The sequence below is a fragment of the Sphaeramia orbicularis genome, chromosome 10 (assembly GCF_902148855.1).
Source record: "Sphaeramia orbicularis chromosome 10, fSphaOr1.1, whole genome shotgun sequence".
NCBI lineage: Eukaryota > Metazoa > Chordata > Actinopteri > Kurtiformes > Apogonidae > Sphaeramia > Sphaeramia orbicularis.
Genome location: NC_043966.1, coordinates 32,386,568 through 32,530,746, shown reverse-complemented (window position 1 = coordinate 32,530,746; position 144,179 = coordinate 32,386,568). Strand labels below are relative to the sequence as shown.

Here is a 144,179-nt window from a genome sequence, read left to right as displayed (position 1 = left end):
TTGGTGTGGTCTCTCCAGAATGCATGAGTCTGTGAATGTCCACAGTTCAAAGGCAAGGCAAGTAATCTTTTCTAGCGCTCACAGTGGGATGAGCAGGATCAATTGGATGTAATCTCAGAAATGTCAACGTCCTATTTTGTTTTTCGACAACAAAGGCTAAACAGAGGAAAGAGGAATCATCGCTGTTAATTATAAAGCCCATTAAGTTTTGATCCGTGTGAAAGCCTCGTCAATAGAAAGGTGCTATTATCACCCACCCGTAGCCTGTTTTCTTGGATTTAATTTCTTGAAATCTGTTGTCAAATATTATTATACTGTGTGAATAACAACGAGGAGGATTTGCACATTGCTAGGCTGTCACAGCACATATGGCAGAAAAGCAAACAAATATTAAAGGACATTCAGCAGACACTTTGGACTATTGTCATTGATTGCTGTGCTGATAACAGAATAGAAATAGCTTCTTGTCAAGATGCGTGATTGCAGTGAACTGGCAGAATATTTCTAGAGGACACATTTCAGGCATGTTTCATGTTTGATTTCAACAGTAAATCATCATTTAGTGGTAAGCAGCAACACTGGTACTATATGGTTTTCTTCAGTTGTGCTGAAGGATGAAATATGTGGCAAAAAATAGAACAGAAAAGAAATTATTCATAGAAAATGGAAATCAACTGTTAATGTGATAATATTTCTCTGCCTCTCACAACTAAAAGACATAGTGATACATCATTCTCATCTGCACTGCACCTTGAATCCTCTGCTGGGGTGAAACATACAAAAGACAGAGACAATTTTCTTTATGAGCCACGTTCTCTTAAAACATGTTTAACCTTAGATTTTTTATGAGTGATGTCAACTGCTTTCATCATCACTGATGAACGATAAATAAATTAACACATTTGGGCTCTGAAGAACTGAAAGGACTGGCCAAGTGTGAAGTGGTCAAGGTATTATCAGTCTTATTCTACTGATGTTCAGGCATTAGGGGAGTCACTGGACAATAGTCACATATGTACCAGCCCCCGACCAGTCATCACCAATGATAGGTTCTTCTGCATTTGTTTGCTTGTAGCTCAATATATTTGAGAGATCATCACAAGTGGAAGGAAACAGACTGCATAGATTGGAAAATACAGTCACGGAAAAAATTATTTCCCCTTGTTTTCTTCAGTTTCTTGTTCATTTTAATGCCTGGTACAATTAAAGATAGATTTGTTTGGACAAATATAATGATAGAGATAAGAGTTTAATTTAAGAGCTGATATCTAGCCATTTTCCATGAGTTCTTACATCAATATCTATGGCATTGCACCGCCAAAAAGTGTTTTTAGGCATTCCATGTTCTCTATTCTGTCTGTTTTAGTCACATGATACACACAGGAGTTAGTACTTGATTACATAACCATTGTTTTTGATGACTTTTGATGGTCTCAATAATTTTTTCTGCAACTATATCATGCAGAAAATCAGTAGCCTTAATATGTACACATACACGCATGACTGTGTCCAGCATACATTCTGGACACTATATACTGCTGCTTCTTTCTATACTGATATACAGCCTCATGGACACAATTACCTAGCAGCTGTTACACTGTATTACATTTACGTTATTTACATATGGAAAAATCTCTGCAAAATAATTACATGTGAGATTGCTCATATGAGTTGCTGGTGTCAGTTGATAACGAGTGTCAATTTGTTTATTTGCTCATTTCAGTGTTTCAAACTGCAGAGGGATATTTGCCACAAATCATCATTTGCATGAAAATGTGTCATAGCAAATAATACCAAACTAGTTTTTTTGTACTTACACATGTAGTCAATTATATCTCTGGTAGCAAATAACCTTTTTTTTTTTTTTATTTCCTGAGCTCTATATCTAGTTCTGGTTCTCCTCTGTACAGGGGTTTCCAAAGTGGGGGTTGCGACTCCCCAGGGGGTCACATGACGCCAGCAGGGGGTCAGAAGATGAATTTCAGAAACCTCTTGATGTGATCGCTGAGGTGGTTATGACTGATTAAGGGAAGTATTGTTGCACCTGTACTTTGAAGGAAAGATATTGATATTGTGAATTTCAGAGTTTCAAGGTGCGTAGGAAGTGCTTTCACTTTGAAATAGTACAGGTTCCATTAATGCGGCATGAACAACAGCCTGACAGCAACAAACAGGTAAGGCATTGTTGGGCCTACAGGTTTGACTAATGGCGTCACATTAATAAAAAATGAAATGAACATAAAAAGGCTATTAACACATTAATGTAAATAAACATTAACATAAGCCCCCCCCCCAAAAAAAACAAAACGAACCCCTGCACATAAACAATGAGTAAAATGTCAAGTACCTACAATGCAATGCGGTAAATATATCACAATATCCAGCGTTTCCCTGGTAAGGTTCCTTGCCACCATACCATACATTTGATACAAAAAAATCATCACTGTCGCATTAGACTTATTATACACATGTAGAATATATAATACGATCTTCAGTAAGAAGCCATGCGTCCTCCCTGCCACTGAACAATTTTTAGCCCGGTATTTTTTTTACCCCCTTAGAATTATGCGCATGCTCCAAACTGTCAGGCATGCGCAACCTTTTCTTTTCGATGTAAATATCCAGTAGTGAAACCTGTCATACTGAATTTACCCCGTTTATTTATCATTTATTACTGTAAATTTCACTTTATTTGGATATTCAAAACTACACTGTTAATGGGGGTAAAAATAATACAGGTGTAGAACCAGCACACTGCGCACTGTACCAAATTTAGCCATGTAGTGCGCATGTGAACAAAAACAATACAGGGGTAAAAATTATATGTGACTCTGCACCTTTCTGAAGTAATCAAAAGATCAGCACACAAAGGGATTTTGTTCTACACTGAGTAGGCCTACTTATTGAATAAGTAGGACAGAAACGTAGGGTTACTTGCGTAATCCCTGGTTCTTTGATAACAGAGTGAGGTGTTTCACTATGGGAATCGCTTTAGGCGTGACCATCAACTACGGAAGCTCCAATGACATCACGTCTGTCAATGACAGACAGGTCGAGCCGTGCTTGGGGACCCGCCCCCTTCTATTACCACGGTCGACCCTTCCCTCCTAAATCATTTAAGCCGGTTTCTTCCGTGCCAGCAAGGAGGGAAATGTTGGTGAAACACCTCACTCTGTTATCAAAGAACCAGGGATTACGCAAGTAACCCTACGTTCTTTTTCTAACTTCGCTCGGTGTTTCACTATGGGAGATATAGCCCACTCCCGAATTGCAACCGCTCCCTGACACCGTGACCCTACACGACTTCATGAGAGACCTTTACGCTAGACCGTCAGTACCTGCCTCCAGCACTGCATGAGACAGTGACGGATGAACGACATCAAGTCTATAAAAGCGCACAAACGTGTGAGGCGTAGCCCAACTTGCCGCTGTGCAAATGTCCTGAACTGACACTCCTCTAAATAAGGCCCACGATGAGGCCATGCTTCTGGTAGAGTGGGCTCTCACTCCCAGAGGTGGCTGAGAGCCCTTACACCTGTAAGCAATAGAAATGGCTTCCACAATCCAGTGTGACAGCCTTTGACAAGATAGTGGCCTGCCCTTATGAGGGGTGGCCCAGGAAACAAACAACTGATTGGTTCTCCTGAACCCCGCAGTTCTATCAACATACACCCCCAGAGCCCGCACAGGGCATAGGGTGTGAAGGCGTTCATCCTCCTCTGAGGAGAATGGTGGAGGGTGAAAAGCTAACAGCTCTAAAGTAGGACATCTATATGATGGCTCCATTACTTTTGGTACAAATGCTGGATTAGGCCGAAAGCATGCTTTAGCACGCCCAGGAGCCAACTGCAAACAGGAGGGGTGGACCGACAAAGCCTGTAGGTCACTCACCCGCTTCGCAGTGGTCAGAGACAGAAGCAAAGCAGTTTTCACTGAAAGAAATCTTAACCCCACCACCTCAATGGGTTCAAATGGGTGGTGTGAAAGGGCGTCCAGAACCAACAACAGGTCCCACAAAGGCACCAGCGGCCTGGACACTGGGAGCTTACGGCGGGCCCCCTTCATGAAGCGACATACCAACGGATGTTGCCCCGCCGACTTCTCACCAAAACCTACATGACAAGCTGAAATTGCTGCCAAATAGACCTTAATTGTGGAAAAAGCTCTTCCTTTATCCAACAACTCCTGCAGAAAACAAAGCACCTCCGCCACAGAACACTGGAAAGGGATAGTGCCCCTATTATTGCACCACTCCTCAAAAACCCGCCACTTACCACTGTAAAGTGAGCGGGTGGAGGAGGCTCTGGCATTCTGAATAGTGTCAACTACTTCAGGGGGCAGGCCTGCAGCATTCAAGTTCCACCTCTCACGGGCCAGGCCCACAGAGAGAGGCGGTCTGGGTGAGGATGAAAAATCTCGCCCCGCGCCTGGGAAAGAAGATCCCTGCGTATGGGGAGCGGCCATGGCTCGTCCACCAGAAGCTGCATTATCTCTGCTATCCAGTGTTTGGATGGCCACCGAGGAGCAACCAAAATTAGTGACAGCCTCTGCTCCCGCACTCTGGCCAGAGTCGGAGAGATCAGGCTGAGTGGCGGAAAAGCATAAAGAAGGACATTCGGCCAGGGGTGGGCCAGAGCGTCCACGCCTAGCGGTGCGCTCACATCTGACAGGGAGAAGAACAGTGGGCAGTGAGTGTCTTCTTGAGAGGCGAAGAGATCTACGTCTGCCTGGCCGTATCTCTGCCAAATCTGTTGCACCACCTGTGGGTGAAGCCTCCACTCCCTGTACAGTGGGTTCCCCCTGGACAATATGTCCGCTCCCCTGTTCAGAATCCCTGCTACATGGGTCGCTCGGAGGGACAGGAACCGTGTACTGCCCCACACAATTATCCTCTGAGCCAGCTTGTGCAGCTGCAGAGAGCGAGTGCCCCCCTGACGGTTGATATAAGCTACCACAGTGGTGTTGTCTGTTTTCACCAACACATGACGCCCCTGTAGATGAGGCAAAAAATGCCTGAGTGCTAAAAACACTGCCTGCATTTCCAACACATTTATGTGGAGCCGAGCCATCCGTCGGGACCACATGCCATTGGCCGTTCTGCCCAACAGCGTCGCGCCCCATCCCGACAGGGAAGCGTCCGTTGTCATGGTTACCCTGGACGACACCGTTCCCAGAGGTACGCCTGACGTCAGCACTTCCGGGTCTCTCCACGCCCGGAGAGCCGCGACACAGTGCGCCGTTATTTTCACTCTGCGGTACAGATGACGCTGAGAGCAGAGGCGCAGAGACGCCGTCCATCTCTGAAAATCCCTCATCATAAGCAGCCCTAATTGCACCACAGATATAACCGACGCCATGAGTCCGAGAAGTCGGAGGCACAGTCTGAATGTCACCACTTTCCCTAGTTGAAAAAGTGTGAGACACTGTCTGAAAGCCGTCTCCCTCCCCTCTGACAGCCTGACGCGGTAAGTGAGGGAGTTTATCCTGAGCCCCAGGTACTCCGTACTCTGTGCCGGCTCCAGGCGACTCTTTACCTCGTTTATACTGAACCCGAGGTCCCTGAGGTGATTTAACACCGTAACAGAATCTTTGACCGCCTGCTCCCGTGAGTGGGAGCATATGAGATAATCGTCTATGTATGAAAATATTCTGATGCTGCTGTTCCTTAATGGAAACAGCGCTGCCTCCACACACTTGCTGAACACCCTCGGAGCTAAAGAAAGACCGAATGGGATTGTCTGGAACTCGTAGGCTGCTCCTCGATAGGCAAACCTGAGATATTTCCTGTGTGCTGGATAAATGGCAATGTGAAAATACGCGTCTGCTAAATCGTTCGTCACGAACCAATCGTTTTGACGGATCGAACTGCAGAGCACTTTGTGTGTCAGCATTCTGAACTTGTATTTCCGTAAGTGTTTGTTTAACATACGGAGGTCTAAAATGGGCCTCAGGGATGAGCCGCCCTTCTTTGGAATGAGGAAGTAACGGGAATAAAAACCCTGATGACTTTCCTCGCTCGGGACTGGACTGATTGCGTGTTTGTTTAATAACGACACAATCTCCTTGTCCAAGACCCGAGCTGAAGCTCCGTTTGCTACAGAAGTTAACACGCCGCCGAATTTGGGTGGCCTTGTAGCAAACTGCAGTCTGTAACCCCTGGCAACAGTTGACAACACCCATGGAGGAGCTACGCATGCCCGCCACCGTTCCACTCGTGGAGCCAGCGGACCCAAAACGTCGCACGTGAGTGACGTCATCCATCCGCGACGAATAGGGTTGTTGCCCGTCGGAGGAGTTTTGGCTCCCCCTATCGTGAACGGCCGGCCACCGCACTGTTCTCTTTTCTCTTTTATGAACATTTTTTTGTTTATTAATTGAGGGGAGCATTCTGCCCTTGGCAACGTGCCTGGATGCAGGGATGCATTCTTTAATTTTTCTTTTTCCCCTGAGAGAGAACAAAGAGACTGATGGTACTGTAAAGTGTTTGGCGGCACAAACAGAAACCCTGGAACCATGTGGTGACACTTCGTAAGTGCTTGGTGACACTGTGTAACCTGCCCCTGCGTCTCCACTCCCTGAATCTGTGGGGAGAGAGACTGAAGGAGAGCTCCTGAAGAACAGGGAACTATAGGAGCCTCCAAACTTAGTATTAAGGGGCTGAATCCCTCCCGCCATCTTTTTAACGGTTGAGAGAAAGGCTGTGCTAGGTTGCACGCTTCTTCTTCCCCTCGCCGGGGTGAGAAGATGGCCTATTCCTCGCTGCCACGGCTGCAAAGGACTGTTTTCGCCATGGCTTTGGGTTCTCAGTCTTAGACTGGTAGCCTGTCTGCTGTGCTGGCCCCGGCTTATGCCCCCTGGGGCCGCTATGTTTTCCCCTCATAGCTGCTGCTGCAAAGCCAGCACTGGGGGGCTGAGATGGACGTGGTTGGGGTTTACGTGGCAAGCAGAGGTCAAAAGCTTCTCCCTCCTGTTTCCTGCGGGTGCTTGTTTCCCTCATCTTCTCCAATGCAGGGCCAAAGAGACCCTTGGTGGGGTCATATGCTGCATCCATGATCTCAGCTTTCTGAGAATCACCCAGACCAGACAGATTCAGCCACAGGGCTCTCTCACCTGTGACTGCTAGCCCCATAACACGGCCACAACCCTGAACTGCTCCCCTAGAGGAGCGTAGGAGAAGGTCATTCACCACACATATCTCATCCCAGAGGATGGGGTTCGGAGCCTGAGAATCCAGCTGACGACCCATCTCCTCCAGTATCTCAGCCTGGTATGCAGACAGCAGTGTGACAGCGTTGAGGGAGCACACTGACTGCGCTGCGTATTTGTACATCCTCTTGTAAATCGATGCGGTGAGGCGATCTGATTTACTGGGCAGAGAAATACTAGAAGATGCTGAGAGTGATTTCCGATTGGGGTGGAGGTGGTGAGCCACTGAAGGCTCCACAGCTGGGGGTTCGGCCAGCCCCAGCTCACTCATCCCCTGGACCTCCAGCTTAGAACAGCCCTTGGTAGGCAGTTTGCTCTTGAAGGGGCTGGGCCAGTACCGACTCATTTCTTTCATACAAGCAGGTACTGCTGGAAGAAGCTGTTTGGGTGGAGGCTGGGCTGGCGGGAGCCTCTTACCATCATACAGGTCCCGCTCCATCCCCTCAGCACCCTGGGCTGCTGGCCAGGGAATTCCCAGCTTGGCTGCAGCCCTTTTGCAGACCTCGTACAAGTTGCCGTCCATGGGTGAAACCACCTCAGTAGCACTTGAAGGTCTGGACTGCTGGGGTGGGAAAGGAGAGTCATCCTCCTCTTCTTCCTCCATATCCCCCATGTCGAGGAGGTCAGAGTTAGCATCACACTCTGCGTCCTCATCACCCAGTAGCCCTTGATCTAAACCTTCGAACAGCGGGGTCATAACTGGGGATTCTGCGTCCATCATGTCCGCCCAGCTCAGCGGAGCTCGCGCCTGATGGACGTCAGCCTGAGAAGTCGGGGCCGCCAGACAGGGGTCCTGACTGTTGGCTACCGCTACTCTCAGCCTCCTTTCCAAAATTTTCTCCGGCATTGAAGCGCAGTGAGAACAGCATAGTGGGTCTGCTAGCGAAGCTTGGGCGTGCTTAGGGCCCATGCACGCTATGCACATTGGATGAGGGTCCCTGCCCGAGATGGTGGCACCGCATGACGCGGGACACGGGCGGGATACAGCCTCTTTAGCCTTCGGCTCCGACCCTTTGGCGGGGGTAGCGGCCGTAGACATACTTTGGAAAGGGGGGTAAATATAAGACTCGGCTCGTAAAGACACGTAGCACCTGTCCAAGCTAGAGCTAATAGCGCAGCTATAGCCTAGCAATAGCAATGTTATGAGTTAGCTCGTCGTAACACGTTAGCTAAGCTCAGAGTAATAAGTTCGGATAACAACCTAATGTTACCCAAACCGGTAAAATTCAACTCGCCTTGACGCGTTAGTCTGGTACCTCGTGTGAAGTACTTACTCAGCACGATCCGGACTAAAATGGAAACTGCGTTCGGCAACGTACTCCTTGACGGAACGTTTGAGAACTGTTAAGCAGCTAGCCAAAAGCCTGGAACGTGTTGAGGGAGCAATGTAGTTTCTCACGGAAGAAAGCGAGAATGATTTAGGAGGGAAGGGTCGACCGTGGTAATAGAAGGGGGCGGGTCCCCAAGCACGGCTCGACCTGTCTGTCATTGACAGACGTGATGTCATTGGAGCTTCCGTAGTTGATGGTCACGCCTAAAGCGCTTCCCATAGTGAAACACCGAGCGAAGTTAGAAAAAGAACCACACACACATGCACACGGATGACACACCGCCACTCCAAGACATCAATTCCACAGGAAACACTGGTATCATTACATGACTCCTGTGCTCACGTTTTTTTTTTAATATTTCAGTCACTTTGGGGATAGTGGGGGTCACCAGTCTTTGGCACTGTTGTTTTGGGGGTCATGAGTTTAAAAGTTTGGGAACCCCCGCTCTACTACACTGTTGACCATTGAGCTGGAATAAAAAATTTCTACCTCTTCACTTTAAATGACTGTGACACTTTGGTTTATACTTAATAGACGAAGTGTAACTGGAATTCAGTATGTAATCATTGCACCAATAGTCAAAGATGATTACTGATGTGTGGAAACAGGAATTAAAAAATGACTGTGTCTGAAAACAAAATTATGCCAACTTCATGGACAACAGTGTATATTAAATAGTTATTACTCACCTTAAATAGTAATTGTGAGCTGCCACAAAGCAAAAATAGGATCCCTGAAGTCATTAAAATGCATTGTGGGATACTCTACAGCCAAGGATGTAGATAAGACACCTGAATGTGGTCAAAAAGGACCAAACTAAAGAGGGATGATTGTATCTGGTTAATTTCAGTATTAATTTCAGTATTGGCTAACTAGTTTAAACTTAGGTCAGAGTGTATCATCATTCTCTGATGTCTCCTAGCATTCACCTATAGTTAGTCTTGTAGTAGATACTGCAGAGCAAATATCTCAGTCACTGCTGTAGTGATTACCCTCTGGGTTGTCTCTTTTGGTCTCCTTTAGTTTCAAAGATATAAGAAAAAAAGAGACATAGAAGTGCATGTGTTTGTGTACATGACATACTTCAGAGCCACTGCTACCTGATCCCACCCGCTGCAACAAGTAAAAACTGACTTTCCTCTTACAAAATAATCATTTGGTTACACTGTAGATCTTTCCTGGTATCTTCATGATTTACCATTCTATGGATAATATGTTAAAGATCACAGAAGTTGTTATGAAACCAGCTGTTTTAGCCGATAAAGATTCACAAAGCTGCCAGTAACCAAAATCATCTACTCACCTCTAATGTTTAATACCTGCTGATCCACTAATTCTATCAATCCATGTAAATAATTGGTGTAACATGCAGTTTTTCATCTTTTTATGGTCATCAGATATGACCCATTTGTACCTTCAGAGGTTCCATAGTTACCATGGAAACACCATCATCTTCTACAAACATTGATTCACCAGTAAAACCCGTGGAGTTTGACAAGTGACAGTGGATGGAGACACTTGATTTATGTTCAGTTTATGACATATTTTACTGAAAAAGTCACATTTTCTTCAGTTTTCCGTTTTTCTGACATAATTACCCTCAACTTTAATCTGATCTTTTATGAACATCTACATGATCAGTAAATTACATATTGGAAAATACCTGATTTTCACTTAAAAATGCTAAACACACAGTATAATAGAGATGGTGATAAATGACTTAGGAAAAGTTATATATATTAAAAAATGTATATATTTTGGAATTGCCACAAAAGTAGCGCTGGGTCTTTATGGGTTAATAAAATACGTTTGCAGTTTATTCAGTGAACTGAGTGTCTTCTCTCATAGGAATTCACTCAAGGAGAACAGCCTCATGGTCTCTGTTTGACACACCCATGGCCGTGATGCGTTTACACCCAGAATATAGAATCTTTTGTCATTAGTTACATCATCTTTGATGCATTTCCACCACTGTGAACTGTTACCAACTACTCTTGTAGCCACTTGTGGAACTGCAATGAAAAAAAAATCCCCTGTGGCCTACAAAGCATTTTCCCTATAGACAACAACTTTTCCAAATTGATTACAATACCCCTTTGGTCAGAAGTTGGCCGAGGGGTAATAAAACTGCTGACAGGATACCTACATCTGCAAAGCAGGTCAGAAATTAGAGAGGCGAGGCAAGGGGTATTGTTTTTGGTTCGTTTTTTTTTGTTTTTTTTTAACACTAGCAGCAAAACTATTTGTTGAATTCATACCAAATTGGGATTATAGATTGCCAGTGATGCAGAGTAAATCTGATTATATTTTGGGAACAGTAGGTCAAAGTTCAATTTTTTTGTGAATTTTTAAAATCTTTTTTTTCCCCATTTACTTATAATGCGTGAAATTTCAAATGTCTTCAGCAGCAAAACTACTGGTTGAATTCATACTAAATTGGGTTTATGCATTGCCAGTGACCCAGAATAGATGTCATCACATTTTGGGAAACATAGGTCAAAGTTTAAATTTTTTATGAATTTTTTTAAATCTTTCTTTTTTTTTTGTTTCATTTACTTATAATGTGCGACATTTCAAATGTCTATAAAAACATCAATTTTGTTTCAATTTACTCCAAACTTGGTACATATATAGAGGAAATTGATATGCTGACATCACCAAACGCATGGACATGATGACATCAGCTGGATTGATGCCAAAATAAACTACAATATGTGCGAGGGGTGGGGTTTGTTGTGCCTGGAACCACTTTTTCTCTTTATCATCAGATTTTATAGGATTGTGTTTTATATGTGCTAAATCTTCTCAACACCTAAAAAAGTGTATCTTAAAATTGGTTTGTGATGACAGTGTACAGTCTGAGTGTCCATTGATCTGAGTGTGAAGGTGTGGATAAGATCAGTAGGTGTAATGCTGGTGCACATGCACAGTGGGTCTAATCTGCATGTTTTATGCATAATGGACATCTTAACACAGAGGTGACATGAAAGGCATTCATCAGTAACACAGAGAACTGATTACTTTACTTTCCGAACTAACTTATACCAATAGGTTTCAATTTGGATATCTCCATGTTGGCTTTTAGGAGGTGGAAGTCACCATATTTGGACAAAAGGGGTGGAGCTAAAGGACTGCAAGGGGGTCAAAGCTGACCCAGTGCTAAATGCTAGAACTGTAAACTTCCTCAAACGCTGTGTAACAGAGTCCTTTTACAGTTTTGTTGGTTTAATGTATTAACCACAACTGTATTAGAGCTGTGTGTCAAGAACAGCAAACTCTAAAAGTCCAATAAGGCAGGTGAGTGAGTTGATATAGACCTGTCAATCAAAGTCTAACATGGCGGACCTCAAGCCCTTCTATTAAACTTGACATTATTATTAATGGTGAAAAAGATATAGAGGAAACACCAAAACACTCACTAAACGTTCCAAATAAAATGAATCAGACTGCAATGACTACTGGAAACAATTTTTTGACTTAGCATATTTTGAGAGAAGTCCGATATAGAGGGTATGCACATGACATCACCGCTAGTGAAAGTCACTGCGGTTACGCCCACTGAGTGGCAGAAAGAGGGAGATGAGTGGTAGCATTGGCTTCAATACTATCTAAACTTAAGAACAGTATTCAAAGAAAAATGGGGAAGAGCTGTTGTGCGATTGATTGTATGAACAGGTTTGAAAAGCAGTCGGAGCTATTGTTTTACAGACACCGAAAGACGAAGTAAAGAGACGTAGATGGATCCACAAATCCAGGAAACCAAACCTAGATTTGTGGATCACGTTTCGTGTCAGGTAACATTAATTTATGCTGTATTTTTGGGTAAAATCATACCTTAAATTACGTATTGTTTTGGCTAACATTACTTCTTAATAAAGCTCTTGGTTTCATGATCAGATCTTTCATGGTTTTTGTCTTCATTTTGTGATTATGAACCTTGTGCTCCCACATGATTAGTAAACTAACTTAAACTGAGGCTAACCTAGTTTTTCAACTCCAGAATAAAGCTACGATGGTGCATTAGGGCCACATAAGAAAATAAAAACGTTTGTCACTATGAGTTTAAAGTCATAAAATATCGATATAAAACCTGTAATTTTATGATAATAAAGTTGAATACAAAAAGAATCACAATGTTATGAGAATAAAGTTGTAGTTATAAAAAAAAAAAACTCATAATTTAACAAAAATGTCATTCATTTATGAGATTAAAGTCATTATATTCTGACAATAAAGCCATAATATTGCGAGAATAATGTCGTAATTTAAAAACAGATGGGAAAAATATCATAATTTACCAGAATAAAGTCGTACCCTGCTGGTCCACAGCAGTAGTATCTGAGTTGTATAAAGTACTTGATATTATTTAGACGTAAATCTCCTCAGTACCAGTAGATCATGCATATATTCACTGGGGTCAGTATATGGTCTACTGTAAATGCACTTTAGATCAGTTGGTTCTCTGCCTAGTTTTGGACCCTGGTTGTCAGTAATGATGAAACCATGTATATTTGTTTCAGATAAAAATAGCGATGATCCCCTACACCCTGGATGTCTGGATATGCGATTTCAGGCTGTTGTGCTGAATTCTACTCCCTGCTGGAAACTGCTCCCCCTTCCTAAATCAGCCATGAAGAGGACAATGTGCACCAAATTCACCCTGTCACAACTTTTTCTCCTTTCTGACTGTAGAGTATGGAATTAATTGTGAATTATTTAACCTCTTAACACCATCATAGTTGTGTAGCAATTAAGTAACAAACAATATTGTAAGATATTGCAGTCATGTTTTTTTTATCTGGTTAATATTAAAGAATGTGCAAACTGTAAGGTATATAAAACTTTGTAAAGTTAAATCTTAGATACACAACACACATAATATCATAACACTAAAAACAGATACCACGGTTGGGGATGCAGTTTTTGGCAGGGAGCAGAATTCGGCAGCAGATATTGCCGAAAACTGCATCCCCCATTACAATAAGCTTGCGAAGCTGCAGGAGAGAAATGACTTTAGCAGCTCACATTTGGAGCTATTCTGGTGTGAAAGGGTGAATTTGGTGCACTTTGTCCTTATCATGGCTGATTTAGGAAGGGCGAGCTGTTTTCGGCAGCTGCTGTGTGATGCAGTTTTCGGCAGGGAGTAGAATTCGGCACAACACAGGTCACGTGTCAATGTTCATGGACCACTTGTTCTTTGGTAGCTCGTACGGATCCATGTCAAGTCCAATTGTCTTTAATTTAATTTCATATTTCACATTTTCCAGGTCTCACTGTGTTTACTGCTATACTCTGTCATGTTGAGCAGGTTGGTTTTTGCCCCTCAGTCTGGCTTAGAGGGGCGTGGCTCAGGGGGGAGTGACGTATGTGCATACCCTCTATAGGTCTAAGCAGAGCCGTCGTAGATGACGTAGGCAAGGTAGGCAGCTGCCTAGGGCCCTTTTGCTGAAGAGGGCCCCCGATGGCCGCATGGTCATTTATCTGTACAACTTATTAAAAACCATCCATTGTAAACAAACCACCACAGTGAGGCAGCGCTAACCCTCTCCTGTACTGTTTTGTGACTGGGCCCCCCCCAAACTAGAGGGATTCCCCCTATGCAATGACAAACGCTATGAGGGCCATGTAGAAGTGACCTCCACCCTCGCGCACCCCCCATCACACCCCCCACTTGCTGTCAGTGGAACAAACGGTCTGTCCACACTGAGCACGGCGGCGGCCATTTTAAAAGAACAACAATGATGAAGCGCTCCTACCCTTCAGGGTTTGCAAAAAGACAAAAAAAGAAAGAAGAAGAAAAACGCCAACGCCACAGCAGTAAGTATTAAGTAAACCATTGCGTTCTCCAAATAGGCTACAACTGTGTGATATGTTTGAAAGTGTGCGAACAAAAGCCCTCACATCAGTGACCAAACACACAGATAGATGTTAGCATGAGAGGGAGAGGATTCAGTTCAACAACTAATCATATACACACAACACAACTGTGTTCTGTTGGAAGAATTTAAGGAGAGAACAAACACAACTTCTCCATCGCCCTTTTCTACTGTTGTACAGCGTTTCTAAACTTCTCTGGAGCTAAATAATTTGGATGTGGAGGACTGAAGTACGACAGCACTGAAAGTATTTAGTCATGAAAAGCCCAAAGCTAAGCCTACTGAAGTGTTTTCACTTACTCTGGACGGTTGTCTGCTCCTGCTGCGGTCACCCACACAACTTTATTCCAAACAAAATCGTCTGCTCCTATGAATCCCATCCAGTTTGGACAAATAATCCATCCAGTTCAGTGGACATTTTCGGTTAGCTAGCAATTTCCGTTGGTGATCTGTCCATCCCATTTGGAGAAAAATGTCCCTTTTCCATTGCGTTTGTCCATCTCATCCATACATCTGTTCCTTGTGTGTCAGCTGGTTTAGGCACAGAAGAGGACTAGAGTAGGACTGCAGCAAAAGTTTGTATTTTCAAGCCAACATTTGTTCGAGTCCCTCACATCAGCTCTGTGCCCTCACTGCGGAACTGAGTTCTGTTCACGTTCAAGGAGGCACACGTAAACAGTACATGAGGCGTTCAGGAACAATTAGAATAATTAGGAAATTACAACACTTTTCAAAATCGTCAAATATTCAGAATATTCAAATACAACATCAAAATAAAAAATAAAAAATGAATGGCGGTGTCTGTGAACCATGTCTGTGAACCGTGTGATCACAATCCTACATTTTAAACTCTGTAATTATCTATATTTCCCACACTTGCCCATCAACACATCACAACACTTTGCACCATGTGCTCAGGTAGTTTTGCCGATGAGGTCTGATGTTACATTTTGGTGCATTATGGGAAGTGAAGTTCTTCTCCTGCAAAGTTACTATCAAATCCTCCGCACTTTAATCATATACTTCTAGAATAAGGACAAAAGTAAGCCTACTCACCAAATGCCTTTCTTTTTTTTTTCTTTTTTTTTTTCTTTTTTTTCCGCTTTTTTAGGTGCTTTGCTTAAATTTCTGTCAGCACCAGTTGATAGTGACAATGCCACCTCCTCACAAGCTAAAGGTATTTATCAGGCTACATGGAATTAGTAACATCACAGTCTAGGAAAAAAAATCTTACCATTATTAAATATATCACAATCAGTACTAATTGCATATTATTATATAATAAATAGGCCTAAAAAAAATAAAATAAATAATAATAATAATAATAATTTTATTTGTTTACCCTTTTATCACCAGTAGTATTAGTACTAAATGCACCAGAAAACAGGAAATCGCATCTGGATTTTATTTTTCGTCTTCGGTGATTCGACCACCACATCTTCGCGTATTAGGGGCCTCACTTTACTTTCTTGCCTAGGGCCCCCAGATATCTTGAAACGGCCCTGGGTCTAAGGCAGGGGCTCTCAAACTTTTTCACATCAAGGACCACTTTATCATAAAAAAAAAAAATTCATGGACCACCCAACCAGCCGGCCAGTTTCCCACTCCCACCCTTAAAAAAAAAAAAAAAAAAAAACCTTTTCAAACAGCCTATATTACAATATTACTGTATTACACAAATTAAGTCTGCAGTATTTTACAAATGGTGCTAACAGCTCGATGCTAACAGAATGTCTTTGCATCTTGTTGCTAACATTGGTCATCCTTTCTCCAGCTTTTCTCTACAGTCACTGATCCATTGTCGTATTTTAGAACTGTTCAGGTCATGTTTTGTTTCGTTTCACTTTTCGTTTCTGATTAGTTAACTATTCTACTTCATTTCCACCATAATTCACAAGTAATGAGAGGCTTTAATATGACAATAGGCCACCTAGGTAACCTAATTGTAAAGATACGGTGACGCAAAAGGTGGGTTTGCATAGACAAATACAATAAAAGTCTACTCTTATGCTTATTTAGGCTACATTTGATTCGCTTTTAATTTAGAAAACAATTATCTGTACTCGTAGCTTTGCTTTGGAAGTCAGGTAAGGGTGATTTGAGAAACAGTGATATAAATTTGACTTTTTTGTTACATCCTGTCACGGACCACTTGAGGGTGCTCAACTACACTTTGAGTATCATTGATCTAAGGGAGCAAGGGCCTGTTGTAGCTACATCCAGTGGCTGTCAATGGTATTACAATTATAAGCCACAACTTCCAACTTCTACATTAGCTTCACTTTGCAGCCAATGTCCTTGCACCCTTGGACTTGGGCTTTTTATACCTTTATTAATAGTTAATAGTGAAGAGAGACAGGACATGTGGGGAGAGAGTGTGGAAGTGACATGCAATAAGGTCTCAGCCTATATAGCAGAAATTGTGCGAGGTGACCTACTGGGGCGCCCATGGAGTCCAGTTCTAATAATGCACCTGAAAGTATATCACACAGATAGGTCAAGTGACATCTACATACTGAAAAATGTGGCCAGTGTAAGTATATATACCACTATCTTTAGAACACTGAAGGTCTGTCACATACAACAAACTACTCATAACTTAAGGTGAGAATCAGTTTGCCATTTTGAACAAATACTTTACCTGTATTTTTCTTGTTTATGCCCACATAATAATAAATAAACTGAACAAAACTGTTGTCAGTGGGAGGGTTTCTTTCTTATTTTCAACTGGAAGGGCTACTATTACTACATATAACAGCCAACACACTTAATGTATACTGAGAAACTTAATTCTAGATCACACACCAGTGTTGTTTTGGATAATGACAGCTTTAAAGCTGCACTTTATGTCCATCATACAATAACCCATAAACACCCAGTGCTACTTTTGTGACAGTTCCAGAATGAATTTTTCTCTCTATTTAAGAATTCTTAAGCGATTTATCACCATTTCTTATAATATTATCCTCTGTATTTTGCATTTTTCAGTGTAAATCATTTATTTTCTTATATTTAAGTCACTGATCATGTCGATTTTCATTAAGTAAATTCAAAGGTTGTTAGATCAGAAAAAGAAAAAACTGAAGAAAAAGTGACTTTATCTGCAAATATATCAATAATTGAACACAAAAACAAGTGTCTCCATCCACTGTCACTGATCCAACTCCATGGGTTTTACTGGTGAATCAATGTTGTAGAAGATGATGATGTTTCCACGTTCACTACGGAGCCTCTGAACGTCCAAATTGTTTATACTGATTCCCATTAGCTTCCACCATAGTGGTTGCTACTCTTCCTGGGGTCCATTAAAATACAGATACAGTTACATACAGTTACATATCTGATGACCAAACAAAGATGATAAACTGCATTTTACACCAATTATTTACATGTATTCATAAGATTAGTGGATCAAAAGGAATTAAACATTTTAGACCCATAGATGGGTTTGGTCACCGTTGGATGTTTGGGATTTTATGGGTTAAATTATCTTCCATCAGCTTTAAGGAGTGTTTACTGAGTCTTTCAACTCAATAATGATTTTTCATCTAACATTAAATACTAGTGCTGTCAAGCGATTACAATTTTTAATCAGATTAATCACAGGGTTGCTGTGGATTAATTTTGATTTATCTCAATAAAATATCATTCATTTTTAATCTATATTAATTTTGTTTCATTTTGCATGAGCAAAGAAGGGATTAAATATGCACTTAACATGTTTGTCGCAAGCTGGGCCAAAGTGCTAGCAGAATCCCCAGGTAACATATGCTTCGCGTTAATGTGTTGTTTTAAGATGGAAGTGCTTTGGTGAAAAGAAAACTTCTTCCTGCTGAGTGTGTATAATACTTTGTCGGTCAACTGTTCCATCTTGGTATTTTTGTCCTCATATTTCCATCTAGAGGGACAACGTGCTGTTTAGCGTCTTCCGTCTTTATGGGTTGGTTGTGCTGCCTGTCACTACCAGACCAACTGCCCAACTGTGGATGCGCAGTAGTAACTCTACGTGGACAAACTGCCCCAAAAACATTGGTAGAGATGTTTAGAGTCATTCCTTGCTGCAAATGGGTTAACTGCATTAAAATTTTTCATTAGATTAATCCTGATGATAGATTAATCTGAGTTAATGCTTTTATTTTGACAGCCCTATTAAATACACATTGCAACTTTCATTCTTGTTCCTTCTTTCAATAAATTGTGGACGATCTTAGTATGTCTTATATGGTGTTAATTATCCAAAACACACTATGAAATATCTACAGTATATGGTGTGTCTGTGTGAACATCTGTAACTTAATATAGCAGAAAAATGGCAGTACACTACTTAGACAAAGCCCAGACACAACTTCACTACCAATTGTTGCCTATTGTTAAAAAGCTGTAAACCCATAAGCATGTAACAACACTTGGCAGAGCCTTCTCTTCATTTACATCCTGTTGTTGAAGTCCTCGCTCACACCTGACTGCTCAGTTTCATCCCAAATGAGCAGACGATAACATCTGGAGTCTTACGGCAAGGAAAGCTCTGAGGACAAAGAGAGATAGGCAGAACAAACCCTCCTCCACATGCACACATGAGCCCACATACATGAGGAAAACAAGCCTGAGGTCATTAAAAGGTAAAGCCCTCTCTGTTCGAAGTAATGCACACGTCACAACACATCGCTGTCACTGTCCAACAAGAAAGTTTTCTGCTCCAGTATTAAACTGATGATCAGCACTTTGAACAAAATATGAAATCCCCTAAAAAGACTCACTATCAGGCGGGAAGGATATTACACTACACGAGGGAGAGGCAAAGGGTCGGAATGACACATTTTTCTTTTTAGTCAGAGCAAACCTATGAGGAACAAAAATATTGTTTACGGTTCAAAGCACAGGCAAATAGAAAAGGAGAGCGTTCTTTGTCTTTTAAGTGCTTTTTGTTCATTTTGTTCAAACTCAAGGGTCTTTAGGTTATCTGATTTTTCTTGCTATATACGAAGAGACAAATTGTATCTACTGTATCTACCTGCACATTCCTTTATGGGCTCCATCTCAACAGATGATGAGAACACGAACAGTATGTAGAAAAGACCTGTTTAATCTTTGTAGGGAAGAAAGACTATTTATATTCTTCAGTTTAGAGTGAGCAAACAGAATCACAAATGTTAAACCTATAGAACTGTCAAACACACAACACCCTGTATATAAGAATAGAACAGAACAGAATAGAACAAAACAGAATGCAATACAGTACAATACAAAAAAATAGAATAGAATAGAATAGAATAGAATAGAATAGAATAGAATACGATGTGATACGATATGATACAATACAATAGAAAACAGAACTGAACAGAATAGAATAGAATAGAATAGAATAGAATAGAATAGAATAGAATAGAATAGAATAGAATAGAATAGGCTTTATTGTCATTGCAAAATACCATTGCACAGTGCAACAAACTTTGGTTTTATGTTCTGTAAGGCACTAAGAGCTGACCTTCAAAAAATAATCCTGCTAATCCCAACAAATTAAAACTACATCTATCCGCTGTTCACATTAAAGCTCTGTTACATACACAGTAAAAGCACAAATCACTTCCGTATTCTGTAGGGTTTTATTGTCGATAGCTTTACTAAAGTTCTGCTTTGAGTTCTTCAAATAATGTCAAGAACCATCACCATTTAGTCTGAATCATGGATCAACACATACCTGTAAACATAATAACATAGAATAGTGACTTCACACCTTCATAAGTTTCAGCTCAACTCTTTTACTTTAGAGCTATGTCCAGTTATGAAAACACAGCAAAGCTTATATTTTCATTTTCACTTTCTATGACTCTAAAAGTTGTTTCTCACAAGTTCTCATCCTCATGTCGCCACATTCTGTTGCTTTGGTTAAAGACACTTTTGGTTTTTGGTACACTGGCTGACGGCCAGACTCAAGGCTACAGGCTGTCTCTGTGTGTGAATGTAGTGTAGTCTCACATAGCCAGACTTATCTCCACACTTAGCACTGGGCCAGCACTGGTGATAGGTCTGGCACCCTCCAGTTCCTTACTGAGACAGGGATAAAAACTCTCTAGATTGTTTGGCTAGGTCTTTAAGGGAATCAAGCTCGTGTTGGGCAGCGCTGAGCACAGGATGCACTGATGATGCCTTTGAAAAATAGTGCCTTTGAAAAATAGTGCCAGAAGAAGTTGTTTTGGTGGAACATGTGCACATGATGAATCACACTGTCGTATTAAAGCAGCATATGACTTTCATCACTAATTTTTCTTCAAATATGTAACACCCCAGTAATAGCCTAATTATCACTAATCCATTAGTCTTTCCGTGCTTATGCACCTAAATCACTTCTCTCACAGTGAACAACTTCGAAGATGACTCCATCACAAGCTGTTCGTTTGTTTACATACTAAAGTGATACGTCACTCTGGCCTTTTCGGAAATTTTGTCATGAAGTGCATTGTGGGAATGGGAATTTCACGCAGCTGCAGCAGCAACAAACACAGAGACAACAAGCAATGAAACTGTGTCCACTACCGGGTCAGAAGAAATGGAAGGAATCACTGTAAGTCAATTGTCATCATCATGTGACAGTGAAAAACAATACTTATACATCAGTTTCATGGTATTTTTGGAATACAGTCACGGAAAAAATCACCCCTTGTTTTCTTCCATTTCTTGTTCATTTTAATGCCTGATACAACTAAAGGTATATTTGTTTGAACAAATATAATGATAACAAAAATAGTTCATGAGAGTTTAATTTCAGAGCTTATATCTAACCATTTTCCATGTTTTCTTGATAATAACCAAAATCACTTCAGTTCTTACATCAATAGTTATGGCATTGTACTGACAAAAACAGTGCTTTTTGGCATTCCATGTTTTCTTTTCTGTCTGTTTAAGTCACATGATACACACAGGAGTTAGTACTGGATTGCATAACCATTGTTTTTGATGACTTTTGATGGTCTAATAATTTTTTCCCCAACTGTACGTCATTGTGTAGGCTTATCATACACACCTCACAAGCATACAGGGTATGGCCAGGCCTTCACCGCTCACTTGCTCCTTACAGTACATGTATGGTAAGCCTACACAATGACAACTGACTCACACTGATTCCTTCCATTTCTTCTGACCTAGTAGTGGACACGGTGTCTCTGTGCTTGTTGCTGCTGCGGCTGTGTGGAATTCCCATTCCCACAATGCACTTTGTGACAAAATTTCTAAAAAGGCCCAAGTGACATATTGGTTTGGTATGTAAACAAACTGACTGCTTGTGATGGCGTCATCTTCAAAATTGTTCACTGTGAAGGAAGTGATTTAGGCGCATAACCACGGAAAGACTAATGGATTAGTGATAATTAGGCTATCACTGGGGTTTTACAAATTTGAAGAAAAATTAGTGATGAAAGTCATATGCTGCTTTAAAATGACTGAATCCATACAAAACAGAATGGTTCTTTAAATAATGTGTGTCTTTGTCAGTGCATGTATTTGCAGATAATGTTTTTTTCACATCATAAGGCTGATTAAAACTCCTGAAGATCTATAAATATTTCAGAAAGTTGAACTTAGGTATTTGAGACTCCATGGTTTTCTCTACATTTCACTTTTCCTCAGCGATTTAATACCATCTATTGTAATATAATCTTATGTATTCAACAAAGGAGGAGTTTTCTTATATTTAATTCACTGACCATTCATAAAGTTCACAGTAAATTCAAAGATTATTACAACATAAAACGCTGAAGCACACATGGCTTTTTCAGCAAAATATATTATTAACTGAGAATAAAAACAAGCGTCTCCAACAACTACCATTCACGGATCAGAATCAGTGTTTCCACAAGGACCACGAAGTCTCTGAACATCCACATGACCGCAAGATGGGAATATTAACCTTTATTCAGGTAGAATACATTCGATGAGCTAGACGAAATTCAATGTACATCTCTGCAATCCAGCACACAGACATATTTGGGATACCATCAGAAACCTTAATTCTAAACACCCCAATAGTTATTGATTTGTAAGGTAGAGTTACAAAAATCTAAATAAAGTTTGACAGCAGGGGCAGATCTACAGGTAGGCATGATGTCTACCTGTAGAGACTTTTTTTTAGAAGTCTGGATTAAGAATCATCACCGTTTCCACAAGCATGAAAACAAACAGTAAATTGACCAAAAGTATTTTAAATGCTGTTTTATTCTTTGTCTACTCCACTACATCTTAGAGGCAATTACTGTCATTATTTATGAAGCAGAACTTTTACTCGGAATGAAAAATGTTCATTTTTCTGTTAAAACAGCATGTTTCGAAGGCTGGTCTTGTTCCTGTTGTGCTTTAAAAACATTTGGGTAATGTACTGATGTAGTGCATAATGTTACAATAAAGACTTTCAAAGTATTTTTGGATTGTTTTTTGTTTGTTTAATGTATTTATGATGTATTTACAGCACTGTGCCAAAATGTTTAGACCACAAGTAGTTTTGTTTGTGTTTTTTTTTTTTTTAAAGAATCTCATTATATACAGGGTGGGGAAGCAAAATTTACAATATTTTGAGGCAGGGATTGAAAGACAGTGTATGACCAATTAGTTTATTGAAAGTCATGAGAATTTATTTGCCACAAGAAAATTTACATAATAGAAATTGTTTTTATTCTATGTGTCCTCCTTCTTTCTCAATAACTGCCTTCACACGCTTCCTGAAACTTGCGCAAGTGTTCCTCAAATATTCGGGTGACAACTTCTCCCATTCTTCTTTAATAGTATCTTCCAGACTTTCTCGTAATAGTTTTGCTCATAGTCATTCTCTTCTTTACATTATAAACAGTCTTTATGGACACTCCAACTATTTTTGAAATCTCCTTTGGTGTGACGAGTGCATTCAGCAAATCACACACTCTTTGACGTTTGCTTTCCTGATTACTCATATGGGCAAAAGTTTCTGAAAAGGTATGGATAATAGTGTTAGGTATGATTATGACATCAATATATGTTTGGTTTCAAAACAATTGACGTAGTCCCTGCTGAGAAAAAACAACTAAATGTTCATTGTAAATTTTGCTTCCCCACCCTGTACTATAACGTATTTGTCAGCCTGTGTAACAACATACAAATAAAGTATAGAACAGCATTAAAAAAAAAAAAATTCAGAATAAAAGAGACTTAAGTATCCAGTATTTAGTGTAATTATTCCTTTGTACTTATCATGTCTTGAGCTGTTCTGCACAGACATTATGACTGGACTAATGTTCTACTGTTTTACACCAGGCTTCATTAATCATATGTCCAATGTTTCTAATTGTTTGAGCTACTTTTTTATCATGGGAACAGACATCACACTAAATACTGACTGTTTCCTGTGGAAACCACATAGTTTATAATGAGTTTTTAATGTTGTTCACAATATTCCTCTCTATTGTCTTGTTGTATTTTAATAAAGACACTGTGAAAAGACATTATGCTCATTACAAAACAACAAAGCTAAGACATACACATAATATTATATGTGGAGAATCCCCTCTTCCATCCTGTGATGACCTCTTGCTTCCTTTCTGCATATAAAATCTTCTAGAACCACCACTGATAGATTTGTTGATTTGTTTTGGCAAGTTTAATAAGTCTGCACACTGTGTACTTCTGTATTTGATTCCACTTTTTACAGTTACTAGAATAGTCTAATTTTGCTAATGTTAACACAGCTGTTTCTCCTAAAAAAACATTGTAATAAAACACTAATTTGCAAAAGTAATTACTTGTTGGTAAGTTAATGCCAAAGCTGACCTTTAGAAGTCATTATCTCAGTTAATTGCACAAACAATTCTGTAAAGATAGCAGTGTGTGGTAACATATATTTTTGGTAGACAACTGTGAAAATCTGTGTAAAATCTCCCATTTTAAATTGCTTATTTTCTTAATGGATTAAACTAACACAACACAATCATTTAGCTGGGGAGATGCTGGAGAGAAGGTTAGTTGTTTCTGTGTGCCTCCAGTCTTTATGCTAAGCTAAGCTATTCACCCCCAGACTCCTCCACGCTTAACACATTGATCTATTTCTAACTCCTGGCAAGATTAACTGTATTTTTCAGAGTGTTTACAGTAAATATGAGCCATCTATGCAACCACTTGGCAGTTCTGGTGATGTGCATTTCAGGGTCCAAATGCTTTATGGGATTTCCAAAGTAAGAGATGGTCATTGAACGCTGCACACAGTGTTTATGGTTGCATGTCACTTAAATGCCAGGTTGACACAGTTTATTTATATCTTGATCATTGCATGCTTGTGTGTGTGTGTGCGTCAGTGTGTGAGAATGAGGGCTACCATGATGACAGCCAATTAATTCAGCTCTTGGGGACTCAGCTAGAAGAAACAGTGACTTGCGGGCTGCATTAGTCATGCAGTGTGGCAGCGTTGGCATCAGGGAGCTCTTATACACTTTAAAGGTGACTGTATGTGTGTATGAATGTGTGTGCTCACATTTGTTGTTTGCCTCTACAGCTATCCTGTCATCCCTCCCTCACCCATGGGGGCTCAGCATGAAACAGCCTCATGACTTAAGGATACTGTCGGCAGCGTCGGGTGCAGGCTGAGAAGCTGAGTGTCAAACTTCCAACAAAGCATTTAACAAGCACAACAGTGCACAGTGCTAACAGCTCGTTCAAAGACTATCGCAGAGTTTACCCCCTACAAGCACACAAACAAACAACTTTATTATGGTTGATATAATGCTGAGTCCAAAGGGATGCAAGGGGAGTTTTTCAGAAGAAGAGGTGCTCAGCTGAAAGCAACAGTGCAATGGTATAATGATCACTGTGAAGTGGGTCACAGAGCTGTGTACAAGTAATTAAAAGCTAAAATGTAGATTTGTTGTTAAATGTGGCCACTGTTGGACAATGAAGAAAAACAAGGACAATCATGGAAGGAATCTGAAGTGAGGTAACACACTGAACGGTGAACACGTGAAGGACACACAGATACTACTTTGCTCATTGGCTACATTTTATTCTCATTATCCATCAACGCTGACCATGAACAGCCTGCATAACAGCTTGAAATACTCTACTTTATTACCACAACCAATCAAAAGCTAATATAGTACATAAGCCGTACGGTTAATTTTTGAAAACCTCTTTGTGATAGTCATACAACTGCAAGGATGCTTTACCTTTAAAAGGCAATGGCAGAGTTTTGCAAAGACACCCTGTAAAACACTCCTATAAAACTCTTCTCCACACAAAATTAGTGCATCTGCTCATGAATAAAAATGCACTGTATGTCTTTACGTGCAGTGTTTCGTGTTTAAATGTGTTGCTGTGTTCAGAAGGTGATGATTAAAACTCCCCTAAGCACAAAACTATGATTTACTTATATTTTTCATTCGTTCCTTGACCTTCACTGTGAATAGTGGTAGATGTGCAGCATTTGATACTGTCAGAGATCATCTGCTGAATATGCTCCTTTGCTCTAACTTAAATCTCAAAATGTAAGAAAAACTATTTAAAAAATATCTTTTTCATTGGAAGAAGTCTGGTACACACAGATAATTTTGAAAATATATGTGCAAAACTTTGAGATGTAGAAAAATGTATGAATTAAGTTTACATTCAAGTTAAGATACTGGCTTTAGGTTAAACATTTAGTGACTAAATACATAAGGCATAAATATGTGGGCGCCTTTCTAATTTGAAAGAAATTACATAAATACATAATAATTTAATAACATTATATAAAAGATAATTTGGTCTTAATAATGCCTACCTGTAGGTTATCAAGTAATGACAACAATTTTACATAACCATAACTAAAATAGATTATTTTCTGTCATTTACATTCAGATATAATGGCTCACTAGAAGTAAATTATTAATAAAGATGTAAGTTTCAATTAAGTAGGAAGACACCAGGTTATCTGTAAAATAAAAAAGGCCTCTTACAACATAATAATGCATATGCATACTTAGATGTAAAAAGTTAATTTTCCATTTGAAGAATTTGTCTAATATTTTGAAAGCTATAAGAGTACATACGCCTACTATAATGATTATTACACGACTTATCACTTAAACTTTTTAACCATTAGAGGTAACTTTTAAAACTTATAATGTATTCTTCACACTGACATTTTATCAAGTGGTGTGTGTTATGGGTTTTGCGAGTAATGACTTTTAGTGGTCTAATCCTGGGGTCTGCATGCCTGTGGTTTGATGATTCTGGATTCTGTGAGTTGGAGGCAGATTGTCTCCATGAGAAACAAATGATGAGGAGGGCCAGTAGGTGGCTGGTGTGACGCCTCAGCCAGTGCGCTGCTTACAAAGGGCCATTAGCCAAGGTCTGCAGCTGACAGATGAAGGCCCCCTAATGGAGCCGGATCATGCTGTGATTTACAATCTTTATATTTAACCAGGGAGAGATTAATTATTGCCGGCAAATTGACAGGTTCAAGGAGGTGAGGGAGGTTTCTGACTGACATTGCCATTCCTCACAGCGCTTCCTGCCAGAGGGCATTGCTTCTGACCTTGGAATGCCAGGCTTGTGGTGCACCCCGTCTCTCTTCAGCAGTACCTCCATGGTCTTTTCTTTAATAACTATCCTTTATTCTTGGCAGGGATGCCACTCAACCTTCACAAGCTCATAGCCTCACAATGGCTGTCAAAGGAAAGTGAAAATTTGCTGTCAAACAGCATTCTCTTATGTTTTTGATCGTAGATACTTTATTGTTGACTTGTGTGCAAGCTTGTGTGCGAGAATGAGTGAGTGAGGGAAAACAAGCCTCGCCCAAAGCCAAAAAACACAAGAGCTATGATTCCACTCTGTGTTTCCACCCTCCTGCTTTAGTGATGCCCTGCAGATGTCCTCAGCCACTTTTTATGTCTAAACTATTGTATCACGTGTAAGGTTTTTTGTCTTGTTCCGTGATGTGTTTGGGTTACTATCCAGCTTGCGATACCTCATGTCGCTGACAGGCCTCAGCCCAGGACGCAAAATCAATTTTCCGCTGTGAGGACAATAAAAAGCCATAATATGATACTTAGGCTGTAAAATAATAAAATCTCTAACAGCCAGTGTCATGGGATCTCAGTCAAGCCCAACAACAGATAATTGAGACTGTAAAAGCTCTCGTGTTGCTGCTTTCACTGGTGCAATTACATTTATTCTCATTTCCATTTTGTGTGATTTAACTTTAACTGGAAATTATACACGTTATTCACATTAAAATAGCTGATGTTGTGTTTACTTACAGGCTGATTTACAGACAAATAAATCTGCAACTGTTCAGGACAAGACATGTTGTTGCAAGATTGAATATTAAGTGCACATGTACAGGTTTTGATACTTAACATATGGTTTAGCTGAGAGCAAAATATTCAAGGAATTAGGTTCAGTCCATGGGCTTGTTAGTCAGCTCTTAATAGCATTGTTGGCGGTCTGTCAGTTTACTTTAAATCTCCAACAGACTAAATCATACAAACATAATTTAGTTTGCTATCTGTCATGATTTCTTAATGCAGCAGGACAGAACACTCTCTTTTGAAGGTAAGCAAAGAAAAAAGTGCACAATACAGCACACAATTTGGAAGTCTTTTCAGGGGAGGATTTTTTGATTTGAGCTTCAGACAGAAAGTTGTTTTTGTTGGCAAATAATTGAGGTATCACAGGAATAGCATATCTTTTATACCTGTTGTTCCTATACAGCAGCTGTCACCTCACACCCACACTCCAGCTCCTACTGGTCCTATATTTCTCACCTCTCAACTTTGGCTCACCAGTGTCATCCACCTCCATTTACTGCTTCCTACAGCAAAAACCTCACCTATGGCATTCTCAGCTGGCAGCCACATGTACACCTTACAGACTGAGAATCACAATAAAGGACTTGTTAATGATTTCCATTCAGTTTAGCCCCAGGCAAAGGAATATACATATACATCCCATCTCAGTAGATATTTGACGTCGACATTTTATTTCCTTCTAAGCTCAGGGTGGTGAGAAGGGGGACAGCAGGCAGTACCTGATCCACGGCTACTTCTACAATTAGATGCAGCATGTGAGCATTTGGCACCCTTAGCAGCCTGCATTACAGATGGAAATCAGTGAAGGATTATAACAGTGAATCTGCTCCGCTCAGTCAAAGATGCATCTCACCATGAAACATCTCACCCCTACCCTTCCCCCTTCTTCCATTTCTCTCTCCTTACCACCCTAATATCACACTCCCTTTATTTCAAGTTAGTGCTTTAAAAGGAGAGATCACACCAATTCAAAGTGTCAGCAGGGGAACAATTAGCAGGCAGGTGCAGAAAATTGCTCTTTTCATAATGAAGGTTATTTATACCTGACCCTTCATAGCGTGGGACATGCTGGCACATTGTTGACCACTAAATTCTTGTTTCTAGCCACACAAGCACTCATGTACAGGACCGAAATTCATCGCTAAAAGCCAAAAGAGCAATGATAAAGCCTGTTGCTGACATCAGCTCAGATGTCAGTTCAGACTGAGACATTGGTGAATCCAATTACATTAATCGACCATAGAAAATCCATACTGAAGGATGATGAGCGATCTTTGCAGCCAAATTATGGGGATCAGATGATTATAATTGAAGTTGGTTGTGGCTGTCACCACTCATCTAATGAAATAATCTTGCTGGACTTACACTCTGACTGTGATCATGATAGTCATAATCATTTCTAAAATGCTGTCCTTTCCTTCCATCACAGCACTCCATAAAGTCATGAAGCACACTTCAAAACCTTTCTGAGGAAAGTAGACAGGTGGGGAGATCAAGTCGACGTGAGTGACATGAGGACGATGCAAGTTGTCCACTATCCATTCGGTTCAGTTCACTGACTTCACAGGCACTAAAGGCATTGAAGGTCATGCACTTTCAAAGGTTCACTTATTGAAAACATCCTTGCATAATTCGATGATGTCCACATGACTTCATAACAGCTTCCACTTTGTGTAGCAGGCTTAATTCAGTCTGCAAGGTCAGAGAGGTCAGCGGACAGTGTTGCTCATTTTAACTGACTAACAGCTACATGCTGCTCTGCATGTGTCTGGCATTAACTCACAGAACACTACTGCTCTCTACTGGTCAATTTAGTTCACAGAAGGCTGAGCTGAGACGTGGTCTACCCCAGTTTACTTTAGCCCTGGTGATGTATATGATAATAAAAGGTAAGTCAGATATACATCCATCCAATATTTGAGACAGCTCAGAATAGAGAAAGTTTTTGGGGGTATCTTTTTTCAATTGAGCGGGGTTAAGAATAGTAGCTGATAGGCTGAGGATACAATCGCATCACGTTGTTGCCTGTATCGTGTGGGATGTAATCCCCAATGAACTGAGTAAGGCCTTATTATGATAAGATACACATCTTTATCCTCACAGTAAATGGCTTTCTGATTGTCGACCATGGCAGAAACCTCCAGAGATATCCCCCTCTCAGACAAATGTCCGTCCCCTGCAGGATTTGTCTGGTAAATAAACCTGTCAGTTCTTAAGGGATCATTTAGATTGTTTGAGTGTCTCTGTGTATTTTGTAATCATTATGTTTCATTTGATTCTTCGACTGAAAAGCAACCTCTAATATTTGTTCCATTAGTGGTGAGTGTGCTGTATGCTGTTGCCATCTAGTGGCTTCTATTGAAACTGAAATGTTTGCTGGCAGGTGTATCCTCATCCCTGATTTATTTATTTTATCTTCAAATATGGTGTGTTTCGGCTCAGCTGATCACATTAACAGCTTACATCACCCAGTCTGCTGTACACCTTCAGATTCACATGAAATTTTGAAAAACATATCTCTCCAATCGCATAAATAAACAAACAAGCTAGGGACAATCTGTCATCTTGAAGGTCATTATCTTTTAAAATATTATGCTTAATTATAAGAACCCGATGCAAAATTTACATTCATGGGTGAACAGAAATACAAATAATACCCACATGATGTAGTGAACAATGGAGCTGTAAGGAAGCTATGCAAGGTCTTTATCAAAATAAGGAATGATGGTGTTTTTTTTTTTGTTTGTTTTTTTGTAAATGTAACATTTTATTGTAATTATAATTTTAATAGGACACTGTGACACTGTGAAGCAACATTTTATAAAGGTTTTATTAATTCATTTACTGAAAGCTCAAAGATATAAATTAACACATTCAACTCCTGGAAATATGTCCATATAGGTTTAATACACGTGTGTGCTTTTCTGTGTCTCAAAGCATTACATGAAGCCATTATTACAAGCACAATAGCCTGAGCATCTATTACACAGTGTAAGTGTTTATCATCTGCTGTCAACTCTCAGAGTCCCTGATGCTGGAGTGTCTGGGAGTCTTTCTTGTTCTCTGGATGGACTGGCTGTTTGGAGCCCACTCCACATTTGCCTATCTGCCATATGGTGTGCTGGTGCAAGCAAAGAGCTCAGTCAAAATGGAATTTTTAGCCTGCCATTCATGAGGGAAAAAGCAGCCAATTAAAAGAATGCTCTTCTCCTTTGACATCAATTAATCATCTAGACAATTAAAGGAAGAAGACCTATCCAACCATTCAGAGTAAATGGTAACCATGTTAATATTAGCCTCATTATTATTATTATATGATAATATAAGTATTAATTTGCCACCACCTATAAGTTAACCATATTTAACTCAGATAAGAATTAGGAACAGCTTCAAAAAAAAAAGAATTACGAAAATAAGTAAAAGACAGCTGTTATTAAGAAAGAAATCCATTTAGGCTACATATCATGTTTCTAATAAGTTAACATGCTGAACCAGTCTAACAGAACCAAGTATCAGTTACATATTTTCACTGAAGTTGTTGTTAGGCTTGTATTGACTTGTGAGTCAACTGTATAGTTCACTCTAATGTTAGTTTATTTATTATTGGTTGCTGTCAATAATGAAATGTGTGAATATCTTCTTCAGTTTCTTTTTTATATCAGTTACTGTGTGACATAAATTTGGCACATATTTTTAATATTGTTTTCTTAGTTGTGGTCAATAATGTAAATAATAATAATAATAATAATAATAATAATAATAATAGGAAGAAGAAGAAGAAGAAGAAGAAGAAGAAGAAGAAGAAGAAGAAGAAGAATTAAGACAACAAATAATTTTTTTTAAAAATGCAGTAATTCATTTCATACTGAAATCCCTTTTAGTAAGTTTAAAGTCTTTTTTTTTTTTTAAGCTAACCTAGCGTGATTAATGTCTCCATTTTTGCATATCTATGTACTTAACATGGAAGTGTTTTATTACATAGACACGTGTCTTACAAAGTTAGTCTCTTTTAACTCCATCGTTCAAAGGGGTGCTTTGTTGTACCCGTCATGCACCACTAAATTCACTGCTGACCCCGGGGTCGCCCCCTGTCCCCCGGGGAGGTTAGTTTAACCGAAGACCCACCCTCCCCTCAACCATCCAGACGTATGGCATCGCGACATTTCCCTCCACTTTAACCTGACCCCCTCAACTCTCGCGATAACACATAAGCTAGTTTTTAACTTAACTGTTGTAAGCTAATTTTAAAAAGTTGTTCGTTTCGGGTGTTTTAACTCTTCTAACCAAGAAGTAGGCTAATCTCCTCTTATTGTCCTCCGCTTACAGGGTTCATCAATTAGCCTTTTAAGATAGGACCTACTTAATAAACCGTTACTTCGACAAGAATATTAGGCTACTTCCCAAATTAATGAGGCCGCTAATTGTGCTAATTTGCGTCTGAAACCCCGGCATTAGGATTTTTTTCTGCTCACTCGAACCACCTCCGTAGCTCCGGGTGTGTGAGGGATAATTACAGACCAGAGACTGCTCCCGACATCAAGAGGTTCCCTGTTCCCGGTGCACTGTCCTAAAGTCTATTGTGTGAAAAATGGAAACGCTCTATTGTCTCGAAATTAAGAGGTCTTTAATTAAAACACAGGAGACAACCGGGCCGAAGCGTGGCTCGTACGTTACAGTCTGAGTTAGCAAGGAAGCTAAGTATGCCTTTAAGCACACAAACAAGACTTCATCTATTATTTTATGTAATGTAAACCTGTTATTTTCTGTAATTCACTGAAATTTGTAAATCAAACTACACAGGTTTTTTTGTTGTTTTTTGGAGCTGTACTAACAGGGAGCTTCTTACCTTAATATCTGAGGTTTGTATGAATATAAGGTGTAGTGTCTTGAAAAGGTGGACAAAGAAACAGATATAACTCAGGCCTGGAAAATAGACTTGAATTAATTATAGATTGCTCGGGGCCACAGTTCTCCAACTACTTCCCCAGGGATAATTGAAGAGGTTTTAAGGCGTCCCCAGTGAAATGAGGACAGGTTTAATTTCACTATTAGGCCTGCTTCATTTACTAGAAATTAGAACAATGAGAACATGTAGAATTATTAATGGAGCTATACTCACAGTCTCTATTAAAGGCCCATGAGTTGAATCAGAGAATCCCTGCAGTTTTCAGTGGGGACCTAACAGTGGGATTCGTCATTTGCAACCACAGACGGTAGGAGGTGTGTAAACCTAATCTGTTAATAGCAGTGAAATTGCAGCCAAACCACAATCGTGCATGTGTCAAGAGAAGCTGTGGTTGAGTTGGTTTAGAAGAGTCGAGAATCACTATAAACTTCTGTTATATTTGCTCGACTGTTGACCCCAAAATAGCCACAGTAACCATCTTATTTTTAATCATCACTAATTTCACGGTGTGAACTTCACAAGTTGCAATTAAAAGGGCATAATGGCAAGCATATTGGATCAGAGGCTTTCTTTCAATAGTGTTTATATTCTGTTTGGATCTGGGAACCAGTCAAATCTAACCTTGTTATTGTGGGGATTCTGGGTTTTACACTGTATTATCGAGATAACTCTCTTGGAAGGATGCCCAAGTAAATACTATACTGCTTACACAAACGTTGAGATGAGGAACTCCTTGTTCCTGTGTAGGCTTAAGCAACATCTAATGGCAGAAGATTAAAAGTGAATTGTTGGCTCTATAGGTAGTTTTATCAACGTGTGGTTTTAGGTAGTGATGTGCAGATGTTTACAGGGGACTTGCACATGTCTTGAAAGTCTTAAAAAGTATGGAATTTTGAAATGCTGTTTTCCAGACCTTGAAAAGTCTGGAATTTTGTGTTAAAGTCTTCATAAAGTATGGAAAAAACGTTTCTCTCATAGTCGAATTTTAGAGTACGCTCAAAGGCACATCGTTTTATAAGATAAGAAATACACGAGGAAAGCATATTAAAAAAAACGATGTGGTTTTGCTAACCGGCTGTTACAGGAATGATTCTAGTGAGACTTGTTTGTATGATACCCATGCACTTTTGTGATTTTCAAGTTTTGAAAACATTTCTGTTAGTAAAACATAATTTATTGCAAATTATGCATTCAGCTATTGATACATTTATTAAAATGAACTTTCCTACTGCACACAGCAGGTACAATCTCAACCAAAAAAAGTAGGCATGCAAGTATAAAAGTACATAAAGTCAAGGTCTTGGGGGGAAAAAATAGCAGTTTTGAAAAAGTATGGAATTTGTATTTGGATAAAGAGCCAGCACCCTGTGTTTATTAATTTACAAATGATGCTGACGCTGAAATTGTTCAATCTTTTACAGGGTGGTTCCAGTTTCCTCAGAAAGACCAACTGTAGCACTAAGTTAATTAGTTCCCAGTAGAGCTCCCACCAGTCCCAAAAGTTGCCATAAGAGCATCAGTTGTTGTGGCTCGTGTTGTCTACCCCCCTGCCTGCTGAGACTTGGACTCATCAGTCTCACTCTTACAGAAGGTCACTAGAAGTTGACCTTAGAAATGTTCCTCACACCTCCTCGGCCTCTACTGCCACTCCCCGCTCACGCCCCACACCAGATGGGAAGTGTAGCCGCATTTTTTAAAGCCTGCACGCAGGGTTACAGGCTGTTGCGCTGGCAGTGGGGCTGAAGGAATGAAATATTCATGTAGCCAAAAAATGAATGGACACCCCAGGATGGAGAGCGTGCCGATTTATTCAACGAAGAGCAGGCCTCATTAAACTGCTGGCGGAGAGGCAGGTCACGGTGATTTTCTTTACTAGTGCTCGACCCCGATTGTTACACACACAGACACAGACACACAAATACACACCGAGAAAAAAAAGCCAGAGACTGGACACTGAATTTGTTCATCATCACAGTCATCTGAGCTCCCCCACTGGACAGGTCCATGGTGATGCTGGACCGGGTCTTCTGTTGTAATTGATGGTGTAATGAGTGATTAGCTCTGGTGTCAGAGGGAAGTGTCAGTGTGAAAGCTGAGTTGTCACTGTCTGCAACATATGGGAGACGTGGATAACACTTCTGACAGAGGTTTGAAGCTTGTGTGAGGTGCCAAGGGACACCAGCTGAGAGGCATGGGGGCCACATAACTAACCAAAATTTGCAGCCTAGTTAATCTTACTCGATTCAGCCTCATTTAAAAATAACAGTATGAAAACTTCAATGAGAACACATGCGTGACATTTTATTTACATTAAGCCCGTATGCGTAATGTTGTCCTGGTTTTACGCTTAATGATTCATAAATTACCCTTAGACGACTTATCAGTTATCATGTCTGTGCTATAGACAGGTGTGTTGAAAGTCTTGCCTCCCACCTGTTCTTTTTATTATTCCTCTGCAAATAATCCTAGAGAGATTGTTCACCTTTTACTGTCTGTTTGAGAACAAACCTAAACACTGCCAGACCCATCAAGAATCAGAGCCAATTAAGAAGTCAGTTCCTTTGCACATGAGAAAGATGTTGAAATGTTTTATTCTGCATCGCTGGAGGAGTGTGGATAACGATAAGGGGATTTACAGTGACACACAACAAACCCAGTGAACACATTAGATATATTTTTTATTAATAATATGTGTACAGTTAAAGTAAATTATTGCAATGAATCTTTCTAAAATATATAAATTGTGTGTTGAATTCATTTTAATTTTAAATGAATGAGCCAATATCCCATCCCAGAGAACAGAACAAGTTCATCAGATCATTTTCTTCACTTGAAAGCCTTTTAAATATAAGCCAAGCTCTTAAATGATTAATACTTCACGGGGCCCATAGTGTAAGGATAATAACAAGGCTGTGGTTGAATTACAATGCACAATGGAGGGGGGACAAAAAGTGGAGCTTTGTCTAATTGTTCTTTGACAGGGTCAGGGGGGACTGTGCGATTGGCTGCTGCCTCCTGAAGCTGCAGGGCTGTCAGGGCTGTTGGAGGGCTGGGACTGACACCAAGGTGACTGAGGGGAGGATGTATAAATTGCTGGCGCAGTGCAAACACTCCAGAAACGAGGGCAAGAGCCAGAGTGTCCTGTCTGACCTTTTCCTGCAGAGAACCACCACAGGCCACCACAGTGATGACCGCAAAGGCAGAGCTTCAGAGCTGGACAGAATACCCGGAGGATTTTACCCTGTTGCAGCAGCGCAACCTGGCGCAGGCGATTCAGACGCAAATCAGCGCAATAAGTGGCATCAACTCCAAAAGTTGGATTTCTTCGAATTCTCTCCGTGCGTTTTCCGTGCGTAAGGATGCGCACGGATCTGCAGACGCGGGCCTGGCACTGGACAAACTGGTACCCAAAGTACCTGAATGCGCGTCCGAGGCCGGCATGACAGAGTCAGCCCCTGACCAGGCAGCAGAGGGGGGCAAAGCGACCCACTTTGGCCCCCAGAGGCACAGACGAGTCGCAGCCAATGCAAGGGAAAGAAGAAGGATGCACGGCCTGAATAAAGCCTTCGACGAGCTCAGGAGCGTCATCCCCTCCCTGGAAAACGAGAAGAAACTGTCCAAGTATGACACCCTCCAAATGGCGCAGATCTACATCACTGAGCTGTCCGAGCTCCTGGCCGGGGTGGTCCATCCAGACTGCCGGAGCCCCCTCCCAGGATCAGCGGACATGACATCCAGGAGGAGTCTGATCCACTCCCTCCAGCCCGCGAACCCGCTGAGCGCAGATCAGAGGGACTCCGTCGGACACTTTATCATACTGGGACCAAAATCTGAGTCGGGGTCAAATAAATCAGCGACCTCTTCTAACAGCAGTGATGGGGAATGTTCCCCTCTGAGCGACACGGAGGAAAGTCAGAATGGAAGACAGTAGCACACATACCACTGAGCTGAACTGGTTTTGTACTGCAGTGTTTATTATAGGTGTCAGGGAAGCAAAGATTACAGCTGGTAGAAATGTTAACGAGATGAGATAGTTCTGCAGAATCTCTTGTCATAGCTTAGATGTTGCACTGCCAAAAGATGACACAGGAACAACGCAAAAACAACTCTATCATCATGAATTTCTTAAGGCCATGAACAACTCCCAAAGGCCTTGTCTTGCACTTTAAACTTGGCCTAAACCATCACTAATGACACTCATTGGTGACAACTGTTTAAATGCCTCAAAACAATTATTTTGATATTTATGTATATGTTTATTTTATGATTGTTTCACTACAATAAAGATATTCTTAAGAGACGGGTGTGTATTTTTAAGTTATGTGTGTACATTTCCTATCTTAGTCAGTATTACATTGCATTTTTCTGAGTTAAATTTCAACATCTACTATGATGAAAAGTTAAGCATGCAAGTCCAAAAGTATTTAACCTCCTAAGACCCAGCTATGGGTTTTCTGTCCACATTTGTGGACAAGAGTTTCACAACTTAATACAAGAAAAAAGAAAAGAAAACTGTTCACCACAAAGGACATTCCATAAAAATTTTAAAAACTGCATCTGAAAAAACTGTTGCATCATGATGTTTCCAAAATAGGCACTTATTTAATAAAAAAAAAAAAGCTTGGACTTTGCTGACATTTCCTGGGTCTTAGGAGGTTAAAGCACAATGTTTTTTATCTGTCTGTACTCATGCCAAAAAACTTCATTCATGTTACAGAAGGCATATCTAAAAAGTGCCAAACATACAGTCCACAGAGCAAAAGTGGCCCGCAAAGGATCCAATCCAGTCTGTGGGATGAATTTGCAAAAAAAAATTACACTGTAGATATTGTCAGTCAAGGATGTCAAAATCATTTTAGTTCAGGTTCCACATACAGACCAATTTGATCTAAAGTGGATCAGACCAGTAAAACACTTTCATAATAACCTATAATTAATGACTACTACAATTTTTTCTCTTTGTTTTGGTATAAAAAAAGTAAAATTACATGAAAAAGTTTGCATTTGGAAACTATCCTTTCACAAAAAATGTGAATAATTGAACAAATATGAACAACCTGAAATGTCTTAAGAGAAGTCAGTGTAATTTTACCAATATTCTGCTTCTTACTAATGTTTTGTGTCTTTGTAGATCCACTGTGATCTCTAAGTTGTAATTTATAGGTATAAATGATGAACAGATATTCTTAAAACCGCACTTAAATTTCTAAAGACATTTCAGGTTGTTCATGTTAATCATATTTTTAATTAAACTTTGTAGTTGTAAACATTATTCTACTGTAATTATACCTTTTTCCTCTGTTATTTTTTTTACTGGTCCAGCCCACTTCAGGTCATATTGGGCTGAATGTGGCCCCTGAACTAAAATGAGTTTGATATCCCTGTTATAGACAATATGAAAGAAAAAACCATCTGACTGGTTCCTATGAGTAAATGTCTATTGCAGCTACTGTAGCCACATCTCAGCAGCCTGGTGCTTATCAAAGTCCACACATGACATTCCATCAGAGGGTGACAGCACTCACTAAATGGTCTTTTTGGGAAAATAATCCAAAAATAAAGCTGCTGAAAGTGTTCTTCATGAGAGGACATGCACAGATAAACATCTGCAAACCTCCTCTGATCCCTAACCACAGAGGTGGGAATTTAAAAGAAATAAATGAACTAATTATGCACACTGACAACCCATCATAGTTAAAATAATTCATTCTATTCTGTCGGTTAAATAATAGCCTACTGAGAAAATGTGAGACTGCCTGCTCCAGGGGGAAGGGGTGGCTGGAGCTTTGCCAGGTCCTTAGAAATGATGGCCGCCAGCCTGTGTTTAAAACTGCCAGGGGTCTCTGTGGGGGTAACATTGCAAGAGGAGCTGATGGCCTCCTCAATCTCCTTCATGTTATCCACTGCATTGTACCCTGGTCGGACGGAGTTACTCACAGGAGGCTGGAGTCGTGGTTTGGGTAGAGGATAGGAAAGGGTACAGGAAGGAGGAGGAGGGAAGGCTGAGGACGAAGGCTGCAGCGGAGGGTTTAAGGAAGACTCACCAAAGTTCAGACATGAATAGATGCACTGTGAACCCTCCAGCTCAGGTTTAAACTGATCTTTCATCCTCAGTGGCACGGCTCTTTGCAGGTTGTAATAAATGCTGTCCTCTACGGCATTATCCACATCCTCTGCCTCTAGAGACTGACACCTTTCATCTTCTCCCTCACTCTCCGCTCCCACAGCCTCCCTGCTGTTGCTGAGAGGAGCTCTGACAAGAGATGACCAATTACACTTGACAGAGTCTTCTATAGTGGAATAGTGGTTGGCAGACTCATCCTCTGACGCAGCAGAAACATCTGCAGGTGTGCAGGCTGGGGGTGTGGCTGGTTGTTTGGTTGTTTTTGGTAATGGGACAAGAGACTGGTCAGATAATGATCGCCTGTGGACATTGAGCTGCTCCATCATGGACTTCTTCTGAAGGCACTGGCTGGATATAAACTGAAAGATCTCTGGACTTTGTCTGGATAGGAAGATAAACAGTCCTTGTCCTGACTCACAGCGTCGGCCTGCTTCAATACTGAATCCCCCCTGGAATCACACCCATTTATGTGCTTGTTAAAACATGTAAATGATCAAAGCTGCAGATTTCTAATGCAAATATTTATGTAGTGAAATTAATGTGTTTTCTTTTTTTTTTTTTTTTTTTTTTTACCTCAACCTGACCAAATTTTCGTAACATCCTGTATGGCCAGCGGTAGATGATGCAACTGCTGCTGACATCCAGCAGCATCACAGCCTCACTGTCTGGAGAGATCAGAAAGTCCCCAGATAACTTGCACCTCCTTGAAGCCTCTGTGCTCTGCACAGTAACTTTGTAGATATTTGGAGGAAGGTCAGTGTCTAAACATGAGAAGACATGAAAATATTTTCCACTTAAATATTACAGCCCACTCAGGCCAGTGCAGCATTAATGCAAATGAAGGTAGACTTGAGAAGAGGTTTAAGCATTAGTTTATCAGCAGAAGGGATAAATGTACACAGAATACATTCCTATACCAATGAGGCTGATTTAAATGTGCTTGCATTCCACTAATCTCTGCATGCCTGGACTGCCAGGATGTTTTAGGTGAAGTGTGTGTAATCCTTTAGGAAATAGAAAGAAATAAATTTGTATAAGCCACATCTTGCTGACGCTAATAACATTCCAGCATTCATGTTTGAATATATTATTGGCAATAGCCCCTACTCAAAGATATTCATTTTTTTCTGCTGATGTCATGAAATTGTGCCACTAACTCCTTGCTTTTCTTTGGCCATTTTACTTATTCATAGTACATTCACCAATTTACAGCTTTGTGTGAATTAACCAAGTTCTGATGCAACAAAAACTCAGTAGAGGTGAAAGTTATTTCTGCTTGTTTAACTGATCAGCTGTCAGTTACAGGGTTATGAGTATTACCAGTTTTCCAAGATGAGTAAAGATCATTCTCCTCCATGGTCAAGCTATTTCCTCTGTTGAAATCCCCTTTGCTTGATTCTCCAGGATCCTTCTGTAAATACAGTGGCATGATAAACATTACATGGAGTGTACACCACCTTCTTATCACTGTTTTATGACTTCAAAGAGGGTCAGACTCAAGAAAGAACAAAGCTTGTGCAAGCAGATAATTTAGAGAAGTGAAGTGACAGAAGTTGCAGATACTGAGTCAACTTCCTCATTGTCCTATCTCTGATTGTGGCTGAAACTAATCCCTCTTTTTCCAAAATAACAACACAATGTCTGATCCGTAGGGAATAACTAAGCAGTGGTGTTACCTGAAAAGCTAGGAGACAGAGGGCACTTATCCAGTCCTGGCTTGTGTCGGAGGCCAGAGTGTAAGTGCATATTGTGGTGTTCAAATAAAAGGCTGTGCACTGAGATGGGCATGACTCTTTTGGGGCAGAGGTGATGCTCAGGCAGTCACTTAAACGCACCACCTTTCTCTCTGGTGGTTTGAGCCGTCCAGCCTTCTTCTGGTCGGTCATGGGACTGTCACAAATATTACACAGCTCCAAGCGACCAACCCCTGTGGAGCTGGGTTTAAAGAGAACCGTCCATACTTTCCTCCATGTTTTCTGTTGAAGACGACAGAAAAGAACGAGTGAAAAACATTGTTGTTGCTGTGATTTGTAAAGAAATGCAGTTAAGACTTGAGAGACCACTTTTTTCACTTTCCATGAGCTGCTTTACATGGTGGCATGTAATTGACTTATTAAACTCAATATAATAATCTTCTACCTGTTGAAAACTGATAAATGAAATACAATTATGTACTTTAATTACAGAAGAGCACTGCAATAATGACACTATGAGTAAAGAGGTTTCATTCGTAAAAACATTAATGCTATGGATATTAATCTTTAATTGCACTTTCGCTGCAAGGTCACATCATTCCTCTTTTACAGCAACTATGAAAACATGTTCATTGCATGCATAATATCACTATTGGCTGCATGATATACAATACAGTTTTAAGTGTAGTTTTTCAATCACTCTGCAATTGAATTTTACTAACTTTGCAACCACATTTTTCTGAGAGATAGTGAAAAAAGTACCTTTTGTGTGACTGTAGCTAATTTCTGAGGGAGTAGAACAAAGTCATAATAGAGGGATTTTCACAAGCCACATTACACTGACCCCTGTGTATTTTTAATATTTAATTTATTTACATATTCTTATTTATGTGTATGCGGTTTTATAACTATGGTGCACCTCAAAGACCTCTTCTGTGCAATGTTCAATGACAATAAAAACTCTGTTACAGAAATAACACCTGTTAGTTCACTGACCAATCTTTAAATAGTCAGCGTCTTGAATCACCTTGTAACTAAATATGAGCTCAACTGACTGAAATACTAACTAGAAAAGCACTCGGAGAGCGCAGACCTCCGCCAAGGCTGATCAGTGCCCCCCCCCCCCCCCCCCCACGCCAAGGAGGTTATGTTTTTGCCAGGGTTTGTTTGTTTGTCTGTCTGTCTGTCTGTCTTGTTTGTCTGTCCGTTAGTGTGCAACATAACTCAAAAAGTTATGGACAGATTTTGATGAAATTTTCAGGGTTTGTTGGAAATGGCCCCCCCCCCCGTGGGCCCCCCCACCCCCGATCACCACCAAAATCATTTAATCATTTCTTCCTTATCCCATTTCCAACAAACCCTGAAAAGTTCATCAAAATCTGTCCATAACTTTTTGAGTTATGTTGCACACTAACGGACAGACAAACAGACAAACAAACAAACAAACCCTGGCAAAAACATAACCTCCTTGGCGGAGGTAACTAGAAAAGCACTCGGAGAGCGCAGACCTCCGCCAAGCGCAAAAATTCCCCACATAATCGGTGATACAAATCCTACATTTATTTTTTAAAATAAAATCCGCCTCCTGGATCAGATCCGGATCAGCCATTGAAATGTGATAGAGGACCCCATTGTCAATTCCTGAGTTAAATTTCATGAGTTTTGGTCAATAATTAAGCGAGATATTGGGAAACGAAAATTTTGGCCCCATTTACCACAATGTTAACGAAAATTTCAAAGTGATCCAGAATCCAGGATCTCTTTCAGATCACCCCCAAAAGTTAATCATTTCTTCCTTATCCCATTTCCAACAAACCCTGAAAATTTCATCAAAATTTGTCCATAACTTTTTGAGTTATGTTGCACACTAACGGACAGACAAACAAACAGACAGACAAACAAACCCTGGCAAAAACATAACCTCCTTGGCGGAGGTAACAAAGAACTAAATTGGTACTCTGCTAACTTTTGCTTTTATTTTACATTACCATATGTCTTACAGGACATGAATTAGACTGGATTTAGATAATTAAAACTGACATCGGTAGATAAATCAACAGGGTTACATCTGCAACCTCTACAGCAACATAAGAGAACACTAGTTTATTCTAAATACATGCTTCAGAATAAAAATTATGTGAAAGGTGGTCAGTTTTTGGAGATCAGTACCTGCAAAATGTGTTTATGTGTTGCAGTTCAATGAAATGCACAGTTGCTGACTCGCATGGTTGTGACTTAAAGATCAACAGTCTTTCAGATATAGACTAAAAAATTGGAGAAAACATGGAAAATGTAAGACAACTTTATGAATGCTCCTCTAAATGGTGGTGGATTTAACACTAAAAAATGTGTCCAGCAAGTAGCCCTGAATTAAGCTTTATACTAAATGATTATTTTTTGGTCATACTTTTAGACTCTGATGAATTATCTGGTAAAATAAAAAAATTAAAAAAAAAACAAAAAAAACTGAGCCTACTTCACAAGTAGCTTTTTGACTTGGAAAAATATCTTAAGCCACATTACTTAAAAAAAAAAAAAAAAAACTTACTTTTCCAAACTTGGCCCCCTGGAGGTATAGCATCCCCTCTTTGACGATGACATCCATCCCTGTACACTGTGTAACACCACGACACTATAACAGCTTCTGCTCTAACCACCCAGAAGTTAAAATTAGTCTTCCTACATCGATAGACAAATAGTTTCCCTTACGTCATCAACAGGTTTCATAGTTGCCTTTAAATGTCCATCCATCAGGGGTGAAAGGAAACCTAAGTCTGATCTGCAGCTATTGCAAAACAATTCATTACTATGTGCTGCTGCTGATGTTTTCTTGAGCCAAACTTCCCTTTGCATTATTCAGCCTTCTTAGGCAATTTCCTTACACCATACAACACTGTACCACACCTTTCTGGTTCTACACATAAACATCAATGATCAAGAACAGTTAAGAGTGGCTTTATTTACAACTGGAGTAGCAAAAATACTGTATGTTACAAGGGGTCCGTATCAACAACAAGGAGAGAAATGGGTGAAAACAAACCAAAAAAAAAAAACCAAGAGGCTGTAAGTGGCCAATCATGTAATCTATCAAACCTGTAGCTCTACTGGGTAAAGATAAAAATACACTTCCTCAGTTCGGTGACATGACACGTAACTGTACAATTGCTTCAGAAGTGTTTCTCAGTTCCGTCAAACACGGGAGAAGCTTCTCCTTGATGAAAATCTCTTAGAAGTCCATTGAGCTGTGGGCCAGGTAGTCTTTCCGGCCAATGTTGGTGACCTGCTTGGTCTGCATGGCCTCCAGCTTAGGACAGTCAGTGATACGATGGCCCAGACCACCGCAAAACGTACAGCCCCTCTCTCCTGTGAAAAAAAAACAAAAAAAAAACACAAGAATGAATGAGGTTTATGGAAGTGGATGTAAGAAGAGACGGATAAACAGGTGAGCGGTGTCGGTGTGGGTCTGGACGGTAGCTCACCTCCGATGTCCAGCATCGTCTCGTCTCCCGTCTGGAGCACCTGGAGAACCGGGGGAACCTTCTGCTTGGCTTCAACCAGCAGGGCTTTCAGATCCATCAACACAGACTCATCTGAAAATCATACACTTACAGTTAAAACATCATCAGTGAACAGCTGTGATCGGGGTTCATACATGATTTTCAAGGTCAAATTCAAAATTCAAGCACTTTTAATGGTCATTTTGAAATTTTTCCAGTACAGCACCTTAAGGCTGGGGTAAAATACACATCTACAAGAATACATATACTCAGGATTATTTTTGTCATTTTTTATCCCAATGACGTACATTGTATTATGCTATAAACATCTAAAATTATGTTTCATAATAGCAAAAAGTTTAGAAATTAAAGGATAACACAAAGTTTTATCAAAAAAAGGGAAGTCACTTGGCGTTCTTCTCACACCAAGACAAAGATTAAGATAAAAATGTACCTGGAGTCGACCTGAGAGCACCTGCTAATTGTCTTTTTTTATATAATGTTTTATTTTTCAAAGTTTATCACCTCTCGATCAGTAGCTCTGGCTTTCCATTTAACCTGGCAGAGTTAATATTAAAAATAAATAAATCAATCAATCACATCACACTTCTACTTACAAGCACTTAAACTAAAATTCAAGCACTTTTAAGACCTTGAAAACACAACGTTGAAATTCAAGCATTTTCAAGTATTGCAAGCACCTGTACGAGCCCTGTGTAATTTATTCATCATTCATTAATTCATCAGTTACGTACCGCAGCCTTTATTGATGAACGTTGTGGCGATACCCGTCTTTCCCGATCGTCCAGTTCTACCAATTCTATGGACTGAGACAAGACAAATCGATCAAATCAAGGACAACCTAATGTTCGTTATCCAAACGCACCCATTCTGCAGGTGCTCTGAAACTCAAACCACGGGCAGATCCACTCACCATAATTCTCTATCTCTTCAGGCATATCATAATTTATTACATGCTGAATAGCAGGGAAATCCAGACCCTTGGAGGCGACGTCTGTGGCGACCAAGACATCTTTCTTTCCTTCTTTAAAAGCTTCTATAGCTTTGGTTCTTTCCTCCTGATCTGAAAACAAATCATATATAAGACAATAAATGGAAAATTCAATGCAGTGTCATAGCCTTTGAAACTTTGAAAGGACGACATTGTAAGCATGATGGCATCTGGTGGTAATGATGTGCAACTACAAGAAGAGAGGTATGAACGTCAACAGGAATCACAGTTGTTCAGATTAAAAGTTCAGCATACCTTTTCCTCCATGAATGGCCACAGCCTCCACACCTTTCAGGAGCAGATACTCATGGATAGCATCTACATCTGCCTTCTTCTCGGCAAATATCAGCACCTTCAAACACAAACATGTAACATTATAAGATGAGTCAAATGTTTCAGTTGCATTTTTGAAGGTATGTCAGAGTCTTTGCATGCAGAGGTACTGACAGGAGGTGGTGTTTTCTGCAGACATTCCAACAGGTACACCATCTTGGCCTCCTCCTTGACATATTCCACTTCCTGCGAAACACACAAAAAATATTTAGTTTCTATCATTTTGCCAGATGTATTCACCAAAGCCCCATTTACATAGGACTAGTATTACCACTGGACCTCTGATAGTAGTAACTACAGAGGTCATTTCTGGTTTTAAAGGGGTCATATTTTGCTAAATCCACTTTTATTAGTCTTTGGTACATTTATTTGTGTATTTGGACCCTAATAGCTCATAAAGTTTGAATTTGAGCCCTCCAGGTGCTGCAAAGCTATCTTTAAATTCATTTTGGCAAAAATCGAGTGGACTTCTACAACCCGTTTCAATTTCTTCTTAATTTGTTACGTTTTATAACTAGTTACATCACAACATTTGTACATATAAGGTCAAGACTTTCAACGAACATTTCTCCGAGTATGCCATTATTGTTTATGTGCAGCAGCGGTTGTAGTCCATGCTGAAAATACACTACAAACAAAAAGTTATGGATATTTTTTAACTTTTGGGCTATTTTTTTCAGTTGGGATTCTTTTTACTTTTTTGTGTGTGAATTCAATTGAAACACATTTTTTTTAATGACCAGACATAATTTTTTATTTACAAATGGCAAAAATGACAAAAAAAAATGGCCAAAATAAGAGAAATATCCTTAACTTTTTGTTTGTAGTGTATGTCCAAACTTTGAGCCGATTACCTAAAATGTTCAGTTGTTGGTTGTATTAATGAACACAAGTGGCTGAACAGGACAAAGCAGCACAGCCAACAATCTGGAGGGGGTGGGGCGAGAAGTGGCTCATTTGTATTTATGTTTGAAGACGGACCTGTGGAGTTGAATTAATGAAGAATTCAGACCCAAGCATGGCATTTACAGTTTATGTAGACTACAGGGAAATGTTTAAAAATACATAATTCCATTTAAAAAGGCAAAAATATCACTCCTTTAATGTGGAGTGAGTCTGTCATTAATTGTAATTTCTAAAGTATAAAAACCACTGCAAATTACCTACTCTATTTAACCCATAAAGACCCAGTGCAACATTTGTGTCAGGTCCCAAATTAATTTTTCCTTTCTATTTAACCTTTCTTAAGTGATTTATCACCATATATTGCAATATTATCTTCTTTATTACTTAAAGCATGTATTTTCCTATATTTAATTCACTGATCATGTAGATTTTCATAAAAGCTCAGATTTAAGTTGAAGGTTATTATATTAGAAAAAGAGAAAACTGAAGAAAATGTGACTTTTTAAGCGAATCTATCATTAACTGAACATAAACCCAGTGTCTCCATCCACTGTCATTGATCAAATTCCGTGGGTTTTACTGGTGAATCAATGTTGTGGAAGATGACAGTGGTTCCCCGTTCACTACGGAGCCTCTGAACGTCCAAATGGGTCATATCCGATGACCGTGAAAAGATGAAAAACTGTATTTTATACCAAATATTTACAATGAATTGATAGGATTAGTCGATCAACAGGTATTAAACATTATAGATCAGTAGATGATTCGGTCACTAGTGGATGTTTGGGTCTTTATGGGTTAAGAAAACATAGATGTGCTGTTATAATATTAGATCTGTGTGAATCGGCATCTCTGTGATTTGGAACCCCCCCCCACTGATGGATTCATTCTGTTTATTTCCTGGCTGAGGATTATGGATGTTGTGCTAGTGATGAGAAATGAAAGTTTTATGCGGAAATTCAGGAGGTTTACATCACAATATACTATGAATACTCACTGAAAAAGCAAACTTAAATATATAAATGCAGTGTACAGTAACATTTTTCTAGTTATTCTGCTAGTTCTTTGTAAGTGGTGGGTCTTGACATCAGAACATGGGAATAATGTCTGTAAATTTGTGTAAAGAACAGACTTTGTCACGTGCGAATGCAATGCAGGAAAACAAACCACTTGAAGTCCACAGTTTGTACTTGTCGAGTGAAAAAAGGGCTTAAGACTCTACATTCTTCCAGTGACAGATCAACCTACCTGGATGACGTCCAAGCTGGCGGCACCTGCCCTGCCCACGTTAATAGTGATGGGTTTAACCAGGGCGCTCTTGGCAAAGTTCTGAATCTTCTTTGGCATAGTGGCGCTGAAGAGCAGGGTTTGTCTTTGTCCCTGAATAAACATATGACATCATATAAGACTGCAACTGTGTCTCATAGTCTCACAAATTCAAGCTATGAGCGTTCACAATGAAGAAAGTACAGTGTGGACAGATTGAGCTGAGCAGCTGGAGGACGGGCCGATCAGCCAACTACGACAAGTGTTAAAATCATAAGAGAATCTGCTGCCTCTAGAATGAATGAGAATGGAAAAACAACACTTTTCTGTAACTGCATGTACTATTTTTTCCTTAATCTCTTTTCACACATTAAATTGATGAGCCAATCAGTTGGTGGATTTTTCCAATCAAAATGAACAAACAGTTTCTATTCACGTAACTGGGTTCAGGAAAGTGATTAATACAGGGTGCTTGCTCCAAATACAAATTCCATACTTTTTCAAAACTGCTATTTTTTCCCCCAAGACCTTGACTTTATGTACTTTAATACTTGTGAGCCTACTTTTTTGGTTGAGATTGTTCCTGTTGTGTGTAGTAGAAAAGTTCATTTTAATAAATGTATGTAAGAATGAATGCATAATTCACAGTAAATTATGTTTTACTGACAGAGATGTTTCCAAATCATATGAAAATCACAAAAGTTCATGCATATGACACAAACAATTTCACTAGAGCAGAGCCAGAAGAATAAAAGCATGAATGTACAGATGGATGAATGTATAGTAAAGTAACAGATTTAACCAGTTCATAATAACGTTACCATATACAGGTCTGTGTCCAAACTGCTGCTATTACACGTCATTTTTATATGCTTTCCTATTTCTTATCTCACAAAATTATGTGTCTTTGAGCACACTCTAAAATTTGACGATGAGAGAAACTTTCTTCTATACTTTATCAAGACTTTCACACAAAATTCCAGGCTATTTAAGGTCTGGAAAATAGCATTTCAGAATTCCATACTTTTTAAGACTTTCAAGACCTGCATAAGCCCCCTGTTAAAAAGCATAGTTGAAAGTATATTTTCTTGTTGAGCCTCACCTTGAAATAAGAGAAAATGGTCCTGATGTCCTCCTCAAATCCCATGTCAATCATCCTATCAGCCTCATCCAGAGCCAGGTAGCGGCAGATGTCCAGACTCACCATCTTCTTCTGCAACAAATCCATCAGTCTGCCAGGTGTGGCCACCATCATGTGGACCCCACTAAAGCCCAGAAGCAACACAGGTTTAGAGAGGAATCTGGAGCCACAGCACAGACAACTGCTTTAATTAAAATAAATTATTAAGCAGAAGTTTCAGTGTGACTTACTGTTTTACTACCTCCATCTGTTCCTTCACAGACATTCCTCCGATGCAAAGGGCAGAGCGCAGCTGAGGAGCCCCCTCCTCCTCCAGCAGCTTGCAGTAATACTCTATAATGCCATGAGTCTGCCTTGCCAACTCTCGCTGGGATTAAGGAGGAAATAATAAATAAAAATCAAATGTTCTTCGGAAAATACCAAGCTTAAGAGAATGTCTTTGGTGTTTAGATGCTTAGGAAATATTTTTTTTGTGCGATATACCATTAATGCCATTAATGTGATTTTTTTTTTTTAACCACTACTTTTAACAGAAATTAAGCTACAAAAATGTATTTTTCTGAGCCACTTGTAAATCATGCTGTGTTAAAGTTGTTGGACTTACAGAAGGACAGATGATCAGTCCATACGGTCCCTCTCGCTTGAAGAAAGGCAGCCTTTTCTCTTGCTCCAGAGAAAACATGATAATGGGGAGAGTAAAGACCAAAGTTTTTCCAGAACCAGTGAAGGCGATGCCAATCATGTCCCGACCTGAAAGACTACAGGCAAACAATCTCAGCTCATTAATATATACTCAACATACTGTACATATTCTACACACACACATACACCATATACTGTGCTTACACTGTAGGGATTCCTTGAATTTGGATTGGTGTGGGATGCACAATACCTTTCTTCTTTAAACCTTTTAATATAGCTGGAAGCACAAACAGGAGTTGTTAAGTTATTGATTATGTATCTCCACTGAAAGCCACATACAGGACAGAGGTGTGTTGTAACCTGGTGGAAACTTCATTTCTCTGAAGCTTTTGATTGGTGGTGGGATGCCATCACCATCTACCAGGATATGGAACTTCTTCCTAACACGCTCGTGTCTGGTGTCTGGCATGTTCAGGATGTAGCGAGGTGCACTCCAGCTGAAAAAAAATGACTCAAGTTATAGAAAATGTAAAAAATACACCTCCATGTGTGAGACATCTATTTAGAGTTAATATAAAGAACTCACCTTGTTTTGATCGGATCATCATATATGATACCTTTAGCCATTTCCTTCACAGACATCAGAGCTGAAAGAGAAGAACTGCAGTTAATTTAGAAATTTTAAGCAATGTTGTATTTGTTTCACCATTAGCATATTAGTTTGATTAATTCTTATTCAAAGAGCAAAGTGTTTTCATCTTACCTCTGCCCTCTGCAACACTTTCTAGAATCTTCTCTTCCTCTTTCAGCTGCTTCTCCTTGGCTGACTCCTTACGGGCTGTAGATATAACCCATAAACAAGCACCAATTAGCAACATGATAAAATATCAGAATATGTCAAATACTTTAGGACTCAAACAAATTTCTACTGATGCTCCAAAAGTAGGTTTTGCTGAAATTGGATACCTTCTGCTTTTTCCTTCAGGTGTTGATGCTGGTCAAGAAGACTGACATTTGAACGAGGACCAAGACCTTCATCCTCATCCCTTTGCTCCTCCCCACTGTCCTTTTGCTCCTCATCCACTGCCTTTCCTCTGAGACGCAGCATCTTCTGCAGCTGTGAGATAAACACATTCCAACAAATGAATTAACCACATGCAATGTAAGGAAGGATATGGAGGGAGGACAATGCTCATTAACTTACCATTTGCTGCTTTCTCATTTTGACAGGAACATATGGGACATAGTCATCATCCTCTGATCCTTCTGACCCTGAGTTTTCTTTTTCCCCATATGATCGCTGTATGAACACATAAAAGTTATCAGAGCATTGTTTTCATTTGCTTAGTCCCATGTATAAGGAGGCTGCAGCACAGCCACAGTGATCATAGACATGGTCACTTCAAGTGTATTTGAATCAGTCCAAAATAAAACACAGAAGTATGAGATTATAAAGATCACTGATTAATCATTTTACTGACTATTTGCTTTATAAACAGATAACATGCATCTCTTACATGCTATTAAATTATTTCATCTTTTATTTCAACTAAAACTAAGCTAAATACAGGTTTCATCTGGAGTAACCTGCCACAGTAAAACATATGACTACTATTTCATGTATTAGTCTAACTAAAACAGTTGATTATGTCACTTTTTGCTGATTTCTGTGCCTGATGGTTGGAATTGCTTTAGAAAAGTATGACCTTAACCCATAAAGACCCAAACAAACACTGGCAACCAAAACCTTCTTCTGATGTAAACTGTTTGATACCTGTTGATCCACTGATCCTATCAATACATATAAATAATTAGTGTAAAATACAGTTTGTTATCTTTTCATGGTCACCAGTTATGACCCATTTGGATGTTCAGAGGCTACGTGGTGAATGTGGAAACGTCACCTTCTACAACGCTGATTCACCAGTAAAACTCATAGAGTTGGATCAATGACAGTGGATGGAGACACTTTTTTTATTATTTTGTTAGTGATACGTGTAGCTGAAAAAGTCACTTTTTCTAAAATTTTCTCTGTTTTTTTTATAAAATAACCCTCAACTTTAATCTGAGCTTTTATGAACATCTACATAATCACTGAATTAAATAATGGAAAATACATGATTTCACTGAAAAAACACAAAATACAGAGGATAATATTATCATAAATAGTGATGAATTGCTTAAAAAAAGTTAAATAGAGAGAAAAAATAATTTGGGAACTGCCACAAAAGAAGCTTTGGGTCTTTATAGGTTAAAAGTAATAAGCTATTTTGGCTCCTGTACTTGTATTGCATAGAACGGAGGATAAACCACTGAGAAATATTAATATTATTTTCCTCATTAATGAGCTCACACACACTTTACTGGTATTCAGTTAGGTTAATGATTAGCAACGACCATTCTGCATTCCACGAAGGGGGACGTCAGGCTTTTATCAACAACACTAACCTGCCATCTACAGTCGCGGAAAAAATTATGAGACCATCAAAAGTCATCAAAAACAATGGTTATTCAGTCCAGTACTAACTCCTGTGTGTGTCATGTGACTAAAACAGACAGAAAAGAAAACATGAATGCCTAAAAGCATTGTTTTTGGCAGTACAATGCCATAGCTATTGATGTAAGAACTTTAGTGATTTTGATAATTATCAAGAAAACATGGAAAATGGATAGATATCAGCTCTGAAATTAAACTCCTTTGTGATAGTTTGTTGTTATTATATTTGCTCAAACAAATGTACCTTTAGTTGTAACAGGCATTAAAATAACCAAGAAATTGAAGACAACAAGGGTGGTCTAATAATTTTTTTCCGTGACTGTACAGCAAACTAGATAGAGTTTTACCTGTTCCTCATACAAAATGAATTTTAATTTGGTCTTTATGATTATACTAAACTTCATCGCCAACGTCAGTTATACGTATATGCTAAGATCGCGAATAGATGTAGTCCAATGCGCTTTAAATATAGACAATGAATCGACGCTTGTTATAGTTTGACAACATTCATAATTATTGGTTTATAAATTGACTCGTTTAATAAATAAAAGAAGCTTCATAAAATACTGTTGGATATTATACGGGTCTACATACGTAGCTTGTTAGCTACCGTTAGCCTGAATAGCCTTTCCTCAAAGGGAATGACAGCCTAACTTACCTTTCTGGGTCGATTTTCGGTCTCCATCTTATTTATACGTACTGTAGCGCCTTATATGTATTTAATACAAATAATTTCTGCACAAACGCTCGGCGCAGACTTTAATTTTTCGCACTAATCCACATGTTTACACAACACAGGAAGCTTTGACGTTACGGATCGCTGAAAGGGCCAAACCTTGTAAGGCGCTATGCCGGGTCACAGCGCCCCCACTGTTTCAGTCTAGTATTGAAGGCACAGCTCACACTAGTGGAATATCATGTAAACCAAACCAAAAGTTTACACAGAAAACAAACACCACACTGTTTTGTCAAAACTGTATTGTTTTTAATCTTTCTGTACGAAAGATTTTTCACAGTATCAAAAGTGAACTTTAAAAAAAGAAACAAGCCAACATACACTTGGCTATTATAGGTATAGTATAAATCTACATTCGGACAGTAAGATAATCTTCTCTAACTGAATATAACCTGGAAAGCATCAGATGTTATATGAAAACAGAATTCCAACAGACTCAGGAAAGAAATCATCCATCTCAAAGAAAGCCATCAGCTGAAACACGGTTACTGGTGTAAACCTCATGGTCCCCGTCCCAGGATTATCAGGACGGGGTCTTCAGAGAAGCTTGCTGAGGTGGAGGGTGCCACCAAGTCACAGTACAGGGAGAGTGGTATGGTTGAAAATATTTATCTCACACACACACACACACACCCCAGAAACTCATGACAAAGGCTCAAAAGGGCCCAAAATAATCACTCAATATGTACAAGCATAAAATGAAGTGCTTTAAACAAAGTTCGATGGTTCCAACGTTAAAAAAAGCATTGCACACCGGTGCACCTGTCACTGCTTGAATATAGAAGTTAAAACAAGTGTGAGAAAGGACTTCTACTGAACAAGAGACCGCAGAATGTTGACAAGGCATTAGACCACAGATCTACTGTATACTGGGTAACACTATCGAAGTTATAATTGCTTAAGGTTAACACCATGGGAGGACTGACATTGAAGCAAGAGACACATTAAACGTTGGCCAATACAGGACTGGGGGGACAGTATTTAGACTCTTCTGTTCTAAACATCATGCATGGGGACCTGCTTATATATTTCAAGATGCATCCTGTGAATCAAGTGTTAAACACAGTAAGTTGATATTTTCCCACAAGGTTATATTAGTGTTGTTGGTGCACAGGAAACTGTCAGACATTTATGGATTATGTTTTAAGGTTGCTTCATGATTCCACACAAAAGATAACAGTGTAAGCTGGGAGATCAAGTGTTTGCCATTTCATTTTCTATCATAGATTTCTAAATATTGTGTTGATCACATGACAGAATTGAAAAAAGTATTCCGATTTAAAAAAAAAAAAAACATCAACAAACACCAAATGCACTGCAGTCTGCTTGTGAGAAAACACTGGAAAGACAAGCGGTTAAAATAACTGCAATAATCTCCTCTGTTGTGAACCTCCTGCAGAAAAGGAGGTTACAACTGTGTGTCACTACAATCTGGTCAAATTTGGCCTGTGCTCCATGATGACAGATTACATACAGTATAAAATCAACCATTTCTAGTGTCTACTCGGACTGGTGTAGTGGGCAGTAAAGTACCGATGCAGAATCGATAATGAGCACCAAATTCAACTGGATCGGCATTCAGAAGTTTAACAACGTTAAAATGTCTCAGATTTGTGATAAAAAACATTTATTTCATGTAAGGTAATTGTTTACATACTACATACTTAAGCACATGGATGCAGTGGATTCAACAGACTTTTTTCCATTTTGCATCTCTCAGTGAACATTGCAGTAATAGCAAAGGGTAGAGTTGGCCTTGAGTGATCCCTGGCTTGTTAGCCACAAGTTGTTTCAGTCCTCTGAATGGAGTATGATTTTGAACCAGGGTCCCTTGGCTTAGTAAGGAAGAGAAGAAAACAGGGGAATGAGAGAAGGCCTCAGGCCAGATAGCGCTCTACTGAAAGAGTTTGTGGTGTGAAGTTTTTTTTCTTCTTCTGGCACTCATCCAATTTATTGAGCTGCATTGGAAGGAACCTTTTTTAGGCTAAAGTTGGACCAATTCACTGCTACCTTCTGGCGTGTTTGTTTTGCAGAATCAAGGCAAAACCTATAAGGAGCACAGACAAACAGGAAAAACCATATTAGGGATGCAATGAATATTTCTCAGTGAGACAGATCGGGTGAAGATGAAGAACGCACCTTTTGAAGTATTCCACTTCCCGATCGATCTCATCCATTTCAGTTGGATCCACATCTTTAGGGAGAAACACATCATCTGGAAAATAACAGAAATGTTAAATATTAGATATTGAACAATCACGTACACAATCATGTAAATAAAGTCTCTGTATGTTTTCTCTTTTTCAGTTGAATATTAATGTTTTGTACCGATAGCACTGCTGGATTTTTCACCCTTGTTCTTGTTCTTCTTGCTTTTGCCCTTTGGTTGCTGCAGTTGCTGTCCGTTTGCAGAAACAGAGGGATGGCCTTTGCTTTCTGATTCCTGCTCAGGTCGACTTCCACGCGTCTCTGTGTCGCTTTTCCCCTTTTGTGCATTGGAAAGGCCACCGTTAGTGCCGCTGGTTGTGTTTCTGGGAAATCTGGCCTCCTCAGCCTTCTTGGGCCCATTTCTCTGGATGTCCGCCGAGTGCTGGAGCTGTTTGTTCAAAACTTTTGAGCCATTTGAATTCACTTCAACGACCTTACACTCATTTATTTTCTGTGTTTCATTCACAGGGACTGCTTTGGTGGTTTTGTTGGAATTTTGCTCCAAAACACACTGCTCCTGTCTTTGCTGCTGCTGCTTTTTATTCTTCTTTGACTTTGCACCCCCGTTACCAGCTGTGTTGTTCTTGGAGTCGATGGAATCCTCCTTTGATTTAGCTGTTGCTTGGACTGGCACCTGCGGCAAAATCTCAGATCCAGCTGAAGTACACCTTTCTGGAGAGCGAACCCTTATGAGCTTGGAGAGACTAGGGGTAGTGTGTAACCTCTGGATGTCTTTGGACCCAGCTGTGACTCCTGATGCTGTGGTGGTGGTGGTGGTGGTGGCGGTGGTATTCGGGGATGAGACAGTGGTTGTGTCCTCCCAACCATTAACCAAATCCAGGTGGCTCTTAAAGGTTCCCAGTGAAAGAGGTGCTAGGTCAAGGTCTATTTGCTGCAGGTCTGAGGAACCGTTGAGATGGGAGAGTAAATGGTTGCTCTCCAGTGTGGCTGCCTTCTTTGGGAAGTCATTGACGTCCAGATTGAGGTCATACATGCTAAATGAGGCCCGGATTGAGTCTTTGATGGTGTTTTTAATCTCTTCGAGCCGACTGGTGAGAAAACTATTGACGCGTTCAAGTTCCAGCTGTGGCCAATCCAACAACCTGCTGGCTTCAGAACCATCAGGGATGTGCTCATCAGCAGGCTCCGATGGATTGGAGTGAGGGTCGCTGCCTGCAGCGCCCAGGTTGCCCTGCTGGGCTTTCTCCTGAAATAGACACAGACAAAATCAGAACCATATACTGTACACAGAAATCCTGTTAAAATGAAAAACAACATTCATTTGTTAATTACCTTTTTCTTCTGTTTGTGTCGCGCCCGCTTGGCGGCCTTGGCACTGTTGACAGGTTTGGGTTCAGAACTGTTGATGAAGTCTAGCAGCTCATCCACGTCCCGGTTGTCAATGGCACCAGCCACTGTCAGCTCTGAGTCCTGACGCTGAGGCAACTCCTCTTTACGCCGCGTCAGGCGCGATCGGAGTTTCTCTCGGATTTCAGCATAATTCCGGCTCGTTGGTGCAGCTGGGGGCTGTGAGCGAAAAAAAAACATATTTTAATATTGATAGCCTTTGTTTCAAGTTTTATCACATAATCACAGTTCGGCCAAGGCATATTAGTTAAGGCAGATGCTCCTCTACTTAGGTGTCTGTGGCCAATCATGGCATTTACACCTGAGGTCAAGGATGTCACAACCAACACTCATCCAAAAATTTCATTTTATAATTTTTTTCCAGATCATCTTTGCCACTAGTATAGTATAAGCCTAACAATAGTTCATTTATGCTAACTTACAGTGCATCTAATACAGAAGAGTAATTTATTAGCTTTGAATGCCAAACACATTAATAATGTGAAATGTGCATTTCTGTTCATCTTTGTAAAAAAAAAAATTGAAAGTGAAATCAAGGCAGAACTGACATCAATAACTGAAATATGCAAAGGTTATAACATAGGAATTACTGATATTGACAGCTACACCCCCCCCCCACACACACACACTTCCCAGGAGTTAACCAAGTCAAGTCTCAAACAGTTGAAAATTATATGGAAATAATGAGAGTATTGATGTTTTTTTGTGGTTTCATCCAACTGTTTCGATACAAATTACCACAGACGCTGAATTCACCATGTGAATATTTATACCTACCAAGGTGTACATAATGGCATACACAATTCTGTAATTAACCCATCTGCACATCCAGGTAAAGTAAACTACTGTAAGATTTACTGTACGATGTTTACCTTCTGGCAGAGAGGCTTATTAATACATAGCTATCGTTGTAAACAGGCCTATTTAACCCAAACCATCAACCTTTCATAAATATAGAGGAAAAAAAAAAAAATCCATCATCTTTTATGAATCAAATCTCAGTACAGTAATGAAAATCCTAGGCTTTACCAATTCCCTTGAAGAAATATACTACAAGTTACATTACATGTTTTGTACGTACTTGTTGACGTAAATAGCTGTCTCATTAGAGCATCTGTGTGGTTATTCTCACATAGATGCAAACAGACGTTGATTAAATGATAATTAAGACATACCGCATTGTGTCCAAAGAACTCGCAGTAGCAGCAGTCGCAGTACTTCCCATCCTTCTGGTTGGTGGAGGAGGAGGCACAAGAGCTCCTCTCAGAGCTACTGTCTTCATCCTCCCCCTCCTCCAGCTCTGATGAAGGATGGCACAATGTCCCATTTGTCAGTTTATGCCCCTTACATGCCTGGTCCCTTAAAAAAAAAAAAAAAGAAAAAAAAGAAGAGAGAACTGATATGAGCACTCAGAAAGCATTTGTATTCTGAAATTCTGCAACAAGGGAAATTTCTCAAACTTACTCAAGCAATGCATTCATTAGTATTCAGTACTAACCTGCAGGCTCCAGCTGTCAGATGGCCCACATTGGATGAAGCCACCGTTCCCCCACTATGCCCATTGCATGCGTGGTTACAGCCAATCATAGACGTGCCCAGTTTGCTGTGTTGAGAGTTCACAGCGGGAATGTGGGAGTTTTTGCATGGGCTTGGCTTATGGACAGATGTTGGGCTGTCTGGACTAGGAGAATTGAGTTTGGCCGTGGGGCCGTGAAGGTTTGGTACCAGCGGGGAGAACGGAGCGTGAGCTGCCACACCAGTGCCGGAGGAGGAGGTTACATGGACATGCTGCCCAGAGCTTGGCTTTTGGGGGAGAAGTGAGGAATGCTGGGAAGACAGGCCAGTAGGACTGTTGGGGGGTACCGACAAGTCTGTATGTTGATGGTGGTCATTGGGATGGAAGGCTTCACCTGGACAAAAGAAAACAAACGATGAAGATGAGCACTTAGAAAATGCTGGGAAACACTAACTATTGCAAAGGTTTTCTTATTACCTGAACAAGTGTGTGAAAGCCATCCTCCATATGTATGGGCCAATTACTAGTAATGTAATTATCACTAATGACTTACATAGGGTCTAAATGGAGTCTGATGAACGGAGCTTACTTTGAAGTCGAGTGTAAAGTAAAATCCCAACACTGGCTTTTTACTTCAATTTAAGTAAGAGAAATAACTGAGGTGATTTTTATACCAACAAAAAAAGATGTGTTTACTATTACAAGCGTTGTTTATCAGCTTTTAAGGATATAATGAATTAAGCATAAGCAATAAATAACCTCTGCATATGGAAACTAACCATGTTGTTTGAGTGACATCTGTTCAACAAACACTTCACACCTTATGCTGTGTACAAGAATAACTTTAAGCATGACATCCAAGATAAATTCCTGACCTGGTGGCGTTGGTCGACGGCACATGGTCTTGAAGTGCTTGGGAGTGGTTTTACAGAGGTCTGCTGAGGTAGACAAGGGGCTCCCAGCAGAGGATCCACTGGAATTTTGGGATGAGGGGTGACTGTACGGGCAGACTTTGGTCCCCGACACTTTAGCAGATTTTCCAGGCGCTTCATGAAGTCCTCGTTTCTCATGACAGGACGATCCTGCAGTTACACCTGGAGCTAAAACATTCATAGGGAGAGTACTTTAATACAATGCTGTAATTACAGGAAAATATTATCATTTTCAATTTTACAGATTTTAGCAACTTCAGAGCTTAGTTCATTAATTGAGTAAAGAGTAAGTGCCATGTTACATGTGATACTCTTGGCACGTTGCACTGAAAAATTCCTCCCGACACTGTGTAGAGGTGCAAACATCTGATTCAGTAATTACATTTTTTCCACCTCTTAACACAAACCTATATTGACTCTTTCCTCAACAGAATTTTGTTACAACCTAGACGGCAAATCAGCATAATAAGCTTAACAAATGTTTATAATATATAATTTCTATTATAACTTTCTCCATTCACAGATGGCACAAATCCAGTCAGTGAGCACACATTCATTAGATAAGACGAACTTAACTCACTCACACTAGTTCAAACACAATTTGGCAAGATAACGCATTTGAGAATTTGCTGAACTACAACTCCAACAACTTCCAAGTGACTACTACAAGTGATAAGAAGAAAGAACAACACCGTAAACAAGGATGAAATCAGACAAAGATCACAGATGGCATGTCAACTTCCTACTTCAGCGATAGCTGCCACAACAAATATTCTCCTGGTCATCTCTGTTCTTGCTTATAAATGTAGTTGCATTTCTTTTGAATTAATAAAATCTCAAAAGACAGAATATTAAAGGTGCGGGAGACTTTCGTGACCAATTTTTCATCAAATTTTTAAAACCTAAATCATAGCCTCAGTATCACAAATTTGTAAGTCTTTCTGTGATTACTCACCTGAATCTCTTGCATTACGGTGAACAATTTTGACGTGCCATCCATCATAAACAAACCATATGTTTACAGTCGGGAGGTAACTCGGGCATTTTCGGAATTGTGTCGCGACGTACATTGTGGGAACTGCTGGTCCATGCTGCTGTCTGGCAGCGGCAGCTGCTAAAGACACGACGTGGAAACGGCAGGAGCTCCCTTCCCTCTATGCATATTCCTCCAGCCGTTTCTGCGTTTCAGCCATTTCACATTATGTGTGTTTCATCCATATAATATTCCATGGTCACACACATGGTCTGTTATGGTGGATGGCACTTCAAAATTGTTCACCGTAATGCAAGAGATTCAGGTGAGTAATCACAGAAAGACTTACAGATTCGTGATACTTAGGCTGTGACTGAGGTTTTACAGATATGATGAAAAACTGGTCACGAAAGTCTCCCGCACCTTTAAATATCCCATAAAGACTAATTCTATGGTTTATATTTTAGCTTTAAAGTACAACAATGTTATTGCTGCATGTCATATTTTAGTGTCTATAACTGTAAAATTGAAAATAAACCAATGTGTGACTCTATCAAAAACATGAAGTAAAGCTAGAGGATTTGTCACACTTTTAACACATTAATGAAACAGGGGAACACATTAAGAATTCAGAATTTTCAAGTAATCTCAAGAGTAGTGAAGCACAAATTAACATAAGCAAACAGTTGTAAAATATTTGCCTCATGATCTGCTCAGTACAATAATGTGAGTGAAAATGATGATCATAACACACTGTCACTACTCTGATGAATGCTAAATGATTTCTTTCCCATTGCCAATTTGAAGACACATTGACAGCTGCAGAGCCATATTGATGTAACACTGTAAAATTATTTAGAATACATTTTTTCACTAGCAAGGCTGTCAGTTCTCCTCACCACCTTAGTTCACTCGACAGTTCTCATAAAACACTTGTCCTCAAACATTTTTAAGTACTACTCAACTCTTCAGACCTTAGTGTAAATTAAACCTTGCTTCTACACGCATCATCTTTTAAAGCAGCGTATGACTTTCATCACAATTTTTTTTTTTAATTTGTAAAATTTTTCTATGCACTTATTTATGTCAAATATTTTTTTGTGTATTACTGTTGCACAGTAATTGCCTCATTGGGGACAAATAAAGAGATTGATTGACTAAGAAAATCTAACACCCAAACACCTGGACCAGGCCCCACTCCCTCAGCCTTTCACACCCCTGGCCCAGCTCAACCCCACACCACTTCACAGCTTCAAGCACCCATCCACTTCCCCAGCCCACAGCCCCCCTGCCCATCCCTGTCCTTCTCATCAGTCCAGGTGAGAAGAGAGCTGAAAGGGGTCAAAGCCAGGAAGGCACCTGGACCAGACGGCATCAGCTGCAGGCTCCTTAAGTCCTGCGGAGATGAACTGTGTGGAGTAATGGAACATGTCTTCAACCTGAGCCTTGAGCTGAGAGTGGTACCACAGCTCTGGAAGACCTCCTGTGTGGTGCCAGTGTCCAAGACACCACATGCTAAAGACCTCAACAGCTTTAGGCCAGTGGCTCTCACATCCCATTTGATGAAGACACTGGAGAGACTGGTCTTGGGCCACCTCCGTTCCATGGTGGGCTCAGCGATGGACCCATTGCAGTTTGCCTACTGCGCTGGGATTGGAGTGGAGGACATGGTCACCTTCCTGCTTTACTGCACACTCTCTCACCTGGTGAAACCAGACAGCTCTGCGAGAATCTTATTCTTTGACTTCTCCAGTGCATTTAACACCAGAGAGCTGGAACTCCTGAGGGACAAGCTGAAGATGGCAGGGGTGAACTTTGACTTGGTGGAGTGGATCCTGGACTACCTCACAAACTGGTCCCTGTTTGTGAGAGCTTGGGACTGTGCATCTGACCTCTGTACCTGATGTATGGGGGCCCCCCAGGGCACCGTTCTGGCCCCCTTCCTTTTCACCCTCTACACTGCAGACTTCAGACACAACACAGACGGCTGTGTCCTGCAGAAGTTCTCAGATGACTCAGTGCTTGTCAGCCTCATCACAGATGACAACGATGTGGAGTACAGGGGACTGACACAGGACTCTGTGGACTGGTGTCAGCGGAACCACCTCCTCATCAGTGTGGGGAAGACCAAGGAGATGGTGGTCATCATTCCCACAATGCACTTTGTGACAAAATTTCTGAAAAAGGCCTGAGTGATGTTTCAGTTTGTCATGTAAACAAGCAGACTGTGTTTATAAAGGAGTCATCTTCTAAGTTGTTTACCGTGAGGGAAGTGATTCAGGTGTGTAAGCACGGAAAGACTAATGGATTAATGATAATTAGGCTATCACTGGGGTTTTACAAATTTGAAAAAAAAATTGTGGTGAAAGTCATACACTGCTTTAAGGTATAACAAGCAAACACTTGCAGAGTTGCCGAATCTAAAACAAGTACAACACATTTTTTAACAGGTAACTAAGCTAACAGTCACACTTACAGATATAATAAATCCTTCTGACTGAATTTAACTATTATGCCCATTTTACTACTAGGATTTCACTGATGTACTGTAGCTCGATTACAATGTAGTGATGTCCTGTATCTATCTGTTTCTAAATAATGATAGACCTTGCTGTGAGTGTGGAGAAGTGTTGTGGTTGCAGAGTTCCCCTCCGTTGGTGTGAGTAGAGTTCCACAATCCTGACAGTTTGTGGGCTGACAGGAAGGAACTCGGGTCCCAGTCCACTGTACTTTGCTCTGGGTAACCATTCCCACAGCTCTGGGACTTGCACGAGGATGAGTGTGATAATGGCACCTGAAAAACAAACAAACAAAAAAACAAACAAACAAACAAAAAAAACGATGGGTTATTCACAAAGCTGTATACAGAGGCTAACTCTTTGTAAGTATAGCATCAATAAACAGTGGCTTTAAATCTTAGGGTCCCATTATTGGGAGTATGGAAGCACAAGGGAAAGCAACATAAAATATGCATCACTAGTGTTGGGTTCTTTGCAAAGCCAAACATTCACAAAAATGCTGCCAAAAACCAGAATATGTCTAAGAACCATGTACACCAGCTGTCAGGCTTAAATACTGTGATAAGTAAAACATGATTTTTGTAAACAACACCACAAAATAAAAAGTAAAAGCAGCTCCTACTCTAAAACACCACAAACACAAAAATACAAAGGTTCTGAAACAATAGAGAAAACACATTCAAACTTGATTCAAAGTGATGTTTGATGGGTGACCGGGCAACCTTTTGAGTGAGAAGGAATATGCAAATGTAACAAACAAAAATAGAATTTACCCTAAATAACCTCTAAAAAAGCAGACAAAAAACAAAAAAACTGTGAAAAGGACCCCATCATGTGACCCAAATCAGTCCCCTTTTATTTACCGATGTCGGCTGCTCCTGGGTGCTCCGTCTTTCCTCTTCTTCTACACTTTTACAGCAACTCTGACAGATCCACAGAGGCACCTCTCCCAACAGGGACTGAGACAGTGAGGGAACCGCATCAGCAAGCTTACGACCTGGTGCCTCTCGCAATAAGGCCTGGGAGAGTGCAGGCACGGCATCAGCCAGCTTGGTCCCATGTCCCCCAGGGAGCCCGTTCACAGAGCTTGCTCCCCAGTCCTTAAATTCACGGTGACACAAGAGGCAGCAGGTGTGCATAGGCTAGTTGGAGGAAAAAGAGGACAATGCAGTTAGGCATTTGTCTGCAATTACACAGTCAAACTGTATAACATGATAACATGGAAGCAATGTAGAAAAAAAACAAGAGGTCTTCAAAGAGTTAGCAAAAAAATTAATTTCAAAGCTTTACAGAAATAATACACTCAAATAAAATAAACTTTCACAATAAAATAAGTATTATAACATAATACACACCAAATTCTACTAACACTTTTATTTTTAAAATATTCCGTTATGGAAGTGCATTAAAGCAGCCATCATTATTGTAAAAATAAGTAATTAATCAACCTGAGCAGCAAAATATAAACCTCACAGAAAAGATGTAAAGTTCACTTGTTGCCAAGGTGACAGGAGTTCAGCGTGCAGGATGCTATGGTCTGTTTTTAAGGGAAGCTATTATCATAAAGTTACTAAATGATAATGATAATAAGTCCGACTTAGAAAGGCATGATTAGCCGATTACTGCATGCCTTCAAACTTTTGACATCGACTTAGTTTCTGACAGACTACAATAATACAGTGCGGTAAATACAAATTAATATAAAAAGTCCATTTTGCGTGAATAAATAACCAGATTCACGTCTCCCAGTTAGCTACCCTACGTATGAATCCGTTATGTCTTTTAGCTAACTAGCTGATTAGCTAGTGGCTGGTTAGCCAATGCTCACTATGTGGTTCCTAAAGGTCCCCTTCCCACTAAGCACGTTTGCAGCACGCTAGCTAGAGATGATAACCCGGCTAGCTTTCTAGCTAACATTAGCTGGGCGGATGAAGAGCTCTAAGCGCTGGAAATGTGACGACTTGTTCAAGGCACAATGTCACCTGTCCGGGCAAAGATGTGCTGCACTGCTAGCCACAGTTCCTTGAAAGCCGCCTGTTGGGGACGATTCTGTTCACCAAGTTGTGCGCATTATTTATTTAATTACAGATCAAACGTCATGAAAGCCATATGTTCATGACTACTAGAATAAGGCAATAATAGCTTTCTACCTAACCAGTGTATATAACTTCACCTCTGCAGAGTCTAGCAACATAATATAAAAACACAATGGAGGATGCTTTGATTAGCAGAAAGGTGCTAGCTGACAGGCTAGCTAGCCTATCTGAAGGCAGCGATTGGCTTGCTGCTAGCTACCTGGTTCGCCCTGGTAGTGGCCAGCCTATCCAGCCCAGCATCTCCGCCGCCACCGCCAGCTGCATCGCCGGGAGAGACTGGGCTCTTCGGTACCGTCTGCTGTCCAGGCACAAGATCCTTCTGGGTAACCACTTGCTGCTTGCTTTTCTTCCTTGCCATAACGATGGTGTTTATAATACGCTTTGGCCAAGTTTGCACCAGTTTCGATGTTTTTGAGAGCACACTTTCGTTTCTTCTCGGACCTCAAAATGTTCTCTATCTCCTCCAGTCAAGACAACAGTCAATATGGCGGAGGACTGGCACACTCAGGAGTTCATAGGTTAAAGATACTACTGGCAAAGAGGCCTCACCCTCCTACATAGAATACAATTGCTGAATTGCTCAGGCTTTGAAGCCACACAGCGCCATATCTAGTGAGGGCAACCCGCCCACTTCTTGTCAGAATAGGTCTCCTTGGTCAAATCACCTTAAAACGATTGTTTATGATTGAGTACATTTACTGAGAGAACATTTGCTATGATTTATGCCAAACAGAGCCACAAAATGTATTTTTATTTACATCTAACGCGGTGTAATCGTGCTTTCATGAATAACAATTTGGTACAGCAGCGAAAAAGAAACTCGTCAAACGTATGCATGTTGTGCCTGGAACAAGGGGGCGTTGGTTGTAAGTGGCAGAGATATAAGAATATATTAGGTCTTTAAAATTGTGTAGTATAATGTTTTGAAATATATGTGCCGTGGGAGGGGAGAAATGACGCTTCCTCCTGATGCCTTCAAAGACCTTCGACATAGTGGGACTATGCCAAAGTAAAAGGTTATCTACTCACAAACTATGTATATATGTAGATAACATTTTTGCATGTCATTTGGTAGAATGAGATATTTTGGTATGAAGTAAACAAAAGCATGAGTTCACAGTTTACAGATATAGTAGTCTGTAGCTGTTCACACCAGTATTATTTTGGGTGTAGATGTAGTTATTGTCGTTGAACTCATGAAAACACTTTTATACATATGTAATCTTTATGAACACATTAAGTCATGACAGGGTAGTGGTGTTTGGTGTTGTTATATTTCTGTCCTACATGAAGCCGGTCTGGACGTGATGTTCATATTTCCGAGCCTATATATGGCATGTGAAGGCAGCCTCCTGTTGGGGTTCAGAGGATTGAGGACGTAGCACAGAGAGCTTCATCCACTTCAGGCTATTGACACAGTACAGGGTTGTTGACCTTGTTTATTTTATTTTTAACATATTAAAAATGGAAGGGAATATTTGCAACATCCAGGTGCTTCTTCGAGCCGCAGAGTTTGTGGAGAGAAGAGAGAGAGGTAATTATTTTATGGCAATTCTCAGACTACAAGGGAGGAAGTTGGTTATTGTTGAAACAACAAAATGCACAATGAAAGGACTGGAACCGTCTATGCAAAACATATATTTGAAGTATGACTCGAGATACATGCTTATCAGAACATCGATATCGTAGCCTAAACGTTAGCATGTACGATGTTTTTGATTTGACTCAGTGACCTACATCTCGGGCTCATCATTGTAGTCAAAGGCGCCAATCTGGTCCCATTTGAAATGAATCTGAGCGGCGCAGAGCCCTCACTGCGGTGAATGCAAGTGCAGGCCGAAAACAACTAGATAGCTGATTTTTTTTTTTTGTTAATTACACGTACTAGGCTTTTTATTCGACACTTCTATTTGTGTGGCGGTAGACATCGGCTTGAAAGCAGAGAATAGGGAGTGAGTGATGGCGCCAAAACTAAAAACAAAACGTCCAGCTGACGATGCTGATGACAGCAGTAGAGATTTGTCATTGTCATTTCAGTTAAACAATGAACAAATGATCAAATACCTGTTTAAGTATAAGGCTGTATATGTGTTTGAAACCGGAAACATTGCATTTAATGTTATAATTGTGAAAGCCGCACAGTGATTTATCCGGTAATTTTTTACCAAGCTTTTTTTTTTTTTTTTTTGGCAGAGGCAGAACATGGCTATGCTTCCGTACTGCCTCTCAGCCCAGGTCTGTCTGATAAGAGAAGCAAACAGAAGAGCAAGAAGATATCTGCTGGTGGCAATAGGTGAATGCATTACATAAGTTGCAACTGTCAGAAGGGTGTGGTTCAGATGTTTGCTCTTCAGTTATGATAAAGCACAAACTTTTTAAATGTATATCTCACAGAGCAATAGATGACATCATGAATACTTGCCTGAATTAACTAGACTTGTTCTTATATGCAGGTCTGTTCACAATGAGCTGGAGAAAAACAGGTAATGGTCATTCATTCATTCATTCATTCATTCATAACAAAGCAGTACAGTTCTATCTATAAAATACATATATGTGTTGTTTTGAAGCCAAATTAGGGAAAATTAGATCCTAATTAAGTGCATTTTATGGTGTTTGTGCATGCATTGATTAACATCATTATCTGTACTCAATGTGCTTTTTTAGACGAGCTCAGCTAAGGCACTGCCTGGAGCAGCTCAAGAAGCAAGTTCCTCTGTCATCTGACTCAATGAGAAACACCACCCTCAACCTGCTGAGACGAGCCCAGCTTCACATAAAGGTAAACGCAGAATTTGTCTTGTTGCATACTGAAAGGAGTCTTTGCAGAGAGCACGGTTCAGGGATTAACTCAGATATCAGTATTTGTTGTGACTGAGGTTTGCTCACTTGTATCACCCTCCGATTTCTCATTTCAGAAGCTGCAGGAGCAGGATGAGCGTGCGGAGCAGGTGAAGGGTCGTCTGCGCTGGGAGCAGAGGGAGCTGAGGGTGCGGCTGGAGCAGCTGCAGAGAGGAACGGAGAGGATGAGGAATGATAGTCAGGGATCTACCATGTCCTCTGAGAGATCAGACTCTGACAGAGGTAGGTCTCACACTGACACAAGTTCAACCATCACAACACTGTCAGCAGAGTTTAAACACACCTTAGTATGCTTAAACTCTGAACTGTACTGTACTGTTTTGTAATGACCTTCTGGGCGGCCGTGGCTCAGGAGGTAGAGTGGGTCAATAACCAAAGCGTTGGCAGTTCAAATCCCATTCTGTCCTAGTCATGTGCCATTGTGTCCTTGGGCAAGATACTTCACCCACCTTGCCTCCAGTGTCACTCACATTGGTGTATGAATGTTTGGTGGTGGTCGGAGGGGCTGTTAGGTGTGGATTGGCAGTCACACTTCTGTCAGTCTGCCCCAGGGCAGCTGTGGGTACAAACGTAGTTTTTTACCACCAGAGTATGAATGTGAGAGCGAATGAATAATTGATCAATAATGTAAATGGCTGCCTTGAAAAGTGCTATAGAAATCCAATCCATTATTATTATAAGGGCAGCCACAGTTCCAGGGCTAAGACTGGTTTAAGACAATAACTATGAGGCTTGTTGTACTTATATTTTTTTGAATGTAAGGTTTTAAATTTGATCAAAGACGTCTTGAAAAATGTCTTAAAGTCATAAATTTGGCTTCCTCAAACCTGCTTATACCATGTAAAAAAAGGTACTGGTACTTATTCAATCTTTATTTAACCAGGTAGGTCAATTTAGAACCAGTTCTCATTTACAATGATGAACTGACCAAGAGACAAGCTGACGCTGTTTCATTCCACTACAGAAAAGTGAACCTACATTTTCATGCTGACACGATCTTAACAGTAATGTGTCTCTAACATATGTAACCTCCTATCTGTCTGTAAAGACCAATGACCAGCCTAGACCTCCTGTCACTGTTGTAGATTCTCTTCAGCTCAAACAGAGTTCAGACCATTGAGTAGACTTCCTGTTTCCTCTCAGATCACTAAGGCATTCATTTTTGCCCAGTGATGCCAAAAGACTGTGAAGTACTGTAGATTTAAGAAAACATTTAAAAATAATCATGTCACACTTCATCACATTCGATTATTCACTTTTGTTATTTAGAAATTTTATACCAGTGATTCAAGGTCAGAATTATAGTTTATTTGCTCTGCTTTTATGCAGATGTTCTGCCTGTCAATGCCACATTGACAAACACAAAAGACAATAAAAGATATTTCTGTGAAGTAGTGGCTTTGGACACTATATGTTTTTGTTTTGTTAAACATAATATACATGATCATATTGCACAGTTCTAACAGCGGCTTAAACAAAGACACATTGCACAACTTTTTAATCATCTCTAGTTGTAGCTTTTTTTTTTTTTTTTTTTTTTTTTTTTTTCTTTTTCTTTTTTTGGTTTTACAAGCTGGTGTGGTCTCCTAAAGAAGATCATGTTCAGATCTTATCAGTATGTACACTATTCTATTTCTCATCCTTGGTATGATTTGAATCAACATCTTATATAATTTTTACTTAATTTGTGAATATATTTAGGTGAAAGCTGCATTTGCAACATAACCAAGAAAACATGAAAATAATGATGATGAATACAGTTAATTCTGGAAACGACAGAAATCATGAATGAAATTAGAACATGGGTAATCAGTGGTGATAAAAGCAAAACAAAGAAAAGATCCAATAAAACCGTTAAATCCAATAAAAACAAATGTAATTAGCTAAAACAAGAACAGTTATTACAGAGGACAGATGTTTGGTGAAATTAAAATGATCAGAATTGCCCATGAGATACAAATGATGCAGACTTCAGCTTTTTCTGAGTAAAACTAGATTTTCCAAGATCAGTGAAAACAGGTGGTACTTACAACATAGTAAAATCAGTGAGCATGTTAAACAGTAGTAATGCAATCCTGTATGAAGTAAAACACAAATAAGTGCACAATAAATGAATTAGAGCCAGTGTTTATCACAGTATCGCTCTTTAATTTCTAAAGTTTTTGCTAGTATGAAACATAATTTTACATGTTTATAGCATAATACAATGTATATCATCGTGATAAAAAGTGAGGGGGGGGGGGGGGGGGGGTCATGAAATGTATTTTACCTATATTGTATTCTGCTTGAAAAGTGCTTGAATTTTTACCTTGAAAAATGTGTATGAACCCTGAAATTTAAGACAAAATTAACAGTCCAACCAGCCTCACAGTTCTGACCAGTCTAAACCATGTTCAATCTAGCTATCGTTCCATTTCCATTTCTCTATGTTTCTGCTACTGATGTTCAAGCTGCTAAAGCTCCACCCATGAATGACTGTTGGTTCCACTCATTCCCATCTCCGTTATGATAAACACTAATTACAAATCTGTCAAATTCAGTGATTTCCAAAGCAAATATAGAAATATCATTTATTGCTTGTGTGGAATTTTTAAGACCTCTGAGCGTCAGATTTAAGGATTAATGATCAGTTTTAAGGATAATTAACCAATAAAGACCCAGACAGTCACTGGTGACCAAAATCATCTACTGATATAAAATGTTTAATAAATTCTCAACTACTAAAACCTATCAATACTTGTAAATAACTGATGTAAAATGCAGTTTGTCATCTTTTCATGGTCATCAGATATGACCCATTTGGATGTTCAGAGGCCCCGTAGCGAACATAGAAACACTGTCATCTTCTACAACATTGATTCACCAGTAAAACCCATGGAGTTGGATCAATGACAGGGGATGGACACACTTGTTTTTAGTTGAGTTAATGATATATTTTACTGAAAAAGTCACTTTTTCTTCAGTTTTCTCTGTTTCTGATGTAATAACCCTCAACTTTAATATAAGCTTTTATGAACATCTATATGAACAGTAAATTAAATACAGGAAAATACATGATTTTCATTGAAAAATATGCAAAATACAGAGGATAATATTATAATAAATAGTGATAAATTGCTTGAGAAAGAGTAAATCTAGAGAAAACTTTATTTGGGAACTGGCACAAAAGAAGCACCGGGTCTTTATGGGTTAAAGCTTTAAACTACAGACACCCTGAGAATATCACCATAATCTAAATCAGATGGTCGGTCTCATATTTAACTGCACTAATGAATTTTATTTGTGGTGGATTCTGTTACAGAGGATGTGGAGGTTGATGTCGAAAGCATCGTGTTTGACTGTGTGGACTCTGAAGGACTGAACATGACACACTCTGGTGCAGACCACTGTTACTCCAGCTTGGACAAAGCCTGGCTATGACAGGCCTGAACACACAACACGGTACCTCGGTTTATATCAGGAGGAGGAGAAAACATTCCAAAAACAAACAAATGGAGGACGAGGGAGAATGGAGGAAGAAGTTACTGTACAATTGATTTCTAATATTGACAGAAGGAACACATTTTGGTGTTTTGATTTTTTTTTTTTTTTACAATCTGACTACAAGCTAAAGGATGCTGGTGATGAATGAGCTGTGTCCATTTGCACTGAATAGCAGTTAAAATCACTGGGCTGGGTTGGATGTAACATTACAAATAGACAGTAAATTTTCTGGCATTAACTAAGCCATAAAGTCTGTTACTGATTCATCAGATTTTTACCTTCAAGGGCTTTTTATTCCAAACTTTTAACTTATTCTTTCCTACAACGTTCTGAATTCTGCCTTAAAATCAGGTCTGGTCTAATATTCTTTATACCTTTTCTTCAGCACTAAACTCATTTTTCAGTAATGTCTTGTGTAGCATGCACTTAATCAGAGCTGTGTTTTATATTCATGTCTAATAATGTAAGCTCAGACATGTTTTTTTTTTCTCTCTTCTGTTGCACAAACTGTCCATACGTTGCACTTGTTTTGTTTCATCGTGGGTTATATGCATATATCAACAGGAAAACTGAACGCAAATTAACTGGTCACATTTGCACATTTATCGATGGCAAATAAGTAAATGCCAAATATCACTTTGGTGTATTTGTAAACTGTTGAGTGTGTAATGAAGTGCAAGGATTTCGATGCCTTAAAGACATTGTGAGAGCATTATTGGGGCTACTTTCAACATAATGGGTCACGGTTTTACACACTTCTAACATGAACTCAGATGTTTGTTAGAAAACGTCAAAGGAAATAAAAATTATGCATGCAACATCACCAGGCAGGTAAAATCTACTTGTAAAGATTATGCAATGTATGCTGTATTACAAGTATGTATCTTATTCATTGCTATGTATTTAATAACTGAAGGTGTACAGTCTGCCTTCACTTGTGTATATGCAAGATGCCTTATTTACCATGTTATCGTATGTATGCATTCATCTGTCTCTCCGCCCAGTAATATTATGTAGCAATTTTGTACTGGTGTAAGCTTTTTTTTTATGAATAAATATTTTCTATATTTATGTGCTATTTACTGTGGTGTATTTTGTGTTGGTGTAAGAACAGCTGTGATGTTTTTACACTAGTATACATCTCAAAAAGGGGCCATTTCTTACCTTAATGGGTAGAAAGATGACACTGAACAAACAGGGTTCCTGCACATTTTCACAATTACATTGATTTCATGACTTTTTGAGGATCAGTATAATTTCCATGACTGACCACTACATAAGTACATGAACAAATGTGTAGTATACATACCTGCAAACTACTTACCTCTTGATGAAATTCACCGTTTTGAACTCAAAATTGGCTATCCATGTGGATTGTCTAAATATCGGTCAAATTCCAACATACATGATGTAAGATGGATTTGTTTATTGTGATCAACTTGAGATGAGTTGCGGCATACTAGTATTTGCATTACTGCAATTGAGGAGATCTATTACTATTACATGCTGAATTTACAATCTAGCTGTACTCAGATTACCCCGTGCTAATTATACTCTGTCACAATAACACTGCTGCAAAAAAGACTTTTTATACATTCATTCATTCTCTGAACCTGCTTTAACCTCACTAGGGTCATGGGGGTCGCTGGAGCCTATCCCAGATATTTATGGGCAAAGGTGGGGCACACCCTGGACATGACGCCAGTTCATCACAGGGCTGACATCGAGACAAACAGTCACTCTCACATTCACACCTATGGGCAATTTAGATTAACCTATCAGTGCATGTCTTTGGATGGTGGGAGGAGCCAGAGTACCTGGAGAGAACCCACACAGACATGTGCAGAACATGCAAACTCCACACAGAAAGGTCCCACCCCCATCGACTGGTGTTGGAATCGAACCCAGGACCTTCTTGCTGTGAGGCACAAGTGCTATCCACTGCACCACCATGTCACCCTTTTTGTATACATCTATATATAAAACATACCCCTTTAAGCTGTACTGAAGTTTTTCTTGACAATCCTGTCATTTACTTATCACTTACTATAGTATAGTATAGTAACTTTATTTGGATAATCAAAACTACAGTTTTTCTGTTTTTCACAATTTCTCCAGCACATAAGGATTTTGATTTATGCAAAAGTCACTATACAGCAATTAGCAGCTGATCAGTTTTTATAAATTCCAAGTGATTAAAATTGGTGCATTAAAAAAAAGTAATTAAAAATGTGGTGCAGTCCAAAGTGATGCCTGAAACCGGGGATTTTCATCAAACTCCAGAATCAAGGATTCTTTGGTGATCCTGTGTTTCCCTCAAGGCTCAGCTCTGGAATTAATATGAGGATTAATTTATGCATGTGGTTTCCGAGCAACAACAGAACCTCAAATTATTATTAATTGGTGGAGGTGATGCTTGGAGCACATCAATGAATGAGCAGAATGTCACTCAAAATTCATTACTCCAGTTGCACTTTAATTTTTTTCCCACCCAATTTGGGTGTTAAACACAGTGAATGTTTTTATTCAGATATGTCTAAAACAGAAAACAGATACCAACGGGCTTCAACCCAAATATGAGGGGGATCACTGTTGGTTCTAGCAACAGGAAACGATCACAACTCACAAGATTATGTGTCTGAATCAATTTTGAGCCAAACTCCGCTACTGATTCTTTATTCTATGTAAAAGAGCATGTTTTTAGCAAGACAAATAAAGTAAATAAATAATAAAAAATGCTGCCACAACATCTAAACCCTCCTGAAAATGAGGGAAAGACCTGAGGGGGTGTGACAGATTTATTCACATTTGGGGAATTTTATTATGGCCAGAATTCACGGACACAAATTCATCAGGGCTGGTCCAGAATGTTTTAGCATTTTTGCATCATAAGGAAAACCTACGACCTATTTTCACCTATGACCTATTTTCCAAGTTGCTGATTTTGCCTGTTTGTTTTATGCCATTGAAAAATGTTTTACAATTATGGAATTGCATATTTTAATACCAGGACTTTTCCATGTTGTTATAACCGTAGGAACCAGAGTAAACTGGGGAAGTTGCCAGTTCATGATCACAATAAAATTAAGACACACAAAGACGTAGAACATGAAGGCTACTTAGAAAATATGAATTTATTGACAAGCTGATTTGATACAGCATGAGCGTACTGTTGCATGGGTTGCATCATCAGACCTAAGCTGAATGTAAAAAAACAAGGCATCAAATTTACCTTGAAACATTTTTAAAGTGAGATTATTCTTTCAGTAGCACTTTCAGTCGACAATATGGACCCTTCTTTTCCATGAACTTCAAATTGAAGCGATGAGATGATCAGTCTTAGCAGGATAACTGACGTATAGTCAAATGAAGAAATATATCAGGATTAGAAAATAATCATTTGCATAATTATACTTTTCTTTTTTCTTTTGTTCAGACAAGGTATAGTTTTTAGATGTTACCTGCTACTGCACCTGTCAAACAGGTAACATCTAAAAACTATGCCTTGTCTGAACAAAAGAAAAAAGAAAAGTATAATTACATTAACAGAACACAAAATGAATGTCATTAGCCTTTAATCACTTGCATAATTAGACAGTGTTTGCTAATGTTAATTCTAGCTGTTGTGCAAAAGGTTTGGTATTAGAAACTAAAATGCCATACTCAAAGTACAGGAATCAGAGCAGACCCTGTTGCTGGGTTCAGAGGTTGAAGAAAGGTATCAGGAACAGTTGTCAAGGTTGATGATGTGCTATTAGACGTTTATGGCACCCAGAGCCATATTCAGCTACTCATTTCTAAGATCTTTATCGATGGTAAATACTGAAACAGCTCGGTGTCAAAGGTAGAAGGTATTGAGTGTGACACAGGCATAGAGAGGCTGGAACAGGCTTTGGAGAACCGGCTCAGGCCTTTTATGGTCCACCCACCACTGGAGAGGCTTCCTCACAGAGCTGTCCACCTGTGACCAGGGTCAGTTCATCTTACCCCAAATGCTGGACATGAGGACAAGATGGGGTAAAGATAAATCAGTCCCAGTGTCAGCAGCAACAGAAGCAGTTTTTTTTTAGTGCAGCTTGTCACACATATTGTTTCTTCTGGGCATGTGAGGCGAGGTCTTTGGCTTTTTCTTTAGCTGCCAGTGCCGTCTCCCGGGCCCGCTCCGTCGCCGTCTCCGCTAATGTCCTCGATGGAATTTCACCTACAGGAGTGACAAATATATATATTCATTTTGTTTTGTGAAAAATTTTAAATGCAAAATATTTATATTATACAATACATAGTATATAACAGCAATAGAACAATGTCAACATCCATTTTGTGAGTGAGTCCTTTGGTATTGCTGTAGCATGAATGAATGTAGAATGGATCAAAGGTTCAGATGAAACTCCATTGAAAATGAATGCAGGTCATTTTAACCAACCCATGGAAGCGTGGGGTAGTAATACAAAAACTACAATTTCGTAAAATCTATAAAAGGTTATTTAAAAATTTAAATGGCATGATGTCAATAACATGGTTTATGAGAAATACGAAATAATCACAACTATTCATTACAAAGACACTAGAAGAAAATAACCTCACTAGGTCTTTTTTGACCTAATTATGCATCCAAGGGTTAAGTAGGGGTGTCACAGTATGCAAAAATCACGGTTCTGTACATCCCTCGGTTTTTGGGTCATGGGTCACAGTACAGCGCAATATGGAAAAATACAACAAACAATAAAAAATCCCAAATGCAAATGCCTGGACTGGTCCCAGCTGGACACACACTGGACCACTACACACTGATCAACTGTTTACAACTAGAGCTGACTGAAGTCTCTGACAGAGGGGAACACACACTGAACGACCCAGTCAGTCACTACAACACACTGAGACATCTGTATCCAACCCCTGGCATCTCAGTTTGATTCAACAAATACAGTCACTGATGAAGAAACTCTCAATTGGACTATTATTTTATCCATATGACACAGACTAGAGTCACCATTCATTAAAATCAGCCCATCCTTTACAAATGCATTTAGCCAAGATTATATATGTACATAGAGGCCAAAGAACAGTGTGGAAATAAAAGTTACCATTTACCATCCTCTTACTTTGATGGACTGAGAGTGTAGTAAAGTTTCTTTCCTTGTAAACATCCATAAGTTTGTAAACTTCACTGTCTGCACCTGACATGTCACTGTCAACATGTAGCCTCAGACAGAAACACTTCCTCTGATTTGATTTGTATGACTTACATGGATGTGACCACTAATACGACACACTGTAAATTGTTTACTACCTACAGGATAATCTGTTGTCACCAGATACCAGGATTACTTTCTGCATAAGGTGGATCTTTTTATAAACCACTAGTGTTGTTAACTTAGTGATGCCTGGATACCATCTACATCCAGGGTGCTTTCACCATCTCCTCTCTCTTGTCTGTGTTTACCTGGTGTAAAGCAGCATTGACTTCTGCAGTAGTGGTGATATACCGCCACCCACTGGGCTGGAGTGTTGCTACACTTGACAGACAGGCTGTCGAGCCAGAGGGCCAAAACCGGACCACCAAAGGGTCCAATCTGACCCACTGGTGGAATTTGTAAATGTCAGGGGTGTCAAACTCAGGGGCCACATACAGCCCAATGTGATCTCAAGTTGGTTTGACCATTTAATTAACACCATAATAACCTATAAATGATGACAACTCCAAATTTCCTCCTTGGTTTAATATAAAAGAAGTAAAATTGTATTATGGAAATGTTTACACTTACAAACTAAAATTTCACAATAAAAATGTGAATAACCTGAACAAATATAAACACGCTTTGAAATGTCTTAAAGAAATTAAGTGGAATTTAATAATGCCTGTTACTAAATAGTTTGTGGCTTTGTAGAAATAAATATTTTTCTGGTTGTTCATGTTATTCCTATTTTATTGTGAAAGGATAGTTTGTAAATGTAAACATTTTCATCATGTAATTTTACGTTTATCACACTAACGCAAACAGAAAAATTTGGAGTTATCATTACATTTAGGTTATTATTCTATTATTTTACTGGTCTGACCAACACGAGATTAAATTGGACTGTATGTGAAGTAAAATAAATTAAAATGAGTTTGACAACCCTGCTGTACAGTGTCTGTCTCAGAGTGAATGACAAGTGTATTTGTCATACCTGTACCATTTACAGAACCATGAAGAACATCAAATACAAGAACTATGACACCAGTAACATTAAGAAATCAAAATTCAGGTAAAACAAACAAACAAACAAACAAAAAAAAAGGTAAAATTATGATGCAGGCTGATGAAAACTCACCTTGCATTTTGGCCAGCACATATTCAAAGCCTTTCATTGTTTTTGTGACACTGGCCTTGAATCGAGCCAGTCCAAACTCCTGAGAGAGAAGAAATACAGTATAACGGTCAAAAAATGTATAACTCTCTATCATCACATATTAATTGTTATTCAGAGCTCAAAAGGACAGCTCTGGTTCTACGGTGAAGGTGGGGTCTGAGATGTTTTTCTGGAGCATTTGTTACTATATTCCTTAAAATCCCCTTCACACCCCGATTACAACTAATAAATTAAATGCTCTAACACAAAAATTAAAAAAAAAAATCAGTCACCTGTGGAACAGACAGGACTGAAAAAACACCATCCAATCATTTTGAGCGCCCACTCGAAATGACTGAATGGTGATATGTCTATCAAACTCAACTGCCATTTGCCCCTCCCTCCTTCCCCCCTCTGCGCGTACCCCTCTTCGAGCATGAATCACACGTTCCCAAAGGAAGCGCTTGTACAGGAAGCGAAGCCAGAACCTGGTTATATTAGTTATATTAGAATGGAAAGTTCTAGGAAATACTAGGAAGTACTAGGAAATGTAACATTAGCCACATAGGTGTGAACTGGGGATGTTCTGTAAGAGTGGGGGTGTTAGAGGAAACTGAATGAGGTATGCATGGATACGTGAGCTGGAGGCTCAGTAAGGGCCGTAGTCGGTGTCAGAGGCTCAGCCGGGACCGTAGTCTGCAACGGAGCCTCAGCCCGTGTAGGAGATGGAGCTGTGGCCGGACCCGGTCCGGACCGCATACGGAGTGGAGCCCAACCCGGGTTCAGAGCAGCAGCCGGCGAATTGTTGTTGTGCAGCGCTCATGAACCCTTGGGAACAAGCATTACGCGTGCCACTACTCTGGAGGCGTGGCTTCAGAGGGACGTCTGAAGAAAGGGGTTCAGAAAGATCTCAGACCCCACCTTTAAAAATCAGCGAGCAGTTCAAGACCAGGTGGACTACTGCAAGTAAATGCTCTACTCTGTACATTCTGTTACCAAGTGGACAAACTACAGGAGAGATGATACACCATTCTTCCAAAAGAGATTCCAATAATTAGTTTTTTGGGGGGATGGTGGTAAGCTGGTGGTAAGATGGTGGCACCATCTTGGTCTAAAAGCTCCTGAAGGTGTTTCTACATCTGCACAATTAAATCCAGTTGAATCTACCTCTGCTTCATTTTCTGCTTTGGTGCGATCTGTGTGGGCAGGTGTGGACACAGATGACTTACAGGTGCAGACCAAAACAGTCACACCTTACTCTTTAGGGGAGGTGGGCTCCGCCTAACCCCAAATAACCTCTAGAGTGGGACATTTGTGGTGGGAATGTGATGCAAACCCAATCAGACCCAACTACCAGGTGCATGCCACATGTGAGTAATGACGCTCCTGTTACTAGCTGTCCTTTGCATTCTGGGATGTAGCAGACCATGTAATCTGTAACAGCTGGTGCTGTCATACCAGTTTTTGTCTCTTGCAGATATATGCACTAGCCCAGAACTTTCTTCCAGTTTTAACCTTCTTGCTTCCAACTCAGATGCATCTGATCAATAGATGAACATTCTTACATAGTTTGGACTGCATGTTTTTTTTCTCTTTAAATAGAAACTGAACCAAATAGAAAATAGCCCAAATTTACAAAGTCATCTACTAATTCAGAATAAGTCCCACACCACTGTCTCTTGTTGTGTGTTGCTACACTTTACTCTACTGACCTGAATACCTCTGGAGAGCCCATAGACGTTGGAAGAGATCCAAGCTTCTCTTTTTATCTCAGTCCAGCTGCCATTCTCAGGGTTAATCCTGTACTCACAACGCTCTTCCACAGACTGGGACAGAAAGGAATAAACAAACAACAGCAACATGAGGCCATGTGATTATTTTAGGCAACGCTGAGTACTGATGAAAGTAGAAGATACAGTACCATGAGACGAGCGTGGCTGATGTTCCATGTTAGTGTGGTCATGGTCCTTTTCTGAGGGTCTACAATGGAGTCCTCAATAATGTATGCTGAGCTGGCCATGTGCTTTGGAAGGTACCGCTCCATCCAGCGAGGCGCTCTGCTAGTTTTGGTCAACAAACGCCTGGAAATCAGGCAGTTGGCTGGAGTAACTTCTCGAAAAATGATGTCTTCGGTCAAAACATGGTTACTGGGGAAGAGAAGTAAACATTAAGTTTAAAGATTGCAGCAAATGATTTTCATCACAGACAGGTCCCTAGTGGGTTCTAAAGTGATCTAAATCTAACCTCAAATGTACACCTTCATAAAAAGAAACCAAAATGGAGAAGTACTGTTTGATGATGCTCATCAAATGGTTCCATCCCCGTAGAACCACCATAAACAACAGTAACTTGAAGGAATCATTTTCTGTCTGACTATCAGTCTCTAACATCACTGTGGAGGAATTCTGACCAACTCGTCTCCATAACGGTGCTTCTTTTCAATGAGGTTTGTGGGGCTTTATTCACATACAGTCCCACAACTTCAGTTCAGTCAGGTTGATGTCTAGACTTTGAATGGGCTATTGCAACACATTAATTCTGTTCTTTTTTCAGCCATCCTGTTGTAGATTTGCTGGTGCGCTGGGGATCATTGCACTACTGCATGACCCAGTTTCAGCCAAGCTTTACTCTGGTATACAGAGGAGTTCATGGTCAACTCAACGACTGCAAAACAAGCCTGAAATCATTACCCCTCCAACACTGTGCTTCACAGTTGGTATAAGACGTTTGTACTGACATACTGTTCGCTTTGGGTCAAATACAGTACAGTGTGTTACAGCCAAATATCTCCACTTTAGTCTTGTCTGTTCAAAGGACATTGTTCCACAAGTCTTGTGTTTTATTCAGAAGCAACTTTGCAAACCTAAGCCAGTTTACCTCCTAGCAACCCTTGCATTTCTAATTATTCTTCCATGATATGCAATATATTTCATACTAACTGAGGCCTTCAGAGACTGAGATGTAGCTGTGGAGTTTTTTTTTGTCATTTCCCTATGAATTGCACAGTTTGACCACGGGATGAATTTTCTGGGACGTCCCCTCCTCGGAAGACTGACAGATGTCTCCACTGTCTTAACTGTATTCCACTTGTGAATAATCTTTATCACTGTCAAATGTTAGACTTAAAATTGTTTGGAAATTGCCTTAGAGCCCTTCCCAGACTGACAGGTATCAAAAATAGCTTCTCTAGGCTTACTGAAAAAAACACTACAACAAAATCATGACACTATGTTATTTATTTTGAATGTAATCTTATTTCCAATGAAAGCTTGTTAATCTTTCATGTCTTTGCTCCTTAGCATTGTATTAACTCACACCTTAACGCCCCCGAAAAGCAAACTGCAGCTTCCTTTATGTTAAATAAATAATGACACAATGGAACATATTGTGTGTTGTTTTATACCCGAGGTCAGATTAAAGCCTGGTCAATAAGACTCTAAATAATTTAAGAGCCTTAATGACCTGATTTTGTTATTATGTTATTCATTATGTAGTTAACCATTATGTAAACAAATGTTGAGAAAATGAGAAGACAAATGCAAATGTTTCTCAAATCCATGGTGATGCCACCACAAAACTAAGGCTTTTATCATCTACAAAAACAAAAAAATTAAAACAAACTAAATGTGAAAGACAGTTTTGGCAACTGAAGCAAAAATAAAATGAAAACTGTATTATGTATGTACAAAATGAACTAAAACAACCTAAAATCATATAGAAATGGTCTAATATTCATATTTTTCAGCTCATTCCAAATATAAGCCTAGTATTTTGTGAAATCTATCATCCAATGTATTAGTTTTGCCAAAGCATAAGGACATTGTGCACAGCTGGCATTATGGAAGTGAAAGTCAGCACAAAAGTGCCAGAGTCTGTTTAGGATTATTTTAGATAAGAACAAGTGCCTTTTTGTGGAAGGTGATAAAATATGTTGAACATTTTTTAAGAGGAAAAATCCCACAAATCTCTAAGTCCATTTGCTAACTTATCTTACTTTGACAAGGTAAGAGAGAACCAGCTAAGATAAACTATTGACAAAATAAGCAGGACGGAGGAGTGTAGGTGTGAAGAGTGAAGGTGTTTAAATCCGTGCTCATGTTTACATAACTGTTCTTGTGATTTCCAGTTTAATTTTTCCTGTTCATGACACAAATATACTGAAATGACACATGTCTGTGAAAGTTTTTGATCATTTCTAGAAAAGTGAATAAATTGGTAATAATAACAAAGTGTCATAAGTGTGTACAATAGTATTTTTATGACCATTTTTTATGTTTCTTCTGAGACACAACCCATATGTCCAAATATAAACTAATAAAAACTCAGATGCAAACCCACTTCCCAAAATAAACTAAAATCGAAAACAAGTTACAGTGGAATAAATATGAACAGCAAAGATTACCCATTTTCACATTAGAAACTGACTGAACACTTACTTGCTAGCTGCACATTAAAAAAAAACAAGTACTTGGAGAGTATTTTTGTGTATCATTGCTTACATTAAGCGTAAGATAAACTGTCTAACTTATGTATTTATGGGATGATGTTGAGACCTGAGAGAGGATGACTGGATGGATAACAGTCTTAAAAGTCACTTCAATTAAAATGTACCTGGTGCCATCAGTATTGCACTGTTGAATATGCTTTGGTTCGGTTCTGCTTTATCCTTACCTGTAAGGATTGGGATATCGTTGCCAAAAAGCAACACAAACTTGGTCCCAGGTATCTTTAAGAAGACCTGCGCAGCAGAAATACTTCACCATTGTTCCCTGTGTTTACTTTGGCCAAACCCTGTGGAAATAAAGTACAAACTGAAGGTGTGGGTTTGGTACACTGGTCGATATACAAGAAGAAGAAGTGTCATATAAGCACCCATAAAAGCAACACAACTGGTATTAAAACAGCCTGAATAAACGATTGGTTTCTGATTTAAGTCGTATTAGGAAAAAGGACTCGCTAGCAACGTTCAGGGGCGAATCTTTTCCTATTTGGCGCTACCATCGACCACAATATCTTCAAAAAACATGAAAAATTCATCTCTTACGACTAACAATGAAATGAAAGGCTACGTCGCTTAAGTAATAGTCATATGTAGAGACATGGCTAACTTCAGATATAATGCTGCTGTCATGTTACTTGTCACGTCCGCACTCTTCCCTATAGCTACACCGTTAGCATTAGCTTAGCTAGCATGAAGCAACCCGATGAATGAGCGGCACAGTTATACCCGATAACTTCACAGAGCGGCCTTTAAACGAGCGGATTTGACAGGAAGAAAACCAAGCAGAGACGGTTACCTGTACGGCGTTAACAGTCAGAAGATGAATATTTGCATTTTAAACTCCTGCTGGGATGAACTTCTCCTCGCAGCCACCCACAAATCATGTCAAACGTGACACGGACCAGGCAGAGGAAGGTCAAATATCGACGACATATCCGGTGGGTCCGTGAACGCAACGCCTGCTTTCAACAGCAGGTGGCAGCAGGAGCTCATGCACCAGGATGAACACCCTCCCATCCTCTGAAAACGCACCGCACAATAAGTCTGCAATTCCTTTAACTTGAAACATTATTAATAATAACTTAATAATGTAATAACTTTGCCATTGTTTTTCTGCTGATGCATCTTGACACAATGGGTCTGTTTCCACAAACCTAAGTTTAATGTCAGTCCTGCAAAGTCTTAGAGCTCTACAATAATCCCAAGGGCAGAAAGGAATGAAGCCAACGCCAGGAAACCAGTACTGTAGTCACTATGTCAAGAACAAGCAATAAAGACCCAAAATGTATTATTTATAGTGTATCACACTGTGTAGGCCATGTTTGTCTACTTATTTATTAATGTTTTATTTGGCTAGTTGCTACTTGTGTACACTGATTCCTTCCTTTAAGAAGCAGTATCAACATCGAACAGCATCACTTATTAAGAAAAAAAAGGAAGAAAAAAATCTTTTCCTCTGTTAAGCAGGGGCCTGCAGTATGGTATTGGATTAGTGCAGTCTCATACCCAAGTCTTCAAAGTTCACAAATCTATTGTTATTACTTTTTCCAGCTCCCAGCCAATAACCAGCACACTTTGATGTTACTTTACCTCCACTACAATTAGAGTCCAAATTTCAAATATTCTCTTTATTTGACAAAGAGGCACTAAATGTTTTTCTCTATATTTGGTCAAATTGACTCAGTTTTGTGTACAATGGGGGGTCAGTGCATGAGCCCGAGGGCCTGTGCTTGATTAATGTCTCTGCTTTTATTATTAAAAGACCACCATTAAAATGTAATGGATATTGAATGGCATGTTATTATTTCTTCCATATCTTCAAAGCAGCTTCTCACATGCTGGGATAAAAATATCAAGGACTTGTGGCACCCTATACAGTTAAGCAGTCTTCAGTTCCATCCCTTTGGATTTGCAGTCCACAGTCTGTCTCACCAGGTGAGGACAAGCACTGGCATAATCTTAGTTGGATCAAAAAGGACAGCAGCGGCTTCCTCTGGTCTCCTTGGCCAAAAATGGTACGTTACTCTGATAGATCTTTGTAATTAATCCAAAGCACAGCAGTTGGATTAATTGGGTGAAAATCATCCAGATATTTTGTACAGCTGACAAATAAAAAACAAGTGTGAAAATTAAACTTGTCCTGATAGTTACAATAGTCAACTTCTTCTCTTTAGTGAGTATAAACACATTAACAGCATCAGATAGGTAAAGGACTGTAGTGCACTGTATAATTATTGGACATTACTTACAAACAAGAGTTTTGCATTTACAGGAAACACATTATATACTAAGATAATTAACATCCTAAACATTTTAAACACATACAGATTTGACCAATGTATTTTCACTAGTACAACTTACAAAGGATAGAAGAGCTTTACATAAAGCATGTTGCATGCAAAGCTTTGAGCCCCTTATCATCAACATAACCAGACCATTCAGGTCAAAAGGCTTCTTTTGAACCACAGGCACCACAAACCAGAGGTGTGTGAATTGAGTATCTGATATATTCTACAAGGCTTTATAACTTTCACATTGTATCAAACAGCAGTCGGTGGGTGACCACCGTTTCGACCATTCAAAGTTAGTCGTCTTATAGATCGTGTCCTGAAGGAGCCCTCAGGATGAAAAGAATCTGGTTTATCTTCACATCGGAAGACCATAAGGAAGCCGTTCCTGTAGTTTTTATTCATCCACCCATACAGCAGGGGGTTGGTAAAAGTTGAACACATAGCTACAATGTGAAACACTGTGTATATCAGTTTGTACTCCTTAAACCTGAGGACCAGGTCCAGATCACTGGCTAGCTGAAACACATGGAAAGGCAGCCAGCAGATAGCAAACACCACCACAACCAGGGCCAACATTTTAGTTGTCTTTTTGCGACGGTTGATACTGTCATTGCGGCTGGACGGGCTGACGTGATTCTTCAGCTTGACCCAGATGCAAATGTAAGCATAACTAATGATTGCTAAGGGAATAATGTACTGTAGAAGGAGCATTGAAAGACTGTAGATGATACTGCTGGTCCCGTGAGGCCACTTCTCAGAGCAGACGGAAAAGCGCAGGTTTATGGAAAGGATCTCCTCAGTGCGGTACTCTCTGAAGATGGCCAGGGGTGCTGCCAGGACAGCAGACATAGTCCAGGTCATTGCCATAATGAGGAAGCTGGAGTGCCACGTGAGGCGCCGACCAAGGTGGAAGACAATGCATCGGTAGCGCTCCAGAGCTATGACAGTAAGGGTCAGGATGGATACATGCACACTTAGGGCCTGAGCAAAAGGAACCATGTGGCACAGCACAGCCCCGAACTTCCACTCGTCCAGCAGAGTGTAGACCAGTGTGAAAGGGAGGCAGAAGGTGTCCACCAGGAGGTCTGCCACAGCCAAGTTAGCTATGAAGAAGTTGGTTACTGTTCGCATGTTTCTGTAGCGGATGATCATGTAGATAACAAGAGCATTTCCAAGCAGCCCCAGAAGGATGATTAGGGAATAGGCCGTGATCAGCGTGATCTGGACCCAAAGGTGCTTGGTGATGTCAGTGTGGAACCCGGGTTGATGTAAACCCATACTGTCATTAAGTAGCTTCCAGACATCCGTTTCATCAGCCTCACCTTCTCCTGTGCTGTTGGATGTGTCTGGTGGGCTCATTTTATCTGAAACCAGATCGCAGCTGTGCTGACACCTGAGAGAAAACACATAAAGGAAAGTCATTGTTTGTGACAAGCCAGGCAGCATTATTCCCAACAAGGGGAGCAAAGGAAAATGGTGATGGCAGTCAGAGCAAAAAAAGTGTCAAATCTTTATTAATTTTACCTTTTGTGTCCCATTAACTAAATATAAGGTGTCACCAGTCACTGGTTTTCACCAAGGGATGATAACGTGTCCCTGCCTGCTTTTATACCCCCACCCACCCACACACACACCCTCCCCAGTGTCCATATATTTCAATGGGCTCGATGTGTTTGATGGGTTTTGACCTGGGTTTTCCTTGAGCAGTGCCACATTTGCTGATTTAGATTTAGACCCATTTACTTATTCTGTTTTGCTGCACATAATCTGTCAACGAAATGAACCATAGACATTCAGATCTCATCTATGTAATTGTTTTTGTTCTCCATATCACAGAGACAGGGTATTGTCTGCATTTTAAATGTCATACTGTTATTAAAGATCTAGTGTTTAACTTGAAATTAATTAAACTGAGAACAATAGTTATGGGCTGGAGGAAGTGGATGTTCCACAAAGAAAATGAAATGCTCATTTCAGTATCATACAATAACGAGTAGAACACCATGACAATTTGATGCTCTGTGGCCACCTTCCTTTCCCCCTTATGTGACCCCCTTTTTCTTCTTTTTTTTTTGTCTGCTTGAAGATTGGTGGGATTTTTTCTCCCTCTTTCTTATCATGTATTTGTGAATGTTGTTTTTGTATCTGTGTGTGTGTGTGTGTGTGTGTGTGTGTAAGAATTATATTATTGTTAAAAATGTTTCAGGTGTTGTAATGTGATGAAGCTCATATCAAACTGAAATAAAGAAAATGTGTAATCAATCAATCAAAGTTTATTTATATAGCGCCAAATCATAACAAAAGTTATCTCATGACACTTAACATATCGAGTTGGTCGAAACAAGACTCTAAGTCAATTTACATAAATAAATAAATAAATATTGCAAATGAATAAATAAATAAATAAATACTGAGTAGAAAACCAGTCATCTTTACACACCTGGTCCTATCTCTCCTATAAAACCAGAAAAGCACCTTGAAATATTTATGTTAAGCACTGCTTTGCCAATGTCTGAGGTACAAGTATTCATTTTGTTTCACATCAGTTTTTCCAAACAACATGAACACTGTGAATTCTAAAGGCTAAAGGAAAATGATAGAAGCAGTGTGATCAGAAGACATCAGTCCATTCAAAGCCACATTAATAGAACTGCAGGCTGCTCTCTTTGGCTCTCGAGTACCCTGCATCACACAGAGAATAATGTACCTAATTTCTTACAGCGAGTCCTCTACTGGTGTTGGGCAACTGGATGCATATTATCTTGTAATTTCTGTCAATTTTCCTGCAGATCTTGCTAAGCTCTGAATATAGAACACTTGATCACCAAATGTACAAAAATTATACCACTGTCTTATTCCTTAATAACATAGTATATGTTATTGTAATTTTATTGGTTTAAGCTTGTTAATCCAACAAAATAAAATACTGATTAAAAAACTCTCCAGCTGCAGTAAATCTGTCAAAGCTGATTTTAAAAGGAATAACTGAACATTGAAGAAAAGTTATGTAATGCTTTGAATTAACTTACATTTTTTGTGGCCTTGACGTACATTCTATCCTTTTTTGGAATGACTGAGGCACAACTAGACACCATTTACACAGGGATCTTTGGTGACAGACACTCTTTAACTGCTCTGGGGATTCACAGCCTATTTCTGACAGAACATTGGAAACACTGATAATTTGAGTTTACTTTACTGACATCATTGTTTTTGTCCATTATTCAATTTTTATTTGACATTAGAAATATAGAGTAAAACAATTTTCTCATTTTGCTTTATTGTCATGTTCATAAGCACCACAAGATCGGACTGTCCTCTGTGCATCTGCAGGAGGTTCAGAACCAAACTGACTCATGAATGGTGTGTGTGTGTGTGTGTGTGTGTGTGTGTGTGTGTGTGTGTGTGTGTGTGTGTGTGTGTGTGTGTGTACAGCAGGTCTACATTTTACAGGAATTATAAACATTCATACACCCTGCAACTTCCTTGAGACTAAAGTACAATAGATAAAACTGCAGGTGTGGAACTTAAAAAAACGGTGACAGTATAGGACATAAAAACATTAAAATGCATTATGTCATAAAATGATTTGCAGTAAAACTCTGAATCCTTAGGGAACTGAGAAATTGTGATCATGACGCCAGTGTTGCAGTGCCAGATAACTAAAAAGCATATGTACAGACTGCCTGTACAGTCTGTGACAGGAGCAGGGAGCCCCACTGGAGCACACAGGAGGGATTTATCAGGCAGGCTGCAGGCGACATGTGCACTTTACAAAGCATCAGTAATTTGTCAAAGCACCTTTTTCTGATCATCTATGGTAATCCTTGACTTCAGGCAAGCTTGTCTGTAAATATTATGTTGATATACACCTACTGGAGCAAAAACCATCATGCAACCGGATTCTAGTGACCTCCACGCACTGCCATGTAATTATGTAGATACCTGATCAAATATGCACTGATGCTCCGTTCGTGCGTAATTTGTTTAACTTACTAAATAATGCGCACACAAAATTTTTCACATGAGCTCTTAAAGCTTTAGCCAGGTGTAAATTAATTGCAATCAACATAAATAGTATTCCACGGTGCGCAATTTGGACACTTGTTCATTTAGCTTTCCAAAGGTTTCCTCTTATCCAAATGGCACATACAATAGTTTCAGTAACTACAGGTGACGCTGCCACAAAATACATTAATATCCTGCGTCTCAGGAAAAAAAAAAAAAAAAAAAAAAAAAAAAAACATAATTGCCACCAAACTAGGTTCGGAATATTCGTTTTAAGTCTAAATATGCGTATCTATATAATAACAGACTCACCTTTACCCCTATATCTCCTTTTGGAAGCGAGTCTTTACTCCAGAGTGGTGTGAAACAAGGGGAAAAATCCCGAAGCTCCTCCCAAGCTGTAGCGCCTAGTGCGCATCTTGGGGATCGACTGTGCGTTCCTGAGGCAGGTCTACAGGATTCAGTGTGAGCGTCCGCATCAGTGCCAGAGGCTACAGAGGCAGATTTGGACAACACTTTGATGTACAGTATTTGTGCTCTTTCCTTAACATTGCATTACTCGGTAAAGACATTTAGATGGATCTGACACCAGTGCATCCAGTGTTACGTCACTTGCATTTCCAGTTTTATTTCCATCTTAACTTTATTTCTAAGCAGGATTTCCCCTTCATCAGTTACCCCTTTGCCCTAATCGTATGTACTATTTTCAATGAACTTTGAAACAATAAAAGGTTGTAAAGCATTTCTTTTAGACTCCATGTTACTGCACTCATATGTGACACAATTTCAGATTGTTGTGCAACAAGCCTCCATATAAAGCATGAAATAAGCTTTAGTTGATTCCCAGTGAAGACAATAAAGATCAAAACCTGTCACACATTCATTTCTGTGTCATCTTCAGAAATAGATTAAAAACCTTGGTAGATGTGTTGTTTTTTTTTGTTTTGTTTTTTTTTTGTGAAAAGCATACATACCATGAAAGGGTAGTTTTGGCACAAACTGGAATCAAATAACACATTGACTGGTAACAAATGAACAGATATTCCAACTTAATATTTTAAATGCAACATGATTTTGCTGCCTGTAACACATTAATTCTTACAAGTAGACATTTTTCCAACTCTCACTGTTTACAAGACTCAGGCAGTGATGGTCAGTGTCCAGTTCTCCTCTTCATAATGTCCCTACATTTTCAGTAGGAGACAGATGGGGACGACAAGCAGGACAGCCAAACATATGCACAGTACGAAACTGCACAGACAGAGGCATTATCCAAGTGAAATAACCACAGACTACAGCAAAAAAACTAAATCCAATCTATGCCTTCACATCAGCGGTACCTTTAAAACATATGTACAGTCATGGAAAAAAATATTAGACCATCAAAAGTCATCAAAAACAATGGTTATGCAATCAAATACTAACTTCTGTGTGCATCATGTGACTAAAACAGACAGAAAAGAAAACATAGAATGCACTGTTTTTGGCAGTACAATACCTTAGCTATTGATGTAAGAACTTATGTGATTTTGGTTATTATTATTATTATTATAAAACATGGAAAATATCAGCTCTGAAATTAAACTCTTATGAGCTTTTTTTGTTGTTATCATTATATTTGTCCAAACAAATGTACCTTTAGTTGTACCAGGCATTAAAATGAACAACAAATTGAACTAGAAAAGCACTCGGAGAGTGCAGACCTCCACCAAGGCAGATCAGTCATTCCACCCCCCACCCCCCCAATCACCACCAAAATGTTAGCACTTGTTCCTTGTGCCAGTATCAACATTTCCTGAAAGTTTCACCCAAATCCATCCCTAAATTTTTGAGTTATCTTGCTAACAAACAAACATACAAAGCAAAGTGATCACAATACCTCCTGCCAGAGGTAAAAAAAAAACAAGGGTGGTCTAATAATTTTTTCCATGACTGTAGGTCTGCTATGTGGGTACTGATGCACCCCCAGACCATCACAGATGCTGGCACCTTTTGCACCTTTCGCTGATAGCAGTCTGGAAAGGCTTTTTCATCTTTAGCGTGTAGAACAGGGGTGTCAAACTCATTTTAGTTCAGGGGCCACATTCAGCTAAATTTGATCTGCAGTGGGCCAGACCAGTAAAAAAATAACATAATAATATATAAATAATGACAACTCCAAATTTTTGTCTTTGTTTTAGGGTACAGAAAAAAACCCCCATTAAATTATGAAAATACTTACTTTTATAAACTATCCAAACAAAAAAGATGTGAATAACCTGAAAAAAATGAAATTTCTTGAGAAAAATAAGTGCAATTTTAACAATATTCTGCCTCAACTTATCATTTACACATGTGCATTATGGATCGGATCTACAAAGACACTAAACACTGAGTAACAGGCAGAAAATAGTTAAAATTGTGCTTAATTTTCTTTAGACATTTCAGGTTGTTCATATTTGTTCAGGTTATTCACATTTTATTGTTACAGGATACTTTGTAATGCAAATATTTTCATAATTTAATGTTATTTTTTGCACTAAAACAAAGAAACAAATTTGAAGTTCTTAATTCAAGATTTTTTGCTTAATTCAAGATTTCTTGCTAAATTTAAGATTTCTTGCTAAATTTAAGATTTTTTTTTTTACTTAATTGAATTTTTTTTTTTTTTTTTTTTTTTTTTTTTTGCTTAATTCAACATTTTTTCCTTAATTCAAGCTAATTTATTTATTTATTTTTTGCTTAATTCAATTCAAGACTGTGGAATTTTTGACTTGGCAAAAACATCCCAAGGGCCGGACCGGACCCTTTAGCAGGCCACATTTGGCCCCCGGGCCACATGTTTGACACCCCTTGTGTAGAACCAGATGTGTTTTTTTCTGGAAAACATGCTGGATGTGGGCTGGTTTGACCGCAGCACATCTCCAGTGTGTTTATTTTTGTAACTTAAATCTTCAAGTTTTTTTGTAGAATTGTAACAGTAACCAAAAGAAAAAGACAAAGACAAACAAAAGAGACCCCAAAAAACAAAAGAAACAAACAAAAAAATAACAACAACAACAGACAAACAAGAGCATAAATGAGTAGAAAAGAAAACATTATGGCTGGGTAGCAACAGTCAGTCTATTGATTTTGTGTAAATATAGTCCATTTATTCCACTTTTTATCTATTTGTGGTTCTTGCAGTCTCAGTCTCTGTGTTAATTATATTTCTTCAATTGTGTGTTGCAGTCCATTTGGCATTGTGTTGTGTCATTGTGTCTGCGTTTCTGCATAGAATGGATATAGGGCTTCAGCTTTGTGTTTTATTATTTATTTATTGGTTTATTTAATAGAGACCATGCACATGTATTAACAATGCTGCATAAAAAATAAACCCATGTAAATATGCCAGAATTAGTAAAAATAACTACTTCTCGTCTGCAGTCCCTGGGCAGGTGACAGAAACAAAACATAAAACAGCCAACATTAATACAACACTCGTTTGCTATAAATTAAAAAAAAAAAAAAAAAAAAAAAAAAAAAACACATCATGATGACATAGGCATCATCAAAACAAATAAACAGACAAACAAACAAATAAATAAATTAAAAAAATAGACATAGGATGATCACAGGGGCATTAGCTTATACATTCACCTCTATACTTTCAACTAAACAGAGAAAGTGTTTTTACTGTTTCTGGACGCAGTTACAACAGTTTTCTTTTCTTTTCTTTTCTTTTCTTTTTTTAAATTAATATTTTTTAAAATTTGACAGCAGTGACAACAGTTTTCTTTTCTTTTCTTTTCTTTTTTTTTAAATTAATAATTTTTTAATTTGACAGCAGTGACAGTTTTCTGAAGTATTCCTGAGCTCTTTCAGCTACACTGAACACAGCAGCACAACACTTTTCATGCTCTGCTTCCTGAAGGACTCCCTAAGTCTTTTCACATTATGTTCTGTCAGTGGTTAAAGACCTGTATTTTGTTTACAGTTTGTAATAGTATGTATTTGTTCTTACTATTCTATCACAAACTATGGCACAAACATTTGCCCCATGCCTCATACTTACACAGACTAGACCTTTGGTGATTCTCATTTCGTGGCCAGCGATGACCCCTTCACCTGTCGGCCTTGTAGCTGTGAAATCTTACAGGACAATGTCACATACAGTATATTCTTTAAAGTTTTCAATCTTATTTTTGTCTCTTTACCAACTTTTTTGTGTTCCAGGAATCACTTAAATAAAACAACTGTCCTTCACATTTAATAGGTGTTGAAAGCCTATTTTCAGATTTCTTGATAGTTAACTGTTAGGGTTAGGGTTATATGAAACTGCCATCAGTTGGGGAAAGGCTGTCATTTAAACTTAGCTTTATAAGATCAATAACTGTCTAGTTTGGGAAGAGAAAGTTGATGAATGAATTTGAATTTGATAAGAAAGGAGGAAATCATGCTGCCCTTGAGCCTTGATTATGGGGCTGTCAAGACTTGTCATTGTCCGAGCTCAGATTTATCGTTCAGGAAGTATCATTGTATGAGATCCCTCAGTCCTCCTGGTTGGATCTTATTTAATGACGCACTAATTGGTGCAATGATTGACTCAGCAACAGTGATTACCCTTATTGATTAAGGCCCACTGCCTCTCCACCTCAATTTATTCGTTTAATTATTGGAGTTGTCCAAAGCCTCCATATGAAGAAACACCCTGCAGTCAAGGTTACCAGCTTATACTGTTCTGACCTGCATGCATTAATGAAACAAGAATTTTATCCCTCCAAAACAGATTCATTCTGACGGTATAATATAAGTAGTTTTACTGTGTAGCGGAGCAGAGTTTTTAATGGTATCTTTACATTCAGTTCAGACAGTGCTATTATTAATTCTTTGCAGCACTGTGCAGTTAAATTTCCTCATGTCGTTCTGCACGGACCTAATTAGAAAACTCTCTAGGACACCCCTACATATGCTGTATTTATGCTCGACTGCTTCCTATCTGATCACTGCCACTGTCCAGCTCCTGGGAGCCCCTGATGCCACTGATCTGATGACATGATCACAGACCATGGCATCCACACCTGGCACAGTCTCTTTTACAAGACTTACCATGCATGCACACACTGTTTATGCTGTTCTTCCTGCCTCTCTTGTCTGTCCATCTGTTTTTCCCTGCGTAGGCTGTGCAGATTAATGAACATGGGAGTGGAAGCCAGACAAACTGACAAACCTCATTCCTGCCTCCTGCATTTTCTCCTGCTCCTCACACAAATGTTCAGTTTACAAGGTAGCGACTGCGGTCAATTGTGGATGACAGCCTTTAATTCTTCAGTGATTAAAAATATTGATTTAAAGAGACGGGTAGTCTGTGAAGTTGGCAAATTGGATTCCTGGGGCAAACATTTGTGTGGGTACTTCCTTTTATGTGTAGTCAACAGAGACTTCAGCGCTAATCTATGCCAAATCTGTTATCCCTGACTGAACCGGAAAGCACATTTTATGTAACTTAATTACTATAAATGTACATTACAGTCAAATATGTGTCTAGGAGACAAGTGTTAAGTGTTTCTCCATGCTATTTACATATTAATAGAGTGCCTTTAATACAGTTTATACACAGATGAAGTCACTGAATCCATGCTGGTGTATGATTAGTGCACAAAGTGAAAAGCATCTGTCACACAAATAATGCCTCTGCAAATTGAAGATGCATCCTTTCATTCAAGCTTCAATTCAGAGGCCTTGCACTATGTGAAGTTTGCAAACTGGCACACGTGGAGCAACAGTCTCCTCACGTCCTGATGTTTACAGTGTTTAACATATGCGCCAATCAAAAGCTTGTGTTCCGCACATGCGCAGTACGTGTGTACTTCTTGTACCGTGAGCGTTTCGGAACAGCAGCAAAGAACAGATGGAGGGACTTTGAAGTATTTCTATTCGCCTATCTCCTAACATCAAAACACGTAAGTTTAGCAAAGTATTAAACTAGACTTGACTTTATCCCGCATCAAAGTTGTGGTGTTTTTTGTTCTCTGCTGACTGAACAGACCGTTCCCTGGCTGCTGTATGCTAGCGGAAGCCTCAGGTAAAAGCTAAACAAACAACTCACCAAACATAGATATGGAGTTCATAGATACACAGTAAGTTTTCAGTATCTGTGTGACCAGACGTGGCTTTCACTGTACAAATCACAAGTTAGACTAAGCTCCAAGTGTCCCGTGATTTATCAGGTGGTTTCCAATCCCGATTAACGTTCACACTTGAGCTGATTGTCTTTTTTTTATCCTGAAAGTGATGCATAGTTTTCCCAAGAGCTGATGTAAAACTAGTTCTTTTGTTGGGTTTCGTATCAGTGTTCGACTGGGCTCCACTTTCAAACAGTAAATCATGTGACATCAAGTCAACAGCAGAATGTGTGTGTTTGTCCTAATGTGAATTTCAGCTGACTAAACAAATAAGACTGGAGTTTCTAACTTTACATTCTTCCTTCTGCCTCCAGACTTTTGCTTTCACTTCCTCTGCGTGGACCAAGTTTGGAGAAGAAACTTTTTGTCACCATGGCTGCTGCGTCGCCTGAAGGCAGCTTACGGGAGGACCTGACGTGTGTCATATGTTGTGACCTGTTCCGAGAGCCTGTCATGTTGGCCTGCATGCACCACTTCTGCAAACCCTGCATCACAAGGTACTGGAGAGGGACTCTGAGCCCTGTGACCTGCCCACAGTGCCGCAAGGAATTCAGTACCAAGCAGTTTCAAACCAACTACCTTGTGGCTGCTGTGGTGGAGAAGGTCAGGGCCAGCACCTCCGACACTCAGAACCTAGAGGTAAGTTTATAGTCTGTTATCTCACCTACACTCTATGTTTTATCATGATCCTGCTGGCAGCCCTCCATGCCTTTATTTTTGTTCTGGAGAGCATGAAAGGCTTTGTTAGTCTTATACAAATACCACTATTCTCCAAAGTATACTGATCAATTAGAAATGAGCTGTCTGTGACCTTTTAGGTCTATAAATTGAATGCAGTTGTATGTTCCAGTCCACATCTGTGTTTATTTCACTTTAGTTCCACCCTTAATATATCTTGCTTGAACTGCTCAGGGCAAAGTTCACTCACCACTCCCTGTTATATTCCTTTGTTGACGTGATATATGACTTTAACACAGCAGGAGGACAATTTAAACTGCCAGAAAAATAAAGCCACCTGTGAATTTTCATCATACCTGTGTATTTTTAAGTGGTGCTGACACTACAGAAAAGTGTTGGTTTAGAGATTTATGAAGACTGTAGGGTTGCAAGGTTGGATTTTATTGTTGTGTTTTTGATGCTGAGTTCATCCAGATGAATAAATAAACTGTAGAAAATATCAGAAACACATCTTTCTCAGCTCATGCTGTAGTGCTGGGTTTCTGTTTTTGTTTCCACTCACTGAAAGCCTTGCTTATAAGCAGCTACACATTCTCCCTAGGTGCAATTACTCTAGTCTAAACCCACGCTGATTTGATTTGCATCTTGTGTTACAGAAAAAAGTAAAGGAGGCTTTGGAGAGTCACCGCCGGAGGAAGGAGGACATCATCAACATTATTCGCAGAGACAAAGACAAAATGGATACCATAAAGGTACACTCTTCTCTTGCATCCCATGAGATGGCAGCACTTAACAGATAAGAAGGCGTATGTTCCTCCTTAATGGCTGTTTGCAATACGTCAGTGTGCATATTTAGTGGTGTTTGCAGACGTGTCAGTTAGTGTCAGTTTGTGCTTTGATTTGTAAAACTTAATGCTCTTGTGCTTGGGTAAATACACCGGTGTGTGCAAGAAATCTCTACTCATTTACAATGTTATTCCCACCTCACAATGACTTGGATGCAGCACTTAAAACAAAGGCCCGCTTCTTCAAACCGAGCACTTTCAATTTTACCACAAGTTACATAAACAATTACAGAGCCTGCACTGCACCACTCTGCACAGTCACCAATGACAGGAACAAAACATCTCGTCCGTGTGTGTGAGACAGATGGAAGATAAGGATATGACTTAAGCTGAGTGTGCTCTACCGAGATGAACAGGAAATCCCTCGCTGCTTAAACAGTCCAATTGTTTGACATCCAGATCTTTTCACCTCTTTGTATATGTATACTTAAGTGGATGTATGTTTAAAGCTTCAATGAAACAAGGCATTTAGCAGTAAAAATGACTTTTTCAGCTCAGTACAAAAAGTTAAACATATTAATGTGTTGTACTTTAACCCTCACAGACCTAAAGAGCCACTGACAACCAAAAGAGTCTACTGTTCTAAAATGTTTAGTAACTTTTGAAGCACTAATCTATCAATATGTTTAAATAATTCAGGCAAAATGCAGTTTCTCAGATTTTCATCATCATCAGATATGAACCATTTAGAAGTTAAGAGGCTCTAGAGTTGACATGGAAATGCTCATCTTCTGCAACACTGATTCACCAGCATAGTTTGACATTACAGTAATTGCAGATGTTTGTTTTTGTGTTTATTTAATAATATATTGTGCTGTAAATGTCACTTTTTCTTCATTTTTTTTTCTATTTTCAGATAATAACCTTTGAGTTTAATCTGAGGTGTTATGAACATTTTCAGAAACAATAAATTAAATGTAGGAAAATACCTGGTTTGATGATGAAATGAAGAGGAAAATATTATCATAAATGGTGATAAGTCACTTAGAAAAGGTTGCATGTCAATCAAAATGAAAAATTAAATTAATTTGGAAGTATACAAAAATACTTCTATGTCTTTTAAGGTTTAATTGAATTACATCAACATTAGTAATGCAGATACAAAATAATTAAAACTACAGATAAGTCTGCAAACTGAGAACTGTATGAACACATGAAGGCAAAGTTAAAGAGGCTGGTTTTTCAGTGTTTTTTGAAACAGATTACACCCACATAGATGAGTTTGGTTTTACATGGCACGAACAAAGGGTTCTGATTGGATGACTGAACTGGCTGGACAGTAGACGAAGGGGTAACAGCTCAGAAATATGAGCAGGAGCTCAGTCAGGTAAAGTGTCATATGTGTTTAAAAGAAACAGTGCTGAACTTGACTGGCAGCCAGTGCAGGGAAGATAAAATAGGAGTAAGGAAGCATAATGTATCTATTTAGGGTCACATAAAAATGACTTGGCTTAATGCCACATTATGCTGTTTACCTCGAACACAGGGATGTCAAACTCATTTTCTTTCAGGGGCCACATTCAGCCCAATTTGATCTGAAGTGGGCTGGACCAGTAAATGGCATAATAGCCTATAAATAATGACAGCTACAAATTTTTGTCTTTGTTTTAGTGCAAAAAAAACCATTAAATTATGAAAATATTTACATTCATAAACTATCCAAACAAAATACATGTGAATAACATGAAAAAACTGAAATATCTTAAGAAAAATAAGGCCAATTTTAACAATGTTATGCATCAACTTATCATTTATATACACAAAACATTAAGTAACTGGCAGAATATTGATAAAATTGCACTTAATTTTCTTAAGAGATTTCAGGTTGTTCATATTTGTTCAGGTTATTCACATTTTATTCTTAAAGGACAGCTGGTCTTGTCATTATTTATAGGCATAATGTAATTTTTTTTTTTTTGTTTTAAATCAAGAAAAAAATTTGGAGTCATTATTTATAGTTTATTTTTCTATTATTTTAATTGAGATCACATTTGTCTGAATGTGGCCCATGAACTAAAACGAGTTCAACGTCCTTGACTGTATCTTCTGTGTAATTTTTGCACTTTGAAAAATCATCCCGCAGACCGGATTCGAACCTTTGGCGTGCTGGTTTTGGCCCGCGGGTCACATGTTTGACACCCCTGCTCTAACACTATTCCATCCTCTCCATCTCAGAGAGTCACCGCAGATCTTCAGACTCGAGTCTGTGGGGAGTTCAGAGCTCTCCGTCAAATCTTGGATGATGAGGAGACCTCTGCACTGGAGCAGCTAAAGAGAGAACAGGATGAGGAATTGATGAAAGTCCAGCAGCACCTGGAGCCAGTTGAACAGGCCCTGAGTGAACTGGAGGAGAATATCAGGGCACTGGAACAGGCCAGCGCTGCCACAGAGAAAACCATACTGACTGAGGTAAGGCCTGAGGATGAGGAGAAAAAAGAAACACTGTTAAGACTTACTTTGTAAATGGAAAAAAATCAAAGCTGAGAATATGTAAATTGCATGTCAGTGTTGAAAAAAAAAAAAAAAAAAAACCATGTCATCTAATCTGACTTGAGTATCACGTTACAACCTAGAGCCTCTAATGGGATTTTGTTTTTATTTCTGTCTCCCCAGCTCCCACAGCTAAGGTAAGCCTACATCCTACAGTTATGACTGACTGATGGCCTTTTTTCCCACCTGTCAAATGCTTATTTGATTTGCACCTCCATTTATATCCAGACAGTGTCATTAGTCCTGAGAGAAAATGACCTGGTGTGAAACTAAATGTATGTTTGCTTTTTCCAGCAGACCATATGCACCGATGGATTTTGCCCCAGAGTTTGATACAAATGCTTTCAGCATCAAATACATGGCCCCGTTACAGTACATAATATGGAGAAAGATGTTCAAGTCTTTAAAACCAGGTAATATCCCTTTCTGAGTATTCAGAAAAATTGGAATTGGTTCTACCTCAATAGTGGAAATCATTACTGAAAAAAATCATGACTATAAAAAAAAAAAAGGCGCTGGAGTGGTAGTATTACAATAGCAATGACACAGATAGGATATATTTTCAATTTAAAATGTGACACTATATTGAATTTTATAATCACCTTCACTCTAAATTGTTTCACCCTCAAGGTCCCACGCCATTAACTTTTGATATCAACACAGCGCACCCAAGCATTAGCCTGTCTGCAGACCAAACCATGGCTGTCGAGTATGATGCAGGAGTCAAACACAAGTCTAACAACAACAAGCGCTTCCTCCAGTGCGTCAATGTTCTGGCTTCCCAAGGCTTCCATTTGGGGAAGCATTACTGGGAGGTTGAGTTGGGGTCCAAACCCAAGTGGGACCTGGGCGTGGCTGCGGAGACCGTGGACAGGCACGCTCGTATCAAGCTAAGCCCAGAGAACGGTTACTGGACGATCCGGCTACGGAACGGAAACCAGTACTCGGCGGGCACCCAGCCGCCGTCGATGTTACGCCTGGTCTCCTCCCCTCAGAGGGTCGGGGTCTTCCTGGAGTGTGAGGAGCGACGAGTGTCCTTCTACAACGCTGATGATATGACTCTGATCTACCAGTTCACCAACGGGCCCAGAGGCAAGGTTTTCCCTTTCTTCAGTCCGTGCATAAGTGACGGTGACCAGAAGCCTCACCCTATCAAGCTCCTCCATCACCCCCCCGTCCCTTTGTCTGGCTAACACTAGCATAATCAATGAAAGCTTCTCAGTATGTAGGGGATGGACATTCACATATTGACCAAAGACTGTTCCCACTCAGCTGCTGCGAGACACAAGTGCCATTATTTGAGTTATGGCTCCATAGAGCAGTCTTGATAAGAGAATTAATTTTCAGACTTTTCTGTTAAGAACTCTTTCTCTCCTCTATGGTTTTATGATTTAATATCGCCCAATGCATCCATTATTTGTCAAAAGAACCTCAAAAGCCTTGAAATGTAATAGAAAAGTTGTCATTGTTCCGCATCTAAAAATCCATTCACCTGTAATCTTCCAGAAGAGGCTCATTCAGTTTGCATTTTGGTATGAAAGCATTAAAAAAAACAATATATTCTATCCTTTTGTGTTGGATTTAGTCAAGTTCATATTAGGAGCTGCACATTATTCAACCAAGTATGTTTTACACTAGTAGAGTTAACTTTTCAAATGACACTATGAATTAGACCAATCAACAAAAATAACCTGTGATCCTCTTCTGTGATTAGTATTTGTTGGTTGTTTAGTGGTTCTTCATGTTTTTACAGATTTTTTAAAATAGTGCTCTTCATCTTCATGGTTTGTGTTTTCTGAATATAGCTGATTGCCAATTCCAAGGTCCACCTTTCAGCACCGTCTCATCATTTCACTTCATTTCTACCTTCGTTGTATGAAGTCAGCCTCCACCGATTTGTCTTTATTGTAAAAAGTTGTAAACTCATGCCTTTATGTTCAGATTTAAACACACTGGCTGTAAATGTCCACTCAGTTACTGTACATTATGTCATGGCTAATGTGGTAAATCATCTGTTCTGTCTTAAATAAACATCAAATCTGTGATTGTTTCTGCAGCTGTGAACCAGCACACTTATATGACCTCACTTGAAATAATCAAGGATGTTATTAAGAATCATCAAAGCAGAATGCACAGTTATGAATGGTGTGGTTGATGAGAATCCAAAGTCATTTACCACCACAGACAGTGGGCTGGAGGAGGGGGCCAATGCTCCTGCACCTGGACTGGAACTTCTGAATACACAAGCAATCTTTTGACATTTACACAGCAAAAAATAGGCGGGCTCTCGGTTATCTTCACAAACACATCGGGCACCGACGTCCTGTTTCCTCCTTCCAGGTGAAAGGTCAGATAAACAGAGTGACAGTGGGGATGCCGGAGTGGGCCTCGGGGGCATGCTAAAGCAGGATGCTCATGCCTCCTCCTCTGACTGGAAAGTGTCATAATGATTGCACTAATGCACGACCGGCGCGTTTCCTGAACATGGGCAACGTGAAAGGGGTGGGTAAATGCAGATCGACCTCAATGCTCTGAGTCAAGAGAGGTTCTGAATTCATTAAAACAAAAGAATATAAGGATCAGAATCATATTTATGCCCAAGGGTGGCAGTTTTCATCTCTTTTTGCAGATTCTTCGTCCCCAGAATTAAATGACTTAATACTTTATTGTCATTGTGTAAAAAACACAACGTGATAGTTTTCAAGCATCTTTCAGGCAGACATAGCAAGACAAATACAAAAGCAAAATCAAAGTGCAATGAACTAGCATCAAACCAAACATTCCCTCAGCTAAGGTACAAGGTTTAAGGCTTCTTTAACCTACTGTAAGAATCTTTGCCATAAGCAAGAGGGACAAGTTTATCTGAATTTTTAACCAAAAGCCATAGTGAACACTGTTGCAAGGTGACACATTACAATTAACCTTTAAAAATGCGATAAAATGTCTTCATTACAGTACTTTGAAGAAATGGCGCTTACTACTTTATATCAGATAAATGTCTTAACCCATAAAGACCGAGTGCTACTTTTGTGGCAGTTCCCAATCAAAATTTTCTCTATATTTAACCTTCCTTAAGTGATTTATCACCATTTATTATACTAATATCCTCTGTATTTTGCATTTTTTCAGTCAAAATCAGGTATTTTCCTATATTTAATTCACTGATCATGTAGATGTTCATAAAAGATCAGAGTAAAATTGAGTGTTATTTTATCAGAAACAGAAAACTGAAGAAAAAGTTACTTTTTCGGCAAATATATCAAAAACTGAACATAATAAATGTCTCCATCCACTGTCATTGATCCAACTCCATGGGTTTTACTGGTGAATCAATGTTGTAGAAGATGGCAGTGTTTCCACATTCACTACAAAGCCTCTGAACGTTCAAATGGGTCATATCTGATGACCATGAAAAGATGACAAACTGCATTTTACACCAATTATTTACATGTATTGATAGGATTAATGGATTGACAGTTATTACAGTTTAGATCAGTAGATGGTTTTGGTCAACAGTGGATGTTTGGGTCTTTATGGGTTAATAAATTGTTGAGAGGACTGATCAGACACCACTGTGCCCTCTTGTCTGCTCATTTTACACCAGTTATTTACATGTATTGATAGGATAAGTGGATCAACAGTTATTGAACATTTTAGATCAGGAGATGCTTTTGGTTGACAGTGAATGTTTGGGTCTTTATGGATTAAACTGGGCATTGGGTCAAAAACTACAAAGTCCCAAAAACATGCACCAACAATTTACAGTAATGGTAGAGTCCTGTTCTGGTTTCAGACAGAAAGTACTGTTGAATTTCCAGTACTGTAAGATGTTCCTGCCTGATAACATGACCACCTGTCTTGGCATGGGCAGCTTTTATATAAGCTTTTCGCTCAGGAGAAGAGTATGTATTCAGATTTAACCTGGCTGATATCAACGTTAAATTAAATCAGCAGGTAATTAAATTACATGTTTTTCACAGTAACTCTCAATGATTGCAATGACATTCATTTTATGGCTTAATTAGGTAACAAGTGACAACCTAACAGAATTACCGCCTGTCTCTGCAATTACCTTTCGCTCTACTGTACCTTCAGCATCTCTTGGCTATTTGATTTGACACACTGGAAAGCATTTAGTACTCAACAAGACACGCCTCCCTTGGGGTTTGTAGACATCAAATATCTTTCCAAAACACTAATGTTGCCGTATGTTCTGATTATTTGAAGGCAGCTAACATTTATTAGCTTAGAGTAGTGTTTTTCAAGCTTGGGGTCACAACCCCATGTGAGGTCGCCTGGAATTCAAGTGGGGTCGCCTGAAATTTCTAGTAATTGATTAAAAAAAAAAAAATTACTAATCAAAATATGTTTTAATGATTCAATATCTATTTTATTATAATTAAAACACCACACACTTTTCCCAATAAAAATCAAGTTCGAATAAAATGCAGGATATATTATCTGAGAGGGCCAGTGGTGGCTGCTCGTCTTTCAGACAGGGGAAGCTCATTGTCGGCTTACATCAAAAAAAAATATGTCAGGTTATTTAAACATAAAATTCAGCCCTCCGTTCCTTTTTAAGAAAATGGTCGTATCGTACCAAGTAAACAAGAAAACGTTGAAATTATGCTAAATTGAAACAAGGAAGTACAATGAGTGTGTTTTATTTACAGTGCAAGAAATGAACAAATAATTTCGTAGTGGTTTCTCTCTTGATTTCCACAGCAGAATGTATGACGGTATTAAACTGAACTGTGTCAGTGAAGGAGTAGATCTCAAAACAGCTGTCAATCAAACGGGATTCAGCCTTTCGACCGATCCTCCAATCAGCACGTGGAATCCTGGCGTCCAGCCTGGCCGAGCTCCGCCCACGGCTCCATTCACCCCCAGAGATCCCTGGCATCCGGGGGCGGGACAACATTGTGGCCTTTATCCAATTACTGTCCAGTTTTGAGGCAATGAAAAAAACTGTTCCACTCAGTCCCATTGAAGTTCATAGACGCCGGGCGTCTACAGGCAAATGCACTGAGCAGAGATCGAATGAGAAAACAGCGCAACGGGAATGTATGAGAAGTGAACAACATCGCGTCTGTTGATTTGTGATGAAGCTGATTCTGAACGAACTCGTCTGTGAGATGAATGTTATAACACATTTGTAGTCAATGAAATGTCAACACAACCGTACATATTTAACCATTTAATTTTCGTAATTTTAGGGGAAGCCGGGCCTCCCTTGCAGTCTATGAGAAATCGCCACTGGAGAGGGCATATCTTGATTGACCTGACCATGTGACCGCATGCGTTACTATGCTTCAACCTGCCCTGACACAGTCGCAGTCAGAAAACTGGACTGAACAGAGGATGGAAAGATTTCTTCACCCGCCTGGCCCCGCTAAGACATCGGCAAGAAAAACTGAGAAGCAGACACCAAAAAGGTGCAATATATACATTATATAGCCTAAATGTCGTCTAAAATTAACATTTATTTCCAACATAGTATAGCAAACTATTAAAAGATCAAAACAAATAAATTTTAGGAACAAAATGTCTCTGTTTTGAATGTCTGGGGTCGCCAGAAATTTGTGATGTTAAAATGGGGTCACGAGTCAAAAAAGGTTGGGAACCACTGTCCTAGAGTATGTAGTTTTATCAATGCATTTATGATTTGCACTGGCCAAATGTGGCTGAAACATGTATTAAAGCAGGATTAGATGGAGTAAAAGGGTGGACTTTACCCCAGCAGCCTATACACAAAAACATCCGAATAGTAATATGTATACCTGCCTGCTGCATTTCACTCAGTGTATCATAGCTTTCTGGTTAATTAGTTGGTATATATAACTCATATGCGCGGCACACTGCAGGACTGCTCATTCAACTAATCCAATAGCTTTTGAAAACCATTGAATAGTAAACATAACCTATGACTGATGAGGAGGTTCGGCTGCCAGCAACAGCATCAAATCAAAGCCTTTTCAGAGCAGGCTGGTAGAGTGCAGGGTATGGCACACAGGCACACGGGCATGATTTTCACTGGGTTGCACATATCCTTCCTTGGATAGTGGTGGTGGATCTGTAATGTGTTTCCTGACCTGAGGATGGGCCGGATGAGGTGCTAGCACTTCAAGGACGGGTCCTTGAGTCCAGAGTGGTCTCTCCGGAGCCAGCAGGATTATAAACTCAAACCTTTCATCTGACACAGCAGGGACAGTCATACTGTCCTGCATAAGGGCTATTGTTTGTTATCACTGTTGTCTGAATGGCTCATCTGAACACTGATGTGTGCAGTTTGTTATTCTATTTTCTTTCATTTTATAACATTATCTGTTTTATATTTGTAATGAGATTTGGTAACTCCCTGGACAAAGCTTTGTTAGACTATCAACACAATTTACTGCGTTTATTTTACTCTAAAGCCCAGGGCAGTGAGGGGCTGAAACCAAGGGAACATTTTAATTACAACCATTCAATCACAACACTGTGTTTTAAGGTCACAGAGGTGGGTTGCCATAAGGGATCTGAGGGGACTGCTTGCCCACAATAACACCCTTTTTACTCCTTGTTATTCCACACTGTCCAGATGAGAGGTTCTCCTAAGGTTTGCTTTAGGCAGAGTCTTCCCTCTAAATCAGGGGTATTAAACATGCGGCCCGTGGGTCAAAACTGGTCCACTAAAGGTTTTTATCTGGCCAGGATGAATTTGCAAAGTGCAAAAATTACACAGAGAATATTAACAATCAAAGATTTCAAACTCGTTTTAGTTCAGGAGCCACATTCAGACCAATATGATCTCAAGTAATGTAATATAATAATAACCTATAAGTAATGACTCCAAATTTTCTTCTTGGTTGAATGTGAAAAAAATGTTATTACATTATGCCCATAAATAATGACAGCTCCAAATTTTCTCTTTGATTTAGTGCAAAAAAAACCCCAAAACATTAAATTATGAAGATATTTACATTAACAATCTATCCTTTAACAAAAAAATGTGAATAACCAGAACAAACATGAGCAACCTAAAATGTTTAAAGAAAATGAAGTGCAATTTTAACAATATTCTGCCTGTTACAAAATGTTTTGTGCCTTTGTAGATCTGATCCATAATGCACATGTATAATTGATAAGTTGTGGCATACTATTGTTAAAATTGCACTAAGATATTTCAGTTTTTTCAGGTTATTAGCATAGTTTTTGTTTGGATAGTTTGTAAATGTAAATATTTTTATAATTTAACGGGTTTTTTGGCACTAAAACAAAGAGAAAAATTTGTAGATGTCATTATTTCTAGGTCATTATACCATTATTTTCCTGGTCTCGCACTTGAGATTAAATTGGGCTGAATGTGGCCCCTGAAAGAAAATGAGTTTGACATCCTTGTGTTCAAGGTAAACTGTAATGTGGCATTTAGCCAAGTCATTTTTATGTAACCCATAATAGACACATTATGCTTCCTTACTCCTATTTTATCTTCCCTGCACTGGCTGCCAGTCAAGCTCAGCATTGTTTGTTTTAAACACATATTAACACTTTACCTGATTGAGGTCCTGCTTATATTTTGATGCAATTAACCCATCTACAGCACAGAATGACTCTGAATGTCTCTACCAACACATTTGGGGCAGTTGGTCCAAGTAGAGTTACCATCGCTCATGCACAAATGGACAGTTGATCTGGTAGTGACAGGCAGCAGAACCAACCCATAAAGACAGAAAACACTAAACAGCACGTTGGCCTCTGGAGGGAAATATGAGGACAAGACCGAACAGTTGTTTCCAGTTGTTTTGTTTCAAGTTGTTTTGTTGAAACTGTTGAAGGTGTTTAATAAACATAGTTGCACACAGTGCACACAGTGCATATTTATTCCCTTCTTTCATGAGTGTTTGCTCATACAAAAGGAAATGCTATTAATATAGATTAAAAATTAATGCTATTTAATTGTGATTAAATTGAAATTAATTCACAGCAACCCTGTAATTAATCTGATTCAAAATTTTAATAGTGTGACAGCACTATTTTAAACACATTTAACACTTTAGCTGACTGAGCTCCTTCTTATACTGCTTATATTTCTGAGCTGTTACACCTTAGTCTACTGTCTGGCCAGTTCAGTCATCCAATCAGAACAATTTTGCACTAAAATGAAGAGAAAAATGTTGTAGTTGTCATTATTTATAGATTATTGTTATTATTTTACTGGTCTGGCCCACTTTAGATCAAATTGGTCTGAATCTGGCCCCTGAAAGAAAATGAGTTTGACATCTCTGCTCTAAAACATTGAGAACAACAAAATTATCTTATTCAGGAAAAATACTTTTTCTCAAGCATCTTATCAACAGCTGCTGTTGGGTGGACTGGTGAAGAGTCAGCAGCTCTGATAACATGCCTTGGAAGCATCAGCGAGTCTAGAGACAGGCTGTTTTATTATTGGTGAAATGCATTTCTCACAGAAGATAGTGCATGTTATTGATTTTACAGCACACTTGTGGTGCTTGCGGAGCAGAGGTGTCTGGGAATAATCATGGTTCAAATGGGCAGACTGGGTTTTGTGGATCTCCATGAGGAGTTTAGTCGGACTTCGAAACTACACCTACATCAGGCTGAAGCACCTAAAGGCGTCAGAAGTCTCTGTTTATGAGTGATTTTGTTCAAGTGCGAATTATTTGGACTGACCTTTAACTTTGACCTTATTTGTCTGTGTACGGTACACAAGTTTTCAATTTTCAAAATCCCTGACTGTAAAATAAAACAGGGCAGCTCACCATGTCAGAGAGGCTTGTGCACTTAGGACATGATCCTTATTCACACTCTAAAGACTCCCAGAGGAGGGTGGATGTGTGGACAGCGGGGGGTTAACAGGACATGGACGAGGCTAGAAGAACTCTACTCAGTTTCATTTGTTTATTGGAGTCATCGTTACATCTGACCCCTCACAAAAATAATAAAAAAATTACAGTGGGTTGACTCCCCAGGCACTTCTGCTCAGCTTGTTTATTGAACATCAAATAATTTTTGCTCATAATTTACTGAGGATAATATTCCTGTTATACCTTTAACCCATAAAGACCCAGTGCTAATTCTGTATCAGTTCCCAAAATTATTTTTCTCTAGATTTAACATTTCTTAAGTGATTTATTTTCATTTATTATAATATTATCTTCTGTATTTTGTGTTTTTTCAGTGAAAATCAGGTAGTTTCCAATATTTAATTTACCGATCATGTAGATGTTCATGAAAGCTCAGATTAAAGTTGAGGGATATTAGAAACAGAGAAAACTGAAGAAAAAAGGGGGTTTTTCATCAAATATATCATTAACTGAACATAATAACAAGTGTCTCCATCCACTGTCATTGATCCAACGCCATGGGTTTTACTGGTGAATCAGTGTTGTAGAAGATGATAGTGTTTCCACGTTCACTATGGAGCCTGTGAATGTCCAAATGGGTCATATCTGATGACCATGAAAAGATGACAAACTGTATTTTACACCAAATATTTACATGTGTTAATAGCATTAGTGGACCAGCAGTTATTAAACATTTTATATCAGCAGATGATTTTAGTTGTCAGTGGCTGTTTGGGTCTTTATGGGTTAATTAACCCTTTATAGGGCACTCACAGAAATTCTCAAAATTCAAAATTATTTGTGTTTTTATCGTTATTGGAGGACAAAAGATGTTATTACTTTTGTGAAATTTGTCAAAATGTTTTATAGTTATGTAGAAAATCAGGGTTAATGACGTGACCATATTTGGTTCCTTACCCGTAAGTGGCAATTAATAAATTAATAAATGAATCCAACAAGGAAATATAAAAAAAATACAAGAAAAACACATGTAAGGTGAAAGGAACATGTATTTTAAGACATTAGAACATCACTTTTAGAACATAACAGCAACATATACCTGTCCACATCCACATTCTCCCTTTGAACATCATTCCTTACATTGGTACCATTACTTCATGGTACCTAACAAAGCAGGTACACTCACTGTTCATGCAGAGGTGGACCTTCCAGACCCTGTAGACCACAGTGGACCTGAGATTGTTGACTTACTGTCCTCACTATAACTGTTGCTGTCGCTGTCTTGTCATATATTAAAATAAATATCTAAAATAAAATATAAAATAATATAAAAATAACTATAAAACTACACATATATAAAATAACTAACTATAACTAACTATAAAATGACTACAAAATAGCTACTTGCCTGATAAAGGGTTAAAGCACGTAAATCAACAGTAGGAGCAAATTACTGTTCAGAGATTCCATTTTATAAAAGATGGTACTAAGTAGTCACACTGAACCTTCAAACTTCAAGTCAACAATTGTATGGTTTTTGCAAAGCCTTCCATTTTCATGTTTTAAGGAAGGGAATTTACATCATGATAGTTTAATTGATGTTTTTTGTGACATTTTTAATGATACGTTTTTCTTCCAAAGTTTGTATTTTCTCCATTAAATGATGACTATCAGCTACTATCAGTATACACGGCTGCAAAAAGTCATGATTTCACGTAATTCTTGAGATTGTTGCATCACTGTCCTCATTGTAACTGTTGCTGACAGTCTTGTAATGTGTGTGGAAATGACCAAAAATAGTCACTTGCCCGATAAAGGGTTAATGTTGTCGAAGATGACGGTGTTTCCATGTTCACTACTGAGCCTCTCAACATCCAAATGGCTCATATCTGATGACCATGAAAAGACGACAAACTGCATTTTACACCAGTTATTTACATATATTGATAAGATTAGTGGATCAACAGTTATTAAAAATTTTAGATCAGTAGATGATTTTGGTCGTCAGTGGCTGTTTGGGTCTTTATGGGTTAATTAATGGCTGACATTTGGTCTCAACACACAGAAGTACACTGACATTATCATCTCAGGGAAGTGAAGGCAACGGAGAACAATGGATCTAACCACTTTTATAATGTCTTTCACATAATTAAACATGGTTGGATGGATGAATGGATGGATGATATACAAAATGAATGCATTCACTACTCTGGCATTTCCGTTTTCTGCACGTTAGAGTTTAACAAAAGAATAATGATGCTTCTTTTTTGCTCAGGGGACAATAAGTTGGAGATGTATTTTCTGTGGTTTCATAATCTGCTAGGTGTATGTGCAGCAGGTTGGCAGAGGATGCACGTGTGCACATTTCAATTCGTCATGATTTAACATCTGGATGAGTTAATGACTATGTTATTTTGCGGATTATAGAAAAACTGACCATTTGAGAAAACATCATGTCATATTTTATAATCTCCCCCCAGAGGCTTTGTTTTACTCTGATTTTTTTTTACTTCCTGTGGTGACAGTGCAGACGTTTATACATTTCTGAAGGAATTAGGATTACCTGCTGTGCTATTTAGATGTGGATTTAATATGCCTTGAAGCATCTACAAAGCAGCAGATGGAAATCCACAGCCTCTCCGAACATTATTAATTCTCTTATCTTTTAAGCTTTGGAGTCTTTTTTTTTTTCATCCACACTTTTAAAACAAAACTTTTTCCACATAAATTCTTATTACTTGTAATGTCCCATTTAATGCATTATAGGTTATTATTGCTGATTAAATTGAGTAGGTGGTCTTACAAAAAGGAAATCTGTCATAGGTGTGAGGAAGACCCCCAAACACACAAACACACACCCACGACCATGCCCCCCCCCCCCCCCCCCCCCCCCCATTCCGTTTCAGTTTGAGCTTGTTTAATGAAGTGGATGGGTGTGTGTGTGTGCGCGCTGCGTTCACGGGCAAAAGGAAAGGGAAATCATTGTAAATCCCATTCAGAGCCGTATGCATCCTTTTGGCAAAACGGAAAAAAGACACATGAGTGTGCGTGTCGTGTTTTTACTTTTCTTTTCCTCAGCATTCCCGGCTTGCTCGTCCTGTCTTCTCTGCAGAATTCAGACATCGATTAGTCGAGGTTTACCTGAGTTTTTTTTTTTTTTTTTTTTTTTAACCACCTTTACACCTTTCCCACCGTCGGTAAAAAACAAACAAACATACACACTAAAAAACAAAAAAACAAAAAAACATAAAACGAAACGACTTTTATGAAAACATCGGCTGCTGCTCTATTTTGACCTGGAGATCTGGAGATGAAGACAGATTTTACGCTTTTCTGTCGGACTTGGATTGGAATTGCATATGCATCAGGTGAGAGTTCCAAAGTTTTCTCTCCTAACTTTTCTTTCCCCTTATTTCTATGAGATGCCTATGCTATTGTTTTATAGACTTTCCTTAAATGACTTCTAATTTATTCAACTTTTATCTGTGGATGCTGAAACTTTTCTAAATGTTAAACTGCGATTTCAGACAGAGGCCAAAGACAGAGAAGTTGAGCTTCAGTTTTATTTGACACTTAATAGACTGTTGAATCCAGTTTTATTTCACTTATTTCCATGACTGAAGGCATGTCATCATTATATTAAAACCAGTGCACCTTGTTCTCTTCCTAATCCTCTCAATCTGTTTTTCTTACTGGCATTGCACAGGATGTATCTATAAATAAATATAATGGCATTATTTTCATAAATGATTAACCGTGTCTCTTTCTGATCCAAAATTTGGGATTGAATTAGTACAGAATCCAGCAGGGATCTTCAAAGTCAACATGCACATAGGCACTAGGGGGAGGCATGCTGTTGTTGTGTTTGATAAAGATGCAGTTGTTCATTGATGATGCTAAATTCAAGAGGTGAGAGGGAAAATCATCAGTTTGTGTTAATGTGGAGTTTGAGTGGGTTTGTGCTGCAGATGCTTCAGCACAGAGTTAGGTTGTGGAGGTATGTAGGTCACTTCTTGGAGTTAGAGTGGGAGGAGAGCTAACTGATGGGGGTCAGATCCCTTCTCAATCTCTGAGTGGTGTTTGCATCTAATCTTTATTATGTGTGTGAAACAAGTTGAAAGCTGATAGTACAAACTTGAGCTGCTTGAATATTATACTGTGAACTGACTACACTGAGTAATTGTTATTGACTTATGTTAACTTGTACATCAAATTCATGGAAAAAAAATTAAACTTAGTGAATAAATTCAAAAGTGTTTGTTTCAATTGTATTATTTTATCTGTGTGTAGTGAATCACATGTAGGCAGCCCTCTGATTGACTGTGCTATCTGGCAGCTATGATTGTGGTTGTTTTCAGTTTTGGCAAGTCACTGAATGTGTATGTTTGAGTATAGTTGTTCATCACTGATTGCTGTTGAACAGCTGTTCATAAAGAACAGGGGATACTTTTGTGTGGGGCCTGCACCATATGGCTATCCAAATCATAACTCCAGGGTGGAGAGATTGCTCTCATTTCATAAATATCACTGAGCTGTGTTGGGTGGGTCACATTTGGAGAAACAGATAAACAGCGGATCTGCTTTTAGAGAGGAATGAGTGCTAATATGTCATGAAATCCATTTCAGAAGAATGATTTTGTTTTGTTTGGTTTTTTTGCTTTCCAAGGCGACTTGGAAAGGCGTGTCCATAAATAATATCTACTTCCAGTAGATATAGACATCATAATGTGTTAAGAATTCCACTTAGGACTGGAACCTCCTCCATCCTCAACTGTTTCACTTTGCTTTGAAATTGTTTTGCATCCAATAAATGCTAAAATTGAGAGCCCTGTCAGACATTTCTCAGGACATTTGCCCCAGAGTCATGTCTCAGCAACTAATGGAAACCTTGGCATCAAATTTGGTACCAACATCCAAACTCCCAAAGGATTTTTAACTGTAATAACTTAACAACTGGATTTTTCATGAAGCAACATCCTCCTTTGTCTTGTAGTTTTACCTTTTATTGCAAAAGAGAAAACATGAGCATGCAAACATTTTATCAAATAAAAACACCAGCTTCATAAAATAGTTGGGAGTGCCATTGTGTCATGTTAGTCACTGCACAACTGTCCTCAGTGCGTCTAAACTGTACACTGTTACCCTGGTATTTAAGCTACGTCCAGACAACAACACTCGTGATATGGTTTTTTTTTTTTTTTTTGGCGGGGGGGTTCTAAAAGTTTCGCATCCATATACGTATCATTTCGAGAAACATCTGCGTCCAGGTGGAAATGGGAAAACTGGGGTAAAACGGTGTAATATGCATGCCACACCTATATGTGGTGCTGTACACAAACACAGACAGAACTGCAAGATACATTAAAATCACAGAAGGATGCAGTGAGCATATGCATGAGGTCCTTTGTCTTCAATGTGCTGAGTACAAACATAAACACAAGAGGAAGAAGAAGATGGGGAACACACATTCGAAACCCAGAGTCATAGTGCTAATAAACTTAGCAGCGCCGGCAGCACAAACACAACTCTGTAATCTGTCTTTGTTGTTGTTGTTGTTGTTATCGTTTGTTATGTCCAGTTTTTCTTCTTCTATGGTGTCATCATTTTCAAAAAGTGGTGTTTTGCCTATCCACACGGCAACTCGAGCGCAGCGTTGACATTTTTGCCCTCTGGGACCCGTTCTCTAAAAATACGGTTTCAGGGCACTGACAACACTGGTGACATGTGGACGAAAGGCCAAAATGATATTGAACTTTTGCGGATTGACATAATTAATGGGGCATTATACTGTGATTTTCATGTGAGTGCCATGAATTGATGGACTATGATACGACTGGTGACAGATTATAGGGGACACCTTATGGGGATGGTCTTTTCATGGATCACAGTGTCCCCATCCACTGAATGGATTGATGAGAAGGAAACTGTTGTGACACCAGATCTCAACCCTGATGAACACCGCATTACAGCATTACAGATATGGGACATCTTAGACCAATGTGTTAGATCGTGCGCACCACCAATACTGTCAAAACACCAAATGATAGAATATAGATAGTGTCATATTTAGAAACTTAGACAATCATTACCAAGGTAGTGGTTGCCAAACAGCTTAACTTAGTCACTTTTGTATCATTTTTCATTGAAAATACATCATTTTAGTTTTCATCCCTCCATTCATCTAAAGTATGATACACCTCTAAAATTGAACAGATGAACTTTGAACTTAGAAGTTTATCCTTTTAATGTATTTTCAATTCTCAAGCATGAAGAGGTCCTGATTCAGAAAATTCAACCATCCGTTAGCTCTCGAGTCTGAAGTGCTTTCTCCAACCTTTTAACCCCTACATTTATTTCTAAAATAAAAAAAAAGGTGTGAGATACTTCAGCAGTCTAATGCAAAAATAATGCTGATATCCTGTTACTATGAGCGGAGAGGACTGCAGAGGAACAGATTGTCGATCTGCCAGCCCAGAAGTCATTGTCATTTTAGCAGGAGGGGATTTAATTTACATCGCAGCTGGATGTATGATGATTTAAGATTACACCCTGAGCCATATTCTAGAACTTACTTGTTAAAATCTGTATTTCATCTGAATTATGATTGTTCAAAAACATTTATTGTATAAGTGCACAATTTCTGTCCTTTTAAGAGACATCTGTGTAGAATCACACTTCCATAGCACTTTGAGGTTGATTGTGGGTTATTGATTAATTTTACTACTTTTTATTGAAAAAGGGTGTGTATGAAAGCAGTGAATCATTTTTTTCCTGAAGCTGTGAAGCAGAATGATCTTTGGCTTACCCTGTGTCTCGGGTGCATAGTGTTGATATTGCTTTTAGAAGAGTGTTTTTTGTACGCATACCTCCGCTTGATCAGATCATCCCAGAAATCTGACTCTCAACTCTGGGTATTTTTCTAGTCGTCCACTTATAGAGGTTGAGTTGTTTTAGCCAACAGCAGCCCCCTATTCTCAGCACTGATCTCAGGATTCAACCTCAGGACCCCGAGGACCAGACCCTCTGTGCCTGTCCTTGAATATCTTGTTCTATCAGCTGGAGAGCTGCTTGGACGAGAGAGGAATTCTGCTGCGCCGTGTGGGAAGCTCTCTGCAGTAAAATCCAAATAAATAGGCAGTCCTTTGCTTCACTCGTCACTGACACGGAGCAGCAAGGGCCCCTGGGCATTTCAATGTCTGGTTACTCACTGGTTTCTCATCAAGTATCATCAGGATCTCACACTAAAGCACCAACATCCTAAATGTGACTAAGGCTGAGTGATAAGCTCTTTCAGCACCAGGAATCTGCAGCCTAAGCCAAATATGTGTCCGAGTTGGTGTTAGATGTTGATGAAAACCATCTGTGGTATTTTTGTTTTCATATTTCTGACCTCTCAGTGTTTCTGTGCTCAGATTTTACGATGGCAGAGGTCTTTGACTGACCCCTCATGACTTAATCCACCATTACTAAGGACAATTAGGTGCTTGAAACAGTTGTTACCCCAGTATTAGGACACTCTAGAGCTTCTCCTATCTTTGTCAATATCAATATGACTATTACTGTCTATCATTGTTTTACATGCCACCAGAGGAAGAAACAGCATCATAAAAGTGACACTTCTCAGCGGTGTCCTTTCAGACTCACCCTTTAGCATGCTTGCAGTGTCCTTGCTGTGAAAATTAAACGTTAGAAACAACCAGTTCCCACTTTGCTCAAGCACAGCACATTTTTCTTACAGAAATAGCATTAAAACACTCTCCCACACTTACCATTACCACAGAGAGAAGGTTTAACCTATTGATTTTCTTTCTCTCTGCATACTTTCCTTCATGTTCACACAGGTAGGAGTTTCATAGTGCAGGAAGCAGAGTCCAAAGACAGTCCAAGATTAATTTTAGTGATGCCATGCTCTCTGAGTAGTTGAACTATAACTCTTTGAGTGTTATAACCTACTTAAGAAGAGACAAGAGGGAGAATGGTTGTGGATAAATGCTTTTATCTGGAAGAAGAAATACATTATGTCACTGCTGTTGTTAATTGAGGACCAGTGATTGTATTGCTCTTGGGGATTTTGGCTTTCTGGGTCTAAACAATTACAAATTCTTATTAAGGCATACAAGGCTAGTAACACAGGTTTCAGAAGCTGCAACTACAAAACCTTGTTAAGTACTAAGTAGCTCTGGAGGGCTGTGGCACATGGTACGAAATATTGCTTCGTGGCATCTATTGAGTTTTTTTGTCGATCACTTAACAGATGTGAAGGGACACACGAAGGCAGAAAATGGATCCTCGGATACGGTAGCTGTTACACGGTTATTAACAACACTCCAATGTGGTTGGGTTGCTAAGGAACAAGCATCATCTGGAGCACTTATCTAACGAGAGCCGCCATTGCCATTACGTTGAAGCGGCTGCTCAGTCGGGCTTGTTACTACTAGAGTGTGTAGTGCTGCACTGGTCAATGATATCTCTTGCCTTGTCACTGGAGTTCACTTGGGGTTCATGGGAAAGAGTCCACTGGCAAAGCCTGAGGAAATTGCCAGCTTCCTCTGTTTTTGGCACGACACACCACCAAATTGTTGACTGGGTACTCTCTACTTTGCCCTTGTTTTTTATGTCAATTTAAGATGCCATAGTGATTTAGCTCAGTGGGACAAGTGCCACGGTACCAGAGACTGAAGAACCAGCAATTATGTAACAAGCACAGCAATGTGGCTCTTTAAAACTGGGCCTCAAACCGCTCACAGCAGGAGTTTTATTAGTGTGCAAACATCACAGCAGGCCTGGATTGTGCTAATCTTTGGCACATGCTTGCACTCAGAGGTATTTCAACACAAGTGTCATTGCTTGCAATTGATGATTTAGGACAGTAAAAGCATTGACCAGAATTTGCTCAGTTACCATCTCTGCAGGGGAAACTATTTCTCAATGATAAAAAGAAATTGATGACATGCAAAAAAGGATGGACGCAGAGGAAGAATGGAGCTGTCCGGTGGGCCTGTGAGGCAGGTACAGGAAGATTTAGTCAGGGACAGAGGGTTGAAACATAGGAAGCTGGCCCAGATGGCTTGTCGCTGCATCCTTAATTTTACACTCCTCCTCTGACAGGATGTTGGGAAGGCCTGACTCCCAAATAGTGTAGAGGACAGGGACATAGTGGATGTCATCCTCCTTCATGGTAACAATGAAATCAAAGCTGGGCTGCCAGTCAGCCCGTCGCCTGGCTTGGCCTGGCCTTGTGTCCAGATGACAGAGGAAGTTGGCTTTATGTCTTTCAGACACAGAGAGTAAGTCTATGATGTGCCTTAGGCTGGTTGACTCCACATCCAGAGAGCAGGTCTGCAACGTGGCCTGCCTGGCCTCCTGTCCCTCACTAGACATACACAGCTATTTCAGAATGCCACAGCATTGGCTGTTTGCCAGATACTTTATCACTGAAATAATGGGGTAGTTATTTTGTCACTTAGATTGCTCTTTAACCTTGAAAAAGCCTTGAAAAATCTCTGAATGTGAGTTTATTTTGTATCAGTGTGATATGAAGTCATATTAGTTTCTATCATCAGTTTTGTACAGAAAACTCCAGACATGTCATTCTCATAAGGATTTCGCTGTAGAAAGCTTTGTGTATTTTTGAACGACTCCCGCATCGCATCCTTTCAGCCAAACTGCAACTCTCAGAAAAGCTTTATTTGTTTACACAAGGTTCCTCTTTTCCTCTTCCTGTCACGTGACTGATCAGAAACAAAACTACAGAGGAGCAAGGAAGCACTAGTGGCAACATCTCCAGCACCGTCCATGAAAAAGGGAAGTGGGAGAAGCGTGAACATGATAAAGAAAACAGGAAATTTGCTCGAAATGAAAAACACAGCGCTGCCTTTCACACAAGTGAAAAATGTGCCCTTTTTGCATCCGCTGAGAGAGAAACTCTTGTCTTCATGTGCACCTTTGATGCTCTTGACTCTCGCCTCATAGCTGTCGGCCTGTCAGAGGAGCTTTACATTTTTAACTGGCTTAGAGTGTCGCATGGCAGCGAGGCTGCGTGTTGAGTCAGTAGGTGTCCTCTGTAGGCTGGAAAGTCCAGTCTTTGTTGGTGTCAGTGTCATCAGACAGTAAATACAGAAATTCACTTCTGTAAGCCATAAAGAAGGCTCATAATATAGCATGAATGCACACATGGACACATTTGAAGTCATATACATTACAGCAGTTAATATTAACTAAAGAGCTTTATAAGAACCAGTGTTAAGCGGTCAAAATTAACTGACATTTAATACAATTTTTACATATGATAAAGAAGTAAAAGAAGAAAATCACTGATGATCAAACATATAAACAAAATGAGAGGATGTCATGCAGACCAGTATTTTGTTAGTCACCTCTGAACTTTTTAACTGTGATCAAGCAAACCTACACTACAGCCTCCAATGGGCCAATTTTAATCAGGCTGATTAATCCACACCTACAGGATGTTGCGCATGTACAGATGTAATGTACAAACTATATTTATAAATCAGCAGAGCTTGGCTCAGGTAGAGGCAGATGGCTGATATTAGATGCCTCATGTACTTTTGTTTACTTTGACAGTTCCATAGTTAATTTCAGCATACCTCATAAATCACAAAGCAATCATTCCACACATTTAAATGGAAGCTTTCACTGTTCAAGTTATTACTAATGGTTATTATTAGTTACATATAAACTACACAGCCACATGCGGGTGATGTTGACTTGAAAATGTTTTTCCTTTTAGTTCATGCACAATTATGAATAAAGTCAACAGACAAAGAACCAAGTGATATAACAGTTATCATAGGTTTTGTTTCTGCTCTAAAACAGATCTAATTTATATTTGCAGCGTTTTTATCATATTTTATAGCTAGATGTCGACAATATGGTTCCAACTATTATCTTGGTAAAAATGTTCATATCAGTTGGTGCCACAATAAATGTCAAAGTAGTATCTCCTGCACATTTATAGGCTGATTTTCAGCCCTCTGTGAAAGTTGTAGAAACCAGTCGGTATCTGTACTTTTAAATTATTCGCAAGTGAAAAAAAGTTATAGTCATAATTACATAGAAAACAAAAACGCTGCAAAAGAATAAAACTAAAACACATTCCGGGCATACCCCACCTTCTCCCGTTGGTAGCTGGGTTAGGCTCCGTCACCCCTTGACCTTCTGAAGATTTAAGTGGTTTGGAAAATGAGTGAATGAATGAAAATGAAACTAAAACACTGCAGTCCCTGATTATCTGATTCAGTGCATATTTTTCATTTTCTTTATTTAAAATCATGAATTCAGAAAAAAGAAATTAGCAGAATTCGATTCACAATTTGATATGGTCAAAACATGGCAAACACTTAACAACCAGCACAACATTTTAAACCTAAGAAAAAAAGTCAGTTGCAGTAATGATAATGACATTATCGAATCAGTGTTCACACTTCCTCTGAACCCTAAAAAAGTGCTATGATAGTGAAGTGGCATTCTCCACACACCCTCCAGGTAAACCTGATAAATTCAGGTGTTTGTCACTGCCAACTTGTAAAAAAGGGAAAACACTAAAACATTCCCATCAATTAAAGGTAGGGTAGATGTTTTTCTGGAGCATTTTTTTTACTATATTGCTTAAAATTCCCTTCACACCCCAACTGCAACCAATTAATTAAATACTCTAACACAAAAATACAAAAAATTTTGTTACCTGTGGAACAGACAGGACTGAAAAAAACACTATCCAGTCATTTTAACCAACCCATCGAAATGATTGAATGGTGATATGTCTATCAAAGCCAACTCCCATTTTTTGTCCCCCCCCACACCCCCCCCCCACACCCGTTGTACCCCCGTTCGTGCACAAATTGCATGTTCTCAAAGGCTTGGAGCACTTATACAGGAAACAAAGTCAGAGCCAGAGCTTGGCTAGCTATATTAGCTAGCATGCTAAATTAAAATCTGGTAGACACTTGTATGTTAGGAACATTATGGCAGAAAAGGTACCAACAGCGGGTCGAAAATGAAAAACTGTATTTGAGAAGGCTACTGCCAAGAAAAAGGCTTTAGGAGAGCGGAGCAACAGCAGAGTGACACCATGGTGGCCCTATTTCTACTTGATAGGTAAGATAACATTATGTCTTTATGATTGTTTGAGAGTATTCATTGGTTTCCAGCACTATGTTATCATTTTAACAAGTTTCCAGCCAAGTTAGGGGATAAAATGAATTTGACGAACTGCTATGCGAGTAATGCTGTAGCACTTTTTTACCGGGCTAATTCTGTGTTTTGTGGAGACGTGGATATTTCTTGAAACATCACTTTTTTTGGAAAATGACAAAGAAAAAGGTCGGATAGAAAAATCTGCTGTTTTGTGTGGACATGTCCTGCCTGAGCACAAGGAATTGTGGTAGCTAGATGTAAACAAACCTGTTTTTCACTAACATAAATCACTAAGGAATGTAACATTAGCCAGCTAGGTATGAATTGGAGCTGTTCTGCCGACACATAATAGTAAAATGCACAGATTACAGCGTTCAAAGCAAGCTTTAGTGGTCTGCTAGCCTGACATCAGTCTTACTGTAATCAGCTGTTCTTACTAGCCCGAGATTACTTAGAACACATATCAAAATAACAAGTGAAAAGTCCAACTTCTAATTTACTGATAAATACAACTTGAAACAATAATCATATTCGTTGTTTAGGTTCATTATGATGTTGTCAGGTATTTTCTTACCTGTAAAAGCGCTGTGAGAAAAAGTTAGCGAAGGTTAGCAAATTGATGGTGCACAGTGAACCCCCGGGAACAAGCATTGTGCGCTCCAGTACTCTGGAGGCGTGGCTTCGAGGGGAAGTCTGAAGAAAGGGGTTTGGACTTTTGAATTGTGTATTTTCAGAATGTAGCTTGCTAGAACCGTTTTTCCAGGATCTCCTACCCTACCTTTAAGATGCTTTTTAATAGTGCAAACAAGCAGACTAATGTTGTGCCACAACTGTGTCTGAAGACAAAGCAGAGTTGAAACATGTCAGGCTCTGAATTAATCAGTGCATTCCAAACCTTTTTCTTCACTGCCATAGATGGCCCTCTAGTATGTTGTTTACACATTCAACTGACAAGCAGTCATTCACACATCCTTCCTGCCCATCAACCTGATATGTGAAGCCATGTGAGCCGTCAAAGTGCAGCCTGACGTAAAAGGTGACCGAAGAGATGCAATAATCCTTCAAAATTCGAACCACTGGCTCTACGGCACATACTGTATGTACATCTGGCACTTCCATCATGATTGAGGAATTTATAGAAACAGCGGAAAGACCATCAGTAAGTACCCATATGTCTGTAGCCATCTGTCGGTATGATCCCCATCACATTAGAGCCAGACAACCCAAATTGTTTTTACCTTCTCATAGTTCTCTGACTTACACCGCACCCACTGGCATATATATCATTTCCTCTCTTTTCATTAAGTATAAGCCTGTACTATTTAAAAGCCATTCAAGCCTTCATGTTTGCTTGGCAGAGGCAGCTGGAGCTGGGTACACACATCACTCCCACAGCAAGAATAGAGTGAAGGTTTTTCACAACAATGGAGAAATTACATTTCCCAAGAGCAATGTCAGGTTTTTACAAGGACACGTTCATTGGGCTGTTTCTCTCAGACACAACCATGTCCAATGACTGCCAATTAGGATTTTTTTTTTTTTTATCTGTAGTAATTGTTCAAGTCAGAGTATAATTTCGACAATCCCCAGTGATCAGCGTTTTTGTGAGTGAAACGAGCCTAATCACAGTTTATAAAGTCAATGGAGTCACTGGCAATTTCCGTGCTTGAAATATAGAAAATTGTCTACAAGATTAATACTTTACTGTCATAGATTGTAAGAGGAACATTTATCTGTTTGAAGGGTTTTACACATCTAAACTTGTGTTTATACTCTGTGTAATCATAAGATAGCAGAAAGAGTGAGTCAACTTTGGAAATATTGTGATTTATCTTTGTAGGTTAAATAGTGATGTTGCTTTTTGTTGGTTGAAGCTAATCATCCAAAGCTGCAGCTTATCTCTGCAGAACCAGCTGGAATGCATGGGAAAGGAGGGAAACCAGGCTCAAATATTTTTCTGGCTTTCTGCCACCATTCACATTCGTAAGGTGGTTGTCTACAAGCCAATGTCCATTCATTTTAGGGCAGAGGAAAGTATAGATAGAGTATAGAAAAAGTTTGACTCTGCTGCAGATGCTGTTAACTTTAGAAAATTATCTGCAAAAAAAACAAAACAAAACAAAACAAAAAAACAAATGTGAAATAAAGTGTGATTTTTCACATTTTATGATACTGACAAATACATTTAAAACCTGAAGGTATTTCTTTCGGGGAACCATTGGCATTTGTTATATTCTGTTTGAGTGAAAAATCAATCCTCAGACAGCTGAACTCTGGATTCATTATTAACAAAAGCCCCTTTTACACAGCACTTCTGTTACTGGAATATTTTGCCTTTATTTCGGAATGATGTCTGTATAAAAAAAATGATGGGATCATTTGGTCCCACCTTTATCGCAGCTTTGTAAGGCCTCTGGAGGTAGTAACAGTGCGTGATAAAGGTGGAATCATGATTCTGGAACGTTATGTAAAAGGAACACCTCTAGTTCCGCAACCAAGGTGTGACGTTTTGGTGACATATTGCTTGTGCGTAAAAATGAGTGTGGGCCGCGTACAGTAAACAAACATATCAACACAATCAGAAAGATGTCAAACTGGGAAGACGCAGAGATCCGCGAGCTGTTGTCACTTCGGGCGGAGGACTCTATCCATGCTAACATTTGTGGAACGGTGAAAGGAGACTCTGGAGAGGTTAGCAATGCCACTATGCTCAGGGTATTTCCAACGCTGAAGTTATACATCACACTATATGCTGCGCTGCATCACTGCCCCTTTGATTCCAGAACGCAGGTCCACTGTGTAAAAGTCCAGACTGTCTCACCTCTGTTACTCCTTTGGCTTGGTTGTGGAAATCAGTCAATGGTGGAAAAAAGGTGGGATCACCATCTCACCTTTTTTTCTGAGATCTTTGTGTAAAAGTGGCTAAAGTTACACTGTCAATAGTTAATGCAGTGCACATTTCTCAGACCAATCTTAATGTCTGACCATGTCATGATATTGTATTTATGACTAAAATATGCTGTTCTCTGTGATGCAATGCGCAATTCAAGTAGGTTTCAAAAATCTACAGGTTTATTGATTTTTTTTTGCCATGTGTAAGGTTGGAAAAATGAGCTTGAAACTCACAGACATTGAAGCTTTCTTTAACAAAAACACTCAGCAGTAGTTTGTCCATATATTTTTTTACTGTTGCTGTCATTTTCTTGGAAGAAATCAATTGCAGAGGTAGCCTAACACTTCAGAATGAACCGAGGACACCTTGTTGAACTTGAGGCGCTGCATTTCACAAGCTGTTTTCATTTTTCATGTGGTTTTCTTGTTGAATCTTCAAACCAGAATTCAGTCGTTTTTATCCACCGTCTACCAATGAAACTCTTTGTATACTGACCATCCTTCAGATGAAGAAGAACCATGCTTGTATGATGTGTCGTGTGGACTTTGCTCATTTTTTTTTTCACTTCACTGTTTAATACATATTAAGATAAATGTTCTCGCTGAGTGATAACATTCATAACAATACACACATCTGTCATGAAGCATAGCATGAAAGGTCATAGCAGGAAAATGTGTTTATTATCAGACTAGATACGCTATCAGCCATGAACTCCTATGAATTAATGTGTTTGCTTTTCTTTGGCATTCGTGTTACATAGCTTTACATTAGAGCACTGTGTGCTTTTAATTATATTTGACAGAAAGCAAACAACTATTAATGGGATTATATATTTTCTCAAACCATACACAAAGCTGACAGGCCTCCCCATCTGCTGTCTTACAGTTTAGATACATGGTGTATACACTATACACTACATCCATATGGAACATATTGACATCTGACACCCACTATTTTCATCATTGTGAAACACAAAGCAAAGCACCAGTCGCTCCTGGTGTAGTGTGGGTGAATGTAGCTTATGCAGGGCTTAGAAAGGCCCCCTTCTCTATGTCTCATCAATCTGAAGTGTCCAAGCAGCAGTGAAGTCGGTGGCTGTTTTGGCCCGCAGCCATGCGCAACCCAGAAAACATTAAGTTATGACTTTGCAGCAACTCCTTCAGCAGTTATGAGAGAGTCACTTAGAATGACAAGAGATATATAAATATATAAATATATATATTTATATAAGACACCCAAAGTCCTGACAAGTAATGCTCCACACATTAGCCTCCAACTCACCCTGGAAATAGACCGTGTCAGGAATGCTGAGCTCTGAGTGGACCAGCATATTTGTCATGAATGGAATCAGTCCGGGTGATCTGTGAAATGTTTTTAATGCCCTCTTTGCCCTCTGGTGAGTGACACTTGGTCCGTACCTTCACAGGCGTGTCGGCCCGTCTTGGTGTCTGTCAGAGCATATCAAATCGCCAAAACCTTTTTATGGGGATCCCTCATGAACAGACTCCTCACATCTTAATGTCTTCTCTCTCAGGATGTGCCCGTCAGTCATGACATTTCACAAAGATTTACAATTTGCATCCAGTCTGTCAGTGTGCGATCTCTCAGCTGATTATGAGAGAGGCATCCATCATTGAGACTCAGCTACAGTGGGGTTTTACCGCACAGCTCATCACTCAGTGTCAACATCCAGCAGACAGGAAAATTATGTACCTACATATCATTCTGTTCAATTCATTTTTTGATACATTTTCGTTTGAAATATAAATACGTCTTGTGCTTTCTGCTATTATGTATGATATTTTTATACAATGAAAGCAATTTAAATAAGTTTTGATGCCTTACAGAAAGATGGATCTGTTGTGTTGACTGCCTGTCTGATTGTTTTTCATAAAACTAATGGAGTCAGAAATTTTTAGTTGACATATAGAGGCTCTAAAACTCAAAATGCGATTCATCCAGTCACCATTAGTGTCAAAAAATATGATGTATATGTTTTTAGTTCTCTCTATAGCAGAGAGTTTACACTATAACAGTGTATGTCTGTTTTAAGCCAGAATACCAGAGAAACCTAAATCTGGGTATATATTGATAAAAAAAAAAAAAAAAAAAAAAAAAAAAAAAAAAAAGAAGCTTATAGATAATTACACTGGAGAGACAAAAGATGTGGCAGTTGAATATGAAGAGGCCTGCCTCTGTTCTTATACAATCATCTTATCACAATTATTTGAGCTAAAAAAAAAAAAACGCTATGAGAAATATCATTTTCCATTCTTATGAGGCACTCAACATGTAATTATGAGTAATTTCTTTCAGAACAGGCTTTGTAGTTGAAAGTCAAACTGAATATTTGGCACCGATATTATACCTTTTATCATCTATTAGTATTGGTAGAAGCTGGTGTCATTAGTGTTCAATAGCGTTTATTGTTATAATAGGCTTCTGTACTGAAAATATTAACTTAGAAGGAAAATAGTGGCTTGAAACATAAAAATATACAATTACCTTTACTTACAGTTGCTCAGTGATTCAGATTCATTTACTTAGATATAACTTTGACATGGATGTTCAGTTCCACTCTTACCTGGTGAGAGACAGTGAATTTCAGACATGCATGTTTGCGTGTAAACATATGGGGGATAATATTGTTGAATGAATCATCTGTCTTTTTTCCCTGCTCCAAACTGTTATGTTGTGTTGTGGTTTTAATATACAGACTTGAAAAATCCATTGGTTGACCTCTACTTTGTATATTATAGATGTAGATTTGGTACTGCAGTTTTTGCATAGGACAAACACAAATGCACTTTGTATTTACATGGTCTTATTAGGTCTGTCAGGGTTTTTATGTAATCTCCACATTGCAGTTATTTGAGATAAATGTGATTATTTTACATAACTGTGATAAATGTTTCCATTGAGCTGTATGAAACCAGAAATTAACATAAACAACATATATCATCATTATTTCTACATTGTTTTTCATGTTGTGACTGTTTGACATCATTCAGTTTGCACTTCATTCTTCTTCTGATACTATTTTAATTATCTACATGGTTGTTTATTTAGATTTTGGACCTCAGTTGAATATTTCAGTAATGGGCTTTGAACACAGCCTGGCAAAGAAAAAGTCCCACACTCAATATACATGATACTTTGATTTTATTAGAGCACATATTTGTCAAGCTTATGTAATTTCACAACATTTGTTTGCTTCATTTTTTCAGGCACATGATGTTGCTGAACTTAGACCTGACCAACTGAATCAGACCCAGATCATAACATTGCCCCTACAGGTTTATACTGTTGGCACTAGGCATGATGGGTAATGACATAATCTGCCCCTCTTTTCATCGCAATGCCTCTACCACTCTCAGACCACATGACCTTTTTCCACTGAAACTCAGTCCAATCTTTATGCTCTCTATCAAACTGGTGGTAATTACCAGTATTTATCCCAAGACGGGATCTGACTATTTTCTGAGTTGTTTTTCTTTGGTCAGAATGTGTACACTGTTACCCATAAAATTGGATAATTATATTTTCAGACACATTCCCTGTTTTTATTCCTATTTACACACATCAGTAATCACCTTTGACCTGGTGCAATGATTACAGACTGAGTCCCAGATACACTTTATTTATCAATAACTAATCACATGGTCACAATCATGTCATGAGAAGAGGTAAAAATATTTTATTCCAACTTTATGGGTGACAGTGTACATTTAAGTCATGTCACATTTGCCCTGATCAATTTTTATGAACAAAAGGAAAACAGGAATACAACAAATGTTTCTTCTTGTTCATGTTACTGTTAACAGACTTACACATCAGTGGTATAAAGTTAACCATGTACTATCTACTCTTTTCTGGCCTCTCTAACCATAACTAGGGTTAGAATTAGACTCAAACAGAAGAATGTCAAGTCCAGTATGCTCTGAATAAAACGGAACAATTTCTAATTTCAAACCCAATCAAAACTACATTATAAACAGTGGCGATTTCTCATAGACTGCAATGGACGCTCGGCTTCCCCTAAAATTATGAAAATTAAATGGTTAAATATTTACGGTTGTGTTGACATTTCATTAACTACAAATGTGTGAGAACACATTCATCTCAAAGACGAGTTTGTTCAGAATCAGCTTTATCACAAACCAACGGACTCGATGTTGTTCACTTCTCATACATTCCCGTTGCGCTGTTTTCTCATACGATCTCTGCTCAGTGCATTTGTCCGTAGATGCTCAGCGTCCATGCACTTCAATGGGACTGAATGGAACAGTTTTTTTCACTGCCTCAAAACTGGATGGTAATTGGATAAATGCCAAGATGTTGTCCCGCCCCCGGACGCCCGGCGTCTCTGGGGGTGAATGGAGCTGTGGGTGGAGCTCGGCCGGGCTGGACACCAGGGTTCCACGTGCTGATTGGAGGATCAGTTGAAAGGCTGAATCCCGTTTGATTGACAGCTATTTTGAGATATACTCCTTCACTTGACAGAGTTCAGTTTAACACCATCGTGTATTCTGCTGTGAAATCGAGAGAGAAACCACTGCGGAATTACTTGTTCATTTCTTGCACTGTAAATAAAACACACTCATTGTACTTCCTTGTTTCAATTTAACATAATTTCAGTGTTTTCTTGTTTACTTGGTACGATAAGGTCACTGACCATTTTCTCAAAAAGGAACGGAGGGACGAATCTATATTTAAATAACCTGACTTTTTTTTTTTTTTAATGTAAGCTGACAATGAGCTTCCCCTCTCTGAAAGATGAGCAGCCGCCACTGATTATAAACATGGCTCAAATGTAACTCTAACCCTACAGTGGATCACCTTTGACCTGGTGAATAACAGAACAGACATTCATATTGATAATTGTACTTATTTGAAAGACATTCATTTTTTATTTTATTTTTTTTCATTTATTTTGTCCTCCAATATAAGTGTACTGGTGCCATGAGTTGCTTGACAGTTTTGATCTAAGACATTGAAAGACATTAAGAATCAACTATATTTTAGTATTTTTTTAACATGATGTATTTATGGTCAACTAAAATGCCAACATCCTAACAGCCGTAGTATATGATGTGTGAACCCTTACTTCGTGTGAAGGAAATATTTTCTCCTAACTACTCTGTTCCTGACACGAATTTCCTTTCCCACTTTCCCCGTCCTTCGCTGCTGGGGGTCCATTTTAGTGCATTTGTGTGCCACAGCCCACTATAAGTGTTTGCCTTCATAGAATCGCAGGCGTCAGGAATAGTGGACAAAGCCGTGCAGTGTTGCAGACGGGTGGTGATGGGACTGGAGCTGGTGGCAGGTTCACATCTGAGCTGAGACAATATGTTGAGAAAATATGTTGAGACAACGTGTCCTCTGGGGCAGCGTTAAAGATCTGTAAAAGAGGAGGGAAGGAACCCCCTGCTGGGAGCCAAGATGGAAATGATTCATGGACTACCACCGTTTCCCATTTCCAAGCCTTAACATGTTTGCATCAGAGCAGTGATATTAGCTGCTCAGGGACAAATGAAGTCAAATATTATTTTCCGAATTGCATGGGTTTTTAAATCATCATGATATCAGTTTTATATCTTGGAGAACCAGATGTGACCATTCTAACTGTGATACCAAACAGCAAAGAAGTGGAAATTGATATTATAATCAATAGGGATGCACCGATACCACTTTTTTCCAGACCGAGTACAATTACAAGTACTTACATTTGATTACTTGCCAATACTGAGTACTGATACGAGTACTTAATAATACCATTACAGTTTTTAGTTCCTTTTGAAAATGTGCTTTATTGTTGTTGTCATTAGTCTGGCTGTAATAAAGTGCTTCTACTGACATTTAATGTGTTGGAATGAGCGTTTCTCAATCAATCCACCAGAGGGCGCCACTCTTAATTAACCATACTGGACAAATACCGCAAAGAATTGTAAAGTTTTTGGAGAAGAAGAAGAAAGTCAGTAATAACAAAAATGGCAATGACAGAGTAGGCAATACTAATGTGGATGCTAAAGTTGATATTGATGAGGGTAGTTGTCATAAATATGTCGCTAACTCGCTAACTATTTTCGCTAACTCACACAGTCACACTTTTAAAAGATCCTCTACCCCCACAGTTCCCGATGGTATTCTCTGTCTGGGTATGCACAGAGCCTTATAAGATAATATGACGATCTTTATATGGCTCTGTGTACTCATCCGCTAGCTCCCGGAAAACAGACAGAATTACCTTTGGAATGTACGCAGAGGACGGACAGAACGCTCCATCCGTATCCGTCTGTGTCTTTAACATATCTTGCAGTTACAGCATTACTGTTGTCACCATCATTTATTTAAAAAAATCTCCACACTGCTGACGTTACTCCTCCACCGCACACCCGCTGCACTATGAGTTGAACGTCACGCACCCATCAAGTGGTATCGGTATGTTTGTATCGGAGCACTTTTACGAGTATGAGTACTAGTACACGCGCTCAGTATCGGACCAATACCTCATACTGGTATCGGTATCGGTGCATCCCTAATAATTGATAAGATAAAAGAAAAATTAAAACCTACTGTATTTTTTGTTAATTTTCATGCTTGGATTCTTTCTTAAAAGTGGAGAAAATTGCTCGAAAGTGCTAAATATTTTGTATGCGCCAATGTGCTTTCACTGCAGTCAGCCTTTTCTGCAAACACAACTGAAAAAGAGAGAAGAATGAGAAATGGAATAGCCATGCTCTGTTGTTCTCCCAGGAGGATGTGAGTTTTATGTACGAGAATCGCACTTGTCCTCTGCTCTCTGGATTTTGATCGGCCTCCGGTCATCACTGACCCGAAATAAAATCCTACGTATTCGTAGGTTTGTGCTGCAGATGCTGGAGAGTGAAGGGAGGTTTTGTGTCTCTATGAAGTGAATGTGTGAATGAGTAATGTCTTCTCCCTACATATGAGAACCCACAGGCAGCAAAGTGGTGCAGTGGTGAGCACTTTTACCCCACAGTAAGAAGGTCCTTGGCTTGGTTTTTCTCTTGTATGTTCTTCCTGTGTTTGCGTGGGTTCTCTCCAGCCACTCTGTCTTCCTCCCACAATCCAAAGACATGCACTTAAACAGGTTAATCGGTCGATGAACATCATCAGTAGGTGTGAATGTCAGAGTGAATGGTTGTATGTCTATATATGTCTGGGATAGACTCCACCGCCCCCACGACTCTTATAAGGAAAATGAATGAATGTGAACCCACATGGAAGTAAATCTGTCTCATCAGATTTTGAATCATAAAAGCTACCGAATTTGTTGCACTGAATTTTTTTGCACTGAAATTAAGTATCTGAATTTTTTGTTTTTTTTTGCTCTGAAATTAAGTATCCAAATTGTTTGTCTTTGAATTCAACTATGTTTGTAAATTCTGAATAAAAAACAATTCAGATACAAAAAATTCAGACGCAAAAAATTCAGACGCAAAAAATTCAGATGCAAAACATTCACATCACACATCCGTGCTGACCGTCTTCCTGCATCTGTGTCACATGACCAACCTAACATTCCTCGATTGGCTGGCTGTCGGTTCGACTTGAGATAGAATCGATTGCTTATCCTTGGTGTCCCGGATGTGTGATCTGAATTTTTTGTGTCTGAATTTTTTGCACCTGAACTTTTTTTATACTAAATGAATGAACATAGTTGAATTCAGAGACAAATAATTCAGATACTTAATTTCAGTGCAAAAAAAAAAAAGTACTAGAAATTCCATGGCTTTTATAATTCAAAACATGATGAGACAGATTTACTTCCATAAACCCACATCCTTTTTCTGCAATATTTTCATTGTGTATCACATGTGCTGATATGGAATTCATTGAATAATTACATTAAAAACACTAATTGTATATTCTCAGATTACAGTAAATATCATTATCATTTAAGGTTTATTTACATTCTTAGCTAAAACTAGAGGTCGACTGATATGGGTTTTTCTATTCAACTGAAACACTCAGATAATTTAGATTTTTATGCAACAATATAACTGAAATTATTAATATACAGACACATAGTACTCTTTTAACATGTATTGAACTCAAGTGCTGCCCACACAGGTGTCTGATCCAATATCTTATAGCATTTTTACTACTGATCAAATATTGGTTTTCAAAAAACAAAAAAGAAATTAAGGCCAGTGGCCGATATTGAAAAAAATCAATATATCAACCAGCCGATATACTAGTCTACCTCTAGCAAAAACAGAATATTACCATGCTTTATTATTTTACTTACTTTAACTATACATATTTTGATGGTGAAGAACTATTTTATCATGATAGTTTTCTTAAAATGTTCTAACTATAAAGAGGAATTTTAACTCTTTTCCATCTTATTAAGAACTTTGATGGTTGTATTTTTTATTTTTTTTTTGCTGATAAATGCTGGCTTATATGACAATGAAGAGAAGAAAATTAACTAAACAAAACATCAAATCATGAATTCAGAGAGCTCAAGTGTATTTTTTTTTTGGTCATTTTTAGGTTGCTTTGTCTTTTATGTTACTTCATTTGTTTCATTATGTGTTTAACGAATCATTTAAAACCACAAATAATCGTCTGGTTTGTTCAACTTTGACACACAATCCCAAACCACCCTTTGAATCAGATGAATCAGTATGAATATTTTTATCTCGATAATTTTTTTTCTTTTTTTGACTTTCAATGACGATGAATTGTCAAACACAGTGTCAAACGAGTCAAATGGTCTTCATTTACTTTCTGAAGTACATAGCAACCTTTTGCACTTTCATAGCCCCCTCTGCTGCCACTCTGTCTGTTCCAACCCCTAATGATAACCAGGTAAGACGCAAGTCACGGAGACACCTTTTTATACGACACACTGTAGTCTGACTATAAGCACTAATATCACCCGGGGGGGCTTTGGGACGCTAATGACATTCTAGAAAGCACATGTCAGTGAATGCAATGGTAATGAATCAAGGGTAAATGGCCTTTGTGGCTCCATCAGAGGAGGAGGCGAGGAGCTCTAAGCAGCGTCGCCTCATCATTAGGCCGTGATTGCTCCGTCTGGGTGTTTCACAGTGTCAGGGACAGAGCGCTTTCACTGCAGTTTGCTTTACAGCTTGTAAATATAATGAACAACGTGCTATCTGAGCTGCCCTCGTGTCAGATTTCAGATTCCTAATGTGTTTCGGAGATTTGACAGCCTACCAGCAGCTCTGTCAAACCCACCAGGCCCTCACTGACCTGTGTAACATGAATCTAATGCGGTGGCTGTGTTTGCTGTTTCAGGTCTGGTGATTGGCTTTTCGATGACCCCTCCCATCCTCGACAGCCCTAAAGACGACCTAGTGATTCCAGTCTATGAAACACTGACTATTACATGCAGGTATGTGTGCGTAGCTCCACTTTGTCATTATACACATGCTTTCACATTTCCATACAAACTATGGATGTTATAAGAGCTTCATGGGATGCATTATGACTATTAAACAGTTTTTCAGCAGTTCAGACCTCTATAACACCAGCTCAGTCTGAATAAGAAAAACTCCTTTCACAGGAAAAAGGGAGGACATTTTTCAGTTATTCAATTCACCCACCATCAGTTGTAAAACCAAACAAACAGACTGACATGCATTTTTTAAAAGTCTAAAACATAGCCAACACTGAGTAAATGTGAGACATGAATTCACTCATAATAAGCATCCTTTATCCTTTGTGAAATCTCTGCTGCACTGTCTGCTGCCAAGCTGTCACTCCATTAACCGTTGTGATTCTGCGGTGCAAAACAATGATGTCTTTGGAGAAATAGTGATATTTTTTGGACTCGTCCCATCATTGACTTTTTTCAGCCATAAGCCTCACAAAGTCCAAGCTCAAGAGAACCCCCAGGGAGAGGTAGTCAGTTTCATTTGAGTTAATTTAGTCTTTACGACTTACGATTTAATAGAATCTAGATAGATAGTAGGAAAATAAGCCCAAGAATGTGCTCATTGCCCTCTGTGAGTTTTGGAAGAGCTATTTCCCATCATCATGTTTTGGCTCCGTCTGCAAATGTGGACGTTTGGACTTTGTGGAGGCAGGTAGTGAAAGCACAGCTATCAGTTTTCAGACAGCCATTATGATTCCACTCAATCTTGCTCATAATGCCTTCAGGGTTAACACGGCAACCCATAACTGAATTTATGTGACGTGTGGATGTACAGCATATGAAAGATGGAATTTATAGGAGCAGGCACACAGACAAAAACAAATGGGATCTGCTTTGTCTTATTCAACAGTGTTCTTTGTCAAATACAGACAGTGATTTTTAAACCATGGGAAACACTTCACTTTAAAAACATCAGGTTATTTAATGGTCTTTATTTGTTCCACATCCTAAAATAACATGACTTCTGGCCCGTGTCTCCTCAGGGGACAGAGCGCTCTGGCTTGGGCGTGGCCTGACAAGACTCTGGAGGGTCAGGAGCTAAATAACCGTCAGGCCCAGCTGCTGACCACCAGCGCCCCCCAGCAGAGGGTCGCCCAGGTCAGGGAGTGTCAGGGGCAGCCAGGCAGGCCCTACTGCAAGAGGCTGGTCCTGAAGGGGGCGCTGGCCAAGGACACGGGCTACTACCGCTGCTATTACAAGGATGTCAAGGCTGTCATTGATGGCACCACTGCCGTCAACATTTATGTTTTCATCAGAGGTGAGTCAGTTCCATTGTCCTGTTATTATAACTTTAACCCGTAAAGACCCAGTTCTACTTTTGTGGCATTTCCAAAATGAATTATTGTCTCTATTTGATTTATCGTCATTCTGTATTTTGTGTTTTTTCAGTGACAACCAGGTATTTTTCATGATTTAATTTACTGATCATGTAGATGTTCATAAAAGCTCAGATTAAAGTAGATTGTGATAATATCAGAAATAGAGAATACTGAAGAAAAAGAGACTTTTTCAACCAAATATATCATTAACTGAACATAAACCAAGTGTCTCCATACACTGTCATTAATCCAACTCCAAGGGAATCATTGTTGTAGAAGATGACAGTGTTTCTACGGTAACTACTGAGCCTCTGAACATCCAAATGGGTCATATCTGATGACCATGAAAAGATGACAAACTGCATTTTACACCAATTATTTACATGTATTGATAGAATTAGTGGATTAATAGGTAAACATTTAAGATCAATAGATTTGGTTGCCAGTGGATGTTTGGGTCTTTATGAGTTAACCATCACTTCTAAAGAACATTTAAAATTGTGAAGATTGGTTAAAATATCCTCACACACATGCAAATAATCATGTACGATGACAATAACACATAACACTAACTCAAACTGACTCAAAATACTCAAATAATATTGAAACAAGGGGTGCCAGGTACAACAAACCCCACCCCTCACACGTATTGTAGCTTATTTTGGCATCGATCCAGCTGATGTCATCATGTCTATGTGTGTGGTGATGTCAGCATATCGATTGCCTCTGTTTATGTGCCAAGTTTGAAGTAAATTGAAACAAAATTGGTGTTTTTATAGACATTTGAAATTTCGCCCTTTATAAGAAAATGGGAGAAGAAAAAAGATTTTAAAAATTCATAAAAAATTTGAACTTTGACCTACTTTTCCCAAAATGTAATCAGATCTATTCTTGGTCACTGGCAGTCTATAAACCCAATTTGGTATGAATTCAACCAGTAGTTTTGCTGCTAGAGTGTAAAGAAGGAAAGAAAGAAAGAAACCAGCCAACCAACCAACCAACCAACCAACCAAACAAACAAACAAACAAACACAATGCCCCTTGCCTCCCCTTCTCCCCTCGGGGGCTGGGGTAATGATTTGTTCACCACACTGATACAGTATAAACAATTCAATCCCAAAACTTGTTCGGTTCAGTTTCTTATTTCGTTTAAGTGTAATTGGTCTGCACATAGAGTGTGGTGTACATAAAGTAAGAAAATTAGATTGTCTGTTTTGACAGTGTAACTTATTTCCAACCAAGTTTTATTTTCTCTTTGTACATTAGTGAGTCTGCAGTTTGTGGATCTGCTCTGCTCGGCCTGAACTGTGGCAAAAGAAAACACCATTGATCTGCTTTGTGCCTGGCTCAGCTGTGTTTCTTTTCTCTTTTCCTTGAGCAGTTCACAAGAAACCACAGACCTCCTACTAAAACAGATTTCTTGTTTGAATATTACTTCGATATCAAAGCAGCATCGGCATTATTAGGACGGGAAATTATTGACTTTACCTCAGCAACACCCTGGAAACTGGCAGGATTAATGTTTGGAAAGGAAAGCTTTTGATGAAAGAATGAGCAGCTCATTCACTTTTGTAATTATACGAAGGACATCTTATTCATTTATTATTCTGCAATACAACAGCCACTCATTTGAATCCATTTTAATTACAGCAGCTCTTAAGTATTATCATATGTTATCACTGTCAGATCTGTGATGTACTGCTCCTGGCTTCGTGATTTGTGATACAACATTAGAATTCAAAGCCATCAGGCCCATTTTCTCTGTTTCAAGACAATTTTAAGACTGTGAGCTTGGCCTTAAGGAAAGCCTCTTCACTTTTTCTTTCCATGTTTTCAATGAAACAGAAAAGAACAAGTGAGAGTGTCATGTAGGGGAATCGTCCTGACTAGTCCACTCATGTGAAACGCCTGTTTATCCCTTCTGACAAGGTGCCAAAACAGTTTCCACAGATCTTACCAGGGGGCTGATCAGAAGCAGATGAAATCAAAGCCATAAATCACACCCAGCATGTGGTGGGACTAAAAGGGACACATGTGGATTCAGTTAAGACGGGTTAGACGTGCTTCTTACCTTGTCCTTACCGTGCACTAACGTGGAAACACTGACACTCATGCATGTACAGTATCATAAGCTGACACACACATACACAGGTACTCATAAAATACACTCTGTCTGACTGACATGCACACATTTATACCTATGATCTCCTTCACCCAGGCTCATATCACTGATGCTTTGCAAACTCTGCTTCCCCCAGGCTCAAAGAGGCTGTGCTCTTCCAAAACCAATTGCGTTTTACCATCTTCAGTGATTTATTGTGAAGCACTTAAACAGCAAGGGGCTGTGTATTATTTCTGCTACCTGTGTGTATTTAGACAACCGCAGGGCAGAAATGTAAGCTCCTCGATAGAAGCTATTGTTCGGTCTCACAGCAGCTTCGAGTCGTGCAGCAAAAAAGTACGAAAATAATAGAAGGCTTATCGTGGAAAAAAATAAATAAGAAAAGAAGCAAGCTGGTTTGTTGTCATATAACATCTTTGGCTGCAGTACAAATGTTGCTGGTATTGACAGGAAAGCTTGAGAGATAAGCAATTTTATAATGATCTGTGCTCACGCTCTGGGAATATGAGGTTCTGCAGTGATAACAGCTGCAATGTAAATTGCTGACACAATGGCTGTGATGTCTCCAGAAGCCCAGCTGAGATGATAAAAAGAGAAAAGGGAAATATGAAGGTGTCAAGGATAAAACACAGGAGAGATATTTTCTACTAACATACAGCATGGGGTGAAATTGTAACACTATTTAGAAGAGGATTAAACCCATCGGCTGTCTGTTTATCAGCTGACAGGTAATAGCAGTTCTCATTGCTTTTTACTGTGTGGAGACAGAGTTGCATTACGTTGTAATCATGATAAACTCCACATATGAAAATAAGCCGAGGGGGTCATTATCCGGCTGCGAGACATCTGTCTGTTCCTTCATGAAGTTACCCCAGTAAAAGAGCCATTAGCCCAACTGGTATCAGGATTACCTTTTAACAGCTCTCTGCTTTTTTTTTTTTTTTTTTTATCAGACCCTGAGCAGCCCTTCCTCAAGAGAGACAACTATGGCGGGGGCAACGCCAATGATGTGGAGACACTTTTCATCACACGCTTCTCCACGCATTTCATCGTGCCGTGTCTGGTCACAGTTCCTGATCTGAATGTCACTCTTTCAGCGGTTTGTACTCATCACTTATTTCTAAGCGAAGCTCTCAGCTCATGGTTTAGTAGATGATTGAAGTAATCTTTCTGCACATCTCTGTAGTTTTCGACAGATCTGGACGGAAGTAGGATGACATGGGACAACAAACGAGGGTGGTCGATTCCCAGGCAAATCATTGACAGCGTGCCAATGCTCATGCTTTGGTGTACAGCCAGACTGGAAGGCAAAGATTATCAATCTACCAGCTACCTGATCCACACCACAGGTAAAGAGACATACCTGTTGAATGAATGTGATTTACTTTCTTTCTTCAGAGTCAGAAATGAATAAAACAGGGACATTGTTTTTGTTTTTCTGGCCAAGACTCACCACACATTCATCAGCCCAAATCCACAGCTGAGTACAAGAATAAACCATAGGTAGATAACTTGAAAAAATAAAGAACGTAATAAAAAATATATAGAAATGATCAGAGATTACTAGAGTGGGTTTCTCAATAAAGTTAGGAAGGACATAGTGTCTATTCCCCACTGTGAGTGGGAAGGAGGGTGGGAAGTGTCACTCTGTTTCAGCAAAACCTGTCATAGAGCTCTTAAGAAAACTCCAGTTTTCATGTCAAAAGAAACAGCCAGACGGTCACTTTGGACGCTACAAAAAACACTCAGTACTGGGGTGGATGTAGGAAACATTACATGGAGTGGCAAAGGGAGGGACAAGACATAGTCACAGGGTGATGTGGGAAGATGGTGAGTCAGAAATTAATCAAGCGAAACATTCAACCAGTAAAACTACTTCTTCTTTTCAAGAATGCAGTTAATAAAGTAAACAACTATAATTTAACATCTTGTGAAATGTGCTTTATTTTTTCCGTTTTTTTGTAGAACAGTAAATTTGGACATCTGTGGATAACAATGATAATTATATTTTGGCATTAAAAATATTATTTGAGTTTAAGAGCTTCTACATACTAAATACAACCATTACAGAAACAACTAGAAGCACTCAGAGAGCGCAGACCTCCGCCAAGGCTGATCAGTGCCCCCCCCCGTGGGCCCCCCCACCCCCGATCACCACCAAAATTTAATCATTTCTTCCTTATCCCATTTCCAACAAACCCTGAAAATTTCATCCAAATCTGGCCATAACTTTTTGAGTTATGTTGCACACTAACGGACAGACAAACAAATAAACAGACAAACAAACCCTGGCAAAAACATAACCTCCTTGGCGGAGGTAAAAATAGGTTCTGATAATTACTAATGCTGTTAATTTAGGCTAGCTATGGCATAAACCTTACATTGGGTGGTGGTCTAATAAATTTGTTAAGTGCTTTACATATAGTATGTAAATGGATTCAATAAAAGACCCACAGAAATACTTCCATACTCTTTATTGTTGTATCATTTTTATATGGAGTATTCTCAATGCATAACAGGAACAAGATCAGTGTTCAAACAAAACAAATCAAATGAAAAAAAGCAAAAGTATTAAAATCAAAATGAAGGTATGCCACTACAAGTAAAAGTTCTGCTCTGTATTTACAATAATTACCAATAAAATGTAGTAAATGTAGTGGAGTAGGAGAATAAAAGGGGAGGGGAAGCAGTTGCCCTCTGTAAATCCCACCCTGCTAAGTGCAAATATTTGATTCAGCTACTATTAAAAAAAATCAACAACTTATTATGTTATAATTTTACATGGAAATTAGTGAACCAATTATGCCTTAGTGCTAATGATTTGACAGACTTGATTCCATTATGTCATTTCCTCCAAAACAACAGTCTTCTATCAGAGAAAGGCACATTACAGCAGTGAAATTAGAATAAGAGAGGAAAAAAAAATCAAAACAAAGAGGGAAAGAAAATGAAGTTACAACGTAATTAAATCGGGAAAATAAGATAAAGGGGCTAGAAGGGGCCGAAGCTCCCTCTCATTTGGAGTGAACTCTGAGAGACCTCAAGGCTCTTTTCTGTGTTGTGTTAGATCATTCATCTCTCACTTTGGAGGCGAAAGGAAACTCATACCCGCTTCTGCTGGCCAACAGTAACAGCCACATCACTCAGAGAAGAAACTGAGAGAGGGAGTCTTCACTGGGAAAGCTAATGGAGCATTTAAACCATCAGGCAATCATAGCCTGCCACACAGACATCAGCCACCATGCATGTTTTATTTTTTTTTCATGTTATTTCCAGTGATGGTGGCTTGAATATCAGACACAGGCCAGAGTCCAGAGGTTTCTCTCTTATCTTAAATTAAGGCTTCACTATGTTCACCTTTAATTTCCTTCACTGAAATGTAGTAGCTTGACGCATAAATGGAAATAGTGTGACTTTGTGGCAGGCAGTTTCTTCTTTATAGTAGGCTCCTCTGGTCCAAAGGAGAGTCATTTCCTCTGGTGCAGCGAGGAAGGAAAAACTGCTGACGATGTCACCGTGACCTCTTTCACTGTCTCCCTCCCTGTGTCCCTCTTTTACCCCCTGCCCTTTTTTTTTTTTTTTCCCGGACAGGAAGTCAGGTTTACAATGTCAAGCTGTTTCCTGAGGATCCAGTAGAGCTGATAGTGGGGGAGACACTCACCCTGAACTGCACCGCGTCGGTGGAGTTCGACGCTGGGGTGGACATAAAGTGGTCATATCCAGGCAAACAGGTAGTGACAGTCAGTCCCGTCATGTGCAGCATCGATAAACAAAGTTAAACTGGATTTCCGAAGGTCTTTCATGATATCGGCTTCTTCCCGTTAGTGGGACAGTTTGGTGAACATCCAGCACCACCGTGAAGCGCTGTCTCAGGCTACCGAGGCGGTTAGCGTCTTGACCATCCCCAGCGTTAATGTGACAGACACCGGCCCCTACAGCTGCAACATCACCATCATGGACACGACACAGATGCAGCAGACACAGGTTACAGTGCATGGTAAGCACAAACGGACACACTATGGATCTGTTAGAGGTCAGCTGATAACAAAAACACACTTTCTTTACACAAATACAGTGGCAATAAACAGTAGTCATACCCTTGGATATTTTCTCCTTTCACTGCTTTTAGAAATGCACTCAGGGTCAATGCAATTTGGCTTTTTTGACAAAAATTTGCAGAAATATTGAATGCTTCAAATCAATGTCTAGTAAGGCAAGGCAAGTTTATTTAAATAACACATTTCAGCAACAAGGCAATTCAAGGTGCTTCACACAGGACATTGAAATATGACAGGGAAAAAGAAACACATTTAAAACTTTATAAAACAACACATAAAATCCAAAAATATAAAAACATACACATCATAAAGTAAGAGTTTCAGTGCAGAGTTTCAAAAGAGAATATACAATTTAAAAAGTAAAAAGCCTTTTAGTCAAAGGCAGCAGTGAACAGGTGAGTCTTTAAACCTTGACTTAAAAGAACTCAGACTCTCAGCAGACCTGATATTTTCTGGTAGTTTGTTCCAGATATACGGAGCATAGAAACTGAACGCTGATTCTCCATGTTTAGTTCTGACTTTTGGAACATAGAGCAGACCTGCACCAGACGACCTGATGGTTCATACTGGACTAGAAGGTCTCTGATGTATTTTTGGGCCTAAACCATTCAGTGCTTTATATGCTAGCAAGAGAATTTTAAAGTCTATTCTCTGAGAGACAGGGAGCCAGTGTAGTAGCTGCATCTATGGTTGTACTGAATCTGTGTGGACAGGTCTCAGTCAGACTTGCTGTTTGCTGCAATTTTGCACCATTCTTCTTTGCAAAACCGCTCATGCTTTGTTAATTGCACTTGGATCAGGTGTGAACAGCCTCTTTTCAAGTCCAACCACAAGTTCTCCGTTGGTTTAGTTTAGTTCTGGGCTTTGACTAGGCTGATTCACAACATTCACCTCGTCTTTAAAGCATTTCAGTGTAATGCTGGGTGTGCTTCAGGTCATTGTCTTCCTGGAAAGTAAATCACCCATGTCATAGTTCTCTTGCTGACAGAATAAGATTGTCCTTTAGGATTTCCCTGTATTTTGCAGAATTCTCTTTTTCCTGAACCTTTACTAACCCTCCCGGCCTGCTGCTAATATGCATCTCCACATGATGCTACACCACCCTGTTTCTCTTTGGGGGTAGTGTGTTTGTAGTTGTATGCAGTGTCAGCTTATCTGATGACCAAATAGCTCCATTTTGGTCTCATTGGATCATAGAATCTTCTTCGATCTGACCTAGGAGTCTTCACCTGCCTATGGGTGAACTCTAGTTGAGATTTCTTCAAGAGTCTTCCGCTTTGCTCGCCCTTAAGGCTTTGATTTGTAAAGAACCAAGGTCAGCAGTCTTTTAATCTCCACTGCTGAACTCCTTCAGTTCAGAGGTGTCTCGGTGTCCTCCCTCACTAGTCTCTTTATGAGCACGTCCTCAAGGCAAATTTACACATATTTTTTCCGTTTCTTAATTGATTTAGCTAAACTCCAGGGGATGTTCAGTGATTTGGATTTATTTTATTCATCCTCTGACTCAGACTTTTCAATATCCTTTTTACTGAATTGCTTGGAGTGTTGTTTCATCTTCATGTTGTAGCTGTACACAGGAATACTGATTAACCAGATATTGGACCTTCCAGACACAGATGTTATTATAATACACGCTGCAAAAAAAGAGGCGTCTAAAAACAAGATCAAAACATTAAATCTGAGGAAAAAGATACTCAAACCAAGTGAAATATCAGTCCATGCAGCAAGATAATTTCACTTGACAAGATTTCTTGAATTAAGGTTGTTAAATCTAGAAATAAGCATGTCTACAGATGTATGAACACTTAAAATAAGAAATTAACTCTTAAAACAAGATAAATTATGTCACACTTCTAAATCTAAGTTTTTTTTTAAATCTTGGTAAGAACTAAATAATTTGCAGTGCGGTCATTTAAGACACATTCACTGCCCACAGGTGATTTCCATTTCACTCGTTCTGACACTACTAGAACCGATTTATTGGATCTTATTTTTAATATTTTATCTTATTTTTATTAACTTACTCTCACTCACTTTCTAGGGGATGGATATCTCGGCAGCTGCTTATGTTACATTATGTGTTTTTAATTAATTCACATTGTTGGAATTTTGTGTCACTTTGACATTAAACAGTTTTGTTTTTGTTAAAAAAAAGCAATGTAAAAGTAATAAAAGGTGAAGTGCATGAATAGTTTTTATTAAATTATTTTGTAAAAGTGGAGGTACTGATTCATCCTCTTTACTGCAGTTGAAGTAAAAAAAAAAATATATATATATATTGGTTCTGCCATGTTCTTGAATGTAAAAGTAAAAATAAAAGAAGGTCTTTGAAGGACATTTCCACCAGATGTTTTTGCACAGAACAGAACAGAAACTGAGCCTAATATCATATTATTATAACAGAAGCATTATCAAGCCATTCAGATAAAATAAAAATGACTGAAAATAATGAACATTCACTTCAGTCCAGTGCACAAGTCAGATTTCAGTGTCAGAAACAGAAACATAAAGATGCTTTTTCTCTACCTCCCCTTCATGTCTGTTTCATATTTTACAGGGTGGGGAAGCAAAATTTACAATATTTTGAGGCAGGGATTGAAAGACAGTGTATGACCAATTAGTTTATTGAAAATCATGAGAATTTATTTGCCACAAGAAAATGTACATAATAGAAAATGTTTTTATTCTATGTGTCCTCCTTCTTTCTCAATAACTGCCTTCACACGCTTCCTGAAACTTGCGCAAGTGTTCCTCAAATATTCGGGTGACAACTTCTCCCATTCTTCTTTAATAGTATCTTCCAGACTTTCTCGTAATAGTTTTGCTCATAGTCATTCTCTTCTTTACATTATAAACAGTCTTTATGGACACTCCAACTATTTTTGAAATCTTCTTTGGTGTGACGAGTGCATTCAGCAAATCACACACTCTTTGACGTTTGCTTTCCTGATTACTCATATGGGCAAAAGTTTCTGAAAAGGTATGGATAATAGTGTTAGGTATGATTATGACATCAGTATATGTTTGGTTTCAAAACAATTGACGTAGTGCCTGCTGAGAAAAAAACAACTAAATGTTCATTGTAAATTTTGCTTCCCCACCCTGTATATAGTTTTTATCTTGCTGAATAAAAATTCAGATTCTACTCTGCGTACACTGGCTTTCACAACCATGAAGTAAAATAAAGAAATTACAATAAGTGTTTTTATCTTGATATGCCATTTTTATGTCATGTTACATCTCTTTTCGCCATTTTCGTCTTGTTTAGTTTGTTAGCGAGAGTAAAAAGACAAAACGACACTATGATACATCTGATCATTTTTTCCAGTGAAAATAGAGGAGTGGTCTTTTTTATGCTACATCGGTCTCTTCAGATGCTTTGTGTGCAGGGATTTCTCTCTTTGCTAAACCCAGACCTGAAAACGTGTTTGATTTTCTGATTGTGATTCCCTCAGTCTTTGACCATGTGCATGATATGAAAATGAAAATATGACGACAAGTTTCCCAGTGAATACTTCACTAAAGTTATTGGAAAGAGCAGAGGAGACACTAAATGTACATTAGGGGAAGGAATCTGTAAAAAGGCTCAGAACTGGACAGACTTGGACAGGTAGGGCTGCTCGATTATAGAAAAAAAAAAATCATGATTATTTTAGCAATAATTGAAATCATGATTATTAAAAACGATTATTTGTTAACCTTAAAGTTGTTTATTTTTTAACTTGCAAAACAATGTAAAATATACTCTTTAAACATAAATAAAGCTTTTCACCACTAAAACAAAGTATGTTCACTTTTGTACGAAACAAAAAAATCTTTGAATGCAAATAAGTGTACTGTAAATTCAACTATGTTTCCTTTTGTAAACAAATAATGCACTGTAATCAAACTGCTATAGACTTGCCATAGAACTGTAGCAATAAAAAAAAAAAAACTCACGTAAAGTGCAAATTATAAATTCAAGTATGTTCAATGTAGTATGAAACAGTAAATTCAGTGGCGTGCCGTGAGGTTTCAGTTAAGGCCCTCTGTATACATCAGCCATCTAGAATACGCACGTTAGGGTTATACGGGTTAGGGTTATGTTAATACGGGAGTTGCAGCGTAAAGAGATTCGGAGACTGAAGATTGCATTGCGGACGAAGTTGTTTTTATGTGTTTTAGTTTTTCATAAGATTATGATAAAGGTCGCGGTGGTTAAACTTCAAATGGTTAAAAAGGTTTGTTGTGTTACCGGTCGGTGCGGACACAACTACGAAACAATTTTTGCACGTGAAGTGTTTTTACTCTTCGTCTTCTTCATCAAACCCAAAGTGATTCCATACAATTGAATTTGACTTGCCTTTTTTGTTTACCAATCACTTCTGCTGTGATTCTCCTGCCATTTTCCCAGACCGCTAGGTACAACTTTCCTCTTGGGGTGGACCTGCCGACTAGCAGGCAGCAGTAGCTTAGAGGGGGGCGGGGCAGAGCAGCTCATGGTAGCTTGCATGCACGTGAATTAAAACAACTCAAAATTAATAATCGTTTTTTTCTCGATTACATAATTTTTGTAATCGTTGCGTGTAATAATCGAAATCGTAATTGAATTTCGATTAATTGCACAGCCCTATGGACAGGTGTCAAAACAGGCAGTTTTGACAGTGGAAAAATAAATCAGCTGTGTTTGTGTACAGAAGCATTTACATTAGCAGTTAATGTTACTAGTTAATTCCTGTGTGGCTTAATTCTTAGGTGAATTATGCAAAATAATGTGTCAAAATGTTGGAATTTTGTAAGTTTTGATCCTGGGCAGACACATTATGGATTTTAAATTGATTACATTGGTTGTTTTTTTTTTATCTGTTTTGGTGATGTGTGATGAAAGTCTGTGTTGTTTCTGTCTTTTAATTTGTGGGAACCATATTGGAAATAACAGTTTATCCTTTTATCCTTGAGTTCTGTTTTGTCTGATGATCCATAAGTGAAATCAATCAATCAACTGAGAAGGTTTTGGACACTTTCTATGTTGCTATGTTTTGCTCCATTTACAGTAAAGTCAGTCTTAATATTGTAAAGACACTCTGCTAAAATAAAGCTCCATTTAAAAACCTTGAAACTAAAGTAATAAGCTATTTTTTTTAAAAATATAAGTAGTAGGAAATACAGATATTGGTAAAAATGTAGGAAGTAAAAATAAGTGCTTCTCACCTTTTCCCACTGTGGAGACTTAAGCTGTATAAACTTGCTTATGATGACAATATTAAATACGTGCAAAAATGTTAATCATGTTGATAGTTTAACATTCTAACATTTCTAAGTAACTGCTAAGTACTCTGGAGACAGGTCTGATGATGTGAGACTAATTACCTCCGCCAAGGAGGTTATGTTTTTGCCAGGGTTTGTTTGTTTGTCTGTCTGTCTGTCTGTCTGTTTGTCTGTCCGTTAGTGTGCAACATAACTCAAAAAGTTATGGACAGATTTGGATGAAATTTTCAGGGTTTGTTGGAAATGGGATAAGGAAGAAATGATTAAATTTTGGTGGTGATCGGGGGTGGGGGGGCCCATGGGGGGGGCCACTGATCAGCCTTGGCGGAGGTCTGCGCTCTCCGAGTGCTTCCAGTTTCGTAATACAACTGGGACTAACGGGAATTTTTTGTGGATAATCCAAATATTGGCCAAATGAAAAGGTGGTTAACAT

The 144,179-nt window shown here is 39.2% G+C and overlaps 10 protein-coding genes across 13 annotated transcripts in view; 4 read left to right on the top strand and 6 right to left on the bottom strand.

The window, feature by feature from the left end:
- Positions 1–3,318: 3,318 nt before the first annotated feature.
- LOC115426842 (uncharacterized) lies at positions 3,319–6,261 on the bottom strand. The gene has a single exon (XM_030145072.1). It carries the CDS (start codon positions 6,259–6,261, stop codon positions 3,319–3,321), a length of 2,943 nt encoding a protein of 980 aa, XP_030000932.1.
- A 29,543-nt stretch (positions 6,262–35,804) lies between these two features.
- On the top strand, positions 35,805–36,842 carry atoh1b (atonal bHLH transcription factor 1b). The gene has a single exon (XM_030145816.1). It carries the CDS (start codon positions 35,805–35,807, stop codon positions 36,546–36,548), a length of 744 nt encoding a protein of 247 aa, XP_030001676.1. The 3' UTR covers positions 36,549–36,842.
- An 852-nt stretch (positions 36,843–37,694) lies between these two features.
- Positions 37,695–43,253, bottom strand: dok3 (docking protein 3). 2 transcript variants are annotated; one of them, XM_030145153.1, is made up of 5 exons: positions 42,984–43,253; positions 40,418–40,717; positions 40,062–40,152; positions 39,315–39,502; positions 37,695–39,190 (listed from the first exon to the last, which is right to left on the bottom strand). In XM_030145153.1, exons 1-5 carry the CDS (start codon positions 43,038–43,040, stop codon positions 38,351–38,353), a joined length of 1,476 nt encoding a protein of 491 aa, XP_030001013.1. In that variant the 5' UTR covers positions 43,041–43,253; the 3' UTR covers positions 37,695–38,350. The 2 variants fall into 2 exon arrangements, with proteins under 2 accessions (XP_030001013.1, XP_030001014.1); XM_030145154.1 differs by having other exon boundaries at positions 40,580–40,717.
- A 121-nt stretch (positions 43,254–43,374) lies between these two features.
- ddx41 (DEAD (Asp-Glu-Ala-Asp) box polypeptide 41) lies at positions 43,375–52,558 on the bottom strand. Its single transcript, XM_030145152.1, has 17 exons — positions 52,388–52,558; positions 50,437–50,532; positions 50,199–50,349; positions 49,996–50,070; positions 49,819–49,879; positions 49,593–49,729; positions 49,437–49,509; positions 49,195–49,348; positions 48,821–48,957; positions 48,552–48,714; positions 47,432–47,563; positions 45,392–45,463; positions 45,200–45,296; positions 44,867–45,016; positions 44,688–44,759; positions 43,915–44,025; positions 43,375–43,798 (listed from the first exon to the last, which is right to left on the bottom strand). The coding sequence occupies exons 1-17, from the start codon at positions 52,412–52,414 to the stop codon at positions 43,662–43,664; spliced, it is 1,845 nt and encodes a 614-aa protein (XP_030001012.1). The 5' UTR covers positions 52,415–52,558; the 3' UTR covers positions 43,375–43,661.
- Positions 52,559–52,692: 134 nt separating this feature from the next.
- Positions 52,693–64,555, bottom strand: fam193b (family with sequence similarity 193 member B). The gene is made up of 10 exons (XM_030145151.1): positions 64,277–64,555; positions 62,845–63,123; positions 62,070–62,256; positions 58,433–58,657; positions 57,540–57,951; positions 57,217–57,400; positions 55,967–56,200; positions 54,794–55,880; positions 54,605–54,680; positions 52,693–54,512 (listed from the first exon to the last, which is right to left on the bottom strand). Exons 1-10 carry the CDS (start codon positions 64,433–64,435, stop codon positions 54,416–54,418), a joined length of 2,940 nt encoding a protein of 979 aa, XP_030001011.1. The 5' UTR covers positions 64,436–64,555; the 3' UTR covers positions 52,693–54,415.
- Positions 64,556–65,448: 893 nt separating this feature from the next.
- mxd3 (MAX dimerization protein 3) lies at positions 65,449–71,500 on the top strand. Its single transcript, XM_030145271.1, has 6 exons — positions 65,449–65,611; positions 66,271–66,370; positions 66,531–66,560; positions 66,745–66,859; positions 66,996–67,161; positions 70,241–71,500. Exons 1-6 carry the CDS (start codon positions 65,542–65,544, stop codon positions 70,357–70,359), a joined length of 600 nt encoding a protein of 199 aa, XP_030001131.1. The 5' UTR covers positions 65,449–65,541; the 3' UTR covers positions 70,360–71,500.
- Positions 71,501–74,004: 2,504 nt separating this feature from the next.
- Positions 74,005–82,175, bottom strand: prelid1a (PRELI domain containing 1a). Its single transcript, XM_030145270.1, has 6 exons — positions 82,053–82,175; positions 81,427–81,546; positions 78,677–78,902; positions 78,468–78,581; positions 76,738–76,816; positions 74,005–74,623 (listed from the first exon to the last, which is right to left on the bottom strand). The coding sequence occupies exons 2-6, from the start codon at positions 81,516–81,518 to the stop codon at positions 74,502–74,504; spliced, it is 633 nt and encodes a 210-aa protein (XP_030001130.1). The 5' UTR covers positions 81,519–81,546; positions 82,053–82,175; the 3' UTR covers positions 74,005–74,501.
- A 1,190-nt stretch (positions 82,176–83,365) lies between these two features.
- Positions 83,366–87,978, bottom strand: npy7r (neuropeptide Y receptor Y7). Its single transcript, XM_030145269.1, has 2 exons — positions 87,868–87,978; positions 83,366–84,940 (listed from the first exon to the last, which is right to left on the bottom strand). The coding sequence occupies exon 2, from the start codon at positions 84,904–84,906 to the stop codon at positions 83,797–83,799; it is 1,110 nt and encodes a 369-aa protein (XP_030001129.1). The 5' UTR covers positions 84,907–84,940; positions 87,868–87,978; the 3' UTR covers positions 83,366–83,796.
- A 5,396-nt stretch (positions 87,979–93,374) lies between these two features.
- On the top strand, positions 93,375–99,767 carry trim105 (tripartite motif containing 105). 3 transcript variants are annotated; one of them, XM_030145266.1, is made up of 8 exons: positions 93,383–93,476; positions 93,561–93,598; positions 94,013–94,337; positions 95,033–95,128; positions 97,397–97,630; positions 97,835–97,848; positions 98,006–98,124; positions 98,342–99,767. In XM_030145266.1, exons 3-8 carry the CDS (start codon positions 94,071–94,073, stop codon positions 98,902–98,904), a joined length of 1,293 nt encoding a protein of 430 aa, XP_030001126.1. In that variant the 5' UTR covers positions 93,383–93,476; positions 93,561–93,598; positions 94,013–94,070; the 3' UTR covers positions 98,905–99,767. The 3 variants fall into 3 exon arrangements, with proteins under 3 accessions (XP_030001127.1, XP_030001125.1, XP_030001126.1); XM_030145267.1 differs by lacking the exon at positions 93,561–93,598 and having other exon boundaries at positions 93,375–93,476; positions 98,009–98,124; XM_030145265.1 differs by lacking the exon at positions 93,561–93,598 and having other exon boundaries at positions 93,375–93,476.
- Positions 99,768–109,481: 9,714 nt separating this feature from the next.
- The window catches only part of flt4 (fms related receptor tyrosine kinase 4), a 72,534-nt gene continuing 37,836 nt past the window's right edge, over positions 109,482–144,179 (top strand). Inside the window, exons 1-7 of the mRNA XM_030146011.1 lie at positions 109,482–109,886; positions 130,862–130,958; positions 131,984–132,258; positions 135,395–135,540; positions 135,628–135,790; positions 138,033–138,172; positions 138,267–138,438. Coding sequence (XP_030001871.1) covers positions 109,829–109,886; positions 130,862–130,958; positions 131,984–132,258; positions 135,395–135,540; positions 135,628–135,790; positions 138,033–138,172; positions 138,267–138,438 — 1,051 coding nt within the window. The 5' untranslated portion in view covers positions 109,482–109,828. The remainder of the gene's footprint in view (positions 109,887–130,861; positions 130,959–131,983; positions 132,259–135,394; positions 135,541–135,627; positions 135,791–138,032; positions 138,173–138,266; positions 138,439–144,179) is intronic.

What these genes read in the sequence shown, in the direction of transcription:
- LOC115426842 (XM_030145072.1), bottom strand. Translation starts at nt 6,261, where the DNA reads ATGGATGACGTCACTCACGTGCGACGTTTTGGGTCCGCTGGCTCCACG.
- atoh1b (XM_030145816.1), top strand. Translation starts at nt 35,805, where the DNA reads ATGACCGCAAAGGCAGAGCTTCAGAGCTGGACAGAATACCCGGAGGAT.
- dok3 (XM_030145153.1), bottom strand. Translation starts at nt 43,040, where the DNA reads ATGGATGTCATCGTCAAAGAGGGGATGCTATACCTCCAGGGGGCCAAG. An exon ending in TCTGTCTCCTAGCTTTTCAG is followed by an intron (nt 40,153 to 40,417) that starts GTAACACCACTG and finishes CTGTATTTACAG; the next exon opens with AAGGATCCTGGAGAATCAAG. An exon ending in TTACTCATCTTGGAAAACTG is followed by an intron (nt 39,503 to 40,061) that starts GTAATACTCATA and finishes TCTCATGTTTAG; the next exon opens with ACACTGACCTTCCTCCAAAT.
- ddx41 (XM_030145152.1), bottom strand. Translation starts at nt 52,414, where the DNA reads ATGGAGACCGAAAATCGACCCAGAAAG. An exon ending in AAATGAGAAAGCAGCAAATG is followed by an intron (nt 50,350 to 50,436) that starts GTAAGTTAATGA and finishes TTTATCTCACAG; the next exon opens with CTGCAGAAGATGCTGCGTCT. An exon ending in CAGATGGAGGTAGTAAAACA is followed by an intron (nt 48,715 to 48,820) that starts GTAAGTCACACT and finishes TCTGGGCTTTAG; the next exon opens with TGGGGTCCACATGATGGTGG.
- fam193b (XM_030145151.1), bottom strand. Translation starts at nt 64,435, where the DNA reads ATGGCAAGGAAGAAAAGCAAGCAGCAAGTGGTTACCCAGAAGGATCTT. An exon ending in AGTTCTTTGGACACAATGCG is followed by an intron (nt 56,201 to 57,216) that starts GTATGTCTTAAT and finishes TTTCGCTCACAG; the next exon opens with CCCCCAGCTGCACCAACGAG. An exon ending in AAAATCCAGCAGTGCTATCG is followed by an intron (nt 54,681 to 54,793) that starts GTACAAAACATT and finishes GTTATTTTCCAG; the next exon opens with ATGATGTGTTTCTCCCTAAA.
- mxd3 (XM_030145271.1), top strand. Translation starts at nt 65,542, where the DNA reads ATGGAAGGGAATATTTGCAACATCCAGGTGCTTCTTCGAGCCGCAGAG. An exon ending in TGTGGAGAGAAGAGAGAGAG is followed by an intron (nt 65,612 to 66,270) that starts GTAATTATTTTA and finishes TTTTTTTGGCAG; the next exon opens with AGGCAGAACATGGCTATGCT. An exon ending in ATATCTGCTGGTGGCAATAG is followed by an intron (nt 66,371 to 66,530) that starts GTGAATGCATTA and finishes TCTTATATGCAG; the next exon opens with GTCTGTTCACAATGAGCTGG.
- prelid1a (XM_030145270.1), bottom strand. Translation starts at nt 81,518, where the DNA reads ATGGTGAAGTATTTCTGCTGCGCAGGTCTTCTTAAAGATACCTGGGAC. An exon ending in TCAGCCACGCTCGTCTCATG is followed by an intron (nt 78,582 to 78,676) that starts GTACTGTATCTT and finishes TTTCTGTCCCAG; the next exon opens with TCTGTGGAAGAGCGTTGTGA. An exon ending in GGCTCTCCAGAGGTATTCAG is followed by an intron (nt 76,817 to 78,467) that starts GTCAGTAGAGTA and finishes CTTCTCTCTCAG; the next exon opens with GAGTTTGGACTGGCTCGATT.
- npy7r (XM_030145269.1), bottom strand. Translation starts at nt 84,906, where the DNA reads ATGAGCCCACCAGACACATCCAACAGCACAGGAGAAGGTGAGGCTGAT.
- trim105 (XM_030145265.1), top strand. Translation starts at nt 94,071, where the DNA reads ATGGCTGCTGCGTCGCCTGAAGGCAGCTTACGGGAGGACCTGACGTGT. An exon ending in ACAAAATGGATACCATAAAG is followed by an intron (nt 95,129 to 97,396) that starts GTACACTCTTCT and finishes TCTCCATCTCAG; the next exon opens with AGAGTCACCGCAGATCTTCA. An exon ending in GTTCAAGTCTTTAAAACCAG is followed by an intron (nt 98,125 to 98,341) that starts GTAATATCCCTT and finishes TTCACCCTCAAG; the next exon opens with GTCCCACGCCATTAACTTTT.